The 144,179-nt window shown below is 42.7% G+C and overlaps 1 protein-coding gene across 2 annotated transcripts; it reads right to left on the bottom strand.

The window, feature by feature from the left end:
* Positions 1–27,468: 27,468 nt before the first annotated feature.
* FLI1 (Fli-1 proto-oncogene, ETS transcription factor) lies at positions 27,469–134,458 on the bottom strand. Of its 2 annotated transcripts, XM_075603311.1 has the most exons (10): positions 134,298–134,458; positions 117,156–117,260; positions 102,832–103,043; positions 92,247–92,398; positions 85,986–86,189; positions 83,971–84,039; positions 41,946–42,011; positions 37,926–37,988; positions 34,406–34,453; positions 27,469–33,635 (listed from the first exon to the last, which is right to left on the bottom strand). In XM_075603311.1, the coding sequence occupies exons 1-10, from the start codon at positions 134,313–134,315 to the stop codon at positions 33,106–33,108; spliced, it is 1,467 nt and encodes a 488-aa protein (XP_075459426.1). In that variant the 5' UTR covers positions 134,316–134,458; the 3' UTR covers positions 27,469–33,105. The 2 variants fall into 2 exon arrangements, with proteins under 2 accessions (XP_075459426.1, XP_075459428.1); XM_075603313.1 differs by lacking the exon at positions 117,156–117,260.
* Positions 134,459–144,179: the final 9,721 nt, after the last annotated feature.

Below are 144,179 nucleotides of genomic sequence, written 5' to 3'. Positions count from 1 at the left end.
CCTTATGGCATATAAATGAGCATTTTCTCTCTCATATCAAAGATGGATGCAACAATGATTTATGTTTTCTTTTTGTCAAATCATGGACACACTGTTTGTGTAAATGAATCATGAGAAGATGAGAGAGAAGAAAAATAAATTGAAATAGCATCTGTGATAACCACCTTCATTTACCTCTAAATGTGAGATAAATGTATATATGTATGTACATTATTTAGATGGGTATAATTTAAGTGATTTTTTTTTAACGGTAAATGGACGTGTTCATTTTCTATCTAAAATTAAATTGATGCAGATGCAGCATCTTGTATCTATCAGCTGTCGGAGAGCATGTGCTGGTGCACAGTGTGCAAAGCATTGACCGTCCGTGTCGCAGTGCATAGCAGGCCACAGGTACACTTTTTTGGAGTAATGTGATATCACCAAAAAGGGAGGCAAGCATATGCTACCTGATTGGTTGGTTTCCTTCCCTTTGCAATGACGTCAGATAATTTTAAAAAAAAGGAAGCAATGACATGGTGTTACGCCGGTGCTGCCCGCAGACCAGGCCCGTCCCCTGAGCTGAAGGGGGAAGTGGTAATACACGCACCCGCAGCAAAGGGAGCGTGTCCGGCGTGTGGTATGAAGCATTGCCAGGCCAGGTGTAGTAAGGTAGACAATACTTTCCGGTACCGGTTGTAGAGATAGAGTGAAGGATGCCTTGCCGAAGTCAGGGAGTGGAGAGTGGAGATAGGTCGTTGTCCAAGCCGTGTTCAAGGGGTTACCAGAGTGAGCGTTGTCCAAGGAGTGCCGAGATCGAGAGCCAGAGGGGGTAGTCGTACGAGCTGCGTCAGAACCTGTGAAAACACTGAGAGAATCCAGAAGTACTTCCATGCAGAGACTATGTCGAGCAAAGACTGAGAGCAGAGAGGAGCTAGATAAAGCAGGAAGGTCCAATTAGGAATGGAGGCGGGACAGGAAGAGCTACAGGGAGACACTGCAGATTGGTGCAGGCATAACAGGCCAGGTGAGTCTTGTTGGTAACCTGAGTATGCCCGTGCAGTGTGCGGGGGCGGAGCCTGAGGTCCGGGGGACGGGAAGAAGAGTGTGCAGACTGAGCGTGCTCCGTAACTCGTGTACGCGCTGTGACATAGTCCAAAGATGTTAGGCAGCTTTCTGCCCCATTTTAGAGCAGAAAGTGCAGGAATAGTTACAAATGATCCGTTCCACAGCTTCCCATTAACTCAGGCAGCTGGATGGAAAATCCAGACCACAGATTACAATGGCTCTAGTTCTCCCTCACCTGCTCTTCTAATCACATGCACAGGTATTTAGAGCAGAGAGGTTTTGCATTTCTCTCTCTCTCCTTGGAGCCTGGGGGCTGGGGGTGTCGCTACTCTCCTGCATCCAGTATCGAGGTTGACGGCCTCTCCACGTATGACAGTACCAGAGGATTTGCCTGGACACCACGAACAGATAAGACAAAACAAATGATTACTGCTGTTGCTAAAAGACTGTGCTGTATCTTGTGTCCCTAAATGAGAGAGCATTGTTTTAAGCTGGGGAACCAGTTTAGTTGGCCAGCAGCTGTTAGAGAGACTGATTCTGATGTGTAGTTAGATCCCTGAAAGGGATAGGATTTGCTTATATGATTTTGGTTTTATTTCTTGAAATAACAGTGTGGGAAATATTGTAACACTGAAATGTGTGAACTGCTGAATGAAAGTATCTGAGTACCTCTAACCTACACATGTTAAAGCTGCAGTACCTTACTTGGATGAAAATAAAGCAGGCAGAAGCCTGAGTTAAGCAGCATAATACTTTGCATGATCCTGTTTGTTGTATAATTAACCCTAGAAGACTGTGTCGGGAAGAACCCAGACAGACGTCAGCACTACAAAAGAGGGGCGTTTGTCACATATGGTGGAGAATGCGGGTCGACACTAAAAAGTCTGTGGGTTTGCAAATAAATGCGGGGGTTTAAAATGGCCGCCGAGCTGAACTAAAGTACAGATGCTATGAGTGAAGTCTGTCCCACTGTGTATATCAGTTGTGCTTCTAGCATACACAGAGAATGTGCGAAGTGTGGATGCAATAGCACCCTGAACCCAAACAGAAAACCAAAATGTTTTGCTGAAGAAGAAAGAAAAAAAAAAAAAAAAAAAAAAATTGCATCTAGCAAGTGCTGTTTGTAAAGCTAATGCATTTTGCTGAAGTGAGTGAATTTGCAGCTAGCAAGTGCTGTATGCAAGTTGCTGAAGGGAGTGAAATTGCAGCTAGCAAATTGTTCCTGCCGGGTTTCTAAAATGGCCGACGTGAAATGTTTGTTTTGTAATGTACATAATCATGAAATACAGTGTCCCTTCAGGCCATACGATGATGATGATGACGACTCGTATGTGGCCCCTGGAGGAGAGCCGTACCCACAGATGAATTTAGTATGCTGGGCCTGTCATAAAGTAGGTCACATGGAAGATGTGTGCCCCAAAATTTTCAAAGACAAACAGCTGCAAAAGCAAGCAACGCCCTATGTGTGCAAGCAAGATGTGGAAGCTGATACCAGTGAGCGTGTGCCCATGACCACTGATATCTCTGGAGCTAATAAAGCAAAAAGAAAGAAGAAGAAAAAGAAAACTGTCCCTCAAGTCACAGGGGAAGTGACCGAGCCACTTGAACCTGCGCTGTCAGGACATGCGTCAGAAAGGCGCCGAGATGTGCTGCAGACCGGAGTGATCGGCAGAATTGTCACGGGAACAGTGGCAAAGGAAAAGGAGGAGCAAAGGGAAGCTGAATCCTTGAACCAGGATAAAGAGGCTTTGGTTTCTGCACTCCAAGCTGCCCGCCATAATTATGAAGTCCTGTGGCAGGATTTGGTGAAGGAGCGAGAATGTTGGAAGAAGGAGCAAGAATCTAACAATAAGGTGCGAGAAGCGAACGCCGAGTTACAGAGGTGTATACTTCCAGCTTTACAAGAGCACGAGGCTTTGAAGAAAACAGAGTCTCTCTTACGGAGTGAGCTGGAAGAGGTGACGACTAGTCTGGAAAAGGCCAACACCGTAATTGTCACCATGGATGAAAAACAGATTAAGTCTGACAAATTGATTGCTATCCTAAAACAGAAATACGGGAAGGCTCTACAAGAGGTTCATGCGCTCAGCACAGAGGTGCAACACTTGCGCCTGGAGGGCCACGGTCTGAACACAGAGCTGGGAATGTTGAAGCAAACCCATGAGATTGCCCTAAGTGAGTTAGAGACTGTAAAGCAAGAAAATGAGACTCTGAAATTGGAAAATTCAGATTTGACTGACCAAGCAGAAAAAATAAAGAAACAGTTGACTCAGGAAAAATTAGAAGTGCAGGAAGCACTGATGCACACTCAGAGCCAGCACCAGGAAGAAATGGACGCTCTGAGAACAGAATTGCGAGATGTATGCACAAAACAGAATTCTCTCGTGGAGGAACTTAACATTTTGAAAAAGGAGAAAAGCATTAGAATAATTCAGAAGCACTGCAAAGCTCTTATCCAAGGAAGAAGGGAAAGAGAAAATTATCAGCGTAAACGCGCCGCAACTATCATCCTACAGGCTGCCTACAGAGGGATGAAAATTCGTGTGTTCAATCACCGGAATAAAGCAGCCTGTGTTCTTCAATCATTCTACCGTGCCCGCATGGTACGAAACAGGTTCCTCATTATGAAAGGAGCAACTATAAAAATCCAGTCTCTGACTAGGATGACACAGAACAGGATTCGCTATCAAACCCTGAGAAATGCGTCACTGGTTATCCAGCGGTACTTCCGCCTGAATAAATGTAGACCTCAGGAAAGAGAGGTCCAAGACTACATGCCTGCCGGCTGCAAAGGTAAAATGCCACAGGGTACAGCCAGAGTTAGTGAGAGCCCCATCAAGGTGAAGGTGCTCCAGGTAATCAGTGCTTCATCTTCTAAATACCATATAATTGCCCCAAAGGAAAAATCCCAAATCTCTGTGAGTGATGGTCATGAGAAAATACATGGCAGTAAGAAGTACCATAAAGGTTCAAAGGTCGCAAATCAAAAGCGACGAAGGTCAACGCTGGCCTTGAATTTTTCCGGATCTCGCCACTCTGGGCCACAATATAAAGACAAAGACTATCCGGGCCCAGAGTTCCGTCAGAAGCTAAAGAAACAATCCAGTCATTTGCAGTTTGCAGCGGCCTATGAAATAAAGTCAGGAAATGTAATGGACTGGAAGTCAAAGAAAAAAAAAAAATGTGTTTGGGGAATTGACCGATATTTTTTTTTGTTATTACACGTGTGGACTATGTCACGGACACTTAACTATGCAAATAAGCTATTGTAGTTAAGGTATATTAGGCCTCTAAAATAAGCATTTTGTCAAGGGTACAGTGTTATATTGGTTCTCTGTGTTGAAAATGTAGCTAAACTACAAATTAATATACAGGGTTGATGGCCCTTTCAGTTGGTAAATTATATAATGAAGTTCATATTCGTGTCATGTGAATACTTAATGTTGTACTGAGGAGTTAGCTCAAGTATTTCAGGTAGGACGCTCACCCCAGTGAGGTCCATGGCCGCTCACCCCAATAGGTGTGAGCTGGGGAGGGGGATATGTGACATAGTCCAAAGATGTTAGGCAGCTTTCTGCCCCATTTTAGAGCAGAAAGTGCAGGAATAGTTACAAATGATCCGTTCCACAGCTTCCCATTAACTCAGGCAGCTGGATGGAAAATCCAGACCACAGATTACAATGGCTCTAGTTCTCCCTCACCTGCTCTTCTAATCACATGCACAGGTATTTAGAGCAGAGAGGTTTTGCATTTCTCTCTCTCTCCTTGGAGCCTGGGGGCTGGGGGTGTCGCTACTCTCCTGCATCCAGTATCGAGGTTGACGGCCTCTCCACGTATGACAGTACCAGAGGATTTGCCTGGACACCACGAACAGATAAGACAAAACAAATGATTACTGCTGTTGCTAAAAGACTGTGCTGTATCTTGTGTCCCTAAATGAGAGAGCATTGTTTTAAGCTGGGGAACCAGTTTAGTTGGCCAGCAGCTGTTAGAGAGACTGATTCTGATGTGTAGTTAGATCCCTGAAAGGGATAGGATTTGCTTATATGATTTTGGTTTTATTTCTTGAAATAACAGTGTGGGAAATATTGTAACACTGAAATGTGTGAACTGCTGAATGAAAGTATCTGAGTACCTCTAACCTACACATGTTAAAGCTGCAGTACCTTACTTGGATGAAAATAAAGCAGGCAGAAGCCTGAGTTAAGCAGCATAATACTTTGCATGATCCTGTTTGTTGTATAATTAACCCTAGAAGACTGTGTCGGGAAGAACCCAGACAGACGTCAGCACTACAAAAGAGGGGCGTTTGTCACAGCGCGTGAACCGAGCCAGTGGATAGTGCAGGTGTGCGTGCAGGAGGGCGTGGGAGCGCCCGGTGCTGAGCAGAGGAATCGCCGAGGGGAGTGATCCCGCGACGGCGGCAGGGGCGAGGAGCCGTGGAGGCCGGTAAGGCAGGTTTGTTTTGTATGTCCAGGGGCTCCCTGCGGGAAGGAGGTGCTCTGTGTGGGAAGTGTGGAGAACGCCGATTCCTAACACATGGTACATCCACCAATCGGATTGGGGATGTACTATTTGTTAGTCAAATGTGATGCCACAGGCATTATATAAGGCCTGTCACATCTCATTTGACCTCAAGAAGTCTTCAAATCAAAATCTTCTGGACCTGTTGGAATACAAAGAAGATAAAAAAGAAGAAAGAGGAGAAGAAAAGAAAGAGTAAAAAACTTACCAGAGAGTCCTTTGCATTCAACTGAGGATCACAGACTTCTTCGCATCATGCTGTTGAGGATCATTGCGTCGTGATGCAAAAGTTGATGCCATGGTTGGATGAGGAGGGTGAATGTTCATCCAGGCAAAGTTAAGAAACACATTGATTGTATTTTATTTAATTGTGTATTTTTATAGGATGCCCATTGACTTGCAATGTGGGTATAGATACGCACAGTGACAATCAATGCATTTTTTGTCAAACATTTGTTTTTATTGAATTGTAATGTATTACATTTTTTTAGATTTTTTTGCTCATTCATTGAAATTGTGGTTGTCCATGCCCACGTTTACTACAGTGACAATCAATTGGTTTATTGGCAAATGTTTTTTTTTCATTTTTTGATGCCCATTCATTACTAGTGTGTGCAATCCATGCAATTTTGTATGTATTAAAATGTAATGTATTTTCTTCAGTGCTTGTTTTTTATTTGTAGCTTGCCCATTCATTGTCATTGTAACAATCCATGCCCATATTGTGGGCATGGTTTACCACAGTGACAATCAATGGGTAGATGGGGTGGGGTAGCCATAGTTAACCCAGGGAGGGTGGTCAGGGCTCCCAGTAGGGTAACAGGAAGAGGGGGTAAACCCTTTAATTACCATAATGGCTAATAACCGCTAAGGTGATTAAGGGGTTACAGGTCAGTAATTAGTTTTTTTATTTTGCTGCCAGTGCCCACTGAAGACGAGGAGTAAAGGATGGCCGTTATCATGGAAGAGGTAAGTACAACTTTTATTTACTATATGCTGGCTGGGTAATATATATTTTTTTAATGGGCAAATGCACTATTATCTAGATCTGGATAATAGGGATTTTGTCCATTACTGTACTGTATGTATTATGGGGGGTGGTTTTTGGGGATAGATTGGATAGAGGGGATCGCTAGTAGGGTGCCCATTCATTGCCATTAGGGTTACTTTTGCTGCCATAGAGGACATATGTAACCACACTGGCAATCAATGAGTATTTGGTGTTTGTATTGTATTTTAATGGTTATTGGGGGTCGAGTGGGTGGGTGAAGGTTGTAGTTGCTCTGGTGGGGGGTGGTTTGGCCTCTCGAGTAGGTAGTGGGCCTGTAACTCAGGATGCAGAAAGGAGGCAGACACACGGACTTAAGCATGAGTAATTTTAATGTGCCATATAACCGACGTTTCGGCACTACAATACTTCCTTTTAAAAGGCAGTATTGTACTGCCGAAACGTCGGTTATATGGCACATTAAAATTACTCATGCTTAAGTCCGTGTGCCTCCCTCCTTTCTGCATAATGTCTATTTCTGGGACCCTTGGATCTCCCTGGACACAGCGCACCGGCAGCTAAGTTCCCCCCTCTAAACCCACTAATGAGTGCATGCATTGCTCCTCTCTCCTGTAACTTGGGAAGCAGGGAGTCCTGGACCTGAAGTTAATGCGGTTCAAAGTCAATACTGTGTTATTAAAATAAAATAAAAGCCATGCAATCGCCTGATAGAGGCGCGCAGGGAAGAGCCTCACTCTTACTGTGCGTCTCTTACAGACAGGTGCAGAACAGTAGGATTCACACAGCACAAGTCTCATTCAGATGCAGGGACTCCCGCTGAGTTATCCCGATGGGCCTTCAGTCTCCTTACTAGCACTCCGCACGCTCAGATGAAAGGGCACCGTGACCGACCATAATACCTCATCTGTATCTATTTTTTTTTTTTTATCAGATCCCCTTCAAAGTGCATTTGGCCAAAACATTTTTAAAATATGATTCCTTAGATTATTTATTTTGTATGTTTTTTAAAAATGTATAATGATGAAGGATCAGTACATTTTTTTGCTTGGTTCTGCATTTTACGTGATAGAATCCAGAGTCTTTCTTAATGCTCCGTTTTCCGATGCTTGTTATTTCAGTAATGGAAAATGGCGCAAACATGCAAAAACTTGCATAATGTCCAAGATTTTCATTTTAAGAGGTTGGTCAGTTGGTCAGTATGAAAAAAAGTAGCTCACACATGTATAATGGTATTAGACGTATATTGCAATTAACAGCTTTGGCACAATTTTGACCCCTGGAAACAAAAACATTGACACATCTGGTAATTACGATATGTCTTATAGTGCCATCTTAAGCCATGGGCTAACTCTGCTGTAGCTCAGGACCCCGGACCTTCCAAGGGCCCTGTCTTTTCAGAGGCTCCACAAATACTATTGCCTAAAATGTCATTTTAAATTCGTAGTTCTAACTGAACACTGCAAACGTTAATTATCATTTTTTTAAATATATTTTTGCATGTAATTACAACATAGTTACATAGTTACACAGTAGCTGAGGTTGAAAAAAGACGTATATCCATAAAGTTCAACCTACAGTATGCTAAATTTAGACAACAGATACTTTATCCTATATCTATACTTACTTATTGATCCAGAGGAAGGCAAACAAAAAACCCCAGTGATATATCATCCAATGATATCTCATAAGGGGAAAAATAAATTCCTTCCTGACTCCAAGAATTGTCAATCGGATTAATCCCTGGATCAACATTCTTCCCATGTATACATATTTGGTATATCCCTGTATACCTTTCCTTTCTGAAAAGATGTCCAACCATTTTATTTTTTTTCACAAATCTTTTTTATTGGGTACATTTTCAGTATACAGACGATCAGCTTCAAAACTTGTGCTGTTACATGCATATTATGTCACCCGTTATTCACATACATTGTGTGAAGATTGAGATAATGTGTGTGGCTATCATCACCTCCATTTTGGCCTAACCGCCATTTTGAGTGTTTGCTTGTATGTACGCTTATTTGTTTCATTCGTGTATGAACTGTGAATGTTTGATTCTGCAGAGTATCGCTCCTGTATGTAACCCACCCTTGTGTAATTCCTACAAGGCATGCAAGAATTGAAATTACATTCGTAAGAGGTTTTTTCCTGCCTTAGATATTTCGGCTGACCTTAGGTTCTGTTATCTGACAGCTACAGTACACACACAGGGCTGGACACCGTAACTCCCTTATGTCACAAGGTTAAGGGCGGCCCACATTATGGTGATAAGAGGATAAGAATATAGCAATGTAAAGCATATTTATATATCAATATGTATTTTTGTATAAGTCATCATATATTTTTTTATCTCTAAGCCAGCCCCCTTAAAGGGGCGTATTACTCATTTTGAAATGTATAAAAATGTGATACCAATCAATATGTTGGCAGAGGCATGAGTTCCTTGTTGGAATTCTTTTCTCTCAATTGTGCCTTGGTACAGATAAACTAATGTTGTTACTTTTTGAACCCTTGACTCATTGATTTTATTTCTACGCTTTGACAATTGTTTACAATTTTTTCATATATTAAACATATTTTCTCTTAACTTTGAACTCGAACTTGGGTTCGTTTTTTCCATACGGGCGAGCATTTTTGTTTTCTTCGGTTATGTTCGCCTTGTTACACCCTTGTGTTATACATTATGGTTACGATTTTCTCCAGCTCGATTCCTATCTAATTAACCTTAAACTTTAGACTTATACTTTAACGCAACTTGTCGTGTTGGTCCTGTTCACTCCTTTCCTACTTTCCATCCCCTGTCTCATGTCTTTACCCTAAGCCGTCCCCTCTCCTCAAGTCTCTTTCCTGAAGGAACCAGTCCCATCTTTGGCGGAAATCTTCCGTTGTTCTGTTCCTGTCTATGGATGTCTCCAGTTTGTCTATTGTCATTAGTTTGTATAGTGTGTCATGTAGTAGTTCCATTGAGGGCTGTTGTGTTTGTATCCAGTTTATCATAATGGTCTTTCGTGCCGCTAGTAGTATAACCTCTGTGGGTCTGGTTACTGCTCTGCTGATTTGTTTACCCTCTATCCAGTTCTCTATATTCGCAAATATCATAGGTATTGGGTCCTTTGTCCATGAGATTTTTAATTTTGCTTTCATATAGTCTAGCACTTGGTCCCAATATCTAGATATATGTATGCATGTCCAGAGGAAGTGTTTAAGGTCCGCCTTTGGTGTCTTGCATTTAGGGCAGAACGTGGTGTCTTCTGTCCTAGTCTTTATCTGTCGTTTGAATGCTATGTATGCTCTATGTGTTATTTTGTATTGCATTTCCCGCCATGTCTCTGATGGTATAATCTTGTGTACCCTGTGTATGCCCTGTATTAGCTGTTCCATGTTTTGTATTTCTGGGAAGACTTTTTTCCATGCACTGAGTGTGTTGGCGTGTGTGATCTCTATGTCTTGATCTCTAATAATGTTGTATAGTTCTGACAATTTGCTTTTGTCCTGCTCTTTTGATTTAAAATAGTCGTCTATTCTATTGTTCTTTAGTACTGTTATTTTATGGTTTGCCAATTTTTTGCAAAAACTGATTAGCTGTGTTTATGAGAAGGCGTGTATTAGATTTTGGGGGATGTCCCATTTTTGTGCGAGCTCCTGGAATGTCATATATTCCTGTTTGTCTGTGTTAATCACATGCTCTAGGCATGCAATGCCTTTTTGTTTCCAAATTTGGAATGATGTTTGGGAATGCCCTGGTATAAATTTGGGGTTGTCTTGAATTGGTAGATATCTAGAAATTGTCTGTGATAGTTTAAACTTTTTTCTGACCGTTTTCCACATTACTATGGTATCTTTGATTAGAATATTGTTTCTTTGGGTCACTGGGATGTCTCCCCATTTAGTATGTATTAGCTCTCTTAGGGATGTCTCTGGAGAAAACTCCTTTTCTATTTCTAGGGAGGAGTAGTGATTGGTTTCTTTTATCCAGTCTCCTACATGTCTCATTATACTTTCTATGTTATAGTTCCTGATATTCGGTAGGTTGATACCTCCCATTTCCTTTGGTAATTGTAATTTTTTTAGAGCTATTCTGCTTCTCTTATTTCCCCATAGGAATTTTGTTATTGCTCTATTTATTGCAGTAATGTCTTCATGTTTGAGGAGCATAGGTAGAGTCTGCATGGGATATAGGAGTCTTTCAAACGATATCATTTTGATCGCGCTTGCTCTCCCAAATAGTGATAAGGGTTGTGTCATCCAGTTTTTTAGTTCCTGCACTATTTTTTTTATGATAGGTTTAAAGTTATTCTCGTATAGTCTGGAAATGTCTGCCTCCAGCATGGTCCCCAGTAACTAATGTTTTTTTTTGTTACTTTTACAGGGAAGTTATATGGTGTCCTTGTGTCTGGGGGTTCTTTAATGTACATCATTTCAGTTTTAGATATATTTATTTTAAAGCCCGCAAACGACCCGAATGTCTCTATTTGCTGTAGAACCTTTTTGATTGATTCATCTGGGTTAGTCATGATCATTAGTATGTCGTCTGCAAACATTGATTGTTTCAGTTCTGTTTTGTTTATCTTGATCCCCTTAAAATCCTCAATTTGTCTCAGGTAGATAGCCAGAGGTTCTATTGCTAGATTGAAAAGCAGGGGTGACAGCGGGCACCCTTGGCATGTCCCTCTATATAGTTGGAATGGGTCTGATAGGTGTCCGGCTGCTATTATTCTAGCCTTTGGGGTGTTGTACATTGCCTTTATCATGTTGTTAAAATTTCCCCTAAGTCCAAATTTGTCTAGCACGAAAAACACATGGTCCCACATTATGTTATCAAATGCTTTCTCGGCATCGATAGTCACGAGGGCTGTATTCTCTATCTTGTGTAGTCGGACCCACTCTATTGCCGCTAATACTTTTCTGATGTTTTTCACTGCAGATCTTCCCTTGACAAATCCCGACTGGTCAGGGTGTATCAAGGACGGGAGAATGTTCGCTAGCCTATCTGCCATAATTTGTGAATATTTTAGCGTCCTGGTTAATTAGTGAGATTGGTCTGTACGACTCTGGTCTTAATGGGTCCTTCCCCTGTTTGTGTATTATCATTATATGGGCTATTTCACTTGTTTGCATAAACGGGGCGTCTTTCAGTGCCTTGTGATATAATTGTTGTAGTGGTTCTATCAGGTCTTCTTTTAAGAGTTTGTAGTATTCTCCTGACATACCATCCGGGCCTGGGGCCTTACAGTTTTTAAGGTTTTGAATTGTGTCCTTTATCTCTTTTTGAGTAATAGGGGAGTTTAAACTGTCTATTTCTTCTTGACTCACTTTAGGTATTTTAATGTCTTTAAAAAAAGTATCCTTGCTTCTGTATTTATTTCTCCGTCTCTATATAGTTTACTGTAGTATTCTTTGAATACCTCATTTATTTTTTTTGCTTCTGTGATTATCTCTGTCTTATCATATATTTTAGTGACAGGTTTAGTTGATCTATCGTTGCGCATAAGGTTTCCCAGAAGTCTACTCGTCTTATTACCGTATCTGAAAAATTTGGCTTCTTTTATTGATTTTTTTCCCTAGTTCTTTTTTTTCTAACCGTATCTCACATATGGATTTTTTCTGGTTATAGATTTCTTTGTTTTGGGGTGTTGGATCTGTTTTGAACGCTTTGGATGCCTTGCTAGGTTCTTTACTTGCTTTACAGAACTCCTGTGTTGCCTGTTTCTTTCTTCTGGATATATGCCATAATGTCTCCCCTAATTACTGCTTTTGATGTTTCCCAGAAGAGTATGGGGTTTGTCCTATGCTCCTGATTTGTGTTATCAAATCTTTCCCAGGCTCCCTTTAAGTAATTCACAAAGTCTTCGCTATTGCTCAGGTAGTTTGGGAATCTCCAAGTGTTTGGGCTTGCTCTGCCCAGCCCCATATCTAGATCTAGGCGCACAATTGCGTGGTCAGAGATAATTATTTCTCCCATGTCTATGTGTGTTATTTTATTTAGTAGGTTCGGTGTTAGTAGTATTGCGTCGATTCTTGAAAATGAGTTAAGTGCATTGGAGTAGAAGGAGAAATCCCTCTCCACTGGGTTGAGCGTTCTCCATCGGTCCACTACCCCTAGTGCTGTTTTAATTGATTCCATGTTTTTGGTTTGGGCGCTTTCTTTGGGCGTGCTATCATTATGGTTTGATCTGTCTAACAACTTGTCCTGTATTGCGTTCCAGTCCCCCCCCAGGATTAAATTTCTATGTTTATATTTTAGTATCTTGTTTATAGTTTCTTGAAAGAATTCAGTCTTATGGTCATTTGGTCCGTAGACATTGCCTAGGAGGTAGTCTATTCCTCCACTTCTGACCTCTGCCACTATGATTCTGCCCTCTCTGTGCTGATTATTTCTAGGGGGAGATTTTTATTTATAAGTATGGCCACTCCCGCTTTCTTTCCTATCGCCGGGGAAAAGATGCTATGTCCTACCCAATCTCTTTGTAGTTTATTGCTTTCTTTTGAATTTAGATGCGTTTACTGTAGGAATGCTATGTCTACTTTTTGTTTTTTTAGGAAGTTTAGTACTTTTTTGCGTTTTATGGGGTTGTAAAGCCCCTTTACATTCCATGTTATTATTCTTGAATGCATTTTATGTCTATATGTGTTTCGTGTCCTCTATGTATGTCATATTTAACTCTTTCCTGTTTCCTGCTAAGTATGCTATTCTGGGTTTTTTCTCTCTTTTCTGCTTGTTCCCAACACTCTTTTGTTTTTTATTAGACCGGCTTGTCAACATGATCTCTGCCTTATTTTCTGTATTAGAACTTCTAACTTTTTAACCTTTTAAACTCTTAACTTTCCTTTCTTTTCTGGACTTCACTTTTTTTCCCAGAGGTGTATTTTCTACCCTCTTGTGCGTTTCCTTATGTGTGCACTTTAGTTTCCTTGTCCCCTCTGGGGGATATATTTTCTATTTTATTTTTCCCTTAGCCGATTTCCCTATTTCTTTTTTTTGTTTGTTTGTTTATTTTGCATGTCATTTTTTGTTTTCTTTTTTTTTGTTTTGGTTTTGTTTTTATGTCCCTTGTCCTGCGGCTATTTTGTCCTTGTTTATTAATAACCTTGGTCGTATGTTAGGGTGTCTGTGTGTCCCTCTTGCTCATCTCCTTGTGTTTCTTGCTTGTGGTATGAGTGCTTCTAATGCTATAAAGTGTGGGTTTGCCCTCCTTCCCACTATTCTCTTGGTCCCATTGTTTGTATGTTCATGTGGTTATGTAGCTGTATACCTTACATCAGTGTCATAGTTGCCCGTCTCTGTCCCCCTTGGGGATCGGTCTTTTTATTGCTGTTAAGTTTTCGGTTTCTGTCTGGTGTCTGTCCTTGTCTCTTCTTGTTCTGACTATGCTGCTTCCCCCCGGTTGCGATACCAGGAGCCCAATGTAGGTTTGACTCGATAAGAAAACAATAGGAGAAAAGACATTCAGATTATTGCATGACAATCACATTATTATGGTTTTATGCTTTTTGTTTTTGCCTCTTTTCTTTTCGCCTCCCCTTCCTTCGCCCTCCTCCTTCCCCCCTCCCCTCTCTTCCCCCCTCCCTCTCTTCCCCCCCTCCCTCTCTTCCCCCCCCCTCCCTCTCTTCCCCCCCCCCCTAACTTTCAAGCAAAATGTGTTCCTTGGCTCTGCATTCGTCTGCTTCAGCGGTCGTCGTCTCTTGTATCATTCCGGTCCTCCTCTGCGTTCCTGGGTGTTGTCATCTTTGTCACGCACTTTTCCGCTTGGTCGTGGGAGGTGAAGGTTTTCACCCCTGTGTCGGTGTAGATTTTTAGGGTTGCTGGATAGATCAGCGCAAATTTCCGTTTTTGCTTGTAGCGAGTGGTGCATACCCTGCTGAAATCTCTCCTTTTTTGTGAGACCGTTGCCGAATAGTACTGGAAAATCATAATTCTCTTGTTCCAAAATGTCAGTTGGTCCATCTCCTTAAAAGCTTTGATAATTCTGACTTTGTCGTCGAAGTTGAGAATCTTTGCTATTATTGCTCTAGGTTTAGTTTCTTGGTCTTGCCTTGCAGCACCCATTCTGTGTGCTCTCTCGATCTTTATTGCGTGATCTGCGGATAGTCCAAGGTGCTCTGGGATCCATTTCTCGCAGAACTCTATGAGTTGGTACTGTTTTACTGATTCAGGCACTCCTATCAGTCTTATGTTGTTTCGTCGAGACCGGTTTTCAAGGTCGTCCACTTTTTCCTCCAATATGCAGTTTTTTTCCTCAGTGCTTCTACTGCTTGATGCACTTCAGACATTTCATCCTCCACATTGCTAATTCTAGTTTCAGCCTCCTCCACTCTTGAGGTATGTGCTGTCAGCTCGTTTTTCAGCTCATATATGGATTTTTTTATTTTGTCAATTTTTTTAATCTAATTGTGGGAGAATTTCTCTTGCTACAGCCTTTGTAATGTTTTCATGCTCTGACCTTGTTTGTGCCTGATTGTCTGCTTCCCCGGTCTGGCTGGATTCTCCTGCCTGAGCCTCGGGGCTGTCGGCCATTTTCAGTGTCTCTCTCCTTCTCTCTCCCTTGTCCTGGCGCTGTTGCTGCTGTTTTGGGGCGATCTGTGCAGTTTTGGAGAGATATTTCTCCATGCAGGTACCTCCGCTTGTTGAGGCGTCTGTCCCTTTAATTTTTGAGATGTTTTGCCGGCTACCGGTTTGCGGTTACTGCGGCTTTCCCCGTTGGACCAGCGGAGCTCCTCTCAGTGCGTCCTCACAGCTCTGGCGCCATACCAGAAGTCCGTCCAACCATTTTTTTAACAAATTTATTGTATCTGCCATCACAGTCTCCACGGGTAATGAATTCCACATTTTAACTGCCCTTACTGTAAAGAACCATTTCCTGTGTTGCTGGGGAAATCTCTTTTCCCCCCAACCTTAAGGGATGCCCCCGAGTCCTTTGTACTGCCCTTGGGATGAATAGTTCATTTGAAAGCTCCATATACTGTCCCCGAATATATTTGTATATAGTTATCTTATCCCCTCTTAGACGCCTCTTTTGTAATGTAAATAAAACTAATTTAGCTAGCCTCTCCTCATAAGTTAGATTGTCCATCCCCTTTATTAATTTGGTGGCTCTTCTCTGCACTCTCTCTAGTTCCATAATGTCTTTTCTAAGGAGCGGTACCCAAAATTGTACTCCATATTCAAGGTGTGGTCTTACTAATGCTTTGTAAAGGGGCATAATTATGTTTACTTCCCTTCCATCCATTGCCCGTTTGATGCAAGATAAGATCTTGTTTGCCTTTGCAGCTACTGCATGACTTGGGGCTCTATAGGTAAGCCTGCTGTCTACAAGCGCTCGTAAATCCTTCTCCATCAAGGATTCCCCCAATTTATCCCATTTAATGTATAAGTCACCAGTTTATTCTTGCATCCCAAATGCATAACCTTATATTTATCTGTATTAAAACTCATCTACCATTTACCCACCCACATTTCTAGTCTCTCCAAGTCCTTCTAGAGAGAAATTACATCCTGTTCTGATTTTACTACCTTACACAATTTAGTATCATCAGCAAAGATGCTGCAAAAGACTTTGCTCTCGATGCCAACCTCAAGGTCATTAATAAAGCAGGGGCCCCAGTACCAATCCCTGAGGTACTCAACTCACGACTTTAACCAAACCTGAAAAAGTTATATTTATGACAACCCTCTGTTATCTGTTCTTCAACCAGTTTTCAATCCAGGTGCATACATTATTACTGAGTCCAATTTGCTTTATTTTGTACACCAACCTCTTGTATGGAACCGTATCAAAAGCCTTTGCAAAATCTAAGTATGGTAGACCACATCAACTGCAGTACCCTGGTCTAAATTCCTGCTTACCTCCTCAAAGAAACAAATAAGGTTAGTTTGGCAAGATCTATCCTTCATAAATCCATGCTGACTATTACTAATGATTTTGTTTTCCATTAGGTATTCCTGAATATTATCTCGTATTAAACCTTCAGGTAATTTCCCCACTATTGAAGTCAGGACTCCAAGATGAAGCGCTGATTCTAGCGTGAAACGCGTTGAGGGGGAGATTGTGGTGTAGCTGTGTGTTCGTGAGGTTCAATAAAGTTTTTGTTCTAACCCGGAAGTGCCCTGGAGTTTGTTACATGCTGTAGTGCCGGATTCCTTTCTTCCTATGCCAATTCTTCAGAAGGCTGCATGCCCAGACATCGGAGATCAGAGGAGAGCAGGACCAGGTTTATGAGCCTACATAGGTAAGGTTTTTCCTTCCCGGCTTTGACTTTACTCTGGTCCATGCATACTCTCCAGCTCCACTCTATGTGACACTCACTGACACCTTGTGTGCCTCTACTAAACTGCCTGAGCGCAGGACAGATATCTTACACACACACTCACCCCTGCAGACTCACCATACCCCCATAGACTGTCACCCGAGACTCTGAAACCTAAACTGGAGACTCTCTCCCTGCGGACTCGCCCTACACCCCTGGGATCACCCCTGCGTAGTCACACACCGACCTTGGTAAGTTTAACACACTTTTCACACAAACCGCCTCTGCTGTACACCCCCCCCCTTTTACCCATTCATCCTCTCACAAATGATGACCTCAACTGCCTCTCCGGTATCTTGTACGCTCATCTATGTCCCCGCTTACCCCTATCATCACAGCAGACCGCTTACTGTCTGCACCGCTACAATGGACATCTGGCCCCATCATCATCACCCTGTCACCCGCTCCTCGCTCAAAATATCCGCCTTCCCGCCTGCTCCACGCTCACCAGGCCGCCTTCCCGTCATCATCACCCTGTCGCCCGCTACCCGCTCAAAATTTCCACCTTCCACCCGCTACTGTCACAATGCACCTCTAATTATGTCCGCTTCCCGGCCGCTCCACACTACCTCCGCCTTCCCACACGCTCCCCGCCTTCTATACGATTACATATTAATTGTCCACCTTCCTCACCACACTTCATGCATCCGTGCTCAAAATTTCCACCTTCCCGCATGCTCCGCGCTCAACAGGCCGCTTACTGTGTGCACCGCTACTGTGGGAAAATGCCCGCCTTCCCGCCCATCATCGAAAATGGCCACCTTCCCGCCAATCATCCAAAATGGCCACCTTCCCGCCCAATAAAATATTAATTGTCCCCCTTCCTTAACAACCTTCAGGAATAAAAATGTCCACCTTCCCGCACGCCCCGCACTACGCTACTGTCACAATGCACCTCTAATTATGATGCCTTTCTCTGCCCCTGCACCCCCCTCCCTTACACACACACACCCTTCAAGTAATGTTGGATTATTATGGCTTTCTCTGCCACCACCCTTTACACTGACATTTCAACCTCACACAGTTACAGTCATGGCAATACAGATTTTTTTTTTACATCACAAATTACCACATTCAACCTGTGCACAAATATTTCATTCACACTCACCACCCCTCTTATGCTATAATAAATATACCCTCCTCTGACGTTCACCTCAACTGCGTTTTAGCCTATTTCACACACCCCTCTTTTACCACCCCCCCTCATTCAACCTCCCCCTTTCCTCCCCAACCCTCTTTCCCCCACCCCCACCACCCCTTCCTGTATCTAGGGAAGCAGGGGGTCACTGCAGCTGAAATTAATGGGGTTCAGCTCCGGAGACCCCCTGCTTCCATCCTATATTAAATAATCACCTGCTTGGGTGGCTTCTTTAAGACAGCTCTGTCCTGGAACTACAGAGGAAACACAGAAGAATTCTGCTGCCAGTGCTCAAGGGCCAACAAGCGTAGAATGTCTTATTCTTGGGTCATAATGACACACGTCTGCAGCATAATAAATAACACTCTAAATCAAGTGTATTAAGTGGACCCAGTGGAGCAGGCTGGGGGGAGGGGTAAGGTGAGGTGACACGAAGAGTCGCCGACCATCCAAAGAACAGCCAGGCTGACGCTAAGTCACCCACAATCCACTCTGCCACTAAAGATACCTGCTGTCACGCTGCTTGATCCAGTGTAACCGATGAGATGAGGGTGAACTACCATAGAGTGAATGCCTGCAGCGAAGTGTGTCCTGGGATCCACGTGCAACCAGCAATAGTAACCGGAACAACTTACCTCATACTTACCTCAGTGCACCGCTTCTTCGCTTGCTGTCCAGAAACTAGAATCATAGTTCTGTTTCTTTTTTCCCTTTTTTGCAGCTCTGCCTGCTCGCCCTTTATGTAGTAGTACTTTCCTTGCAGTTATTATTCCCAGTGCAGGTGAAATGGATACATTAGTCACTTTCTCTATCTCCTAGCCTCCTAAAGTGGGTGCTATGACAACCCCTGTTATTCCCCTGGCAAAGTGGATTGTCCCACTACCCCCTGCCTGTATACACAGTTTCCTCAGCCCAGGCTCTGTTCCTGTGAGACACCCTCCATTTTGCTTTCTTTTCATCTCACCAGGCTAAGCAAGCACTACTCATGCCCTATAGCTCTTGGTAAGAGTCTCGTTTTTATTTTTATTTTTTATTTTTGTTGTCCCTACTACCAAGCACTATTATTGTAGAGAATCTTTCTCTCACTACACCATCTACAAGTAACTGTAATCTGCTGCTTTTCAATAAAGTGAAGAAAACATAAAGAACTTGTGGTGCTTGTAAAAGGAACTAGTTAAGCTGTCTGGCCATACATTACCCAGCGTACTCCCTTTGGCTTCAGAACAGTAAAAACGCATCCTATATACTGTACCTTGAGCACAGCATAGAAGCCACTGCTTACAGCTTTAGACAGAAACTTGCTGCAGCTTTAAACAGCAAGCAGCCTTACACTGCCACATAGCACAAACTCTGCTCAAAAGGCAGCAGCACTGCAGTCACAGTGCACTATACACATAACTTTGATTGCCTTTTTCTGTTTGAGATTCACCCTCTGCACAGCTACACAGTGAAGAGCTACCATCTCACCTACCACTGCGCACGTCCCCACAGCTAGCGCCACCAAGGGCCACGCCACCGGACACCCACCAGGACATGGGTCAGAGCCACCGGACACCTGTAAGTACAGCTACCCCTACCACTGCAGGACACCTACCGGCACTATCTGAGTCATCCATCGCTGACGCAGGTAACAGACCGCACGCCACACGCACTGGCTAAAAGCCTACGCACACATGCAGCATGGCAGAACTCAGACCCTAACCAGACACAACTCAGGAGAGTGACACAGAGACCGCTGCACAGCTGCAAACGGCGCAGGAAGGCGCAAAGCCCAAACGTATAGTCACACTGACACAAAAAGTGCGCGAAAGGTATGAAACTGACGTTGAAGCGCACCGCGCTAAATTAGAGAAGGCCTGGGAAACAACCACACTGGGAATACGCAATGTTACTAGTGTTGGCAACTATGCGCAACAGCTCGATCAGGCAATAACACAATTGAGGACTGATGACTCGTGTTACCAAGAGCTGTCAGAGACATACATCACTTACCTGACCAGGGCCAACACCGGTGAACCACTATCATGGAGGCTGAGAGTAGGAGAAAAGACCTGTTGCTGGAAACCGCATCACAGCGCTCCAGCACATCCAGGCATTCATCAAGGTCTGCAAAATCAGTACAATCTAACGTGTCTAGCGCGAGCGCAAAGGCTACCCAGGCGTGAGCCACCGCAGAGGGCGCACGTGCTAGGGCCAAATATGGTCGAAGAGAGGCAGCCGTAAGGGCAGAAAGAGCGCGCATAGAAGAGGAGCAGAACGCAGCAAATGCCATTGCCGCCGCCAATACCGCTGCCGCTGTGCGTAGAAAGGCCGAATTGGACGTGGACCTAGAAGCCCTAAGCAAAGAAGAGGACGCCGCTGCCGCCATAACCCAAGCTGAAGTCTTAGAGGCAGCTGCGAGACAGGATGGCGGGGAGCAACCGTACAGACGGATAGCCTTAGAGGATCCAGTCCAACGCACTGAGGACTATGTGAGGAGCCTCTTCAGCGTAAACACATGCACGCCATCTCAACACGATGGGAGTGACTCCACAGACACTGAAGGCTTGCTAGATCTACATGGAGAAGACGCTGTTCCTTCAAGGGTATAGGCTACCTGGGATAGACACAGCCGCAACAGTGATCCATATGCCAGCACGCACACGGATGCACTACAACAGGCTCGCAATCCAGGTACACCCGCACGGGAAAACACAGCCCCTAACACTGACCAACAGTTATCACACGTCCACGCCAAGGAAGAGGCGACCGCAAAGACCCCCCTGGCAACTACCTCAGAATGCGACAAACACACCGATGCATCAGGCCTGACAGACACGGGCAAGTACATGATCCGGCGTGACATGGTGCAAACAGGACTTACCAACTTTGATGACCATCCTGAGAACTACCGAATATGGAAGTTCACGTTCAAAGACGCAATCAAGAGCCTGGACTTCTCCGCAAGGGAAGAACTCAGCTTGCTAACCAAATGGCTGGGGAAAGAATCCATAGAACATGCAAAGAGACTCAGGGCAGCAAATGTGAACATCCCCAAGTAGGTCTTGACCTAGTATGGGAAAGGCTAGAAGAGTGCTACGGTTGCCCCGAGTCACAGCTAAAGGCTACTCGAAGTTACGAGAGCTCCGGGACCTGCTGCAAGAGCTGGAGTTTGCAAGAAAAGAGCATTCCTTAACAGGTCTCAACGTCCTAGACTCAGCTCGCGGAGTGAGACCCATCTTGGAGAAGCTACCCTACAACCTCCAAGAAAGATGGATTTCAAAAGGCTCTAAATACAAAAGGGAGAAGCAAGTCGCCTACTGTACCCCCCATTTTCAGTCTTCTTAAGCTTAATTCACGAAGCAGCAAGAACGATCCCAGCTTCATCTTAGCTGCGCAGACCACACCCAGTGCTAGCCATCCGAAGAATGAAAGGCCAGCGGCAAGGTACGGGAATGCCAGAACATCCATCTCGGTCCCTTCGACTCACGCGGGTCCTGACCAGTTGGCCGCCGGGAACAAGAAACCAATGGACCTTAACAGAATGTCCTATTCACAAAAGGCCGCATCCACTTAACAAGTGTATCGGATTCAGAATGAAGCCCATAGAGGAGCGTAAGAAGTTACTCAGGGAATGGGGAGCGTGCTTCAAATGTTGTGCGTCCACAGCTCATTTATTCAAGGACTGTAAAGAAGCTATAAATGTAATAGTGACAGGCACATAGCAGCTTTACATCCAGAGACAATGAAGCCCAAACCTTGCAAGGCCCCTAACCCTGCGACAAAGCAGGGCGAGGAGGAAGAAGGAAAGACACCCCCCACATCAGTAGCTTCCAAATGCACAGAGATATGTGGAGAAGGAAGCGACAGAAGATCTTGCTCTAAAATATGTCTTGTAGCAGTGCACCCAGAGGGACAACCTGAAAGAGCTAAAAGGATGTATGCTATCATCGACGACCAGAGCAACCGGTCATTGGTCAGGTCAGAATTCTTTCAACATACAAGACAGCGCCTCTCCTTACATGCTCAGAACGTTTGCAGGGCGAATAGAAACTACAGGGAGGAGAGTGAATGGCTACACCATATGCTCAGTGGACAGCAAAGTGAAAATGCCCCTTCCCACACATCGAGTGCAATCACATGGCGGAAGATAGGAGCGAAATCCCCACACCGGACGTGGCGTGACACCACCCCCATCTCAAAGCTATTGCCGATCGTACGGTATCCCACCACTAGATGAAGGCGCCCAGATCTTGCTGCTGCTTGACAGGGACATCATGAGAGCACACAAGATCCACGAACAGCGAAACGGGGACCATAACGCTCCAAGCGCTCAAAGGCTCGATCTATGGTGGGTTGTCGTGGGAGAAGTATGCATAGACAGGATACGCGGACCCGACAATGTAGACGCCCTACGAACAAACCTATTGGAGAACGGTCGTGCATCCCGCTTCAAACCATGTCCGAACCACTTCCTGGTACACGAGAAGCTCAAGACCAGAAGGATACATGGAGACGTGCTTGTGGCAGACAAATGCACCAATTCCCTATGGTGTACGACGTTCCAGACAACGAAGGACGATGACAAAAAGGCTCCATCAATGGAGGATAAAGAATTCCTGAGGTTAATGGATAAGGAGCTCTTTAAGGACAAACTAGGCAGTTGGGTAGCCCCGTTACCATTCCATTCACCAAGAAGACGTTTCGCAAACAACAGAGACAACGCCATGTCTAGGCTCACTTCGCTCCGCCGTAACTTGCAAAGGAAACCGGAGACCAAGAAACACTTTGTGGCCTTCATGCAGAAGATATTCCTCAGTGGTCACGCAGAACCGGCGCCCCCACTGATGGAAGGTGAAGAATGCTGGTACCTACCGTCATTTGGTTTCTACAACCCCCAGAAACCTGGCCAAATCCGAGTATTATTCGATTCCAACACTCAGCACCAGGGAGTCTCCCTAAACAATGTTCTCCTCACCGGACCGGACCGGACCAACAGTCTTCTGGGAGTGTTGATCCACTTCCGCAAGGAGCCAATCGCCATAACAGCAGACATCCAACAGATGTTCCACTACATCCTTGTGCGAGAAGACAACCGAAACTACCTAAGGTTCCTGTGGTACCAGAATGACGACATAAAGGTCGAAATCATAGAGTACCGCATGAAAGTACATGTCTTCGGTAAAAGCCCATCACCTGCGGTGGCTGCCTACGGCCTCAGAAGAACGTCTCAAGAAGGAAAAGCAGTGTTCGTGAAAGATGCGAGGAATTTAGTTGAAAGAGACTTCTATGTAGATGTCGGGTTGAAATCGGTCCCCACCGAAGAAGAAGCCATATATCTACTTAAAAGGACACAAAAGATGTTAGCAAACGCCAACCTAAGATTGCATAAAATAGGGTCCACTAGCGCCATAGTCATGAAGGCGTTCCATGCAGACGATCATGCAAATGATCTTAAGAACTTGGATCTGGGGACAGACATGCCTCCCATACAGCAGAGTCTGGGGATCAGCTGGAATCTCAAAACAAACGCGTTCACATTCCAGGTGTACATCGAAGAAAAACCCTACACCCGACGTGGAGTCCTGGCCACGGTCAATAGTCTTTGCGACCCTCTGGGATTCGTGGCTCCAGTCACTATTCAAGGAAAGTCTCTTCTCAGAGAAATGCCCTTCGAAAAGCAGGAATGGGATACCCCACTACCTCCAGAAAGACAGAAGGAGTGGGAAATGTGGAAGGATTCTTTGAAGATCCTAGAGCAACTTCTGATCCCACGCCCCTACTCACCTACATCTCTCACCGCTGCACAAAACAAAGAGCTTTGCGTGTTCTCAGATGCCTCTACAAAGGCCATAGCATTGGTGGCCTACTTAAAAACCATGGACGTGGGTGGAAGTTACCATATCAGGTTTATCATTGGCAAAGCTAAACTGGTACCACAACCCGACCACACTATACCCAGACTCGAGCTATGTAGTGCAGTATTAGCAGTAGAACTGGCCGAACTTATCGAAAACGAGATGGACTGCAAACCAGATGTTGTCAGATTCTACACAGATAGAAAGGTGGTACTGGGTTACATATGTAACAAGAAAAGAAGATTCTACGTATACATGGCCAACCGTGTAGAAAGAATCTGGAAGTCAACCTAACCAGAACAATGGCACAATGGCTCACAGACCAAAATCCTACAGACCATGCCACCAGGTCAGTGCCTGCAGTGCAACTACAGAACACGTCGTGGTTCACAGGACCAACGTTTCTTACGCTGCCCGCGGAAACGCCATCAACCCCAGCTGCCGACTTCGAACTTGTGGCTCCTGAGGACACGGAGATAAGGCCTCAAGTATCCGTGTTACTCACGAATGTACTGCACAGAAATGCATTCGGATCACGCCGATTCCATCGCTTCTCAAGGTGGACAGCTCTCCTGCGAGCAGTAGCCCATCTGAGGCACATAGCTATCTCCTTCCGCCAGACACCAGGTGGTAAAACGACCGGCTGTCCGGCTGGCACATCTGCAAAGAGTTGCGCACCGTGGACGAAGTTACAAGGGCAAAGGAAACTGTTCTCCGTCATGTTCAGAGAGAGACGTATGCGGAGGAGATCAGTTGCATTCGTGGAGGGAAGCATCCCTAAAAAAAGCCCACTTTGGAAGTTAAATCCCTTCATCGACAATGACAGCCTTATGAAAATAGGAGGCCGCCTCAACAAGTCCCAACTGAGCAGGGAGGAAAGCAATCCTCTTATCATCCCTGGCCGGCATCACATCGCCACTTTGTTGGTGCGCTTCTGCCATGAACAAGGCATGCATCAAGGACGACACTTCACTGAAGGCGCTATCAGGGCAGCAGGCATTTGGGTCTTTGGCATGAAAAGGTGCGTGGCCAGTAATCTCTACAAATGTGTTAGGTGCTGAATGTTGCGGGGCAAAAGCCAAGATCAAAGGATGGCAGACTTACCAATTGATAGACTTAGTACAGAACCCCCCTTTACCTGTGTAAAACTCAATGTTTTTGGACCCTGGATGGTCATCTCACGTAGAACGAGGGGTGGACTAGCGGACAGTAAACAATGGGTGGTACTCTTTACCTGCATGAGTACAAGAGCAATGCACATCGAGATCATAGAATCTATGGACGCTTCGAGCTTCAGAATTCAGAAGATTCTTTGCAGTCAGAGGACCAGTTAAACAAATACGCTCCGATTGCGGCACCAATTTTGTTGGAGCATGTAAGGAATTACAAATAAACACTAAAGATGATAGAGGCCACAGTATCCAGAGATACCTGCACAACCAGGAGTGTACGTGGACATTCAACTCTCCTCACTCTTCTCACATGGGCGGAGCATGGAAACGTATAATCGGGGTGGTTCGGCGTATTTTGGACTCTATGATGCTGAAAACTGATTTGACTCGACTCACCCATGAAGTGTTAACCACATTTATGGCCGAAATATCAGCGATAATTAATGTTAAGCCTTTGATTCCAGTATTAACAGATCCAGAATCGCCAAGTATCCTGACACCAGCAATGCTCCTAACACAGAAAGTAGGGAACATCCCTACCCCAGTCAAAGATTTCAGTTCTAAGGATATGTACAAACGACAGTGGAGGCAGGTGCAGCGCTTGGCCAACACATTTTGGGATCGCTGGAGACACGAATATTTCGTGACACTTCAGGAACGCCATATATGGCAAACTGTTAAACCAGATATCCAAGAAGGGGATGTTCTGTTGAAAGATAAACAGGTGACAAGAAACGAATGGCCTATGGGACTTATTATCAAAACGATCCCAAACAAAGATGGAAAGGTCCGCAAGGTAGAAGTGAGAGTGACCCAACAAGGAATTGCTAAAACCTTTTTAAGACCCATTACAGAGATTATCCTCCTAATGCCTAAATCGCATTATAACAAAGAAGAACTGACTACTAGTTCTGTGGACTCTGAAAGACATTGTGGTGCAACCAGCTAGCCTGGAGCGGTGCATCCACCTGGCATCCTTTGCCAAAGAACCTTGGCCAAGGGACTTTGAAGCCAGGTATACCAGCCGGTATCATCGCTATGTGGATATGGACTTTCGCATTGTTTATGAATGTGATGTTATATTTGTTATGTATTCACACATGTTCCACATAGTTATATAGTGTTATCTCCAGATACCAGACGGGGAGTGTCCTGGAACTAGAATCATAGTTCTGTTTCTTTTTTCCCTTTTTTGCAGCTCTGCCTGCTGGCCCTTTATGTAGTAGTACTTTCCCTGCAGTTAGTCCCAGTGCAGGTGAAATGGATACATTAGTTACTTTATCTCCTAGCCTCCTGAAGTGGTTTCTATGACAACCCCTGTTATTCCCCTGGCATAGTGTACTGTTCCATTACCCCCTGTCTGTATTCACAGTTTCCTCAGCCCAGGCTCTGTTCCTGTGAGACACCCTCCATTTTGCTTTCTTTTCATCTCAGCAGGCTAAGCAAGCACTACTCATGCCCTACAGCTCTTGGTAAGAGTATCGTTTTTATTTTCTTGTCCCTACTATCAAGCACTATTATTGTAGAGAATCTCTCTCTCACTACACCATCTACAAGTAACTTTGTAATCTGCTGCTTTTCAATAAAGTGAAGAAAAAATAAAGAACTTGTGGTGCTTGTTAAAGGAACTAGTTAAGCTGTCTGGCCATATATTACCCAGCGTACTCCCTTTGGCTTCAGAACAAGCTCAGCATGTCTAATACCTTTAGCACATTGGTATCTGCTGTCAGGCACTGCTGTTTTGAAAGATGTGTGCTAATCATTCAACTACAATCTAAAATCTTCACAAGTCACACAAAATGCCCAGTGCCACTGCCACACGTACTGATCATATTCAGTCCGTTGGATATTCTCTTACTCAAAAGAATAGTATATGAGGAGCAGAAATGTTCCAGTTGTCAAACGACTTGACCTGCTTTTTCCGAAAGCCATTACAATTTTTGAAAAACGTGCAAAACTTCCCACTTTTTTAAAAAGGAAAAAAACATTGTGCTGTCTCAGCTGTGTGAATTTCATCATACATTTGTTGTCTTTTGTAAATTAAACTGCAACACCTTTGTACATTTCTAAACAAAGTATGGTGAAGGAAGAAGTCATTATCAGATGGACAAAAATTAAGTGGAAACACAGATGTAATAGCACATTGTACAACCTGCCACTTTTGTCATTATTCAGTATGCAGTGAAGCCATCTCCCCTGTGCTGGAGAAGACTTTAATACTATTTGTTTGGATTAAACTAATCTCTTCTCTAGTCTAGCACATGAAAGACAGCTTAACCATATTTTGAATAAGGCTCATACAGTATGTGTGGGAAGAAAATGTGACATCATCTGTAGCCCTGATTCTGTTCATAGATGCACATCTAATATTACTCAATATATAAATGAATACAAAAATAATTGCAACACATTATAAAAAACATTTATTTTGTCACTTATTATTTTAAAACAAAGCCATCATATACCAGTTATCAGCATTAAAAAAAATCCTCAGTGACTACTTGCAAAATTATATATATTCCATTTCCCCCCAAAAGTACATTGTATATACAGTATATATATACATATATATACATATACATACATATATATATACATACATATATATATATACATACATATATATATACACACACACACACACACACACACACACACACACACACACACACACACACACACACACACACACACACACACACACACACACACACACACACACACACACACACACACACACACACACACACACACACACACACACAGCTGTGATCCACATTATTTCTAGGCAAAAACATCACAATACTTGGATCATGTATGAAGTGCACTGCAAACATTGACTGAGATCAGACAACTGGAAAAACTAAGGGGTTATTTATTAAACTGCAATACTGCTGATCAGGGGAATATTGCATGGAAGTTCCCCTTGACTTCAATGGGAGTTTCAGTCCAACAAAACCCCTACCGGCACTATCAGAGTTTAATGCATTGGCCCCCAAATATTTATTTTTTTATTGCGGAAATTGCAAAACAAACGAATATACACTGGCGACACACTTTATTCGAGCTCGGCTAGTCCCACGAATTCGGGTATACCCGGGTGTATTGAGGTTTGTGACTGTTTTCTGCCTGAGTGCATTGGGTTATTTTCCAGGCAGGGATTGAAGCATTTTATTCCCACTGGCTGCAATACTGCACAGTATATATATATATATATACTGCATTACAATTCATGAATTTATGCCATCTGGTAGACACGCGAAGCATTGCAGCCTATTAAATCCTAATCATTATCATTTAACAGATCAGCCGCCCGTCAGCCAGGCATGAACCCAGGCTGGGAAGGCAAACACAACGGGGCTTGTCAGAGGTGAGGAGCGGCGCATTCCAGGTATCTGCCAGGTACATACTGGGTATTTGCTCGAATAAAGTGTGTCGGTGCAGTATACAGAGCATCTAATGCATGAGAAAGAAGAAATAACACATCACAGTAACTTTAGTCCTTTCCAATGGGGCCAATGTAAAAGTATGCATTGTAGGTCCCTTCTGCAGTTATCTTACTTACAAAAAGCATACATGCCTACAGAGGGACAGGCTATACCACTCCTGACTGAAATCTTCCACCACAATGAATTACAGTATGTCTAAATGAGCACATTCTGTATCAGAGCAATACATTGCATGTCCATCTAGAAGCCTGGGGTTAAAAAAAAGCTCTATATAGTGTAGTAGAAGCTTCAAATCAGGTATAAATGTGCACAACAACTGTTTTGCAATCTACAGCTTCTGAGCACTGCATCGCTAGAGCCTAGAGCGGCATGGTCAACTCCAGTCCTCAAGGGTCATCAACAGGTCAGGTTTTCAGGATATCCTGACCACTGTATGAGCCACTTGTGCTGAAGCAGGGATTTCCTGAAAACCTGACCTATTGGTGTCTGTTGAGGACTGTAGTTGGCCACCCCTGCCCTGGAGTATTTTTTTAAAGAAGTAGCCATTATATACTGATACCAGAATTACAGAAATAAAGTTACTACTTTGGTTGTTGGTGATAATAGATGCGCTTGATGGTTCTATGTTTTTTTTTTTGTTTTTTTTTAGCAAAGCAGAATAAAAAATTATCCTCATTTTATCTAGTAAGAACACCTTACAAGAAAACTTTAAAAAAAATACAGTATTGAGGTTACATTATTAATCAGAATAGTTTTTTCTTGAATAGCTCTGACAGTGTATGCAGCTCTGTACATAGATTTTTGCAGGCACGATTCCCTGCCCCATAGAGCACATCATCTATGTTTTGGTGCCTGAGGCACAGGGAGTTAAAGTGACTTGCCTATGGTCACTAGAAGCTGCCGTCGTGATTTGAATTAAGTTCCCCTGCTTCAATGCAGTGTCGTTTTCAGTGGCAGTGCCCTTACTCACTGAGCTGCTTTTTCAGGCCTGGACAGCTCCATAAATATTGATAGCTCTTAATGCTTAATGCAGGGGTCTCAAACCTAGCCCTCAGGGGCCACGAAAAGGCCAGGTTTTTATAGATATCCCTGCTTCAGTACAGGTGGCTCAATCAGCGGCTCAGAAAGACTGAGCCACTGATTGAGCCACCTGTGCTGAAGCAGGGATATCCATAAAAGCTGGCCTGTTGCTGGCCCTTGAGGACTGAGTTTGAGACCCCTGTTTTAAGGTTTAAGGCCAGCTACTAGTACAGACTGCTGCATCACGTAAACACCATTGTTAGTGGGAGATATAAAACCAGAGTGTTTGATCCTTTCCCTTATTGATCCTATCCCTTATAGGTATCATAATCCACTATTCCAAATCATTCAAATCTGAAGTTTGTTACTTTTTAAAAAAAGCATATACCAAGGCACACGTTGCGAAAATGTGATAATGGATATAGAGATCCATTGTATTGGTTCATATTTTGGACCTTAATAATTCCCTGTGCTTTCTACATACAGTATTAGTATACAGCGTAAGCCCCTATTCTTGATATATGTTTATAGGATGTCCATAAATAACTGTTTTTCTATGTGTTCTTGCCCTTGAAGTCCTGATAGTCCAGTTATATGCAATATATGCAATTGACCTTATAGCTGTATTGTTAAAAGTAAAGTATTTTAAATATTAATGAATTATGTGATTTATTATTGAGATTTTTCAGGAATGTATCAACTAAGGCAACCTCTTGTTCTCTCTTTCTAAAGGAATCCCTCTAGAGAAACGTATTTATTGCCATTCATTGCGATTCATGCACTATTTTCTCTCTTAAAATCCTATTTGCTTATGCCTTGCTTAATATCTCTCATTGAGTTTTAAACATAGAACCTCCCCTTAAAAATATGAAAATACTTTTTTTTTTATTATCTGACAATTTCCATTGCAAAAAGAGAAGAATGTAAATACAAAGTTAAAAAGTCAAAATGTACAAAACGACCAAGATATAAACAAAATAACTGGAAAAAAATCCTGTACAAAATTAAAATCCAACTACAGTTCTGTAAGAAAAAACCTGCATTTCTGTGACCGAGGTCAACTCGTTAGTTATAAACTTTGTAAGCATCTTCACTGCTGGGGAAGACGGCAAGGCATTGAGGCTTCCACCACCAGCAGTGAAGAAGTTTATACTGTGAAATATAGGAAAATAATTCATAATTTATACAGTAAATTTGCCCTGTGGCTTGTGAATTCTTTGGAGGCTGTTCTGACAAACGCACAGCGTTCGTGAATTGGTTAAGGCAGTAAAACATGGAAGGGAAACATTTTTTATATTTTCATTATTAATATTTCAATATTCAATATTTTCCTTCCCCGTATTTAGCTTTTCTAGGGGTCTCTATTGTATGTTCAAAGTTGAGCAGTAAACAGCTTTTTCGAAGTGAGAATGACCACACAGTCAAGATAGTGAATATGGATGCATATTTGCTTTTAAGAAGGAACATCATTTTAATAACCTTTGTTATATGAGAGGGGATTGTCAATATTGTTGCACGCGGGAGCATTGATCAAATAGGGTATCTCAGTTTGGAAGGAAAGAAATGGAGACAATATTGCCACTAAAGGTAAATAATTTCATGGAAGATTAAATTATACCCAGCTTTTCATCTCACTTGAGTCCATAGTGTGACCCACTTTTATAAGTAATTAAGCCATCAATAGCATTTATGGGATTATCTTCCATAACATCCATGCCCATTTCTGGGACACAAGATTCACAGTAATTTATATCTCAGTATCAGTTGCGTATACCGTAGCTTTATTTTAGGTATTCAATGGCTGTGGATTATATAAACCAATCCAAAAAATCTACTTAGTCTGTAGTATACTGATTTTCAGATATTCAGCCGTTTGAAGAAATCCCTCCCATGCTTTGGTTTTTGTGGTCATTTTGAGACAAAAGCTGCCACACCAATCACTGGTAAATTACTGTAGCTATTGTACAGACGTGAAAAGAAAATGTAAGCTGCCTGCCTTCGGGGGGGAACTTATTTCTTCCCCACTGAAAGATCAGAGGACAAACAGGTATATGTGTACCAGCCAAGCATGTTCAGCTGTATGGGTAAAGTAACAATATTAATTTGTACATTACGCTTGATGAAATAACCGAAGTTAGTAGGAAGAAGGTGGAGATGACAGGTGTTCAACCAGATCAAATCTTTAAAGGAACAAAGGCCTTGTAGTAAAATTAGCTGCAAACAATATTAGTGTTAGGCAACATACATTAATGCAGAGGCACTCAACTCCAGCCCTCAAGCCACCCCAAACAGGGCAGGTTTTAAGGATATCCCAGCTGCAGCACAGGTGGCTCAATCAGCGGCTCAGTCATAAGATTAAGCCACTGATTGAGCAACCTGTGCTGAAGCCGGGACTGATTGAGCAACCTGTGCTGAAGCTGGGACTGATTGAGCAACCTGTGCTGAAGCCGGGACTGATTGAGCAACCTGTGCTGAAGCTGGGATGTCCTTAAAACCTGACTTGTTGAGGGGGGGGGGGGGGCTTGAGAAATGGAATTGAGCACCCGTGCACTAATGATTGGTCTTCACTAGTTAAGATCACCCTAAATCAGTTTCAATATACAATACTGTGTGTGTATGTACATATATATATACATATATACATACATACATACAGTCATTCCATAACTACTGTATAACACTGTGTAGGGTAATAGAATAGAATTCTCCTAATTAATTGATCTGGGTTTTCTTATCTCACCTGACTTTCTGATATATTCTTATTACTGTCTTGGTGTCTTCCTACAGCATTACAAATACATTACTCCGCATATAATTTCACTCGGGTAATTTAAATAATACATTTGTAGTTAAGACATTTTCTATTGGAAAGCCAATTTCAGAATGTTTATTATACTAATTTAATGTTCTCTCTTTTATAAGGAAATGACAAGGAGTTAAAATTCTGTAAAATTAACATTTTGTTTTAAATAACAGTCCCTCTTGCTATGGCTTCCGGGTTAAATAGAGAGGCTTGGTTTGAGATTGACATACTGCACACTCCAAAGGGGTATCTGAAATGCACTTATGGATATATATATATATATATATATATATATATATATATATATATATATATATATATATATATCCTCTATTCCAGTTGGTTTAAAAACTTATGGAACATCCAAACTTCCTATCCGTATTGCCATCCAGTGCGTCTGATAAAATAATGTTCCGAGACAGAAATGAGCAAAGCGAAGTTACATGGTTAAGAACAAAATGTCTCTTATAAAACACATGCTTGGATGGATCATATTTTATAAAGAGCACTTGGTTGGTAGCACACCAAGAACTGGTTAAATATCTTCTATGTCACATCCCTGGGTTCTTCAAGCTACTTTTGCTGGAACCATTCCCCACGGCAAGAGCAAATATTTTAGTAGTACTGGCCCAAACAGATCAATTTCCAGAGAGAGGAAGGTCAATTTGCAAAAATACTGGTCTTGTGTCCAGTTCTGTTTGTTTTGTCTCCATGGCCACACGTTATCCATCAAAGGCAAGATATATTCCAGTAGAAAAACATCCTTGAAGTCACAAGGTCACCCAAAATAGGAAAACAAGTTTAGTAGAAACTTCCCAAATGTGACTGCACATGGGTGTTAGGGTGTCGTGGAACATTTGGGTTTGGGTAGATGTTTGCACTAGGGGAACTCCAGTATGGTGACGCTGCTCCAAAGAAGCCCGATGATGTTACTGGCATAGAAGAAGGATGTGAGGGGACGAAATTAACCTTCTGTTGATGGGTGTGGTAGGACGGCATATATGAAAACTCAGATGGGTACTTATACATCGATGTCTCAGTAGGGTGAGGCTGCAGTGCCTGAGCAATGCCGTGAAAGTCAAATTTGTAGGCATAGCGTTTCCCATGGACTTTAGTCATGATGTTTTTATCATAGTAGTATCTTAATGCCCGGCTCAGCTTGTCATAGTTCATATTCGGCTTGCTCTTTCTTTCACCCCAGCGTCTTGCAACCTCGTCTGGGTCCGTCATTTTGAACTCTCCGTTCGTGCCTTCCCAGGTGATGCAGCTAGCATTTGAACTGTCAGATAGCAGCTCCAGGAGAAACTGCCATAGTTGGATCTGACCACTCCCTGAAAAGGACCAACACATTGAAAAGGTCAGGATAAAGATTTTACCCACCTTGTCCTTAACTGCAGACACGTACCCACATTTGCTAATTTTCATTGCCTGGTAAATACCTCAGAGTAACAAAGTAGTTCAGAGGTCAAGGAAACCTATAATTAATAGACCATAGGATGTTGCCAAATCATGTAGATGCACACTGCTTTTGACAAACAACAGACATAAGAGACTTATAACCAGTGGTTGACAAATCACAAAAAAATCTACTCGCCACCTAGTACCAAACGTGTGCTGCTTGGGCCAATATTTACTCGCCCGGGGGTTAAATCCACTCGCCCGGGGCGAGCAAATGCATAGGTTTGTCGAACACTGTGGCAAATATCTATATATATATATATCTATATATCTATATATATATATATATATATATATATTATAGCCCTCAGTGTCCTGGCAGCAGAGAACCAAATTGGGATGATATGCAAGAAATTACAGTACACAGCACTCCCATTGACCTCTTGTCTCCATCCTGCTCCATCAAGAACGACTGCGACTGAAGATTTAATGATGATTTTTCACAATATGGTTAACTAAGTGACTAGTCTTCCATTTTGGTATAATTTGTAGTATATCATATATTTCACACATTTGAGTGCCAAAATCTAGTTTGCAGAATTTATTAAGACTGCTTTCAGCTTGGCTTGCCCCATGTGGGGCGCAACATTCTATCATAGCTGGAACATAAAACGAATGAATGCCTCTACTGCATTATTCTTACCTGGGTTAGCCAATCTGCTGCTCGTGGGTCCTAGTATCTGGTATGGATCTGCAAAAATAAAGAGGTTCTTACAAACGTATTATCAGTGCAATGAAACAACTTCATATATGCTTTGTGCACAGTCTATTTCAGTGGTAGCCACCTCCAGTCCTCAAGGGCAACCAACAAGTCAGGTTTGCAGGATATCCCTGCTTCAGCACTGGTGGCTCAATCAGTGGGTCAGTCTTTGTCTGAGCCACTGATTGAGACACCTCTGCTGAAGCAGGGATATCCTGCAAACCTGACCTGTTAGCCCTGAGGAGTGGAGTTGGCTACCCCAGGTCTATTGCATGCATCATATTCCATTGGTTCTGTATTCTCTACAGCAGTGTTTCCCAACTCCAGTCCTCAGGGAACCCCAACATGTCAGGTCTTAAGGATATCCCTGCTCCAGCACAGGTGGGTCAATCAGTGGCTCAGTGGAGCAGGGAAATCCTTAAGACCTGGCCTGTTGGGGTTCCCTGAGGACTGGAGTTGGGAAACACTGCTCTACAGGATATTGGCACTAGGTCTATGTTAGAGTTTGGGAATTTACACTGTAAGCTATTTAGTCCCAGACCTACTACACTGGTCTAATTAATGGGCAATAAGGTACCTTGGGCTTAGCCCCACTTAGGAAATATGGCTCATCTATATGTTTGAATTAAGTATCTCGTAAGTTATAGATACATAAAAATTAACAACATATAACAACCGTTTGGGTCCCTTAGTGCAAAATAGTGAAAATCTATAGACATTAGTGTTAGTCAGTTTATCTCTCCCTGCATCCAAAGCACACACTTATTTTTTTTGCCTGTATGTAAAACTCTACAGCATTAGCACTTTATAATGAAAACATGTTTCTATAAAAACAGGGTCTTGAACAGCAATATCTTGGTTCCTAGTTTTATAGCCCAAAGAATGTATTTTTACATTTTTTTCATCTATGTAGCAGTAACTGGCTTGTAACATGGATGACTCAATAAGAGAGTTGTTAAAATGTGGATCCTGGATACGCACAGTTATAGATCAGTGTGACCCTGTGCAAGTTATATAATATAATTTGCCCCTAATGCCAAGTATTAGATTGTAAGATTTTCTGGCATTGACCATTGTATTGTATTGTATGTCTTTATTTATATAGCGCCATTAATGTACATAGCGCTTCACAGTAGTAATACATGGGGTAATCAAATAAATAACAGATAATATAAATAACAGATCATGGGAATAAGTGCTTTAGACATAAATGTAACATTAAGGAAGAGGAGACCCTGCCCCGAGGAGCTTACAGTCTAATTGGTAGGTAGGGAGAACGTACAGAGACAGTAGGAGGGAGTTCTGGTAAGTGCGTCTGCAGGGGGCCAAGCTTATGTATCATGTGTTCAGAATATCCACAGTGCTATTCATATGCTTCTTTAAGCAACTGTGTCTTAAGGTGGGTCTTAAAGGTGGATAGAGAGGGTGCAAGTCGGGTACTGAGGGGAAGGGCATTCCAGAGGTGTGAGGCAGTCAGTGAAAAAGGTTTAAGGCGGGAGAGGGCTTTAGATACAAAGGGGATAAAAAGAAGACATCCTTGAGAAAAACGCAAGAGTCTGGATGGTGCATAACGGGAAATTAGGGCAGAGATGTAAGGAGGGGCAGAAGAGTGTAAAGCTTTAAAAGTGAGGAGAAGAATGGAGTGTGAGATGCGGGATTTGATCGGAAGCCAGGAGAGGGATTTCATGAGGGGAGATGCTGAGACAGATCTAGGAAAGAGTAGAGTGATTCTGGCAGCAGCTTTTAGGATAGATTGTAGGGGAGACAGGTGAGAGGCAGGAAGGCCGGACAGCAGGAGTTTACAGTAATCAAGACGGGAGAGACTGAGGGCCTGAGTCAGAGTTTTAGCAGTCGAGTAACAGAGGAAAGGGCGTATCTTAGTTATATTGCGGAGGAAAAAGCAACAGGTTTTAGAAATATTTTGAATGTGAGGGGCGAATGTGAGAGAGGAGTCGAGTGTGATCCCTAGGCAGCGTGCTTGGGCTACTGGGTGAATGATGGTAGTTCCAACAGTGATGTGGAAGGAGGTAGTAGGGCCAGGTTTGGGAGGAAGAATGAGGAGCTCTGTTTTAGCCATGTTGAGTTTAAGGCAGGCCTGCACAACTCCAGTCCTCGGGGGCCGCAAACAGGTCAGCCGGGGGGGGGGGGGGGGGCGCAAATAAGTGGCTCAGTATGACTGAGCCATTAATTGAGCCAGCTGTGCTGAAGTAGAGATATCCTGAAAACCTGGCCTGTTTGCGGCCCTCGAGGACTGGAATTGTGCAGGCCTGGTTTAAGGCGACGGAGGGCCATCCAGGATGATATAGCAGAGAGACATTCAGAAACGTTGGTTTGTACAGCAGGTGTAAGGTCGGGTGTTGAAAAGTATATTTGTGTGTCGTCCGCATAGAGGTGATAATTAAACCCAAAAGATGTTATTAGGTCACCTAGAGAGAGTGTGTACAGAGAAAAGAGAAGAGGACCCAGGACAGAGCCCTGGGGTACCATGTGTTATTCAAAGCTGTTAACTACTACCTATTAAGGTACACAGAGAAAGCTGTTTGCAAGGGACCTGTGTTTGCACTGAGCTTATGATTTTTTTTATGTTAACGCCATTTCTGTTGTATAACTCTGGCAGTTTATATTTAAATCACAATAACTATACTAAAATTGTGTCCTAAAATGAGATTGTATTTTCACAGTTATACAGTATGTGGGACTTTACCCATATTAACTAAGATATGTTATGCCTTAAGACACGTTCTGGCACCGGAAGATATTGTACGACCCATTCAAGTGAATGGGCTCCCAGTTGTTTTCTGGCACTGAAAGGTATCTCATAGAGTAGCACTGCTCAGAATGCGAGTAATACGAGTCGTTCAATATGCTCAGATGGCTGAAATGGATGGATGAGATGGATCGGCTGAAAACTCCCATTCTAGTCAATGATGCTATTGGTGCACACTGAATAATACCCTTTATCTATTACACTATCTTTTCATATGCCAGGAATTACACACTATTATTGTTAATGCAATCAACGCGGCGTCATGATCAATTATCTTTAAATAACTTATTTTATTTGCCCACTGATTAACATCCATGCCTCCCTGAAATCCCCTTAAATGATGCAAAATTACTTTAATTTGTCATTTGTATATATCAAATATACAAATCAATGAGCAAAACCATAATTGCTAATTATTTAGCTAATGATGGAAGATGGGTAAATATATTTGTTACGTCTAAAGCTACTGCTTATGTAATTTAATAAAATGAATACATTTTTACTCATGTACACAGCGTCAACTATTTTTGTATTCTATGTATTTGGTGTTTTGGGGCATTCACCATTTAGCTGGACGCTCTGGGCTTTGGAGATCTGCACATTTTTTCTAGATTTTTCTCTTTTTTTGAGTCCTCAGTCACACATTTTTAATACATTTGCTGCCATGTGACATTTTTCATAAGGTGTTGGTGGTACCTGGTTGTGGACGCTGCTGTTCGGTGCTTTTGTTCACATTTTGGGTTCCTCCCACTGGGGGACCTGAAAAACAATGACAGTAGTGTCAGAAACTGATGTTCCCTGTTACAATAGTTGAGGTCATATATATAAGCATAAGCCTATAGGGGAACCATGTTGAATGGTTTTGCAGCAAAAGGTGGCACTGTGTGATCATTTGCATGTAATTTCCCAGAATCCCTTGCTGCAGTGGAAGTGCTGTGTGCTGGGTGATAATGGTGAAAGGCCCTTTGCTGTGGAGGGTTTTTGTCACTTTTTTACCCACCATAACTTAACTAAGTGTATATATATACACACATACACACACTATATATTTATATTTATATATACACACATATATATATATATATACACACACACATATATATATATACACACATATATATATATATATATACTGTATATATATATACATATACACAATATATATATATATATATATATATATATATATATATATATATATATATATATATATATATATATATATAAACCATAATACTGAGTTAAGTTATGGTGAGTAAAAAAAGTGACAAAAACCCTCCACAGGAAAGCAAATATGCAAATATAGCTGTATGCTCATCTGCATGTCTTAGGCAGGTCTGCAACCCCGCCTTTCCCCATTATCACCCAGCATACAGCACTTCCACTGCAGCAAGGGATTCTGGAAAATTACATGCAAATGAGCACACAGTGTCACTTTTTGCCTCAATAACCATTTTTAACATGGTTCCCTATAGGCTTAAGCTTGCTGCATGGTCACAGCTTTGAGCACAGCCAGGGTTAAGGTGCATACCCAGAAAACCACCCACAGACAGCTGTTTCGACCTTGATGGGTCTCGTCAGTGTGGGGTTGATTTTACTGGGAATGCAAGAGAGGCTATGGGATAGGCTAAACCATAATACTGAGTTAAGTTATGGTGAGTAGCAAGCTTAAGCCTATAGGGAACCATGTTAAAAATGGTTATTGAGGCAAAAAGTGACACTGTGTGCTCATTTGCATGTCATTTCCCAGAATCCCTTGCTGCAGTGGAAGTGCTGTATGCTGGGTGATAATGGGGAAAGGCGGGGTTGCAGACCTGCCTAAGACATGCAGATGAGCATACAGCTATATTTGCATATTTGCTTTCCTGTGGAGGGTTTTTGTCACTTTTTTTACTCACCATAACTTAACTCAGTATTATGGTTTAGCCTATCCCATAGCCTCTCTTGCATTCCCAGTAAAATCAACCCCACACTGACGAGACCCATCAAGGTCGAAACAGCTGTCTGTGGGTGGTTTTCTGGGTATGCACCTTAACCCTGGCTGTGCTCAAAGCTGTGACCATGCAGCAAGCTTAAGCCTATAGGGAACCATGTTAAAAATGGTTATTGAGGCAAAAAGTGACACTGTGTGCTCATTTGCATGTCATTTCCCAGAATCCCTTGCTGCAGTGGAAGTGCTGTATGCTGGGTGATAATGGGGAAAGGCGGGGTTGCAGACCTGCCTAAGACATGCAGATGAGCATACAGCTATATTTGCATATATATATATTTATATATATCTATATATATATATTATATAAATTTGCAATGTGCTCCAGTGGTTATAAACATAATTATATATCAAGATGCAGTCCGAAAGTGAGAAAGTATAGTGACTCTTGCTGTCTGCTTGCTGCTTCTTGAGGGAGGGAATCCCTGAGTCTCCTGAAATAAGTACCTGTATATAGTGATAGAAGCGCATAGGAGAACGGCAGCATCAGAAAATAGCCAAACTTTAATAACAAATTTGATATTAAAGATTGGCTATTTTCTGATGCTACTGTTCTTTTATGTGCTTCTATCACTATATATATCTATATATATATCTATACATATATATATATATATATATATAACCAATCCGGAGAATCCTGTGACATCACTGATCAGCTGTGGACGGCGAAGCAGAGTTGGTGAGATGCACAGCGTGCGCACTCTATATCCGGAGTGTTTGATACATCCACCGGCTGCTATGGTACATGAGTGAGAAACTGCATTTACATCTGCATTATAGCTGGGACTCCGCTGCTATTGGCGATTGAGATTTTTATTCACATACATGCTTTCGGTTCCTGAATTGTTTGTGAGTTCGCATTTTTATTTTTATCCAGTTCCTATAAATTTTAAACTTTAATACACTATGAGTGCGCCTGTTTTTGTTTTTCTTTTTTTATAGATATCCTTGAAGGAGTGGTGATCCTTACAAATAGGCTGCAGAAACTCTGAAGGACAGTGGTTTTGGAACTGGACTAATATTTGTATCGTATTCGCTGTTTTTTTTAATTATATTTTTTACATATTATACTTTCATATTCAGCTGTTATTTGGTTAATATTGTGTGTGTGTGTATATATATATATATATATATATATATATATATATATATATACATACAGGCAGTCCTCGGTTATCCAACACAATGCGTTACTCAAAATGGCGTTGTAAAGCGAAATGTTGTAAAGCAAAACACGTTTTCCCATAGGAACACTGTTTAAATGAAAGGTTCCGTTCCTGAAGGCATTTTTAACACTAAAACACACCAAATATTTTATGCAGGCAATAAGATATGCAGCACACACATAAATTATATAGTGTATATACTGTATTATATATATAATATAACATAATAAATAATATATTATATAGTATAATATAATATTATATAGTATAATATTATATATATACGCTCTTACGACGCTTTGCAACGTTGTTTATGTGAATGTGTATATATACACACACATACTCAACGTTGCAAAGCGTCGTAAGAGCGTTGGATAAGCCATTTTGGCGTTGTAAAAATGAATATAGGTATGCATTGCATAGCGTTGGATAAGCCATTCGTTGTAAAGCGAAGCGTTGTAAAACGAGGACGGCCTGTATATGATACATATTTGATTTATCTGTGGTATTGTTTGGCTATAGGTCTTTCTAATCATTAGTTGTATAGATTCATAAAGTGTGTGTGTGTGTGTGTGTGTGTGTGTGTGTGTGTGTGTGTGTGTGTGTGTGTGTGTGTGTGTGTGTGTGTGTGTGTGTGTGTGTGTGTGTGTGTGTGTGTGTGTGTGTGTGTGTGTGTGTATATATATATAAAGCAGAAAATAGCCGTGTTAGTCTAAGAGTTCCATCAGTTCCATCTTGTGTGATTCACCTGAGATTCAGTCCCATTGGAGAAGTGGCCTGGAATATTTTGCTGTGTGTTTGCAATTAGGAAAGATTCGTTTTGTTATCCCAGTTTTCCAAAGTAAGTGTGTCTTTTACTGTATTTTTGTGTAATATAGTTGTGTGCGTTCATTAGGTGAATAAACACAATTTATTTTTATCTCTCTGCTTGCTCAATCAATGATCCCAGTAATTAAAAGTTGTAATAAGCTGGTTTTCCCATGACAAGCTTTATCTTTCCTTATTGCAAACACACAGTAAAATATTCCAGGCACTTCTCCAATGGGACTGAATCTCAGGTGAATCACACAAGATGGAACTGATGAAACTCTTAGATGGATCACGTATCTGTTGTTTTTTTTTTTTTTTCCTCTCTCTATACTGTTTTAGCCATTGAATCCGTTATCAGTATTGCTTGACCAGAAGAAGAGAGGATAACTCTCGAAAGCTTGTCCTATGACAAATTGTTAGTCCAATAAAAAAGGTATCACCTAATACTGAAGAACTCATTTATTCTGCAATATATATATATATATATATATATATATATATATATATATATATATATATATATATATATATATATATATATATATATATATATTCCATTATAAACACAAAGCATAGGGAAATGCAGAGAGAATTAGTAGCTCAGAGTCGTTTCTCTAAGTGCTTGCTAACTAATCTGGCTGTAATTAAAACAGCAATTTATTTCTATGTGACATATTAGTTAGTTTGTAGAATTTGGTGCATACAATATTGGCTTGCTTTGAAAATCTAATAATGAAGGGCACTTACTTTTAGTGACAGCAGAGCTCATGCTATTTTCCCATCCAGATCTCCTAGCTGCATCATAAGAGGGGTCTGTGGAAAATAAATGCAGGTTAGAGAGCTTTGTACTGTATATTAAAAAAAGGGAAAGCTATAGGAATAATTATCAGAGTGTTACATCTGCACAGCTCCAGCATGCCCGCTCTATACAGTATGAAACATTATTGGTACTACAATTTCTCATCACTGTGCTAGTGTGCCTACAATAGCTGTGTATCAGATACTTTCCCTATATACTACCCCCATATATTTCTGACCACACCAATACCTAGGTAGAGGATGTCTTGTTTTTTATAAAAATAGAACCTCAAATATATTGTGTGTTCTCCTTAAGGAAGGAATTCTCATTAGTAACATGCTTTTCTAACAACATTCACTGCTCCATTTTGCCTTTTTTTACTGAAGGCATAACTATTTTCAGATTTTTTTTTACATTTAGTCAATTCACAGTTCAATTCTTCCTTTCCCAAAGAATATGTTGATGTAAAGACATTGGGGCCTCTGTAAGATTATATTGTTATATATTTGGGCATCAAAATGTTAGTGTTAAAGGTTAACACAAAGCTTCAGATCATGTGCATCGTATGAATGAGGACTTCAGAAACTTGATGCATAAATTGTTGTTTTAAATTATTTTTATTCAATTATGTCAAATACCTGATTGACACAATTTAAATTAAAACCGGATTACATAGTTACATAGTAGATGATGTTGAAAAAATACGTAGGTCCATCAAGTTCAACCTATGCTAAATTTAGACAACAGATACTTTATCTTATATCTATACTTACTTATTGATCCAGAGGAAGGCAAACAAGAAACCCCAGTGATATATCATCCAATGATATCTCATAAGGGGAAAAATAAATTCCTTCCTGACTCCAAGAATTGGCAATTGGATTAATCCCTGGATCAACATCCTTCCCATGAATACTTATTTGGTATATCCCTGTATACCTTTCCCATCTAAAAAGATGTCCAACCTTTTTTTGAACAAATCTATTGTATCTGCCATCACAGTCTCCATGGGTAATGAATTCCACATTTTAACTGCCCTTACTGTAAAGAACCCATTCCTTTGTTGCTGGTGAAATTTCCTTTCATCCAGCCTTAAAGGATGGCCCGAGTCCTTTGTACTGCCCGTGGGATGAATAGTTCTTTTGAAAGCTATTTGTATTATCCCCAAATATATTTGTATATAGTTATCATATCCCCTCTTAGACGCCTCTTTTCTAATGTAAATAAATCTAATTTAGCTAGCCTCTCCTCATAACTTAGATTGTCCATCCCCTTTATTAATTTGGTGGCTCTTCTCTGCACACTCTAGTTCCATAATGTCTTTTCTTAGGATTGGTGTCCAAAATTGTACTCCATATTCAAGGTGTGAGCTTACTAATGCTTTGTAAAGGGGCATAATTATGTTTACTTCCCTTCCATCCATTGCCCGTTTGATGCAAGATAAGATCTTGTTTGCCTTTGCAGCTACTGCATGAATTTGGGCACTATTGCAAAGCCTGCTGTCTACAAGCACTCCTAAATCCTTATCCATCAAGGATTCCCGCAATATATCTCCATTTAATTTGTAAGTCGCCTTTTTATTCTTGCATCCCAAATGCATAACCTTACATTTATCTGTATTAAACCTCATCTGCCATTTATCTGCCCACATTTCCAGTCTCTCCAAGTCCTTCTGGAGAGAAATTACATCCTGCTCTGATTCTATTACCTTACACAATTTAGTATCATCAGCAAAGATGGAGACTTGGCTCTCGATCCCAACATCAAGGTCATTAATAAACAAGTTAAAAAGCAGGGGTCCCAGTACCGATCCCTGAGGTATTCCACTCACGACTTTAACCCAACCTGAAAAAGTTCTATTTATGACAACCCTCTATTGTCTGTCCTTTAACCAGTTTTCAATCCAGGTGCATACATTATTACTGAGTACAATTTGCTTTATTTTGTACACCAACCTCTTGTGTGAAACCGTATCAATAGCCTTTGCAAAATCTAAGTAGACCACATCAATTGCATTACCCTGGTCTAAATTCCTACTTACCTCCCCAAAGAAACAAATAAGGTTAGTTTGGCATGATCTATCCTTCATAAATCCATGCAGACTATTAGTAATAATTTTGTTTTCCATTAGGTATTAATGAATATTATCCTGTATTAAACCTTCAAGTAGTTCCCCCAGTATTGAAGTCAGGCTTACAGGTCTGTAATTTCCCGGTTGTGGTCTAGCGCCTTCCTCTTCTTGTCCATTTCCTCCCCTACCTGTTTATTTAGCCACATTGGTTTTGACTTATTTCTTGTATACTTATTACCCAAGGGTATACACTGATAAATGTGCTTTTCTAACAATATTTTAAAGACTGCCCATTTATCTTCTACATTTTTCCCTGCAAAAACATCATCCTAGTGTATTACTTGTAGATTAGACCTCAGTTTATTAAAATCTGCCTTTCTAAAGTTAAATGTCTTTGTTGAACGCAAGAAATCTGTTTTTTGATCATTTATTTCAAATGAGACCATGTTATGATCACTGTTACCCAAATGTTCCAGGACTTTAATATATGTTATTACTTCTACATTGTTTGATATGACCAAATCCAGAACTGCCGCTCTCCTGGTTGGTTCCTCAATAATTTGGGTCATATAATTGTCTTTAAGCACCCCCAAAAACCTGTTTACTTTTGTTGTAATGCTAATCTCATTGCCCCAGTCTGTGTCTGGATAATTAAAATCCCCCATTATGCAAACATGACCCAGTTTTGATGCATTCTCCATTTGCAAAAGTATTTTAGCTTCCTCAATCTCCCAGATATTTGGTGGTTTATAGCATATTCCCGCAAACATTTTCTTTATACTTTTACCTCCACTGCTAATTTCTATCCACAAAGTCTCTACATTTTCATCATTCCCTTCATTAACATCATCCCTTATAATAGGTTTTAGATCCGGTTTAACATATAAACATACTCCACCTCCTCTCTCACATGACCTCACATGGTACGGTAGCCAATCAGAGCATGGGAAGTCTATCCCTACTCTGATTGGCTCTAGTACCATGTGACAGGCTTTCAATGACATCACATCCTTTCTCCCCCAAGCCTCTGTCACATGGTATACTAGAGCCAATCAGAGTAGGGATAGACTTCCCACGCTCTGATTGGCTACCGTACCATGTGAGGCCGGCCATGTTTCTTTTAATGACGTCATCTTAAAGGCAATTGAAGCAAAGCCATTCTGATTGGCTGTACTTTCATTGCCTTTAAGTGACGTCATCATTTTTTTTTTATCGCCCAAAACACATGGTTTTCACAGCCCAATCAGGGCCGTGGGAACCATATGACGAAAATGTGACGTCATAGGCCTTTAAAAGCCTATGTCGTCTCATTTTGAAGCCAGCCGCCGAGGAGGAAGGACCTCCTACAGAAGAAGAAGGCCAGGGCGTGGCCGAAGACGGGAAGAAGACCCTGGAAGAAGATAGAAGAAAGAATACAGATGAAGATGGATTAAAATTAGAAGACCCGTGGATTGATTTGGATTTGTAGTTTAATGTTTATTTTTTTATGGTTTGTTATTTTATGGGTTCCTGTGCCTGGTGGTTTTGATCGTGAGTAACCAGTTCAACGGGAGTCGGTGGGGGCAAGTAATTGTAAGTGAACTAAAGAAATGTATTTAATATAACTTGTTAATTTTTTAAAATTCTTTTCTTTACATGTTTATTTAATTATCTGTGGTATATCATTTCTTGCCACTGTATGTATGTATGTATGTCTAGAGAGATATATACATACAGGGTAAGAAATGATAGTGTTTCAAAAGCTTGATTTGATGTGTTTTTAATTATTTTGCCTATGCATCTATGCTTAAATGTGTGTTTAAAGTCTTTTAAAATTAGATAGATGTAATCGTTGCTATTGTATGTTGTATTAGAGGTCAGGGTTAGCCTTGGTTGTGAATTGTTTATGCTTGTTGGTACTTATATATTTTCACAGGCTACATTGCTCAGTTGCAGGTTTGAATTAGTTAATTGTTTAATTGTTAGGGATGGAATGTAAATTGTTTAGGGATGTCATTAATGAATGGTAATTGATTTATGTTTACCGGATTGGTTACAATAGTATATTTGTTTGGAGTTATCTGTATTTTGCTTGCAAAGTTATTGTTAACATTCATTTGCAGAATGTATATGGTGCATAGATTGTATGCATCATATATACAATGTAAATGCAATGTGTTGATTGTGATTTGAGGTTTTTTATTGGCATTTTATCTTTTTGATTGTAATATCAGTTAGGATTATGAAAGGAAATTAATTGTATTGTAGTGTGTATTTATGGAGAACTGTAATTTTGAGTACAGCATGTTTTTGATAACCCTTCTACATTTATTTTTATATTGGTTCATCGTGTGTGTGTATATATATATATATATATATATCCAGTGGTCGACAAATCACCAAAAAATCTACTCGCCCAACAAAAAAATCTACTCGCCACCTAGTACCAAACGTGTGATGCCTGGGCCAATAGGAGCTCGCCACGATGTTAAATCCACTCGCCCGGGGCAAGTGCAAATGTATAGGTTTGTCGAACACTGTATATATCTCTCTCTCTCTCTGTATATACTGTATATATATATATATATATATATATATATATATATATATATTTATATATATATTTGCATGATGAAGCCAATGTACAAATTCATGGATGAAGGGTGGGTATCGGGCCAGTGTGGCTTAACCCCTTAATTACCTTTGCGGTTATTATCCGATATGGTATTTAAGGGGTTAATTGATATCTGAATGTAATTGCAATGTATTGGCTATGTTTTTTGTGGGCAAGACAAGGATGTTGCTAGCGACTGAGACTTCTTATTGATAAGGTCAGTAGTACTTAATTTATTTGAATATGCTAGTTAATGTTTTTAATAATGGGCAAATAATCTATTATCCCTATCTGGATAATAGTTATTTAGCACATTATTGTACTGTAGGTGTTGGGGGGGGGGGGGGTGTTCCCCAACGGTATGTGGGTAGGCCTCCCTTGTCGGTAGTGGGTGAGGGTGGTTAGGCCTCATGGGGTGGGGGGTTACTGTGGGAGGGTATGTAGGCGTCCTGAGTGGTGGGTGAGGGTGGGTTAACCCCTTAATGACTGTAGCGGTTAATAACCGCTATGGTAATTAAGGGGTTAGGGGACATTACTTTGGATGTTTTCATTGTTGTGTCTGTTTTGCAGCAGCGGAGGGGGCATGGGCAGGATGAAGATGAGGATGGCCTTCATAGTGGCAACCGGTAATGGGTAAGTGCTATATGTATTTAATGTATTTATTCTTGTTTATGTATTTTAAATACACAGTAGGTGTATGTTGTTTATTGCAATGTTTATTGGGGGCAATTGTCCCCAATAAACATGCTGTTCTGCCTTAACCCTTCATTGCCTTAGCGGCTATACGCTATGGTAATGAAGCAGCATTTCTGTATTTTTATAATATTGTGCGGGAGCAGGGGGCCCCCTGAGCTGAACCGCATTGATTTGTGGCTTGGGACCCCCTGCTCACTGTACACTATTATTAAAAATACATTAATGTTGCTTCGTTACCGTAACACATAGCCACTAAGGTAAGGAATGATTGTGTATTGATATGTGTGTTTTATTTATACTGTAGATGTGCAGAGGGTCTCCGGAGCGGAACCGCTTTGGTTTTAGGTCTGGGGACCCCCTGCTTCCCGAGATACAGGCCCCTTTAGGGGGTGCCGGTATCCCTCTGCTTTCTTTACATTCCGCGGTCACGTGATTGGGACCTTTAAATGCAGAGGGATACCGGCACCTCATAAAGGGGCCTGTATCTCGGGAAGCAGGGGGTCCCCGGACCTGAAACCAATGCGGTTCAGCTCCAGAGACCCCCTGCACATGTACACTATGAATAAAAATGGTTTTAAAAATAATTTTTAATGTGCTGATGTTTGCGCCGAGAGAGCAGCGGATCTCTCTCTGCTGCAAACACAACTCGCCAGTGGACGGCTTCTCGGCAGCTTCTCGCCAGGCAGCCGTCTCGCCACCGGTTACTAGCCATTTTATCAAATGGTGGTGGCGCATTCATTCGCCAGGGATTCGGCCCTCCCTGCATACAGGGAGGTTAACACGCCAAAAACCTGGCAAATTGAAACCCTGGCGAATGCCATTTATCGGCCCTTTCTGCATAGGCCCCACTGTGTGCTAGCATTTGTATGTGTCCTGCGAGGAACAATTCCTGCTCTGCTAGGAACCATCGCAGGTGGAGGCGCTGCACCGAGTACAGGGTTACTCTAAATATAATTGCCCCAGGTTCCCCGTGGCGGAAGCTCAGCCCTCCTGTGTGCCTAACAGGTAAAGCACCACACCTGGTAACACTGTATGTTCTCCGCACCCACACTATATCTGCGATTGGGTGGGGGTGGAATACCCGTTACACTTATAATAGGTTTTAGATCCGGTTTAACATATAAACATACTCCACCTCCCCTTCTATTTGTTCGATCCTTCCGAAAAAGGGAATAACCCTCTAAATTAACTGCCCAGTCATGAGTTTCATCCCACCATGTTTCAGTAATGCCTATGATATCATACTGCTCCCTTGCAGCTAATAATTCAAGTTCCCCCATTTTATCTGTCGGGCTTCTTGCATTAGCAAGCATGCATTTAAGTGTTTTTTCAGCCTGTACTATTATCTTATCTGCTCCTTCCTTTCTGCGCCCACTTGGTTTAGTCTTTAGAAGTTTTCTAGTATTATCTGTATTTACGATGGGTGTCTCACTGCTTGTCAAACTCGCACTTGCTCCTATTCTACCCCCATACCATCTTGTATCCTCATCTATTCCATTTAGTTAATTATCTGTTTCATTCCCCTCCCCCCTCCATCCTAGTTTAAAATCTCCTCCAACCTTTTTAGCATTCTCCCCCTAGCACAGAAGATTGTGTGTATTATTTATGTAACACCTTTTGCCCCCCCCCCCCCCTATCGCAGATGGGGACCATGTGGGGAAATACAATTACCGGGTGTGGTGCGTTACCTGATAGGCTCACAGAAGGCTTGAACCTCCGCCACTGGGAGCCTGGGGTTACCTGATCATTCATTGAACACAGCGCCTCCACCTGTAAGGGCTCCCACCTTAGTGGGATGGTCCTCTTACAGGAACCACAATAATAAAACACGCACACAGTGTATGCTAATAACTGTTTACTAGTGCTAATACTAATAACTTCGGTACCTGTACCACACAGAATAATGCATATAGTCATACACATAGACGTTCACTGGGTGCACACATCACCATAAATATTCCCTCCTCCAAAGTACTTGGGTGCTGGGCACCGATCCCCTGATGTCCTTTTATGTCCACACCCACTCAATGTGTTGGAGATAGCGCTATCCCTTTAAGTGTTAGTGCACTACTAAAGGTATCTGCCCGGGGCTCCAGCCCACGGGTGCCGCTATTCAACTGGGTTTGGATCCGCCTGATCCGACGTGATGTCCTCCTACGCGTGGGGTGAATTCCGGCGTGGATAATATCACCGCGGCTCTGCACCGTCTGTACCTTGGTGTGGATCCGTCTGCAGCCGGCAGGCCACAGTCGCTGCTTGGCGTGGCCTCCGTGAAGATAGTCTATATATATATATGAGTCTCTGAGAAGGTAGTCTATATATATATATATATATATATATATATAGAGGGGTCTGAGCCCAGACCCAGAAATCAGGCTGCGCGCCACAGAGTGTATCTTTACTTAACCAAATAGCTAAAGGGGCAGATCTCCTTCTCTAAGGCCTGTCCCTGAAGCAACCAACAAACTGGGGCAAGGGTAACCGTTATCTGGGGCCTTCGGGGGGTTATTTGGCCTAGTGCAAGGGGCTACTGCTCCCCTGCACCCTCACTCACTAGCTCCCTGCTCCAACTGCCAACTGCCAACTGTATCTAAAAGCAACAGCCGAGAATCCTTGAGCCCTATTGGCTGTTCTGGGTCACCTGGGGCTTTCCGACCTAGGCCTCATGGGAATTGTAGTCCCGTGGAGGCTGCTGTAACATTGGGGCCACGTGCGCGATTGCACTGCGCATGCGCGACTTTGGAATGGCCGCCGCAACTCCCGCACTTCACTGTGCATGCGCGACTACTGCGCATGCGCGCGCAAACCACCATGGCGCCCCAGCTAGCCGGATGCGCCGCCGAGCCTCCCGAGGCCCAGAACGCTCCCTGCTCCGGCCCCCACCCCCGGAAACAGCCGGCGGGTCCGTTGCTGGCTCTGGCGGCACCCGCGACCGCGTCGAGGCAAAGGAAGGGGTCTCCTGGTGCCAGAGGGGACCAGGGCTACACACTCCCCCTGGTAAAATCCCAACGACCTCGCTTGGGTAGCAACCATAACCATGTACAGAAATTATATAATAAAAAAAATGCAGTACAAATATATAACTTAACACCGTGCAATGCTCTACATGAGATACACAATTGCGTGAACATCACAATAACGGCCTGTATCTTGGCCCAAGACCACTGCTGAGCCTCATAGTGGGATGCCCCAACTGAATCGTAAGCTACCCGATTGGGAGGGTGCCTCATTCTTTGGCTTCTGCGAAGCTCTGGCTCTACTTCTTCTGGAGAGTAATGTGCATAGTCCTGAGGCTCAGCCTCTCCCATTGAGGGTATAAATGTCGCTGAAAAGTCTGTTTGGGGCATGAAACATGGGCTTCGAGGATCCAGGGGTCTACTCATTGGAGTTCCTTTATGAAAAGTTGTTTGTTGCGGCCCTTTACCCGTAGCTCCGCCGGGAGGTGCCGCGGAGTGTTGGGGTTCCCTTTGAGGGGGGCTATCCATTCTGACCGGACTAGCTTCTACTGGTTCGAACTCTCCACCTAATGATGTAGTCTGTATCTCTGTATCTTCTTCCTCCATTTGTGGAATAGGGAGGAGGTGATTTCGATGCCAGCTTTTTACCCGGCCATCACTGTCTTTTATACGATATACTGGGAGCCCTGGCATTTGTGATTCGACTTCATAGACTCCGTCACGCCAGCGATCAGCCAGTTTGTGTTTGCCGGGGACTCCTAGGTTTCGGAGTAGAACGGCATCGCCAGGACGAATCTCCCGATGGCGGACCTTATGATCATAACGTCTTTTGTTATCAGCGTTCAAACGAGCAGAAGCTTTCTAGGCTAACTGATAGGCATTTTGCAGACTGTCTTGTAGCCTTTGTACGTATCGGAAGTGCGTCATGTTGGGTACCCCATCGGTAGATACCCGCAGACGTATATCCACCAAAAGTCTCGCTTCTCGCCCGAACATCAAGAAATAAGGAGTGAACCCTGAGGACTCATGGCGGGTGCAATTGTAGGCATGCACCAAAGATTCCACATGTTTGCTCCATTCTCTCTTCTGAGATCCTTTTAACGTGCCGAGCATGTCCAGGAGAGTTTGGTTTAATCTCTCCGGTAAGGCGTCCCCTTCTGGGTGGTATGGTGTGGTTCGAGACTTAGAAATGGTTAGTAGCTTAAGCAGTTCTTTAATGATGTTGCTTTCGAAGTCCCGACCTTGATCCGAGTGCAGACGGTTTGGCAACCCGTAATGAATAAAGTATCGTTCCCATAAGACTTTAGCTACCTTGATGGCCTTCTGGTCTTTGGTGGGGAAGGCCTGAGCGTAGCGAGTATAATGATCGGTGATGACCAACATGTTACTGATGCCTCGGGTATCAGGTTCAATACACAGGAAGTCCATGCACACCAAGTCCATGGGACCTGAGCTTTTCAGATGAGCCATGGGGGCGGCTCTGGTAGGGAGGGTCTTGCGCTGGATACATCGGGAGCACCGACGACAGTGTCGCTCCACTGATTCACGCATCCGTGGCCAGAAGAACCGATCACGCACCAACCCAAAAGTCTTTTCTACACCCAGATGGCCATGTTCATCGTGTAAGGCTTTCAGGACCAGATATTGCAGATTTCGGGGTAGGACCAATTGTTTCCTTTCGGGATGGTCATGGTACTGTACCACCCGATGATAGAGTAGACCGTTGTCCAGCTGAAATTTGTCAGCTTCCCGCATGAGAATCGCCACCAGGTCGCTGGGAGCACGCTTCAGCATATCCAGTTTGTTTTTCTGCATGGCTTGGCGGATAATGCCCACTACTGTGTCCCTTATTTGGTATTTTATCTTCTCTTTCCACGAGATAATTTTATCTGGGGTGACGTTCAGCCCATCGGGATCACAGTAGGCAGCAGGTAGAGCCTTGGATTGGCATCCCAATGAATCCAGACACGTAATTCCGAGAAGGCCACATTATTCCCCACTATAGCTGCTGTGTTGCACATGGCTCGCATTCCTGGCCCAGGAATTTCTTCCCAAATGTCCTCATACGGGGTGGCCCCTAGTCCAAGCGTTCTAGATAGGTCATCAGCTCCAATGTTTAGCGGCCCAGGCTTGTACTTCATGGTAAATCTGTAGTTTGCGAGGGATGCTAACCATCGATGGCCGGCAGCGTCCAGTTTGGCGGTGGTCGTTATGTATGTCAATGGATTATTGTCTGTACGCACTTCAAAGTTGACCCCATACAAGTAATCGTGGAGTTTATCCACAATCGCCCATTTGAGGGCAAGGAATTCCAGCTTATGGACTGGATAGTTCTGTTCGCTGGGGGTTAAACTGCAGCTGACATAGGCCACTGGTCGGAGACCGTCCGGATATTTCTGATGGAGTACAACTCCAAGCCCGTTGAGGCTTGCATCCACATGAAGGACGTAGGGTAGTTCAGGATTGGCGTATGCGAGAACGGGTGTCTCTGTTAAACATTTCTTCAGATCAAGGAATGCTTGTTCACAGGTATCTGTCCATTTGTCATCGAACGGCGCTCGCGCCCATGTAGCAGGTCGGCCCGTATCTTCTGGGTATATTTTGAGAAGATTGTTAAGAACCTTGGTTCTACTGGAATACTCTTCTACAAAACGGCGGTAGTATCCGCAGAATCCTAGGAAGGAGCGTAGCTCCATGACGTTTCTGGGTCTTGGCCATTCCATCACTGATTCAATTTTGGCGGGATCCGTGGCTATCCCTTCAGCGGATAGTATATGTCCCACGTAGGTCACTGAGGTACGGCAAAATCGACATTTATCCAAGGATAACTTTAGGCCTTCTTGCCCCAGTCGATCCAACACCTTCATGAGCCGTGTTTCATGCTCCTCCAACGACTTGCCGAAAACAATGATGTCATCCAGATAAACGAGGCATTCTTGGGGGTTCATGTCCCCGATCGTCTTTTCCATCAACCGTTGGAACGTTGCTGGGGCTCCGCAAATACCTTGAGGCAGGCGAGTGAATTGATAGAAGCCCAGAGGGCATACAAAAGCCGTCTTCTCTTGGTCGTCTGCACTCATAGGCACCTGATAGTACCCAGACCTCAAGTCCTAGACACTGAACCACTGACTTCCCGACAGGGCATTGAGAATTTCTTCAATTCGTGGCAGTGAGTACTGATCAGGAATTGTACGGTTGTTCAGGGTCCGGTAGTCGACACACAATCGCGCTGACCCATTCTTCTTTCGCACCACCACGATCGGCGAGGCGTAGGGGCTACGGGATTCAGTCACAATGCCTGCTGCTTCCATCTCTCGTAACACGTTTCGCACATCCTCCACGTCTCGAGGGGCAATACGACGAGATCTTTCTCGGAGTGGTGTCACTTAGCCGGATAGTGTGTTGGGCATTTCGGCTACAGCTCACATCCATGTCACTCGTGGAAAATACGTCCTTCCGCTCTTCCAACTTGGCAGTCAGCCGTGCCCTCCAGACCGCGGACAAGGCGGATTCCCCGAAGTCAAAGGCCATTTCCGTGGGCTGCTCCATGGAGGCTGCATCATCTACTTGGGCGGACATCATATCGACAGAGGTAACCGCGTATATCTGTCCCAATCGTTGCCCATAGTCTAAGGGCATGGGATAGGGAGAGGTGTTGTGAACATATACCTTGACGTTCAGAGGCATTTCGCCCTTCCATTCTCGGATCTCAGGCACAAGTCGGTAACCCCGATAGGCATCCTCTTCGGGCGCACTCTAAGGAGAAGAGCTGATCGGCTTCGTCTCGTTCTGGATAGCAGCATTCCGCCCACATAACTTCTACTCCCCCTGGAGGAATCACGGTCACTCCATTGTGATTATTGAATAAGTCGCCGTATTCTACTTCATCCGGACTCAGCGGCTCGTCTTCCTTCATACTGGGTTGTATGGGTAGAGCCGAGAGGAGTAATTCACAAGCCTCTTTCAAGTATGCTCGGAACACTGCCTACCACATCGGTATTTGTTCCCAAGATAATTGGGGCACTGGGATGCTCCTGAGGTTCGGGGCGTATTAGCACCTCCTCTTCCATTGGATGGGACTTGCCAGTGTTCAGTTGTAGTATGGCTAGCCGAAGTTTCACCACGCCGTCAATGGGGTAGGCCTCCTGACTAAGTCCCCAGAGTTTCATTGCGTCCGCAGTTTGCAATGGCAGGTGACTCAGATGTTGATCATAGAACGAGCGATACACAATGGTCACCTGAGATCCGGTGTCCAACAAGGCAGTTGCGTAAATGCCTTCCACGAGGATGCGTATAAGAGCAGCTGGTCCCACCCGAATGTAGTCGTCTGTGGTTACGGCTTCTCCACTGCTCGGCGGGGTGGGGCCCTCGGACGAAGAAGGAGTTTCTTCAGTCTGCGCCGTGCAGGTCATGGCTTTGGGTGGGTCGGTCCTGACCTTTCTTGTCCCTGTGCAAGTCTTAGCGAAGTGCTCTTCTTGGCCGCACCTGAAGCAAGCTTGAACCCCCGGAGAGGTTCCAGTCCTGGATGCCGCCGACTCCCTCTTGGGGAAGTGTAGTGCAGCAATAGGAGTTTTATGAACAGGGGAATCCTCCTCACCTTAGATCTCTTTGGCCTTTGCGATCGCTGCTCTCTTTAGTTCATCTTGAGGATGTCCTTTGGTCGAAGTAGCGGACTTTTCTCGTCTCGTAGAGTCACTCGGTAGCTTTGGCCGGTGCAACCGTAGATTACCTGCGTGAGCGAGTACTTTATCCATCAATTCTTCGAAATCTAGAGGCTGATCTGGAGAGAGAGTACAGCTGACTCGTATCGCCACCGGATGCATGGGCAGGGTGCCCTGCAGAAGCTGCTGGACTCGCATGCCATCAGCTTGGGCTGCCAGAATAACCTTCTTTACCAGAGGCCATAGAGCCAACTGGATCCGACGAAGTAACTGACACTTCTCCTTCGACTTGCGTTAGTGAGTAGAATTTGGCCAGTAATGACACGGCGTCCTTAGGAACCCCATATGTCCGGTTTAGGGCCTGGATCAGGGCTGTCGCGTCAGCGTTAGGGTGTTTACTGTCGTAAAATTGCACCATATGCGTAGCAGGAGGTCGTAAGCACTCGACAATCCGTTGCCGTTTTACTGTATTAGAGCAAGTCCACTCCAGGAGCACGTGTCCCGTGTGGTCTTTCCATTCCTCAAATTCTGCCTCACCCGCCGGCGTGGGTCTATTCCCGGAGAATATCTTGAGCTTGCGGTATTGATGGAAATAAGAGGCCTGGCTCAGAGCTTCTATTAGCTGATGTAGGATTCCTCCTGTTGCTGGGTCCACCTGTAAGGACTTAGGGGCCCGGGAGGGTATACTGGTTGGACATCTGGTACTTGTCTGTCTTCAGGGGACGAATACACGGAGGGCGGGGCCCCAGTCTGGAGGGGGGTCTCCACGAGGAGTCCGGGACTGAAGATTACCCTAGGTATCAATGGCTCTGAATATAGCAAGGACTGTCCTGAGAGTAACGCGTCATATTTCCCTTGGCCTCGGGAGGGTCCCGGTGTGGCTTCGGGATAGGGTATGGGGGCCGGCAGTGCCCTAGGTAATTCTGAGAAAATGACAGGACACCCCGGAGGCAAGGCTCCCGGAAAGTGTAGGGTGGCAGGGGTGATATTGTCCCTTACTTCAGAACGGGTTGCTATAAGGAGTATGTACCAGCGGTATGCGGGGTTCCATTTCCGCCCTATTTGACGGGCTTGCGCGAACCCGGGAAGGTATCTGAATTGATTAAGGACTTCTTGAGAGGGGATTCCTGCTGGCACATCCCCCACCGCGAGCACATGGTGGGGGGACTCGTCTAGTTCCAGCGCCCAGTCGCGCACTTTGTTGCTTAGACGGTGAGAACATGGTAGTGACTGCAGCAGCTCAATTTAGACTTTAATAGAGCACCCCAGGTCTGAGATCTCAGCAACGCCTCCAAATGTAACACCTTTTGCCCCCCCCCCTACCGCAGATGGGGACCATGTGGGGAAATACAATTATGTTACCAGGTGTGGTGCGTTACCTGATAGGCTCACAGAAGGCCTGAACCTCCGCCACTGGGAGCCTGGGGTTACCTGATAATTCGTTGAACACAGCGCCTCCACCTGTAAGGGCTCCCACCTTAGTGGGATGGTCCTCTTACAGGAACCACAATAATAAAACACGCACACAGTGTATGCTAATAACTGTTTACTATTGCTAATACTAATAACTTCTGTACCTGTACCACACAGAATAATGCATATAGTCATACACATAGAAGTGCACTGGGTGCACACATCACCATAAATATTCCCTCCTCCAAAGTACTTGGGTGCTGGGCACCGATCCCCTGATGTCCTTTTATGTCCACACCCACTCAATGTGTTGGAGATAGCGCTATCCCTTTAAGTTTTAGTGCACTACTAAAGGTACCTGCCCGGGGCTCCAGCCCACGGGTGCCGCTATTCAACTGGGTTTGGATCCGCCTGATCCAACGTGATGTCCTCCTACACGTGGGGTGAATTCCGGCGTGGATAATATCACCGCGGCTCAGCAACGTCTGTACCTTGAAGGGGATCCGTCTGCAGCCGGAAGGCCGCATTCGCTGCTTGGCGTGGCCTCCGTGAAGATAGTCTATATATATATATGAGTCTCTGAGAAGGTAGTCTATATATATATAGAGAGGGGTCTGAGCCCAGACCCAGAAATCAGGCTGCACGCCACAGAGTGTATCTTTACTTAACCAAATAGCTAAAGGGGCAGATCTCCTTCTCTAAGGCCTGTCCCTGAAGCAACCAACAAACTGGGGCAAGGGTAACCGTTATCTGGGGCCTTTGGGGGTTATCTGGCCTTGTGGAAGGGGCTACTGCTCCCCTGCACCCTTACTCACTAGCTCCCTGCTCCAACTGCCAACTGCCAACTGTATCTAAAAGCAACTGCCGAGAATCCTTGAGCCCTATTGGCTGTTCTGGGTCACCTGGGGCTTTCCTCCCTAGGCCTCATGGGAGTTGTAGTCCCGTGGATTCTACTGTAACATTGGGGCCGCGTGCGCGATTGCACTGCTCATGCGTGACTTTGGAATGGCCGTCGCAACTCCCGCACTTGACTGCGCATGCGCGACTACTGCGCACGCGCAAACCACCATGGCAGCCCCCGCTAGCCGGGTGGCCGCCGAGCTTCCCGAGGCCCAGAACGCTCCCTGCTCCGGCCCCCACCCCCGGAAACAGCCGGCAGGTCCGTCGCTGGCTCCGGCGGCACCCGCGACCGCGTCGAGGCAAAAGAGGGGGTCTCCGGGGGCCGGGGCTACATTTATGTAAGAGGGTCACCCCCGGTTCCCCTGATCTTCCTTTGCCCCCTGCCTTACACCTGTGGCAGTGGGGGAAGGGGACGGCGACTTCTCCCGGCGGGCACCACCATCTTGGTTGCGGCGCGAGGTTTGCGCAATGCGCAGAGGTTGGCCAGGGTAGCAGTGGCCATCGCCAGTGTGCCGAAGCTATGGGATGTTGTACAGGCGCAGTTAAGCGTAGTGGCGGCCATTACAGCGTCGCACATGCGCAGTAAAGATCGCGCAAGCGGTCCCCATAGGAAAGAGCTGTGCCAAGGACTACAATTCCCAGCAGCCTCTGTGGACTGCACTTTCACCCTGGTCACAGGCAGCATTGAAGCCCATAGAGCTGGCAGATTCTCATGCTGCAGAGTTGCAACAATGTTGTGTGCAGACAGGGTTTTTGTCAGTTGGATCCAGGAAGAGATTGGGGAAGGTAGTGTACACAGAGCAGGGCTCTGCTGTACTAGGCCAGAGAAACCCCAGGCCCAGGTAGGCCCCACTCCCCACTAGGTTAGTGGGTAAGTTCATAGGGAAGGCCCCTAGGTTAGGGACCCTGCCCTTAGGTGCGTGTGATGTACAGCCTTGTCAGTGTCACGGCTGTCAGTGCTGTGAGTGCTGACAAGAAGGCATAGTGTGTGTGCAGCCGTTTGCTGCAGGTACCAAGCAGGTTGCAGTGCTTTGCTGCAGGTACAGTTAGTGCAGTGGGTTGCTGCAGGTGCTGGGAGTATTAGTTAGCAGTCAGGAAGAGCTAGAGGAACGGATTAGGCCAGTAACCCCCTAGGCCCCAGATAGGTCTTCACTCCCCAGCTTGTGGTGCTACAGGGACAGGCCCTAGGTTAGGGAACCTGTCACAGTAGTACTAGTGTTAGATAGGGACACAGCGGACGCTGCGCTTCCTGATAAGAGACTTGGGCTCAAGTCTGTAGCCCCAGAGAAAGAGACAGAGACTATCTCCAGGGTGGGAGCGCCCCTGGCGGGCCCCGTGCGAGGCAACATCGGATCAGACGGGATCACCAAGTGGCAGATCCTTTTCGAAGTTGCTTGCAGGCCCGAGTGCAGGAGCGATCGGCAGGTATCTTCCTATGTGCACCAACGTATCCTAACATATCATAATTACACATAGAGGCAGCGCTGACCACGGGACAAAAGGGGTTAGGCTGTGGACACGGTGTGGGAATACACGGTGGTGGGTAGGTACACTCCTAGTGGAGTGAGAGACACTGTGAGGACTGAGTTACATGGTGGAGTTACCCCCTAGGGGGGAGTGTTAGTAGTGTATGCTATTAAGTGTGTTATTTCCTGCATATATAAACTGGTTATATACATTCCTGTGTATGTGGTTATTGTATATGCGGGTCCTGTGTAGGAAACCTTCTACAACCCTAGAACCCTACACAGGTGGAGGCGCTGAAAGAGAGAACGTTCCAGAGGATTCACCCCTACACTGGCGGAGGCTCAGACCTCCTGTGAGCCTGACAGGTATACTGCACCACACCTGGTAACACATAGGTTTCCACCCACACACACAGTATCTGTGATTGGGATAGAGGGAATACCCGTTACATTTATTTATAACTAGTATTAGTAACTATCAAGTCAGTTTAATATTATTTATAATCGCCATACTGTGAACATAATACATTTTGCTAATCTATTTAATGTAGCATTCATGCTGCGTCAAATATATCTTAATTTAACTTACAGTAATACAACTTAATTCTATGCTAACACTATTTTTGGAGGGTTTATGTGTAGTTGAACCCGGTGGACACTTTTGATGCACTTTTCGCTCTTTTGTTTTTTATCACATACCTTTAACAAATGTGCACCTCGTGCAGCCTATTTCCGTGTGCCATGTTTTTTACGCTGAGGGCACATTTAGACATTCAAAATTAGCGCATACTGTAGGTGCACGCAAGCACAATTGAGTTTTGTTTTGTGCCATGAAACCCACAACTAATTTTCCCAATGAAGAGATTTTCATTTCACTTTTTAAGAGTAACTCCTCACAGCCCTTGAGTGTCCCTCTGAGAAATTCACCAGTACGTTCAAAGTATCACTACACTTTTGTTTACAAACCACATTTTTCACTTCCCATGTAAAGCAATGTAGATGTACATTGAATGGTTCTCTCAACTTTTGTTTTAGAGCATGTATATTATATAAATGTTAGTAAAATGTCTTCCAAATAGCTTTGTCTGTGTTCAAATTAAGCACTGCACTACTGTTTTAAAGGTACTTTAACCACCTGGAAATCATTATGGGAAATAATTTGTTGAATCCCATATAGACCCCTTCTTTACAGCACAATGAGCAGAATATTGAATAACACATGCGCCTAATGACAAAAGCTTGTAGGTATGTGCAAAATCTAAGTTACCAGTGAAGGTTTCCCTTCTGGGGACCCAAAACGCCTCTCTGTGCAACATGTAGGGGCCCCCTTGGGGTGCAAATAATCCGGATAGAGATTGAATTAAACAATAATAATAATAATAATAATAACAAATAAACTCTCTCTTTTACCATTGAATATTCACTAAAATACCTAGTAGGCTAGGTATGTACCAAAGTCTCCAGACCGCAAAACCAGGGCAAAACTGGAGTCCAAAATTACACCAAATATATTTTATAGAATACATCGGACTCCTTTGTATTGATACAGTATATTTGGTGAAGTTTTCTTGTTCCAGTTTTTTCCTGGTTTTGCGGCTGAGAGCCAGGAGACTTTGATATATAACCTCCATAGGGACTCAAAAGGTAAGGAACTCAGGTCCCTTCCACAATCCTGTTAATATGCAGAACATACCCAATGTCAAACTGTAGTGGTACTGTGCTTGATTGCATGGGAACAAAATCATAACAGACAGAGTGGTCAAACCATTTTGAATTGAATCTTTAAAAATGTTTTTGCTATATAAATATTAAAAGGGAAAACATCCATTTAAAACATTGTACTGCATATTGTTTTTTTAAGAATGAACTGCTAAATACAAATGACTATATATACATAAAATACATTTTGCCTTCAGGTGCTTTGGCTTAATACAGGTACATTATATGTACTACAGCAGTAGTGTAAAACATTTAGGGCCTTATTCTATATATTCAGAAGCGGCCGTTCGGGATGGAGATTTCCAGCATAACAAAGAAGTGAGATTTCCAGCATAACAAAGAAATTCAGATAATTATAACCATCATTATTCATTTAAACTCCATTGCACTGCATTGCTTTAGTAGCAAACGGGTTAACTCAGACTGCAGGATGCCAGAATATTCCAGAGTTCCACGCCAGAGGCTCAGACACCACCCACGCAAATAGTGTTTTAAGAAAATAAAGTTTCAGACTGACAGAGCCAGGGAAGGTATCCAAACTCCTGCTACAGCCAAAATAGTAACCCTACTGGAAAGCTGCAAGCTTCCAGTGAACATACTGCCAAAGATACACACACAGAAGCACATACTGTAGGAGAGGGAAGGCCTAACTTTTTTTTGCCTCCCAGGAAACAGTAAGATGCTTCCAGATTTCCATATGGAGGGCTGCACAGCTGATCTGTTCTTTCCTTGTAGTTAAAAATGTGTAATGCAGTAAGACAAAGTGGAATTGCATCATACTTGAGTAATTGTTTTACAAGGCTGGAACTTAATACATACAGATCTAGTAAGCCTCAACGTCTTTTGTGCCGCGGCCACGCATGGTCACGCCACCGAAAGATTAATGTTGCAGTGGGGATCTCATTCAGAAGCATGGACCCCCCCCCCACAGCATGATCGCAACAGATACTGTCCCCAACACTGCAGAGTTTTGCTTGTTCGTCCGTTCGCTGGCGACAGTAAGTCTTGCTGCATCTGTATTGGGCATATGGACCCAAACCTCCTGGCTGCAAAACCAGGGTAAATGTTGAGGAAAAAGCTGCACCAGATTTATCAATGCAAAAACTGATATTGCCTTTAGAAGGATTCCTTTTTTTTATAAATCTGGTGAGGTTTGTTGCTCCGATATTGTCCTGGTTTTGCAGCTTGAAGACTTTTATACATATCCCCTATAATAGCCTATTTACTCAAGAATTTTCCTTTGATAAACCTGGTGCTAGTTTTTGCCCTGTTTTGCATCCGGGAGACTTTTGTTAATAACTCCCAATGAGTTACCATCAAATGAACTTCTACCAACCCCACCATCTGATGGTTAAAAAAACTCATTCAGGCCCATATTAACTAAGTAATGCTACTTTATAAGTCCCCTTCCAGCACTGGAAGACACCAAAAGTGTCTTATAAAGTACCACTGCTTAGTTGAAATGATCGCAGTGGTTTATTTCACATAGGTCATACAGACTGGTTACAGAAACATACAGTTTCAATGACAAGTCACACCCAAAAAGATGACACTGTAATATACAGGGGATCACAGGGATGAAGTAATCTAAAGAGGCCAGTGGCTAAATTGCTGCAAGAAAACCAGCAGTACTGTATTTCATCAGAAAAGCACGCTCCTTTTAAACGCAGTGACAGAGCTTATTAGACATTATATTGAAAATGGTTTTATATAAACAGGAAGGCCGGGTCTATATTAGATTATAGAGATGTTTATGTAAATAAACACACAGATACCCAGCAAGCTCTGAGAAACCTCCCAAATTACCCCAATATATATATATATGTATATAAGTGTCAAAAGGAGTGCTACTGGGCGTGGCTAATTGTATAAAACAAGAAACAAAGACGTCCAGAGCAACATCCAATGTGACAAAAATACACAGTGAATTCACTGTGTATTTCTGTCACATTGGATGTTGCTCTGGACTTCTTTGTATATTGTTTATGTAAATAAAAAAAAACATAGTGGTGCTCTGCAAAATGCATATATTATGTATATGTTTTACATAAAAACAAAACAAAAATTACTAACATGTTTCCTAAATGGGAAGTAGGTAAATTAATCCAATCAAACAATATTACACAAGCAAGGAGTGAGTTACCTCCAAGCTTTCCATTGTCCCTCAGGCTAAGGCCCCGCTCCCAGAGTCAGCGCGCCCGCAGTGCAGACAGGCGGGGCGCTGACATACACAGACCACGATATGCGGTCTGTAGGGAGCGGGAGCGGGAGGTGGGCGGGAGTGGGAGGGGGGGCGTGGCTTGAGCGGAGGGACCCGCTACTCTCCCCCCCCTCCCTCCACGGCTCGGGTAAGTAAAGCAACACACACACACAGACAGAGGCAGGCACTCACGCACTCAGGCGCACACACACACACACACACACACACACACACACAGAGGCAGGCACTCACGCACTCAGGCACACACACACACACACACACACACACACACACACACACACACACACACACACACACACACACACAGGCAGGCACTCACGCACTCAGGCACACACATACACACACAGACAGGCACGCACGCACTCAGACACACACACACACACAGAGGCAGGCACTCACACACTCAGACACACACACACACACAGACAGGCACGCACGCACGCACTCAGACACACAGACAGGCACTCACGCTGCTTTCATTCCACACTCCTCCCCGCTCCCCGAAGCCTCTCCTCCTCTCGAAGCCTCCCCTCCCCATTGGCTCACAGCCACACCACGTGACGCGTCAACGCTAGGGAACACCATTCTCTTGTATCCCATAGCGGCTGACGCGCGTGTAGTAAGCTGTGCAGCCAGGGGGGACCGGGACCGGCTCCGCAGGATTCCCCTGCTGGTGGGGAACTCGCATGTGGCCGCCCGCGCCACCGAGCGCAGCGGGACCGAGGCCTCATATCCAATTGAATCTTGCCGATAATAATACTAAAGTATAATATATAATTTGAGGTTCATTCCTCTATTAAAAAAACATTTAAAGGTAAAGATTCATGTAGAATTAGAGGCCACTATACAATATGCCGTAAACACACTTGGGGTTATCACTAAACAACGATAGTGCCAAACAAGGCACTATGGACAGAAACTTTCACTTGAAGTCAAAGGAAGTTTCCGTGCTATGGTGTCCAATCAGCACTATTTGCAGTTTAATGAATAAACCCCATGGAGAGAGCTACCTTTCCCTTGGGAATATTTAACAGCCATTTAAATGAATGGAGCCAAAATAAACTAATGGTAGTGGTATTTAAATAGGTGATTGATGCTTAAATAGTAATACTATTTTTAAATCAATCCTGAAAATTGTTGTAATATTTTTTTTCCCTGCATTTTTCAAAATTCTTATACTTGCTTGATTTCTTTATAAGAGACAGAAGATTCAACCAATTAAACATGTAACTGTCATAAGTTCACTTTGGGCCTATGTGAGATGGCACCTTTACGGAATTACAGTATCTGTGATGTAGCTTATGTCGGTATCATACTGACTACAGTACACTGTTCAGGTTGTGTTTTGAAAAAAGAGCTTTTTGTAAACAATGACTGTTCTGTGATCATTAAATGAACCCAGAGAATCCCTCATTGCAATTTTCTTTTATACAACAATTTTGTAATGACTATTCCAAAAGCTTTGCAGTCACTCTTGAGATAACAATGTAGTTCTAGGAAGGGCTTTGTGAGCGAATAGAAAAGCAACAAATGTTTAGATTAAATTCTACCCCATTTGGTCAAGTGATATGGGGGGGGGGGGGGGATGATATTTCACAAAGCTAATGCCATATGAATATGCCAAATCGCACCCAATTTCAAACGGCTATTAAAAGATAGTGGTCATTTCCGACCACCATGTCAGACAAAGGAGTCTTCATGCACCTTAGTTTCATACCATCCCCAGGATGCCTTTTTTAAATATTGTACATACTGTTTTCTTTAATAAATAATTGAAAGTGTAGATTGAGTGGGAGTCTCCCCCATAATTTGCTAAAAACACAGCATTCACAATCTTTCCTACAAATCACACTGAAAAGAGCTACCATATGTTGGTCAGTGTGATTGTACAGTATATACAAAAGTATTGCTACTCAGTAGCATCTCACTCTGATCTCTGATCGCTCACAGCCCTAAAGAAAGGACATGAGTGATCTTGAAAAAGTTCATTCTTTTTGAAGTGAAACCTACAAGGTTTTGATAGGAAAAATCCCTTGTGTAACAAAGTTCCATGACGGAAGTGACGTCACTGCTGGCAGAAGAGGCCACCAGCAACGTCGGTGGGAGGGGGACGAAAGAGAAAGACACACACACACCAACCTTACAACATCTGCTGTGCCCTGGCTCCCCTGAGATCTCCTCAGCGCAGCTCCGCCAGGGGAGGAGAGAGGGAGGGGGGGAGGAGAGAGGGAGGGGGGGAGGAGAGAGGGAGGGGGGGGAGGAGAGAGGGAGGGGGGGGAGGAGAGAGGGAGGGGGGGGAGGAGAGAGGGAGGGGGGGGAGGAGAGAGGGAGGGGGGGAGGAGAGAGGGAGGGGGGGAGGAGAGAGGGAGGGGGGGGAGACTGCTCTGGGTCGGGGGACTAGGACTCACTGACTGACGTGTGCGCGCACGCACACTGACTGACGTGTGCGCGCACGCACACTGACTGACGTGTGCGCGCACGCACACTGACTGACTGACGTGTGCGCGCACGCACACTGACTGACTGACGTGTGCGCGCACGCACACTGACTGACTGACGTGTGCGCGCGCACGCACACTGACTGACGTGTGCACGCACGCACACTGACTGACGTGTGCGCGCACGCACACTGACTGACGTGTGCGCGCACACACTGACTGACTGACGTGTGCGCGCACACACTGACTGACTGACGTGTGCACTCACACTGTCTGACTGACTTGTGCGCGCACACACACACTGACTGACTTGTGCGCGCACAGACACTGACTGACGTGCACACACACTGAGTGACGCGCGCACACCCACACGCATGCACACACACTCACGCACGCACACACACTGGCTGATGTGTGCACACACAGTGACGCACACACACACACACAGTGACGTATATGCGGACACACAAGGAATTCACAGTTACTATAAATATAGAAGTGCAAATAGCTAAAACACGAGGGAGGGGGGGAGGAGAGAGGGAGGGGGGGAGGAGAGACTGACGTGTGTGCGCACACACTGACTGACTGACGTGTGCGCGCACACACACTGACTGACTTGTGCGCGCACAGACACTGACTGACGTGCACACCCACTGACTGACGTGTGCGCGCACACACACTGACTGACTGACGTGTGTGCGCACACACTGACTGACTGACGTGTGCGCGCACACACACTGACTGACTTGTGCGCGCACAGACACTGACTGACGTGCACACACACTGACTGACGCGCACACCCACACGCACGCACACACACTGAATGACATGCGCACACACACTGACTGATGTGTGCACACACAGTGACGCACACACACACACACAGTGACGCATATGCGGACACACAAGGAATTCACAGTTACTATAAATATAGAAGTGCAAATAGCTAAAACACGAGGGAGGGGGGGAGGAGAGAGGGATGGGGGGGAGGAGAGAGGGAGGTGGGGGGGAGAGAGGGAGGGGTGGAGGAGAGAGGGAGGGGGGAGGAGAGAGGGAGGGGGGAGGAGAGAGGGAGGGGGGGGGGAGAGAGGGAGGGGTGGAGGAGAGAGGGAGGGGGGAGGAGAGAGGGAGGGGGGAGGAGAGAGGGAGGGGGGGAGACTGCCCTGGGTCGGGGGACTAGGACTAACTGACTGACGTACGTGCGCGCGCACCCACTGACTGACTGACGTGCGCGCGCACCCACTGACTGACTGACGTGCGCGAGCACCCACTGACTGACGTACGTGCGCGCGCACCCACTGACTGACTGACGTGCGCGAGCACCCACTGACTGACGTGCGCGCGCACCCACTGACTGACGTGCGCGCGCACCCACTGACTGACGTGCGCGCTCACACACTGACAGACGTGTGCGCGCACATCCACTGACTGACGTGTGCGCGCGCACACACTGACTGACTGACGTGCGCGCTTACACACTGACAGACGTGTGCGCGCACACCCACTGACTGACGTGTGCGCGCGCACACACTGACTGACGTGTGCGCGCACACCCACTGACTGACGTGTGCGCGCACACCCACTGACTGACGTGTGCGCGCACACCCACTGACTGACGTGTGCACTCACACTGTCTGACTGACGTGTGCGCGCGCACACACTGACTGACGTGTGCGCGCGCACACACTGACTGACGTGTGCGCGCGCACACACTGACTGACGTGTGCGCGCGCAGACACTGACTGACGCGCGCGCGCGCACACCCACACGCACGCACGCACGCACGCACGCACACACACACTGAATGACGCACGCACACACACTGACTGATGTGTGCACACACAGTGACGCACACACACGCACACGCACACGCACACACACAGTGACGCACATGCGGACACACAAGAAATTCAGTTACTATAAATATAGAAGTGCAAATAGTTAAAACACGCGTTCTAAGTCAAACTTCTTTATGTTTTGGCACTAAAATTGTGTTTTGATTTTTAATTAAAAACATCACCATCACAAATACAATTTCTGTGACAAAACACAAAGAAGTTTCACTTAAAATGTGCGTGGTTGGCACACACACTTTTTATTTAACCTGGGGTTAAACAGTCATTAAGACAAATGTATATTTTCTTATCATCCCAATGTAATAAAAGCATAGTGAACAAAGATTGCTGTCAGTATTGTACAAAACAGTTGAAGCCAGAGCAAATATGTGCGGATCTGCTAAGATTTGCTTCACCGCTGTTACAATAAAACTTTCCAAAAAGTTTAAAATAAAATTGTGATTGAACTTTTGTCGACAAAAGTTCTACCCAAACCGCCCAAATTGTTCAAAACTTGCTATTTTGCTTTTTTTGTTTTTTTTAAGTGTTGAAATAGTAGCCCCGTGACTTTAAAAATGTTGTTTTGTTTTTAGGAAATAAAAATATCACTTGTGAGCACAGTCACATGTTTCAGACATTTCTGCAACCCGGCTTTTCACCGTTATCCCATAGCATTCAATGCTTCCCCTGCAGCCAGGAATTCTGGGAAATGACATGCAAATGTTTTGTTTTTAAAGTTTGATTGAATTTCAAAAGGGAAAGCAACTGAAATGAATCGAACATGCAATGCCCATTGACTTTTAGCGCTTTTAGGAACAAAGAAGAAAATCCTACTACCAATGGGTCTTTGCATCTCTGTGTAGACTTATTAAAAAAAAGTGTTTCTTGGACTTGGGGAAAGGAATGGATAATCATTACTTAGAATGTGTACCAGACAGCCTGTCAGGTTTAATTCCACAAGCTGGAGTTGGACTCTGGGACAGGCAGAGTTGGGAGGCTCCCATGTGAGTTGAGTTTCCTGCCTCCCCCCAGCTTTAACACAACCGGTCTTTGTTTCTAGCTTCCCGTGAAAAAACACAGTGGGCAGCCTCTGAGGTGGGTCAGAGAGAGGAATCAGACAAAATATTAGCTGTGGAATTTTAAAGAAAAACAATTAAAAAGGGAATGGGAGAGGGGGAAGGGGGAGAGGGGGAGCGAACAGTATATGGGAAAAGGATACAAGAAGCAAAGGGGCTGCACAAAGATAAAACAGGATGAAGGATGAGAGAGTAAAATACATTACAGAGAGATGGTGAATATGGCTGCGCTTCTAGTGCGGCGACGTGACGTTGTGGCAAAACAAATGCATTGCCGCCGTTTATAGTAAGCGTGACGGGAGCGACGCTGGCGGCGCAAATTTTTGAAGCTGGTCAAATTTGATTTTTCAGAAGCTGTCGCCACATGTAACAGCCTCTGAACAAATCAAATGCCCTGGTCGCCCGTGACGTCGCCGTAAAGCGGATTACAACTTTCGCTAGCGGCGACTGGTGACATCATCCGTCGTGTCGCCGTCGCGCGCACTATAAGCACAGTCTATGGAGCACAAGAGCTAGTGAAAAACGATAGAAGAGAGGACAAGCAGGAAGAAATATTCTTGAGTCAGCCTTAAAGTTTGAAGGAGTTAGGAATATGAATATGTATTCTGAACCAAAACAAGCTGAGCGCATAAAGAATCTTAAACACATCACTGGCATAGGGGCTTGGTCCCATGTATCAATCAGACTGAATAATGTCTTTATTAGAAGCCTGTCAAATACATACTAGGAGGGGCTATTTACTAAAGTCTCCCAGCTGCAAAACCAGGGCAAAACTAGTGTAGAAAACGATGGCAAATCTTTAGTAAATAAACCTTAGGTTTTCCCTTCTGCTTTTTGTGCAAATGACCTGTTTTCATATCTGACACGGCTAAGGCATGATTCGTAGGCAAACAAGATGAACAGTTCCGTTACTTGCTTGAGTAATTGGTGAACACAAAATTGAGACTGCTTTGCACAAAAGCTGTTCCTGCATTTTTCCATGTAAAATGTTTTCTGATAAATACATGTAAAGTAGGAGAGGTGCCATGCATGACTGGGGACCTTTTCGTTGCTGGCTGAAAGGCACTGGGCATACAAATAGAGCGGATAGAAGGACTATAAGAAAAAGTGGTAGAGAGATAAAAGATGAATGAGTCCATTTACTAAAGTCTTCCGTCTGAAAAACACAACAAAATAGTGCAAAAAAACACTATATTTATCAAAGAAAAGAAGATCAAGAAAAAGCTAAATGATTTTATCCTTAGTAAATATGGCACAATTATTTTGCATTGGATTTCCCCCAGTTTGCAACTTGGAGACCTTAGTAAATAACTGTATTCGCATATAGGATTATAAGTACCTGTGCAGCTTCTTTTTGGGGTAAGTTTAATTAAAGTAGTTATGGATGGTGCAGGCAGGGCTATGTAAAGAATAGGATCCTCACTACACAGAGATATACAATAAACACAATGTATGTAAATGTAGCCATGCCATCTGTGGCTACTAGTCTGCTTCCCCCCTGGCAGTAAGCCCTGGTACAATCAGGCCTTGCCAGTAGTTGATATGGGGTTTCCCCCTCCGAGGAGCTGCATTTGAGTGACAGCGGGAGGCGGTGACATCAGGCCTGGGCATGACCAATCATGGAACAGACCTGGTGCCCTCCTCCTGGCATTACTTATGGGCAGTACCGCCCCAAATTTAGCAGTGCCTTTCCCCACTTGAGGAAGGCAGGTCACACAGTGTAGAGGCTGATTATTGGGCCTTCTACAGTCCTCTTTCCTCCGGGGGAGAGTGAGTGTGGACCATACCTCTGCCTCTGATAGAGAGGCAGGGAAGAACTAGGATGGCTGCGGGTGCCCTTGGTCTGTAGTGACGGTCCAGGGACCATCCTTCAATGGTAGCTGAGAGTTACTGTATCGGGCCGAAGCCTGCTGTACAGAAGAGATAATAAACCTTTCCTGTTATACCTCCTGCCTGGTAAGTGACCTTACTGGGGGGAGAGGTAATAGTTTTACCACGGGAGATCACCTTCAGTTCCTGGAGCCTACAGCAGATGGAGGCGCTGCACTGATAAAGAAATATGTAGGGTATGAACCCCAGAAGCCTAGTCCTGTGTCCCCACTACCACCGGCGGATGACTCAGCCCTCCTGTTACCAGCAGGTATCATGCAACACACGATCCGTAACGGGTGGGGAAACACCGTTACATATGTATATCTTTATTTATATAGCGACAACAGCGTAGTCACAAAGACAATACAGCACAGGGAATTAATAATACAATAAGCGCAGCGAAGTCAGACAATGGGAAAGGAAATCCCTGCCCCGGAGAGCTTGCAATCTAAGTGGTATGATGGGAAATTTACAGAGACAGCAGGTGAGGGAATAAGTGCTGTAGATGGCAGTGCTTGGCCACAATTGTGATCTCTCGCACTTGAACAATCATGAAAACTAAATTAAAAACAAAAAATTGCTGCTATAGGGATATATAATATTGATTACAGTACTCTGAGAGAAAAGTGATTTAAAGGAGAAGTTCCCCCTCTGTCCCACCTCTAAAATGTATGGAACATTCACTCCATTCATTTCTTTAACATTTTAAAAATAACATCATAAAAAAAAGGGAAAGTGAAAAATGAAATACGTGTTTTGCTATACAAAAATTAAAGATGCGAAGGATGTCTTTTACTGTATGCTGTCAATGCTCACACATATAAGAGGCTATAGAGTACACTTAAGTCTCCTGACCGCAAGATCTCTGCAAAAATATCCTTATATTTATCAAAGAACAAGAATCCCATTAACAAATCATAGGAGTTTTCCCGTTGATATGACTGGTGCAAGACCTTTGTCCCAGTTTTACAGGTGGGAGACATTAACAAATATTAGGCCTCCTGGCTGCAAAACCAGGGCCCAAAATGGTGCAAAAAACAGTATCACATAAATGATTATCAAAAAAAATAAATGCTGCAACTTTTTGCCTCAATTTTGCACCTGTGAAAGTTTGATACACAACTCTCATAGTTGTGTCATGCAACCACCAAAGATATTTTGACCATTATTATATGCAAGATATCTTGCAGTACATAGCCTTATGTACTGTATATATCAGTGTTTACCAAACTTTTTTTTTTCGTGGCCCGGTTATTTTTATACTTCTCCTTTGTGACCCACTAAAAATGTTATCGCCTATACTGGCCTATAGGTAAAATAAAACAGATATGAATGTCCATACAGTTTTCATATATTATAATAAAAAAGCATTTTCTCTTACAAAAATGCAAGCAGTAACTTACATGTAGAGAATATGAAGTCCAGTAAATGAAAAGATCACAGCTCTGTTTGCGTAACCAGTTGTACAAGGGTCTAGACTCGGTTCTTGGGATAGTGAGCGTCCGTCCCGCGCGTTGGGACACACCGACACCACAACGTGACTGCGTGACTTCCGGGTGTTGCGTGTTCTCGCGATACCCAGATCCTACAGTCTCCCACGTCATCGCACCTCAGAATCTTTCCCAATGAAACTGACTGAATGTACTACTACGGAGCTTCAACTAGCAACCAGATCACAACTCGCTTGTCTCTCCCGCCGCCGCGCAGCTTCGCCATTTGTTGGGCTACTTTGCCGCAAACAACGAGACTCCGAAACGGCGCGGACGCGGGCGGAGCACGTCGTTCGTCTCGATTAATTGAATTATTTATTCAATAGTCCCATTTCAACGTTATTTACTCGTATTTTAGAGTTTTGTGAAAAAACGAAAACCCAAGAATGAAACCCCTAGGTTTTCGAGAGTTTTGGGGCGACCCGGCATTTTGCTTTCGTGGCCCGGTGCCGGGTCACGACTCACCATCTGGGAAACGCTGGTATATATCATATGTAGTTTATGCCAGAGTGCCCAGATCTTGATATATTATGTGCAGTGCATTTTCAGCTGACAGTTACTTAGCACTAAGGGCCTCATGCAGTAAGCCCCGATACAAAATTTTCGGCACGAATTGCGAAAATGTTTTTTTTGGGCGATTTGCCCTCGCAGTATTCAGTAAGGGCCGAATCCTTCCGATCCCTGCTGAAGCACTGCGAAAGCAAAGCTGCCGATGACCTGTGGCGATACAGCCTGGCTCCCGATAAGGCTCCCGATAAGCCTTTGGTGCCGATAGATGTTTGCAGCTGAGAGAGACAAGCCGCTCTCTCAGCGCAAACTTCAGCACCAAAAAAAGTTTTTAAAAACAACTTTTATTCATAGTATACATGTGCAGGGGGTCTTCGGAGCTGAACCGCGTTGGTTTGAGGTCCGGGGACCCCCTGCCCCCCGAGATACAGGCCCCTTTATGAGGTGCCGGTATCCCTCGGCGTTTAAAGGTCCCGATCACGTGACCGCGACCTGTAAACAAACCAGAGGGATACCGGCACCCCATAAAGGGGCCTGTATCTCGGGGGGCAGGGGGTCCCCGGACCTCAAACCAACGCGGTTCTGCTCCGGAGACCCTCTGCACATGTACAGTATAAATAAAACACACACACATCAATAAAGACTCGTTCCTTACCTTGGCGGCTATGTGCAACGGTAATGAAGCAGCATGAATGTCTTTTTAATTATACTGTACAGTGAGCAGGGGGTCCCCTGAGCTGAACCGCATTGCTTTGTGGAGCAGGGACCCCCTGCTTCCCGAGTTACAGGCCCTGGTATGTGTCATCGGGTGGCAGCGTCGCCGCCATGTTTATAGCGTCCCCGCAATAAACATGGCGTCCACACTGTAACCGATGGCCCAAACCGGGGCCTGTAACTCGGGAGGCAGGGGGTCTCTGAGCCACAAATAAATGCGCTTCAGCTCAGGGGGCCTCCTGCTTCCGCACAATATTATTAAAATACATTAATGCTGCTTCATTACCATAGCGGATAGCCGCTAAGGCAATGAAGGGGTTAACGCATAGTAGCATGTTTATTGGGGACAAATGCCCCCAATAAACATAGCAGCAATACACAACATACAGTATAGTAATGGGCAGAATGACTATTGTCCACAAATGGATAATAGTGCAGTTGTCCATTTACAATACATACACAACAATAAAGACTTTAAATACATATAGCACTCACCCATGTCCCACTGCCACGATAAAGGCCATCCTCATCTTCATCCTGCCCATGCCCCATCCGCTTCTGCAAAACAAACACAAGAATTACAACATCCAAATTAATGTCCCCTAACCCCTTAATCACCATAGCGGTTATTAACCGCTACAGTTATTAAGGGGTTAAGCCACCATCACCCACATACCATCCCCCACAAAGCCCCCCAACCACCCTCACCCAATACCCACAGGGGAGTCCTACCAAATACCCTTGGGCCTAATACCCCCTCCCCCAGCACATACAGTACAATAATGTGCCAAATAACTATTATCCACATAGGGATAATACATTATTTGGCCATTATTAAACACATTCAATACCGTTAAAATGTAAAGAAAATTGTACTAACCTCATCAATAAGAAGTCTCCGTCGCCAGCATCATCCTTGGGGTCCGTTGCCAACATTAGAAATAGCCACAACATTTGAATATCATTAACATAACACTGAACCCCTTAATCACCTTATCGGGTACTAACCTGAAAGGTAATTAAGGGGTGAAGCCATCCTGCAATGCCTACAACAGTTATGCATAACATCCTCAGTGAAATAAAAACCAATTGCCTAACCAAATTCCATTTAATCATTCAATCTGTAGGCTCACATGCCTCATAAAACATTGCATTTACAGTGTATACATGTAGCATAACATGTAAACTGCATGTACACGCTGCAAATCAATGTTAACAATACAATAATCTCACTCAAATCGCCATACATCACAAGAAGTATATTATTTAATCCAATAAACTCACCATCAATGAATTACCACACATCACTTACATCCCTAAACAATTAAAATACCATCCATACCAATTACACAATGAACTAAAGCTATCCTAACAGAGAACAACTTCAAAACATAGTCAAAAGTACACCAACAATTACAATATACTAAAGCAAGGCTTTCCATATCCTACTGTACGGCCTGGAAGCCCAAAACTTACATCTGTCTAAAAATAAAATACATTTAGCACACATCAATGCATAGCCACAATGATTAACAATACAGAATTAGAAGCTTTAACAACACTATCATTTCTTACCCTGTATATATATCTGTACACATACATACAGACATACATACAGTGGGAAGAAATGATATGCATTATAAAAAATGAAAACATGAAAAAGCAACAAAAAAAACAGTTACATTAAGAACATTTCTTTATTTAACTTACCATTACTTGCCCCCACCGACTCCCGTTGATCAGCTTACTCACGTACCAATCCACGACACCATCCACGACACCATCCACGACACAATCCAGGAACAAATCCACGAACCAAACCAGGAACCAATCCAAGAACAAGTGCAGGAACCAATCCAGGAAGCAAGCTACGAAGAAATCCACGAAACAATCCACGACACGATCCAGGAACAGGAACCCATAAAAGAAAAAAACATAACAAATTAAACATTAAAATAATAAAACATGACAATCAAGGGTTGTACTAGTTTTATTCTTAGTGAATCTGTATTAAAATACCTTGTTCCGGGGTCTTCTTGACGTCCGGTGCCACGCCCTGGTCTTCAATCTTCAGGAGGAGGTCCGTCCTCCTCGGCATCTGCCTTCAAAATGAGACGACATAGGCTTTTAAAGGCCTATGACGTCACATTTGTCGTCATATGGTTCCCACGGCCCTGATTGGGCCGTGAAAACCATGTGTTTTGGCCGATGTAAAAAAATTGATGACGTCACTTAAAGGCAATGCCAGCACAGCCAATCAGAATGGCTTTGCTGCTATTGCCTTTAAGAAAACGTCATGAAATGACACATGGCCGGACTCACATGGTAAGCCAGCCAATCAGAGTAGGGATGGAGTTCCCACGCTCTGATTGGCTGCCTTACCATGTGAGTCCGGCCATGTGTCATTTCATGACGTTTTCTTAAAGGCAATAGCAGCAAAGCCATTCTGATTGGCTGTGCTGGCATTGCCTTTAAGTGACGTCATCAATTTTTTTACATCGGCCAAAACACATGGTTTTCACGGCCCAATCAGGGCCGTGGGAACCATATGACGACAAATGTGACGTCATAGGCCTTTAAAAGCCTATGTCGTCTCATTTTGAAGGCAGATGCCGAGGAGGACGGACCTCCTCCTGAAGATTGAAGACCAGGGCGTGGCACCGGACGTCAAGAAGACCCCGGAACAAGGTATTTTAATTACAGATTCACTAAGAATAAAACTAGTACAACCCTTGATTGTCATGTTTTATTATTTTAATGTTTAATTTGTTATGTTTTTTTCTTTTATGGGTTCCTGTTCCTGGACCGTGTCGTGGATTGTTTCGTGGATTTCTTCGTGGCTTGCTTCCTGGATTGGTTCCTGCACTTGTTCTTGGATTGGTTCCTGGTTTGGTTCCTGGTTTGGTTCGTGGATTTGTTCCTGGATTGTGTCGTGGATGGTGTCGTGGATGGTGTCGTGGATTGGTACGTGAGTAAGCTGATCAACGGGAGTCGGTGGGGGCAAGTAATGGTAAGTTAAATAAAGAAATGTTCTTAATGTAACTGTTTTTTTTGTTGCTTTTTCATGTTTTCATTTTTTATAATGCATATCATTTCTTCCCACTGTATGTATGTCTGTATGTATGTGTACAGATATATATACAGGGTAAGAAATGATAGTGTTGTTAAAGCTTCTAATTCTGTATTGTTAATCATTGTGGCTATGCATTGATGTGTGCTAAATGTATTTTATTTTTAGACAGATGTAAGTTTTGGGCTTCCAGGCCGTACAGTAGGATATGGAAAGCCTTGCTTTAGTATATTGTAATTGTTGGTGTACTTTTGACTATGTTTTGAAGTTGTTCTCTGTTAGGATAGCTTTAGTTCATTGTGTAATTGGTATGGATGGTATTTTAATTGTTTAGGGATGTAAGTGATGTGTGGTAATTCATTGATGGTGAGTTTATTGGATTAAATAATATACTTCTTGTGATGTATGGCGATTTGAGTGAGATTATTGTATTGTTAACATTGATTTGCAGCGTGTACATGCAGTTTACATGTTATGCTACATGTATACACTGTAAATGCAATGTTTTATGAGGCATGTGAGCCTACAGATTGAATGATTAAATGGAATTTGGTTAGGCAATTGGTTTTTATTTCACTGAGGATGTTATGCATAACTGTTGTAGGCATTGCAGGATGGCTTCACCCCTTAATTACCTTTCAGGTTAGTACCCGATAAGGTGATTAAGGGGTTCAGTGTTATGTTAATGATATTCAAATGTTGTGGCTATTTCTAATGTTGGCAACGGACCCCAAGGATGATGCTGGCGACGGAGACTTCTTATTGATGAGGTTAGTACAATTTTCTTTACATTTTAACGGTATTGAATGTGTTTAATAATGGCCAAATAATGTATTATCCCTATGTGGATAATAGTTATTTGGCACATTATTGTACTGTATGTGCTGGGGGAGGGGGTATTAGGCCCAAGGGTATTTGGTAGGACTCCCCTGTGGGTATTGGGTGAGGGTGGTTGGGGGGCTTTGTGGGGGAGGGTATGTGGGTGATGGTGGCTTAACCCCTTAATAACTGTAGCGGTTAATAACCGCTATGGTGATTAAGGGGTTAGGGGACATTAATTTGGATGTTGTAATTCTTGTGTTTGTTTTGCAGAAGCGGATGGGGCATGGGCAGGATGAAGATGAGGATGGCCTTCATCGTGGCAGTGGGACATGGGTGAGTGCTATATGTATTTAAAGTCTTTATTGTTGTGTATGTATTGTAAATGGACAACTGCACTATTATCCATTTGTGGATAATAGTCATTCTGCCCATTACTATACTGTATGTTAGGGGGGTATAGGTGTTGTTGGGTATATATATATATATATATATATATATATATATACATATATAATTATTTAATTATTTATTTAATTCGTTATTGTGGGGCTGGGGTGTGTTTTTTTTATTATTGTGGGTAGTGGGGGTGTGTGAAGGGGGCATTAGCCCCAACGGTGGTTGTTTAGGGCTTGCGGGTGGGTAGCGGGAGGCCTTAACCCCTTCAGGACCGTAGCGGTATTAACCGCTACGGTCGTGAAGGGGTTAAGTGCCCCCGCATCCCCCCCGCAAGTCCTAAACTCACACCCAGGGCCAAATACCCCCCTCACCCATCCCCGCTACCCACAATAACGCTGGCACGGTGGGTTAACCCCTTCATTGCCTTAGCGGTTAGCCGCTAAGGTAATGAAGTGGCTTTTAAATGCCTTTTTCCTGCCTCGGATGCATGCCGGGGGGCTCCGGTGCGGGTATCAGCTCCGGAGACCCCCAGCATCAATCACAGGCAGGAAAAAGGGCTGATTTTTCCTAAGTGTCGCCCTTGCCGATGCTTCTCCTTCAGCAAGTTGCCAACTTTAGTTGGCGGGCTGGATTGGCCATAAAATCTCCAATCTGGCCTGCCGATCAGCACCGAAAAGCTGATCGGGGCTTACTGAATTCAGGCGGGAAAAAAAAAGTCCCGATAAGTGGCTTATCGGCAGCCGGGTGGCGAAAATTTTTTTTTCGGAAGAAAAGTTGCCGATAATTCCCACTTATCGGGGCTTACTGAATCAGGAGGGCAAAAAACGGCTATAAAATGCCGAAAAAGCCTTATCGGGGCTTACTGCATGAGGCCCTAAGTCTCACATGCCCTCCAATACCTCAGCTACAAATTCCATTACTACTGCACTTAGCAAAAGTGATGGCTTCACCTTCTCATAAACTGAGCTGCCAAACCTCAAGATATTGATAGAACAGGTACTGTGCAAATAGCATCCTACAAAATGCAAAACCTAGTGAACAGAGTGTTATTTCCAGACTAAAAATAACACACAGTATGAGATTACGTTAGGGTTTCCTCATTCTTTCCTGCTGACACACACATTGTGTCTGTGTTGGACAGGGCCTATCCCATTCATTTTCATGTGCTACAGAATATATATATATATCACGTGTGAGCACATTCACATGTTTTATACAGGTTTGCACGCACCCCTGCCTTTCAACCATTATCACCCAGCATACAGTGCGCCCACTGCAGCAAGAGATTCTGGGAAATTACATGCAAATGAGCACACAATGTGTCATCTTTTGCCTGGAATATCCATGTGTCTTGGCAGCTTGCAGTATTTGCAGGCTCATGCTATAGTCTGAGGTAACATTAAACATTTAAACTTAAAATCAGTAGTAGGCAATTTATAGCAGTCTGTAAGCCAGAGAAGAGGCTCTCAATTACCTTCAATGGCTGCAAGAGAACATTTACCTGAATGACAATACAAGATGTTACATCTTAGTTTCAAACAGGATCTACAGTATAAAGTATTAGGTAATGGTGGAAGTGTGATGGTATGGGGAGGTATTTACTAGTTCACAGTACATCTACTTATTGAGTTACACACTTACTGTTCCACTTTTTATTGAAAGAAATTAATTTGTTTTATTAGGAAGCAGCTCCCTTGCAGCTTTCCAAGTATAATTATAATATAAGTATTTCTAAAATATGGTCCAAAAAGCTTTATTTACAATGTTTTGGCTGCCTGACGTAGTGGCTAAGTCAGGGCTTTAAAGTTTTTTTTTCTAGGTGGAGATCACGTTGTGCAGACCTTTGGAGCAATGAACACGATCTGGCAGGCAGGACAATCAAAGAGGAGGTCCAATGATCGCTAAGTGCCAAAAGGACTGTGGTGCTCTGGTGCCATGGCTCCACCAGCAAACAAAGGGATAAAGATCTTTTAGTGCATGAAGGTGTCTTATGGCAGAAGATGGCTAAGTAAATATCGGCCATTGTTTCTGATATACATAAAGCTCAACCCCGTTATAGCGCAATCCACTACAACACAGATCTGATTATAACGCGGTGATAACATGGCTCCCATTTTTAATTTTTTATCATTTTTGGGGGCAAACTTCCAGGATTTGCTATATCCTGACGGACGGACACACACCAAAAGAAATATGCTATTCAACAAGCACTCATGCAAATAGGACAAATTCACATAGTTTTTGTGAAAAATAACCAATGTGATAATAAGCGTTTTCACCAACATTTCATTTATACTGTTGTGTCGAAGTGGGTTAAAAAAAAAGTTCTTGCTCAGTGGTTTTAAATTAATTAGTGCTACTCTGTCCTGCTAGTAACATCATCACACTTCAAACGCTGCTTATTACAAATATTTGCAACGCAGCAGGGAAGAATGTTGGAGACCAGCAGCTCTTTTATATAACCACACATCACTGTAATTTTAGAATTGTGGTAGTCTGTGTTTAAGTTAGACTACTTCTAAAACATCTCACTGGTGCAAAACATTGGCACCAGATTGATTTATTTCTATGCTTTCCTTTTTTTCTTATGTTCTAGCAGGGAGATTGAGAACTCACCCCTCTATTTATGGCATATTCTATGATAATTGTTGTTTTTCTTTTCTGGAATTAGCTGTTAACGGTATTCTAATATATGAAATAATCATTAACTTGATGGAGGACACGTTACATATCTGAGTACCTTCATTGTTTGCCCACCTGTGATATATGTTGCTCCACTGGACATGACATTGTATTGTATGTCTTTATTTATATAGCGCCATTAATGTACATAGCGCATTGTAATTGTAGGAGGTTGTCTTGTAATGTACATTTCATCAGACTTCGTTTTCTGGATGAGTTCACATTTGCAAAGCTCACTTGGATGACTTAATAAAGTGTTTTCATCTTAGAAATTGGACCCAAGAAAATGATTAGTTACTGAGTAGAGTTGGCCTGCCACTAATACCCTTTTAAAAGATGCAGCCCCATGTAGCAGGGGAAAAGGTTTATCAATGCCAATGCCCCAACACTCACACCCACATCTACCTGTGGTTTCACTTGGCCCTCTCCCCCCCTGCGTGGGGGTGCCACCGGGTTCCCTGATCGCGACCGGCGGCCATTATTTCTCCCAATTCAATGCTTTATTGCTACCTACACACGGAGAGAGACACACGGACACACGGAGACAGACACACCACACCCCCTGCACGATGGTGGAACCGTGGTGTCGGATCCCCAGCACCCTGCTCCAGTTTTGTCCTGCGTGAGGGTACCCACCCACCCACTGATTGCAGCGGCCATTTTTTTGTTTCGCGATCCCGGTTATAACGCAGTCGTATCGGGTGGACCCCAAACATCGCGTTATAACAGGGTTCAGCTGTAGTTACATACTCTAGTAGATGAGGTAAAAAAGACATATGCCCATCCAGTTCAACCTATGTAAATTTAGACAACAGATGCTTATCTTATATTTGTATTGACAGTATTTTGATCCAGAGGAAGGCAAACAGAAAAACAAAGTGAAACATAAGGGGCAAAAAACAATTCCTTCCTGACTGCAATAATGGCATACAGATTTCTGCCTGTATCAACATCATTCCCATGTTTACCTATTTGGTATATCCCTGTTTACCTTTCCTTTCTAAACAGATCACTTTTTTGAAGATATTTATTGTATCTGCCATCACACTCTCCATGGGTAATGTATTCCATATTTTAACTGCCCTTACTTTAAAGAACCCTTTCCTTTGTTTCTAGTGAAATCTCTTTTCCTCCAACCTGACATTGTGTCGTTTGTACTGTCCTTTGAATGAATAGTTATTTTGAACAAGATTCTTGTTTTTTACCCTGAATATATAGTTATCATATCATTTCTAAGATGCCTCTTTTCTAATGTAGACATCTAATTTTTGAGATGGCCACTCATAAATCAGATTATCCATCCCCTTTATTAATTTGGTGGCTCTTCTATACACTTTTTTAGTTTCACAATGTCTTTTTATGGAGTGGTGCCCAAAACTGTACTCCATATTCAAGGTGTCCTTTTTCTAATGCTTCATACAGGGGCATAATTATGTTTACTTCCCATCCATACCCTGTTTAAGGCAAGATATGATCTTATTTCCCTTTGCAAAAACTGCCTGACATTGGACACTATCGATAAGCCTGCAGTCTACAAGCACTCCTAAATTTTTCTCCATCAAAGATTTACTTAATTTTGCCCTATTTAATGTGTAAGTTGCCTGTTTATTCTTGTTTCCCAAATGTATAACATATATAATGCATAACATTATATGTAACCTCTTCTCCCATTTACCTGTCCAAATTTCCAGTCTATCCAAAACCTTCTGGAGAGAAATTACATCCTGCTCTGATTTTACTACTTTGCACAATTTAGTGTCATTAGCAAAGATGGAGACTTTGCTCTCTTTGCCAACCTCAAGGTCATTAATAAACAATATTAAAAGCAGGGGTCCCAGTACCGATCCTTGAGGTATTCCACTTATAACTTTAGCCCAACCTGAAAAGAATCCATTTATGACAACTCTCTGTTGTCTCTTCTTCAACCAGTTCTCAATTCAGGAGCAAATATCTGTCAAAATATTTCCTTTATTTTGTACACTAACCTCTTGTGTGGAACTGTATCAAAAGCCTGTGCAAAATCTAAGTAGACCACATCAACTGCATTACCCTGGTCTAAATTCCAAGTTGCCTCCTCAAAGAAACTAATACGGTTAATTTGGCATGACCTATCCTTCATAAATCCATGCTGACTATTACTAATAATTTTGTTATCCGTTAGGTATTTCTGAATATGATGAACCCGTACTAAACCTTCAAGTAGCTTCCCCACTATTGATGTCAAGCTTACAGTTCTGTAATTCCCTTGTAGTGGTCATTCTCCTTTCTTTTGTTTTTTTAAATATAGGCACCATATCTGCTTTACACCAATCTTGTGGTACTGAGCCTGTGAAAATGGAGTCCTTGAATATTAAATGTAATGGTTTCTCTATTACTGATCTTAGCTCCATAAGAACCTTTGGGGCCTGGTGCTTTATTTACATTCATTTTATCAAGCCACCTATGCACTTCATCCTCAGTTAACCAATTGTTCATTAATACAGAATTTGCGGCTTCCTCTTGTTGCAATATTTTTGCAATTGACTCCTCCTTGGTAAATACATAGACAACAGAATGTATTTTAATACCTCTGCTTTTTCCTTACCTCCAATAATTTGCCTGCCCATCTCATACTGAAAGGGGCCTATATTTTGTTTTCTAATATTTTTGTTATAGTGTACTTAAAGAACTTTTTGGGGTTGATCTTTCTTTCTCTTACAATTCTTTTCTAATTTTACATTTTTGATAATCTGATTGCCCTTTTGCAACTTTTGTTACATTCCTTATAATTCTGATACGATGCATCCGTCCCTTTTGACTTTAAGAATGTAAACGCCTGCCTCTTCCTTTATATTTTCTCCCCTACCAAGCACACTGCTATACATTTATCGAACCTCCAAAGACAGCTCTGTCAATGTACCTTTCCACTCTGCAGAATCCTTTTGTGGTCCAGCAAGCTTGACATTTTTTTTTGATACACAGGTCTACCTTTGCATTTCAGGAACAAATTTACCAGGTAAAAATCAAACCAAAACAAAACTCAGATGTAAAAAGTAATACACCAAGACACCCATCACAAGGCACCTGTCATTCCCAAGTGACGCCAAAACCAAGAAGGATTAAGCAAAAAGGGCAAAGCGGAAAGACAACAAAAAAGAAAGCCAGAGTGAAATGGGTGAAGAGAAACAGAGGCGGGGGGGGGGGGGGGGGTGGGGGGGGGGGGTGGGAGGTCGTAACAAAGAGTGAGAGGAAAACAAAAGGAACGGCTGCACAAAATTAATGTGTATGTAAGAGTGTATTTTTGGGCCTAATTTGAACACGCCAAAGGAGCCTTTTGTCAGTGGCCATCAAAGCTCTGGAGAGAGAGCTCACTGATTAGTTTTTGTCTTGCTAATGCACCTTGATTCATGGAGTGAGAGCTCCTGCAGATACAGGTGAAGGTCTGGAAGAAACCAGAGTGAGGAGGCACTTGAGCTCATGAGCCTATTATGTGACAGACAAAGGCCACACCTGCAAAGAGAGTGTGAATACAATATCTGCCTGGATGGCCATATCGTAGGCTCCCAGAAGCTCAAGTGTTAGCTTAGAAAACAAAACTGTGTTTAACCCCTTTACTGTCAGTGAGCCCTGTTCAGTACCGGTATAGTAGCAGATCTTGCATTTTAACGGTTTCTCATTTTTGTATAAATGTGTGCTGTTTTATGTGTATTTATATGCTGTATCTAGCATGTTCAGTACTGTATACGATAATGATATTATTTTCTATACAGTTTCTACCTTGTTTCAGGCAGTAAATTCAGAGATGCTTGTAAAAGAGAATATGAGAATCAACAATGTGTATGTAACATCTTCACTGTTACTTTTAACATCAGCTCAGTTTTCCCCAGTGCTAACTTTTAGTGTGTGGTGGAGAAGCACTTTGGTCTGCTGGGTAAAGTCTCGTTCTAAGCAAATAATGCAGCAGCAGTTCTAAAGTGAAATGAGTTATGAAACAGTTTTTAGAAATTCACAATTTCAGAGGAAAATACTGGAAAAAAAAAAAAAAATATATATATATATATATATATATATATATACAGTGTTCGACAAACCTATACATTTGCTCGCCCCAGGCGAGTGGATTTAACCCCCGGGCGAGTAAATATTGGCCCAAGCAGCACACGTTTGGTACTAGGTGGCGAGTAGATTTTTTTGTGTGGCGAGTAGATTTTTTGGTGATTTGTCAACCACTGTATATATATATATATATAGTGTCAATTTAAAATGGATTTTGAAGAATTTTGTAGGAGGGTCTTGAAACATGCTGGAAGAATTAATAAAACATTAGTAGTACATCACGCTTCTCCAATACTGAAGGGGAGGACTAATATTATTATAAAGATAATTAATATTTACCCTCTTTGGCAGTCACTCGTGAAGACTGGTCTGTATGTGGCGGAGCAGTATATCCCAATGATGAGCTACCTACATAACAGAAAAAAGATGGTATTAACATACTAGTCACTTCTAGGACAGGATTTTCTGTTGCTGCCAGCATAATGGGGTTTAAGATGCAGGTATAGGGGGGGGAGATTGTTACCTCTACAGATGTATTGTTGAAGGACAGAAGAAATGTCATTGAGCCCATCATTATGGGACTGAATAGATCATGGATGGATGTAAGGATTCTTAGGCTTTGGTCCTGCTGCGTCCGGCGGTGTGCGCAGCTGCGTGCGCGTTACTCACCTGCAGGGGTTTCCTCCCGAGCCGGTCCCAGTCCCCCCTCGCTGCACTGCTCACTATGCGCTGTGACGCGTCAGCCGCCAGGGGATGCAAGAGAATTGCGATCCCGAGCGGTGACGAGTCACGTGGTGCGCTGGTGAGCCTATCAGCGGCGGGAGCTGGAGCCGTCTGCCTCCAAAAGGTAAGAGAGGTGTGTGTGTGTCGACGGAGGGATCAGCTGTGAGGGCATGTGTAGGGGGGGAGCTGCTTACCTTTCAGCCGGCAGTAGCACCCTCCTGCAGCCCGGGAGACCGACCCCAGCTGCAGCCACCCCCTGGGGGGGGGGGGGTGTATTGGACGGGAGCGGTGGAGGGGGGGGAGTAGCACTCTGCTCAAACCACGCCCCCTGGCCGCCGCTCCCTACAGACCGCAGAAAGCCTCAAGTGCCTCTCCACGCGCAGCCTGTCTGCAGTGTGGGCGCGTGGTCTGAGGCAGTGGGGCCTTAGCCTTAAGGTTATAAAGCCTATCATTTAAATGAGAGATTACAGGATAGATGTCATGTTACTGATCATGTCACTCAGGGACATAAACTGTGATAGTTACTTCTTGAACTGAAGCAGCAGTGATATGACCAGTAGCTTGCTGCCACATTAAACACTAAGAGAAGGATTTAATGGGGGTTTGAAGTGAAAATTAATTAAACCAACTAAAGGGAGATTGGCTCATAAGGGAGGAGGCTGTCAAATGGTAACCAAACTCGTACAGTGATGTATTATAATAGAGTTGAATATGGAACATGTAATATCTCAAAGTAAAACTTCAGAATTGTCATTTAAAATCTTCAGAAAATTGTACTACAAAACTGTTTATCACTGAACAAAAGGGGTTAATTCATTCATAAGATACCAACCTACCAAGAAGCATTTGCTGTCAAACTACTCAGTGACCCCAGTGGGAAGCAGGTCAGGGGTCATTATTGGTTGAGCGGGATATGACATTGGTTAGATCTGACACATGGGATACAGATGCCTGCTTTATCCTCAGGAAGGGGGAGGCGGGTGAAGTTATTTCCTGCTCTCCTTGTGTGGGGCAGTAAAGTGCAAAATCACTAATAGTAGAAGTGAAGCTGGGAACAGCCCCAGGAAACAAGGAAAGAGCAGAGGTAAAAGGCCAGAAACCAGCAAGCAGAGGAAGGTGGTATGAATTCATGGCAAGAGTAACCCTGTTTCCTGTTGCAGTGCTCCTTGACTCCCAGCCACTGCTCATGGTTTGATAACAAAGACTGAGTTATCTGTTCATCTTTCTTAGTCCACCCCCTACTGGGCTCATTTACTGAAAACATTTTGAGACTTGCGTATTGAGTTACTGCATAACACTGAGTGGCTATGCAGAAGGTTGTGGATAGTTTGATGGGTTTTTTTTTCTGTGTCAATTAAGGTTGTGATATCTTTTAGGGACCAAATTAAGGTTATTTATAGATTATATTATATTGTTCAGAGTTTTCAAAGCAGGGGTTTTCTTTAAATGTACTGTTAGTATACTTGAAGTAGCTATTAGTTTTCCAAAAGTTCTGTACATTATAATTCTATCTATGAAAAAAATGAATATTGATCCTGTTAAAGTTATCACAACCTACAATGAATCAGTATTTATTCAGGACCAATGCAAGTACTGGATATTTAAACTACTGTATACTTGGTGGCACTTACTTTCCCTGAGGTAGCTGAGATGAGAAAGTAAAACTTCTGTGTTATACAGAGATGTGCTCCGTAGGAAATCCTCTTTGCCCATTTTACACAGTTCCTTGCCATCCATATTTTGAAACGGGGCAGCATCAATTTCCATCAGTCCATATTCTTTGATCGCCCACTCCAGCCACTGGCGCACATGGTCCTGACTCCACAAGGTGGGATCTAGCCATTAAGAGAATGGAACAACTGAAGACTTATTCCGGAGAAACAAATTGGTTTCTGTCTATAGAACAATATGATTTTGGCTGTGGTATAAATACTTTACAAAACACTGATCTGTAAATTATGGATATGTCTTCAGACATCTATCTCCAAAGTAAAAAAAACACCACAGAAGACATACATTTTTGAGGTCTTGGTCTACTTGTTTTAGTCTTTTGATATATAAACTAGATGAGTGTTAGATTTATTCTATACACAACACTGAATATTTAGTATTATCTACAACAAGCTGTTTTTGTAATAAAGATATATTGTAAGGATGACAATTAGACAATTTTACAAGTAGCCCTGTCCTGCAACAATCATTTAGTAGTAAATGAATCGATGCTTAGGACTCTCTTAACGCAGTTTCAACACTACAGTTGTGCGAACACAAAAAAAAAAATTAACCGTGAAATGTAGTAAAATTACCAAAACATTTGTAAAAAATATATAGTGAATGGAAAGACGGCGAGCTCGCACATCTCTTTTCAACACTAAGCCACAATAAATTGTGACATACAGTATCATTTAAAGTGAGCTTTTTAAGTGATAAAAACAGTTAGACTACAGTTAATATATATATAGTTAATATACTCACTTTCTTCATGCAAGACCAATAACCAATAACCTCAGCTGATATGACATGGATCTAATTGCATTCTCTTCACAGGTATGTTCCTGATGTTGAAACCCTCTGTATAAGACTGAATCTGGCCTTGTTGAATTGATATATAAGTTAGTATGTTTGAATGTAAAAAGTTTTTTTTTTTTTGTTTCCTCTTAACTCTGTGCTGTTAATTGACCAAATGGAACAAGCTGACTGATTGGGGAGGGGGAGGATCATGTGACTGTTTTTTGTGTATAATACTAACACCTTTGCTGCATTGGGCAGGAACTGCATTAGGCAGTGAGGCATGTAAAGTGAGCTTTTTAAGTGATAAATACAGTTAGACTACAGTTTGACTGGGGACTGCTTCTTTCTGCACACTCTTTTACTCAAGATAACAAACGGTAAGCTATTCAGATCGCACTATGATCCCAAGCTTGTTAGCCTGCATAGTTTAACCCCCCACCCCTTTACAACTTCTTTCACTGCAGCCTCTCCCAAAACTGACTGCACAAAACACTGAAACCCTGAATTGACCCTAGCATTGCAATGCAGCAAAACACTTGACAAGGTACAGGCCCACCCCTGCTGTTTAGTCTGCACACACTCACTCTGCTCACAACAGCTCCTTGCAGCACTGCCTACCTCTGGCATCATGAACCTGCTATGTCTTCTAACTTTTTTCTTTCTCCTGGCCTCATGGAGATGTTACTCCCTCTATCCACTACAAACTCCTCCATCCTGGCCCACACCCAACATCACCATACACCCTGGACTACTCAAAAGCCTTGCACTATCTACTGAATGTTGGTGGAGAACTCTAAAAACCAGCACACCAACCACCGCACACTCAAATGGCAAACACCACAAATCTACAACTTGCAAACAACTACCCAAATTTCTACTCATACTATTACTCTCTCTAGCAGGTGATGTTGAAACTAACCCAGGTCCTCCCATTTCAGCTCTGTCCCATGCCCCTGAGAATTCCACCTTTAAATTCCAAAAAGGGCTATCTGTCGCCCATATAAACATCCGGAGCCTGCTGCCCAAACTGGATGAACTAAGGGCATGGTGCCTTATGCATAAACCCAAAGCCATCGTTCTTACAGAAACATGGCTATCCTCTAAAACCCCTGATGCAAATATCGCCATTCAGGGATACTCCATTTTTAGGAGAGATAGGTCAAAGAGAGGAGGAGGGGTGTTATTTTATATTGCAGACACCTTACAATTTACACTGTTACATTGCCCACCAAGTCCACCCTCTTTTGAAACTCTAGTTGGCAAAATCTGCCTCCCCTTTTCTAAGCCCATCTTGCTTGCTGGCATCTACCGCCCCCCTAAAGCCCCTCTACAATCCTTAACTGATATCACCCAATTTCTTGGCTCCATTTCCTCTCTGAATGAGAAGAGTGAGCTGCTAGTTCTAGGGGATTTCAACTTCAATTGGCTTGACCCTAAAAACCACAAAATCCAGATACAACTCAAGTCACTTAACCTATCGCAACTCATTTCCCAACCCACACGAATAAACCTGAAGTCGCATAACCATTCTTTGCTAGACTGGATTCTCTCCTCAAACCCCAGCAGAATCCAATCCTCTGGCATCCTTCCTGATATTTTCAGTGACCATGCAATAGTGTACTGTGTAAGGAAAATTAAACCGCCCCATTCAAGCCCTAAAGTTCTCCTCACTAGAACATTTAAAAACTTTAACCCACAACAGTTTCTGGATGACCTTACCAACTGCCCATGGCACAGAATCGATTTAATTCCCGACCCTGATTCTGCGCTCGACTATTTCCAATCCGAGTTCTTAAAACTCTGCGATACCCATGCTCCACTATGCAGAATAAGGGTACGGGGTGCCCACCTTCCATGGGTTACACCTGACCTTATAGCACTCTACCAGTTCAGGGATGCCTTGTGGAAAAGCTACAAAGTAACTGGCACTACCAAGGATCTCAATCACTACAGATGCCTGCGGAACGTGTGCACAAGGCAAACAAGGTATGCAAAAGCACAATATTACTCTGACAATCTCCACCAAAATACATCAAACCCAGCTAACTTCTGGAAGGTTATCAACAATATATTCCAGGCTCCTAACCATCAACAACCAAGTAATATCACTAAGGGGGATATTACTCTGACAAACCCCACTGACATTGCAAATGCATTCAATGATTACTTTGTGGGGTGTGCCACTAACTTATTAGCGAAACGCAGCACAAACCCCAAACATGAATCTCATCCTGGGAGTATCCCTACAGTCCCACCCCCTCCCAACACTGCCCACAATTTTCAATTTAGCCCAGTATCTGAAGAGGAGATTACACAAGCGCTCCTCAAACTAAAACTAAGCAGCCAATGTGGACCCGACTTACTACAATCTAGGTTCCTACGACTTGGTGCCCCAGCCATTGCCAAACCAATTGCGTCCATAGTCAACTCTATCCTGTTTGCAGGCCATATCCCTAAGACCTGGAAAACTGCCAGAGTTGTCCCAATCTTCAAAAGTGGGGACAAAAACACTGTCTCAAACTACAGGCCAATCTCACTTCTCCCAATTCTATCCAAAGTTATGGAAAAATGTGTCCACTCCCAATTAAGCGATTTCTACACCAAGACAAATTTCCCTAGCCAATTCCAATCTGGGTTTCGTCCCAAACACTCCACCGTAACTACCCTGCTAAAAGTTTGCAATGAAATCCAGTGTGGAATGGAACGGGGACAACTCACTGGTGCAGTATTGCTAGATTTTGCAAAGGCTTTTGACACAGTTGATCATGTTATCCTGCTTAACAAACTCCAGAGCTCTGGAATAGGGAAACATGCTTTAAACTGGTTTCAGTCCTACCTATCAGGAAGATCCCAACATGTGTCCATCTCAGGCTCTAACTCCAACCCCCTGAATATCACCTGTGGTGTCCCGCAAGGCTCTGTTCTGGGGCCCCTACTCTTCTCAGTGTTCATTAATGATCTTCCCACAGCTTGTAAGGAAGCCTCAATACACATGTATGCAGATGACACAATCCTGTATGCACACAGCCATAGCCTCTCTGACCTTCAACACATACTTCAGTCAGTTTTTGAGACTCGAAAACTGGATTTCCCAAAACAAACTGTTTTTAAACACTGACAAGACGGTAACAATGGTATTTGGGACCAAGACTAAATTTGTAAAGCTTCCAGTGACTGAGCTCCTGATTAGAACCAACGCTAAAACCACCCTAACACCTGTCACTAGTTTTAAATACCTGGGCTTATGGTTTGACTCCCACTTAACATTCAGGATGCACATTGATACCCTGACAACCAAGACCATGACAACCAAACTAGGGGTACTTTACAGGAACAAATCCTCCCTAAGTCTCCTGGTCAGAAAGCGTATTGCACAGCAGATGCTAATGCCAATTATTGACTATGGAGACATAGTATATGGCTCGGCTCCTCAAACCCACCTTAGCAAACTTGACACCCTCTACAATTCAATTTGTCGTTTTGTTCTCCAATGCAACTACAACACACATCACTGCGAAATGCTCAAAGAACTAGATTGGTCATCACTAGAGTCTAGGCGCAAAGTTCACCTTTCCTGTCTCACCCTCAAATACTTTCTGGGCAAGCTACCCAGCTACCTGAACAAGCTCCTCACCCCTACCACATGCAGTACCTATCACCTGAGATCAGACTCCAAAAGACTATTCATGGTCCCAAGACTCAACAAAGTATCCGGACGTTCCTCCTTCTCCTTCCGTGCACCCCAAAACTGGAACAACCTACCAGAGACTCTCATATCCACCACCAGCTTAAGTTCTTTCAAATCTAAGGCTGTCTCACACTTTAATCTGGTCTGTAACTGTTTCATACGCTCGTAATATATATTTTCTTTAACTGTGCATGCAATGTCTTGTATGTAATGTATACCTTGTTCATTTATGTAACTGTATTTGTAACCATGTATTATTTTGTTTTACTCTGTGCCCAGGACATACTTGAAAACGAGAGGTAACTCTCAATGTATTACTTCCTGGTAAAATATTTTATAAATAAATAAATAAATCAATACATAGGGGGGAAACTATTGGTTATTGTCTTTTATCTGTGGCTTGATGTGCGAAGCATTCACATGCATTCTTGTTCATAGTTATTTGCAAAAATAACAAACTTCACCAAAAGCAGCAAACACCAATATCTTACTCCGAAAACAACTTTAATTATGAAAATGTAGCCAACCTTTTTTTCTGAACGCTGGCAAGCAAATGGAAAAAAGTACATATGTTTTGCATTGCATGTCAACGAAAACACGGCAGCATTCAAATACAGTTTTGTGCATGTCTTAACATTTTCAGAAGAACTGTAATAACCTGAACAGGTATGGAGCTACACATCTCTAGTTATAGTATAAGTAATATAAACTGTGCTGAACTGTGAGATATGAGGTTGTGATCAGCATTTGTTCCATCAAGATCAGTGGATTTCAACCTTTTTTTGGTTAAGGAGCCCTACAATTAGATTGTGAAATTCTGGGTAACCCTAAACCACTCCATCCCCCACCCCCATACCTCTCTTCGTACTCTCCCATCCATCCCTCTCCCCACATCCCTTTCCCCCCTGTTTCTCCATCTCTCTCTCTTTTCCCCTCTCACACTCCACTCTTTTTCTGATCCCCCTTACACTCCCTCCCTTTCTCCCTTATGCTCTCCCCTTCCCCCTTATGCTGTCCCTCGCTCTCTACCCCGCTTTCCCCTTACACTCCCTCTTTTCTCACCTCATACTCACCCTCCTCTCTTCTCCCTTTAAGCTCTCTTCCCCATTACACATCCCCCATCTCTCTTCCCCCTTACACTCTCCCCCTCTCTTCCCCACTCACTACCTCCCTCTCTGTTGCCCCCTTACACTCTTTCCCTCTGTTGTTCCCTTACACTCTCCCCTTCTCTCTTCACACCTTAAACTCTCCCCTCTCTCCTTACACTCTCCCCTCCCCCTCTCACACTCTCCCCCCTTACAACACACACACCTACCTGGCGGAGTTGGCCCAGCTCTCACCCCGTGGCGGCCGCGGTACCCCAGAGGGGTGGGCTTCCGTGGAACCCTGGTCAAAAATGACTGCTCTAGAGTTAAATGTATATATAAAGCTGGATTGTAATCTGTGTGTTTTTCCTGAGACCTGCTTAGTTCCTTGCATACTGGAGATATATGAGAATTTGTATACTAAAAGAGCTCTTTCTCTCTATATATAAATGCTAACAACTAATGCAGATTTATTTGAAATACTATACAGTCAAAGAATATTAGTTCTCATATGATGGTAAATTAGACTAAATACAAATAGTCTTGTTAATAGCTTTGATGTATGCCTGTTTGCATGGAAGTTAGTTATAGTCCTCACTATAGAATACCTGCTGGCACAATGACTCTCCTCTCATTGGTGATCATGTTTGGGGGAGGACCATTCTTCTCATCCATGTAGCTGTTATAAGTCATTGCATTATTCTCTGACCCGCCAATAAGTTTGCTACATTTGTTGATGCTGCAGTCCACGGGTGATTCCCTGCGAGAGAAAATTAGAGTTTGTTAATAGGAGACTATCAATGTCCCTATAGTAGGGAAAGAAGGGAAAGATAGATTATAGCTGCACATGGAGCCAAGTTATGATTCCTTCCCACTTCTACTTGCTTGTATGTTTCTTCCTTATTTCTGCTCTTACATTTCCACTCACCTACACTGAGAATGTAAAATGTTTTTATAGGCAATTCCTACTGTATATGCTGGACTGCTGGGCTCTTCAGCTAGTGGCCCACAAAGGATCTTTATGTAGCCAATGGACTCTCTGCTCCTGATAATTTCAAACTTGTTGATTAGGCAGCTAAGCTTAAATTTTCACACTGAAACTCACTTGTAAATTAAGGTAATGTAAATAAAAAGTATATGATATAGATGTGATAAATGCTTGCAAAATGTTTAATATAATAATTTTTAAGTCTTTAAATGGGGAACAAGTTGAAGAGCCCTGCTGTAAATTATCTGTATATCATATAATGCACTACCTGCATATTCTGTTATACAGTACCACCATAAACACAAAGTTAAATATGGTATTGGTAAACCATTTTTTTTAAAGAAAAGAATAAATACACCAAATTGATTGTTTGATATAAGGGGCTTATTTTTTAACCTTCTGCTTGGTTAACATAACTAAAGTCAATGGACCATGATCTATCTTCAATCAAATACACTTACTATGATAATACCAAGCTTATTCTATATCAGTCAAAGTGATTGTTTGGGATGTTTTCGGGCAAAAATCCCGATTGACTGCAATAAGGCATTTAAGCTAAAAACAACCTAATCAGCTGCTTCAGGTTGATATAGAATAAGGTTAACAAACACACTGATATAGAAAAAGGCCCTAAACGACAGAATATGGAAGTGAAATTTAAGTTGTTAATCTACTTTTTAACATTTCACTCTGATCTGTAAAGGTTGACATAATTTCACTCTGTAATGAGTTTAATTGATGTTTTTTTCACCCCAGTTTTTACCTGGTACATGAATAATCCCCACATATGACAATAAGAGAAAAGGGGAACTTGATGCACTATTAACTGTGTTATCCTACTCCTCTCTATATTAAAAGAATAGGAGAGAAAGTAAAGATAATAAGGGCAATTTAAGAGAAATGTTGTACTTAAAAAATGTTCTTATCTGGTGTGTAGCTGACAATGATGTTGATGGTGGTAATGTTTTGTGCTAAAGAAAAAGTCAGAATCAACAAAATGTGGCCATATATAACCAAAGCGAGTGATAGGAGAAAGGAGGAACGTGTTTCTGTAGTAAGTACAATAATACCCTGGCCAGGCATAACATCACATTTCAATCTGGCCTCCTTTTTGAATGGAAAGTTTACTTTGGAATATTTTGCTACCCCTTAAGCTTGGTCCATTGTGAAGGATACGGCAGGAGCTACATAGCTCGCACCGAAACAAACACTAGGACGCCAATGCATATGTGCATAGTGCGCGCGCTAGCATGTGCACATGTGCTACAGGGAGAGCGGTGCTTCGCAATACAAACAAGTTTGTATTTGAAGTGCGATGCCGGGAGGAGGAGGCGCAGAAGTGCGGAAGCTAGCGCGTTCCCCTATGGATGAGGCCTTATGGGAGGGAAGTGATTAAAGAGAATAAAAAGTGAGAAGGATTTATCTCAAAAGTGTAAAGGAGAACAGACATTGTTTGTGATATGATGCCAACATGAGGGTGATGTACAGTATTAAGGGAAATTTAAAGCAAAGTTGAAGTAAATTGTGCCGCTTTCATTTTGTATCTCTTTGCTGCATATTTTGCTTTGTCATCAAAAAACGATGCAGGTAACGTCCCTGATCTAGCAGTCACAACCATTGACTTGAATTGCAGTTAATGCCGGATCGGGGTGCAATACCCTGCGTGTTCTATCCTTTCCATTCATGTTTCAATCAGAGTTAAGAAATGTCTTAATAAAGATTTTTCCATTTCATATGGATTAGGCTGATATATCTTCACTACCTGAGACATAAATGAAGTAAAGAAGTAGGAGTGGCTCAGTGAGTAAAAACACTGACTGGCACCGAGTTTGAAGCGGTGGAACCTGGTTCAATTCCCAGCTCCTTGTGACCTTGGGCAAGTCACTGTCTCCCTGTGCCACAGACACCAAAAAATAGATTGTAAGCTCCGCGGGGCAGGGACCTGTGCCTGCAAAATGTCTCTGTAAAGCGCTACGTAAATCTGGCAGTGCTATACAAGAACATGCTATTATTATTATTAAGTAAAATGACAAAAAGAGACAAACTCCATCCTAACTCTTGCGCTGGTTTCATGTAACCAGAAATTGCAAGCTGATGCAAATAGAGCAAAGTACTGTGGTCCACTAAAACTACAATGGCTATGTTAAAAATGACTATTAGCAACAAATTTAACATCAAAACTGCCTTTTTAGAGCAAGCTTTAAATATCCTTTAGTTTTTACCTGGGACAATCCTACTGTGTCGCAGGCAATGACGGTCAGATTATAAGCTTTTCAGGGTCACAATGGTTCAAGTCACTTTTAAATATTTTGTGAAAGCAAGTTATTATTGTCACATGTAACAAAACTGAGCTATTTTGCAGATAGTGAAATGCTGAATTTTCCTCTGTATTGCATTTCTGATCTCTCCAGTGGGTTAACAGTTCATTCATAATTTTTTCCGAATGTCTGTACTAGGCCGCCGACGCTGCAGAATGGATATAAGATGTTGACTAACATATGTTTGGACTTAAGTTTCCATCTTTGGCTACTGTTTTTCCAGGCAGCAGACCAAAGATCTCTCTGCAATCCCTAGGGGCTATAAGTGATAGCTGTTTTCAGGGTGTATGAGAGGTACAATTTTACAGATACTAGCTCCCATCATACACGTAATTAATTACAATTCATATCTCTTGGCACACATGTTACCATTTACAGTGACTTTACGTTATGACAGGAACTTAACCTTCTATTTCAGCACTTATTCATTGCTTATTTCTATAGTGCTGCCTGTGTACACATAAATGTAAGGGACAGTACAGGCTATACGATAAAGGTTAAGCCCATCTGGTTACCACTGAAACCGTGGGGTCCCTGACAGCTACATAGCACTATAAGCCAGGGGCCAGGTAACATAACATGCAAAAGTTAAAGTGTACCCTGCTTTTCCACTTTTCATGTTCCCCTTGCCCCAGAAAGGTGAAACTTCTTGAGTAAGTTTTAGGTGAGATATTTGGGTAGAAATGAAATTATTTTGTTTGCAGGAGTTTGGGAGCCAAAATTACCAGTAGTCCCCTAATTCTCCCTGGCGAACAGGCATGATTTGCCGGTACGCGGGTTGTATTACCCCAGGGCTGCCCAGTGTCCCCCAGACTCCTGGTTTTCTAGCCCACTCCTATGCATAGATATGGGTCTCCCCAAGTTATACAAAAAGAGAAGATTCTGTGTTGCACACCATTAGTCAAAGAAGGAAGCAAAATACTTGCGTTTTAATACCGGTGCACCACAGTTCAGAGAAAACATGTCAGACGAGATCCTATGTATAGGTATGGATAGAAAATCCAGGGCACTTCGGATTTTGTAATTGAATTTAATCTGTCAAAAGGCACGACGTTTCGAACTGCACAGAGTTCTTTACCAAGAGCCAGTCACTTGAGAAAGAACTCTGTGCAGTTCAAAACGTTGTGCCTTTTGACAGATTCAATTCATTTACAAAATCCGAAGTGCCCTGGATTTTCTATCCATATCTCCCCAAGTTATAACATGTATTAAAATATGTTTTATAATGGTTGGTGCATTTACTATAAATGTCTATTCAGTCAGCCCGGGCATTCATATAGGTGCCGGGAAGTCTGGATAGACATCGGAGTTTAAAGAGGAGACAGGATGTTGAGAGGTATTGGTATGCTAAGTGGCGGGGGCAGGGTAGAGTACTGGGTCCGGAGAACAGAGACCCACTGCGGGGAGGACCCTTTGGTTTGCCAGACTCAGTGGAGCCTGCCCAGTAGGTGGCAATGGGTTGACTGGGGGAAGCAGCACAATGTCAGCGCGTTTCCCATTGGTCAATTCAAATTTTCCGTCCACGGGGCATCCCGAGCCTCATCTGCCATTTACCTGCCTATGTTTCCAGTCTCTCCAAATTCTCCTGCTCTGATTCTACTACCTTACACAATTTAATATCATCAGCAAAGATGGAGACTTTGCTCTCGATGCCAACCTCAAGGTGATTTATAAACAAGTTAAAAAGCAGGGGTCCCAGTACCGATCCCTGAGGTACTCTGCTCACGACTTTAGCCCAACCTGAAAAAGTTCAATTTATGACAACCCTCTGTTGTCTATCCTTCAACCAGTTTTCAATCCAGGTGCATACATTATTACTGAGTCCAACTTTCTTTATTTTGTACACCAACCTCTTGTATGGAGCCGTATCAACAGCTTTTGCAAAATCTAAGTAGACCACATCAACTGCATTACCCTGATCTAAATTCCTACTTACCTCCTCAAAGAAACAAATAAGGTTAGTTTGGCATGATCTATCCTTCATAAATCCATGCTGACTATTACTAATAATTTTTTTTTCCATTAGGTATTCCTGAATATTATAAACAAAAAATGATCGAGTGGACTACCGCTTGCTATGAAAAGAAGTTGGGGAGCTCACCAGATATGAAGGTTAAAAAAGTCTTTAATGAAAACTACAAACCTAAAAATAAAAAACCCCAAGAAGGGAGTGAGGGAATCACCGTAGGAGCAACAAAGGAAAGGGGTGAGCTTCTAGCTCACACTTCCTTTTATTCCACAGCCTTTCTAATCTCCACTCCTTCCCTTGCCAAGAACAGCACCCCAGCCCTCCTGTCACACACAAAACACTTAAACCAGGGGTTTTCAACTCCAGTCCTCAAGACCCCAAATAAGACAGGTTTTCAGGATACCCCTGCTTCAGCACAGGTGGCTCAATCAGTAGCTCAGTCGAAGACTGAGCCCTGATTGAGCCACCTGTGCTCAAGCTGGGATATCCTTAAAACCTGTCCTGTTGGGGAGTCTCTAGGACTGGAGTTGAGAACCTCTGCCTTAACCCATTACTGACCAAGGGTTAGCCCTTCTGGCCACAGTCATATCTAAATCTATTTAGTGCGGATTAAATAAACAAAAATGACCAATCCATTGCATTGGGTATAAACCCCTTCTCGTTCACCAGTATACAGTTGAAAGTAGATATTGTTATGTACAGTAGGTGATGGATAGATAAGTAGATAGATACATGTACTGTAGATAGATATATAGATAGAATAATATAAAGAAAGATTAAGCAGGTTCCCAGGTTCAAAATCAAAAGTTAATTTAGACATATATAAACTGGGTGAACTTCTGAGTTTGTGAATGAAAAACCCTGCAAACTTTCGTCACAAAGTTTGACATTTCACACGCACGAAAAATTATTTTTATTTTAGGTTTTATTTCAGAATTTAAAAGAATAGTAATAATATCAATCAAGTTCCAGAAAAACAGAACAAAATAGTTATTGTCCTCACCCTAGATGATAGATATAAAAGGTAATTTTTCCTGTTTCCTTTAATACATTCATAATGTAATAGCTCACACACATACATGATGAAATGCACAGACCGTGCAATCCATATGCTCTTTATTGATTTTCTCTTTTGTTCCTCTAACATTGTATATAGGTCTTTTGGATATCTGCTGCTTTGAATACATTGGAGCCTAAGCAGCTTTATTGTGTCTCTGGATGCACAAAGTCACCTGCCCTCAAGTTGTCTGGTACTAGTGGCTCACAGTGTTCTGTGTAGCTCCCTGAGTGTGACAAATTAGCAGCTGGGCTGGGTAAAGAGGCTACACATTGAGACTACAGTAGGTTAGCGACAAGACTGTGGAGTCAGATGAGTTCTCTTTGGTACCCATGGCTCTGTGTTTTCAACCCCACCTGCTTGAGTCACTTACATGTAGAAAACAAAGGCTTATGTTTAGAGTACTCTTGAAGGCTGAGTTTTTCATCATTCATGACAACACATGTGCACTTGTTTAAGTTCATAATATATCTTGTTCAGATAAGTCTATTTATTAATGCAGAAACTCATTGTACCACTGGCAGAAAGCCGATTCATTTAACAAAACAAATTAAATAAAAAAGAGAAGGCAATGGCTACGACTTTAAATAGATATATACAAAAAATAGGTGAGTGGTAAGTTGTAATACCAGAATTTATGCTAGGTAGTTAGAGGATACAGCATTATTATTCATGCAGCACAAATAAATAGATAGTTCATAGACAAGAGCCAAAAGATAGGGGTACATAAATGAAAGAGGAATCAATTCCCCAGCTGCTCTAATTAAATTAAGCTTCTGAGCTTTAACAAAAATAAGCAGGAAAAAAATAATGGAAAACTATATTAAAAATATTCTAATTGACAAGCACATGAAGCAATATACTGTGTAACATACATACAGTATACATATACACACATATATACACATGTACAGTATACACATGTATACACATGTATTTGTATAGCGCTGCTAGTTTTATGTAGTGCTTTACAGAGACATTTTGCAGGCACAGGTCCCTGCCCATAGAGCTTACAATCTATTTTTGGTGCTTGAGGCACAGGGAGATAAAGTTACTTGCCCAAGGTTACAAGGAGCTGACACCAGGAATTGAACCTGAGCCACTCACTAAGCCATCTCATATATATATATATATATATATATATATATATATATATATATATATATATATATATATATATATATATATATATATATATATATATATATAAAAGAATGATTCCTGCGCTCCTACCAATTAGGCTAAAATAAAATAATGATCTCATGAAAAAGGGTAATTTTATAAACCCTTAGGCTCATCTGCTTTACATAGCAGTTTTTATTTGCACTACTCACATAAGCATATGCTTTATTTAACCCCTTCAGGACGTTGTCACATTTTATCACTAGTCCATGGGACAATTATTACATATATTCAGTGTAGGTACCTGCATAGGGTATGCCTTGATGTGGCATGCAGGCTTACAAACGCTTTGGCCAAAGGGTTTAACAAAATTATCCTTTTTCACGTGATCATTATTTTATCTTAGCCTAATTGGTAGGAGCGCAGGAATAGTTCTTTTTGTTTTTCTATATGTAAGGCCTATCTTTTTACCAGCAGCAAACTTCTATAGGGAGGAGCGCGGTATTATGTACAGTTTCTCACAAATATTAGGCAATCCTTTTCCTTGCTGCATACTCCCTAAGGGCATTTTAATATAGTATCTCTGAAACATTATAGGGGTAGGTTTATTGGCTCATCTGCTTTACATAGCAGTTACAGAGCCCCTACCAATTTTCCAGTTAGTGCAGGTACAATACACCCCAGTGTCAGTCTGGACAACAACTTCCATTGAAGAGTAGGTGAACATATAAGGCTAACAGAGAGAAATATGTGTAAGTTTTATCATATTCACACCAGGGAATTTGTGCACCCACAGTTTACCTCTACAGTAAGGAACTATGATACTGGCTTTGGCCAGTTTTTATTTGCACTACTCACATAAGCTAAAGATATGCTTTATTTAACCCCTTCAGGACGTTGTCACATTTTATCACTAGTCCATGGGACAATTATTACATATATTCAGTTTAGGTACCTGCATACGGGTATGCCTTGACATGGCATGCAGACTTATAAATGCTTTGGCCAAAGGGTTTAACAAAATTGCCCTTCTTCATGAGATCATTATTTTATTTTAGCCTAATTGGTAGGAGCGCAGGAATCGTTCTTTTTGTTTTTCTATATGTAAGGCCTATCTTTTTACCAGCAGCAAACTTCTATAGGGAGGAGCACGGTATTATGTACAGTTTCATATATGTACAGTTTCACATATACATATATACATACATATACATATATATATATATATATATACACACATATATATATACACACATATGTGTGCATATGTATATATATATATATATATATATATATACAGTGGTCGACAAATCACCAAAAAATCTACTCGCCACACAAAAAAATCTACTCGCCACCTAGTACCAAACGTGTGCTGCTTGGGCCAATAGGAGCTCGCCACGATGTTAAATCCACTCGCCCGGGGCGAGCAAATGTATAGGTTTGTCGAACACTGTAAATAGTTGCAGACCTGTCTAAGACATGCAAATGAACATACAGTAATATTTACAGTTGCTATATGCTTTACTATGGAGGGTTTTTGTCACTTTTGTTTACCCACCATAACCTTAATAAGTGTGGTGAATGCCTACTCTTAATCTCAAACCAGCAGAGCCAGCAACCAACCTCACAATGATGATACCCATAAAGGTTGAAACATGTCTGTGAGTGGGTTTACTGGCTTTGCATCTTACCCCAGCCTTTGCTTAAAAGGTGTGTTTAAAGATGCATGCATTGGCTTAAGGCTGCTCTGTAATAGGAGCTTGAGATAAAAGGTGGCACTGTGTGCTCATTTGCATGTCATTTCCCAGAATCCCTTGCTGCAGTGTAAGTGCTATGTATAATGGAGAAAGACAGGGTTGCAGACCTGTCTAAGACATGCAAATGAACATACAGTAATATTTACAGTTGCTATATGCTTTACTGTGGAGGGTTTTTGTCACTTTTTTTACCCACCATAACCTTAATAAGTGTGATATATATATATATATATATATATATATTACTGAACCGAGTGCAGTCTTTCTTTATCGGACGAGAGAATGGTAATGTTGTTTTTCTATATATATATCTATATATATATATATATATCTATATATATATATAGATATATATATAGAAAAACAACATTACCATTCTCTCGTCCGATAAAGAAAGACTGCACTCGGTTCAGTAATCATGAAAACTCTATTGGGCATCTGAATAGAAAAGATAAGTCACCCAATCCAATGTTTCGGTACCCCCTTGAGTAAGGTCCTATTCCAGGACCGAAACGTCGGATTGGGTGACTTATCTTTTCTATTCAGATGCCCAATACAGTTTTTCATGATTACTGAACCGAGTGCAGTCTTTCTTTACTGGACGAGAGAATGGTAATGTTGTTTTTCTATTATTTGAGATTAGCACCTGTCTATTTGAACCAGTACATTGAGTGCAAGCTGTGATGTTTATATATATATATATATATATATATATATATACAGTGTTCGACAAACCTATACATTTGCTCGCCCTGGGCGAGTGGATTTAACCCCCAGGCGAGTAAATAGTGGCCCAAGCAGCACACGTTTGGTACTAGGTGGCGAGTAGATTTTTTTGTGTGGCGAGTAGATTTTTTGGTGATTTGTCAACCACTGTATATATATATATATATATATATAATGGAAATATTACTGTGTGCTCATTAGTATGTCTTAGGCCTCGGCATGTTACCTGCAGGTGCTTTCCCTGGCCTTAGTCAGCGCGCCGTCAGGGGACGTGCCGGGGGCGGGCCAGTGACGTCACGGAGCTGGTTCGTCCTCATTGGTCCCGCCCCCTGACGGCGCGCTGTGTTAGGCCAGGGAAAACACCGCTTTCCCTGAGCCTCAGCACGCCTCCGCACTGTTAAAGGCACTATGTCCCAGGCCTAAGATATGTGCTGTACTACAAAGCTACATATACTATACAATGATCACTTAACTGTGTAAATTATATTACATGGCACAGTGCTTACTGGTGGGTGTACAAATGACATATATGACAATATGATTTTAAACCATAATGTGAACTGTGCAAAGAGTATTTAGCTGTAAAAAGTCAGTGATTCAGGGGATGTTATCCAAGTAGCCAATGAAAAAGTTTGTATAACCAACTTGTAGGGATAGCAAATAGAGACATAGCAGCTTCCTAGTGGAAACAGAGTTTCAGGAAGATCTAGAATGTAAACACAAGAAAAAGAAGGACGTGCTCTATAGTACAGATCAATTTAATTTATACAGTAAAAAGTGATTGATAAAGGTCAGGATTAAAAACAGTCACAATGTATACTTAAGCCGTGATCGTGGCGCTGGCGTTCAGCCCACCAGTGAACAGATCTGCTGAGCAGCATGGAGGAGACAAGTGTGGATCGTTGGAGGTTTTGTGTTTGCAGCCACATAATACCTTTGGGCTTTGGTACATTGAGAAATGCTCTGAATATAACTCACGACCACTATGGAGAATTAATCTGGTACAGTACGCCTCTGTTTCTTCCAGCTACACTCCAAGTGGTAACGTTATTATCTACATGCTATAAAGAATGTATACATTGTGAGTGTTTTTAATCCTAACTTTTTATAAATGAAATTGATCTGCACTATGGAGCATGCACTTATTTTTCTTTTGTTTGAGAGATAGAAAGACAAACACATCAAAAAAAGAGAGCAGGAGAGAGCAATTGGGGTTTTTCTATAGGTACAGTCAGATCTTGGAGTTTCTCTCTCACCTGGATCCATTCATGTGCTCATATTCCCTTTTGATGTTGACCCGCAAAGGCTGGTTGATCCACTCCTGTTGGGGGGGAAGTGGGTTGATTTTGTGGGGTTGACCATAGTCTGGGTTGCCTGAGGCAGTCATGTCAGGTTTGGGAAGGTGAGATGTTGCCCCATACGCGGAATCGAAAAGAGATTGGTCGTCACTTACCACCGACAAAGCCTCCTGTGACACAACAGAGAGGGTATAAAGTTAGCCTCATACTCATGGGGGCTTCATGAACGCATCATATCCAGAGAATTCAGAGCAACTTACCAAAAACCCACATATGTCATTATTATATTCAGAGAAAGAGTAAAATTAACCTTCCCACCTATATAGTTACGCGAGTGTATACAAAAGGCATATACCTCAAATATATGCTAGTGAAAATGTATATAATGTAACTACATGCACAATGCATTTTTTGAGGAAATGCTGCTTTAGAAGACCCATGCTGCACTCCGCATAAAAAAAATAAACACTGAGTGGTTGAAAGTAATAGTACATTGCTTAAAGGGCAATCCTTTTAACCAGCAGAGAAACAATGCATTGCTGGCCCCTCTGGATGAACAGTGTTAAGCCCTATGATGGGGAAAGCTCTTTGTTTTTAGGAGGTTTGTGGCATGTTTAGGCTATTAAAAACAGAAATTGGGCGCCATTAAAAATTTAGACCCATTTTATTAAAAAAAAAAGTGGAATTTAAGATTTGCAGATTAAAAAGTAGTGGTCATACTTAGCACCATCATACTTCTGCTACAGCATTATCCTCACACCATGGAGCCTATTCTATATGCTGTGAAACGGCTGTCAGGGAAACAGATGGGAATCAAAGCTTTCTTGACATGGAGAAGCGGCTTCCCAGCATATTGAATAGGGGCCTGTTAGTGCTATTTATGAAGCAGTTAAACTATTGCACTTTCTTGTTTATCTTTGTACAAAATCATTTGAGATCAATGGTTCAATTACATTGTGACATGTCATGTCACAAGCGACAATAAAAGCGGTTAGCTTTTTCAGGTGTTGAGTTACCAGCAGACAGTCCCCAAGCTATTAAGAGGTACTACACAATTACTGTGCAATATTTATATAGTGCAAGCTGTGTGCACAGCAGCACTGTGCATTTAAAAAAGAGAGTTACCATTACATTTTTATCTCAGGCACTGGATCAGGACATATCTTCATCTAGAACTGTAGTCCAAGCATCTTGCATTAACATGTACTGTACACTGCCCTGCTAAACTTTCCTCACATGCATGGACACACAGAGAATGCAGAAAAAACCTAACATACACATGCTGCCCACTTGGCTGATGGTGGTTCCAAAAAGAAGCAGTGGTACTGTAGTTAGATATGATATGGTCTTTCCAAAGCTAATCCTGTCATACCTTTGGGCTGCATTAAGGAAAGTATATAGAGTTGTCAAGGTGACAGCCTAGGTCTGGATTTCTCCTACTTGTATCCATTATGTGAAATTGACACAAGGCCTTTTGTGTAAATTTTGTCTGTGGCCTGTTTATATGGCCCTTGGGATATATGGGCTTCAGTCAGCATGCAAACGTCTTTTCACATTCCTTCCCGAGGAACAACCAGAACAAAGTATTCCAGAGGACTGGTCCGATGAGTCAACTGCTTCAGTTCAAAATATGCAATAATTTGGTGCTTTTTGAAAATCATTTAAGATAGTAATCAATTACTTTTATAAACCACAACTGCTGCATAACAGGTATACTATAGTAATGTGCAATGCAATACATATTGACATTAGGTTTACATACCTATAATTTATGCACAAAATACACATACCTCTACGCACTCTTCTGATCAGAGATACTAAGGGGCCTATACACTAAGAGCCGGAAAACAAAATCACCGCCCTGTTTAAATCGCCAGTTTTGACAGCGTTGCTATCACGGTATGCATAAAGCCCAGAATACCTGTGATAGCAACATTCGCAAAACTGGCGAGTAGCCGGCGACATGATGATCGCCTCTCTGAAAAGGGCTCACCCGGCGATTTATTTCTGTTGCAGAGAAGGAGACACCTCACCCTGCACACATCTTGCCAGTGAGAGACAGAGAATCATGGAATGTCTACGGCCCCCAGCAGCCAACATAGTACAATTGTATCATGAGTGCCATGAAGAGGCCGATGCCCAAGATCTGATTTGGGCTTTAACCAGAGCCTATGGCACTAAAGACGATCCCATTACGTTGCTGGCTCGGTTCCATGCCCTCAAGCAAAAGGAGAAATTATCCGAATTTCTGCGACGTTGCAGCTGGTGCAGTGGACCCTGATCAACAAGAAGGTCATCCGTGTGGCTGAGCTGTATGGTTATAGAACTAGGCAGTTCCCGCGGGGATCATCGCTCACCCACTCTTTAGTGGCCAAGATCTGCTGTACTCTTTCTACAGAGGACCCTCCTAACTTTGAGGACCTAAAGGACCAAATACAAGAGTAAGAGGTCATCTTGCAGTTTCTGACTCCCAAGATGGCTCGGGAATCCTCCAAAGGGGAGAGTAAGCTAAGAGGATTAGTGTGAAGGAGAATTCTGAGGATAATACCCCCCAGGGTCCTTCACGACAGACCCCTCAACGCCCAGGAGATCGGCCCCTAACTCTGGTTTCAGTGCGACCCGAAGCAACCGGTGCTTCAACTGTCACCAAGAAGGTCATTTCGCCTAGTGACCCTGCGCCTAGTCCTGAAGAGAAGACCCCATCAGATGCCTGCACTCGAGTAAGACCTGCGGCCATAATAAGAGTCCTGGTGGAGGGAATCTACACCTCCGCATTGCTGGACACTGGGTCTCAAGTGACCATCATCTACTGCCCCTTCTACAACCTGCACCTCAAGCATCTGCCAATGCAGTTGGCGGAAAAGATGAAATTGTGTGGCCTGAGCAGTGAAGACTACCCCATTGATGGTGTGATTCAAGTGCGGTTGGACATACCGCAGCTTAATAATAACAAATCCCACCCCATGGAAGTAGAAGCTTTGATATATCCCGAGCCCCGGGAACATCCAAACTCCCCCATTATATTGGGGACCAATGCAGATGTGGTGAGGGCCCTGATACAGGCCTAGCTGCAAGAAGTAGGGGAATTACCCCTAGCATTCCTATGGATTCACCCCGTATTCAAGGAGGAATGCCAGAGAATCTCTGCCCAAGAAAGGTTCGGACAGTGCTTCAACCTGGAGAAGGGGTTGACAGATTCCACCAGTGTGAGTGAAGCACATGGTCGCCGTGCCTAACTACCCAGGACGCAATGAGGCCGACTGGTATACCACACCCGAAGATCACAACAAGAGAGGGTCAAAGGTGGTACCCGAAATGAAAGAGTGGAAGTCTGCACTTCCTCTGTGATTCAAGCTGGCCATTCAGAACATCTCACCCCACACTATACGATTTGACGTCGGGCAAGCCCTGGGTCGGATATACCCAATTACTCAGATAGAATCCTTTGCTCATGTAAACGCGGTTACCGTACAAGAAGCCCCTACAGGATTGCAGTTCGACTTAGGCCTTACTCGTGGAGTTCAAGAAACGGCAAGTGCCAAATTGGCAGAGGGCTGGGAGGTGTTCTCCACCAGTGAGATGGATGTGTGCTGCAGTAAGAGTGCCCAACACATGATCCGCCTGAATGATGCCATGCCATTCCGGGAGTGTTCCAGACGCATAGCTCCCAGAGATGTGGAGGACATGAGGGACGTCCTGAAGGAGATGGAGATGTACCATACTGTGGATTGAGGAAATCCTCAGCGCCTTATCAGGTAGTCAGTGGTTCAACATGCTGGACCTGAGGTCTGGATTCTACCAGGTACGCATGAGCTCTGAAGACCAGGAGAAGACAGTATTTGTCTGCCCCCTCGGGTTCTTCCAGTTCACCCAGATGCCCCAAGGCATTTGTGGTGCACCTGCAACATTCCAGTAGTTGATGGAAAAGACCATAGGTGATATGAATCCCTTGGAATGTCTGGTTTATCTAGATGATAGGCTGTGTGGTATATTGGTGCATCACCTCAGCAAACTCCAATAGAATAATCTCCCAATAAATGAATCCAGTGTCCAGGAACAATATATGTAGATGTGAATAAATTGACCGCCCAGGGTGATAACAGGGACTTGTTGGTGCCCACACGGCTACTTGTCTAGATGATATCATTGTGTTCGGAAGAACGTTAGCGGAGCATGAAGAACGCATTCTGAAGGTTCTGGATCACCTTGGAAAAGAAAGGCTGAAGTTGTTCCTGGATAAATGCTGCTTCTGCCACACTTCGGTCACCTATATGGGCGACATAATGTTTGCGGAAGGAGTGTCTACCGACCCTGCTAAGGTCGAAGCCGTAGTGAACTGGCATAGACCAGATAACATGATTGAACTACGATCCTTCCTGGGGTTTTGCGGATACTTCCGCAGATTCATAGCGGGTTACTCCAGCAAGCCTAAGGTCTTAAATAACCCGTTGAAGATCTACCCCAAAGAACCACAGCAAAAAGCCGCACCTCCACAAGCACCGTTCGGGGACAAATGGACGTCCGCCTGCGAGAAGGTATTCACAGGGCTCAAGAAAAGCCTCATGGAAGCCCCTGTCTTAGCCTATGCCGATTCGGAGCAGCCGTACATCCTGCATTTGGATGCCAGCTTCAATGAGCTGAGAGCCATGTTACATCAAAAATATCCTGCTGGCCTCCGCCCAGTAGTATATGTGAGTCGTATCTTGACGCCCTCCCTACCGCAGCTCTCCCCCTCCGCACATTGCCGGCACCCATCCTCGCCATCACATGCGGCCACCCAGGAGGTAAGGAGAAAAACGGGGGACCCAGGCTATAGATAAATATTGCCCCTCTGTTCTTGTAAAGATACCAAGACCAAATGCTTCTCATTCATCTTTCAGTGAGGCATTGGACATATAATGCTCATCCACAAAGACATTTCCTCTGAAACACTCCAATATTAGACACATATACTACCACCACTCACAGAGAAAACAGTACCACTGACCTTCTGACTCAAATATTAGAAACACATAGCTTTATTTCTCACACAGAGACATTAGGAAAACATCTCAAGCCTTGCTCCACAGGACATTATATAGACCTCTTACTCCACAACTGGGACATCGTGTTAACTTAACTTCTGGACAAAAATACATGTTTTTCTAAAGGATTAACTTAACAAAATAATATAACCATTGTAGGTATGTAAACGTGCCGGTATCAAAACTGGACTAACATGGCTATTTTAACCCCCTGGGTGTGCCAAGCAACACTTGAACACTGCCCTCTTGCAGGTTCTTCTCCATGGACATGTCACTGTGATAAGCCAGAAGCAAGGCTGGTGAAGGAGGAGGGACTATGAGGGAGAGTGAGCTTTAAGAGGGGGACGGCCATGACAGTGGTCAGATCTGCGCTGAGCTGAGAAATTTGAGACTTGATACAGAGCCTCCTGTAGACAGGACCTGCACGTCTCCTACGGGGAAACTGGAGGGCTGATCAGTGGAGATCCCAGCTGCAGAGAGCCATAGACCGAGAGAGAGACTGCCTACAGAGGGGACCCCTCCCAATGGGTCAAAGGAATAGTGGTACCACAATACACACCTTTGCGAAGTACAGGCCTGCAACCTACAGTGATAATACACGAGAACCAACGATGTACAGGTACTACACATATGGAGCTGACCACCCAGGATTGTGAGGCCTATTACATTGATTATAACACACATACATGTGCAGCGCTTAGGTGAACTGTAATGTTATAAGTCATATTGTGCCTTGTATGTAGTGATCCTATTCTTAAGGATAACGTGCTTACTGATTACCTGTTTGCTATGTCTACATATCTTATACATAAACCTGTTATATACATCCAAGTGTTGTGTTCCCATTACTGGCCCCACATACGTATGGCGCTAATATAAGTATACGGACTTAGGCCCCCTCCTCAGCATCAGGCGTATAGTCCTAGGTATAGTAAAAAGAGAGGGGTTACATATATCAATGTAGGAACCAACCATATGTTGTATTGATTTCTATTAAGGGAATCAATAAACCATTCATGTTCTTCAAATTCCTGTAAAGATATCACTGTGTCATGGTAGTAACCCACACTCCCAACCCTCCAAAGGCTTAAGACAACAATTCCTACCCTGTTGATTTCATGTATTTTTTATTCACCCCCAATGCATAATTACTAGTTGCATAGCAGACGAGGTTAAAAAACATGGTGTATGTCCTTCTATTCAACCGATGCCCTTAATTCACTTTAATATTCCCTAATAGAACTCTTCCCCTGTAGCCTGTGATGGTGTTTGGAGGAAGTTAGAAGGTGTTATATGCTGGCAGTGACATGCAGTTGCTATAATTCCTGAATGGTTCTGTTTTTGAGGAACTGTACTTATATTGTCAATCTCCAAAAATGAAATGTACGACTATTTTTTTTCCTAGTAAATTATGAAATTCGATCAAACTATGAATAAAATTACATTTACTTAACATCAGAAATTGCCCTGCAGATTCCATTCTACTTTAAAAAAAATCCTAAGTAGGGGTTTAGATTTCTCTTTCCCCTGGAAGGAATACAGAGACACAAAATTCCTTTAACACAGTTTAATTTAGCTAGGGAAGATTAGAATCACACAATCAGTGCAGTTAGGAAAAAAGGAATCGTTGAACGAACTAAAAAATGTGCAGGTTATTTGCTACACTAAATAGCATTTATTGTCTGTGTCAAAAATACAGCAGCCCCATTTTTCTTGCAGCCAAGACCTCAACAACTCAATTTTTAAATTTCTCCATAATCGAAAACAATGTGAGATTTCACACTTAGGATTCAGTTAATATTAATTGGCAATGTCCTGAGTGCCCCATATAAATCGAAGATAATATAGAAAGGTACGTATGACCAGTGTTCGACAAACCTATACATTTGCTCGCCCCGGGCGAGTGGATTTAACCCCCGGGCGAGTAAATATTTGCCCAAGCAGCACACGTTTGGTACTAGGTGGCGAGTAGATTTTTTTGTGTGGCGAGGAGATTTTTTGGTGATTTGTCAACCACTGCGTATGACCTATACAGTATATTAATTAATGTTACATGTAGCTATGGGGTAGCCAACCCAGTCATCAAGAGCCACCAACAGGTCAGGTTTTAAAGATATGCCTGCTACAGCACAGGTGGCTCAATCAGTGGCTCAGTCATACCTGGCCTTTTGGTGGCCATTGAGGATTTGTGTTGGCCACCCCTGATGTAGCTCAACCCTTGAGTAATTTGGAATCCAATTCAGTGATTACGGAGTAACATATTGCACATTAATTGTACAAAATAGTTAGTTATTGATGAGAAATTGTGGAGGGTCCATACCAAACAAAACTTCAGCCTCCATTTTGTTCACTCCCCCTTTGACTCTTGTTACAGTTCATGCTTAAACAGACATCTTCCTGTCTCACTCACCCTCATTAAGTAACAGCCTGCCTCAGTGACAGGTTAACAGTCCATTAACAGTGAGCTCTTTTCATGGAAGGCTTCTATTTTCCTTCAAGATTATATATTAATGCTGCGTTATTGCAAATTCAATTTTGGGAAAAAGTATGGAGTGTGCAGATAGGACTGCGAGAAGAGGGGTAGAGGAAATAGGAGCTGTGACAGAGGGTGTAGACAAGGTTGCATGGTGGAGAGGAAACACGACAAGAACAGTATGAATCATTGAGAATTTTGGACAATTTTAATGTAAAGACTACAGGAATTTGGATAGAAGATTGAGCTTGAAATGTTAGAAGAGGGTGGACCACAAAACCAAATCAATAATATTGAGATCTGTGATATTAACTGGAGATAGTAGTCCTTAGAGGTGTTCAAAAATGGTATTGATGTTTACAAACCATGTCAAATTGCTAAATTTTCCCACCAAAAACCCATCGTCAAACATTAAAAGTCAAATTTCAGATCCCATAAACCCAAATTCAGATCACATGACCCTGCATTTTTCATAAACATCTGGCTGAAAACGGCATACATTTTTAGTACTGTCACTAATGTCCCAAAGACACAAAATGTAGGAGAAATTTTCTTAGCACATTTGAAGACATTTGCACATCTCAAGTGGTCCTCATCTCCTGTTAGTCTGACTACTAAATTACAATACAAAAAATGACCACTTAGTTGGATGACTCAGATGAGGGGATATGGGAGAAGGAGTGACTCAGAGTGTAAAGACACTGACTGTAAACAATGATACTGTGTTTGTCAGGGGACCATGGATCAGCTCCTTGTGACCTTGAGCAAGTCATTTTATCTCCCTGTGCCTCAGGCCCCAATAGTAGAAATGAAAAAGATAGGACCAGCAAAAAAAACTTTGAAAAAGTGAGAAATACGTACAGTGAAATATCTATCAAGATAGTTGGTGCACGTAGGATAGAGAGGTGCCAAGAGAGCCTGTAGTATAAAGTAATAACAAAAATGGATAGTCCACAGCTCCAATGTTGCAAAAAGTACAAAAGACTTTTAGTTTATTCAGCAATATGACAGACATCCAGAAACAAAATAGCAAACAGCAACATTATTTCGCATTGCCATGATCCTCAAGCCGTGCGGCACCAAATCATAGATTATAAATTCGCCTGGACAGGGAGCGTGTCTGTAAAATTTTCTACAGTATGTGCTGCGTACCATGCACTATACTGTAATTGGGAAATACTTTGAGTCCCATTGGGAGAAAAGTGCTATACGACATAAAATTATTATTAATATTATTATGTGACTGTGAGCATTGAACCGATAGTCTGAGCAGGGAACTAGTGATGAGAGCAGCTGGACTGGAAGTGGTAGATTAGAGGTGATATAACAAAGTGTTAAAATTGTACTTGTGTATGTAGCTACATTCAATTAAGATTCCCTTCAGATGAAAAATGGTAACCCAACGTGTTTGGCCCACAAGGGCTCAAGCCCTTTTCCTGCCAGTAAAGCAGTTTAAGTATTAAGAATCTCTTGATGTGAGCTTTGTAGTTTGTAAATGGTTGAGTGCTCACCCTGAAATGATTATTTGCATACAGCACGGGTGAGCATGAGATATCTTGTAGAAGCCTAACTCTTTCAGGTGTTCAGCACATGTCAATTATGATATCTTAATCACAGGAGCCTATAAGGAGTGGGTGGGAGGCATGAAATGTCTCTCCCTCATTCAACCCCTTGCAATTCTATGTAGAGTTTTTATACTGTCACCCTCCCTTGTACAGATGCTGGGTGAAGAAAACAGGAAGTTGGGCTGGTATTTTTAGAAGAAAGCTAGTTTCTGCAGCATTGATGGTGCAGATTGTTTTTTTCATATTGCAAACCACAAACGTCAGTCTAGTAAAATTCAAGACCGATTGAGGAAGTGGTTGAGAGGTTGAGGCTATAGACTTTACCAGACATTGTTATTTTGGGGGCTAAGAATCGAGTTCTAAACACTGCATCTATGCCAATAATTTGACACTAAGTAGGACATTAGAAACATACTTAATTCTACTGTGATACTTTGCTTCTATATTGTCCGGTATGCACCATTGAGTCATTGGGCGAGTGGTATATTTGGCAATGGGAGGAGTTATGTGATACACATCCTAGGCTATCATATAATTTCCTTTTTTGCATCATAAAAATCTTCCAGGTCTAACAGTATAAATGCCCTTTGCTGGCAAATATGCATCAAGTGTAAGAAAAGGAAAATAAAAATATATGTAACTTTTTAGTAACCCCGTGTTAGTTTACAAAAATCAGCCTTCCTTTCCATATATTGTGGATACTCCATTTGGTAAGATATTTATTTGTTATTTTGATAAGACATTATGGCAGCTACTTTGAATATAGAGATATTTGGCCTCCCAAATCCATTAACTTTGGTTGCTATTTATAAAGTGATATTCATCTTCAAGTGGCACACCCATGTGCACAAGAGTGCTAATTTGTACAGTGATCATAAAGTTACATGTTTTATTCACTCATATCAACGTATTTATTTACATTTCAGTAGTCACCTGGTTATGTGGTTGTACACCAAATTGTATTATGCTCATGGTAATATTTATTTTATTCTAAGTGACATCTTCAAAAATCAATATTATCTTCTAATAAAAAAGCGTCTGTTTTTAAAATATAATAGTGGCATAGTAACAGTCTATAAAACTTGGTATACCCCTCCCAAAAAATGCAGTTTTGTTAACCACTTGTCATTTATTTTATGTCATGGACTTTTCTGTGACTCTTCCCTGGGATCATAATGGTGAACTCATCATACAGAGAGTAAAAATGTCAACTAAATTAATTCCTACCATCACTTGAGTGTTTCTTTTCCAAAAATAGATGTATGGAATTGCAATTGAGTGTTTAAGTTAATGAGGCAAAATAAGGTACTTTATACGTTAACAAAGGAACAGAAGGATTTACCCTGTTTGGGGGAAAAACTTTCCCCCCTTTCTGCTTCCAGCAGCATTCCTGCCTCCAATCTCTTGGGGAGAGGGGAGAGAAGCCATGAAACCAGCTTTAAATACCTGTTTTCTAATTAGCATGACAGGTGACAGAAATCAAGCAGCAGACAAACTCTGGTCTGGATCCCTCATCCCTCAGTTCCAGCACCTGCAATACTGTGGGGTGGAGTACATCCATTCTGAGGCTGCACTTTCCAGCCTAAACAGGATAGAAGCTGTCCAGTATCCTGGGGGTCCTATATATCTAATTTATTACCATTCCCTGGTTTCTGTCACAAGGCAGTAAGGTGTTTTCTGTCGTATGGAAATGCACAGCTTAGTAAGTATCGCCCTGTGTGAATGGGAAAGGTGAGCAGGCTTCATAAGCCAAACGGTCCTGTGACATCACTTTCTGTTTCTTTGCTTGAAGTGTTCCAGAATGCTTGCAAAAACAGAACTCTTTATCATGAGCTACAGTGCATATAAATCCATTGTTTTAATCTTAATTGGATACATGTTCTTTAATAAATACAGAGCTTTAACACTCATCAAAAGCAATATAGAGATTTCCTTTAGTAAACCTGGGGCTATCCAGTAGCTCACCCTTTTGCAGCTGGGAGACATTGATACATAGCTCTGTTAATGTTTTGTCTCTTATTCTGGTTTTAAACTTCTTGTTACACATCTCAATAGGGTGTATCTTGATACTTGTCTGTAACAATTTTGATAGATTGATTTCTCATTATCTTGCCAATTTGATTAGCTGAATAATATATAACATACTGTATATATATATATATATATATATATATATATATATATATTGTACAATACATGTGGGGGGGGGGGGGTTGGTTTGGTTCTAGCGTACATCTGGCAGCACAAATTATGCAAAAAAGGAGAGTGCGCATGGCAAGACATGTAAAAACTGACAAATATAATTATGTGTGTCTAAATAAATCCTTCTGTTGCTCTACCACTATTAGGACTGCTTGCTAATGCTAATTGCTTGCTAGCTTCAGCAAAATCATTTCAAACGCAATGTTGAGAGATGCATACTGCCAGTGCCATTTTTTTGGAGCTAAATGATTTGGAGCTCAGTCCAATCTGTACCCAGATATAGTACCGAGACGGGAAAAATAAGGGATTTATTCACGCTTTAAAACTAGTGCAATATTCCTTTGCAAAAAATGCACCAGATTCAAATAATTCAAGTTTTTTATATCCATTTTCTGTTTAAGTTGGCCTTTTTAAAATGACATAACATTACCCGGGTGACAGTCCAATGTAGAGTCTGTGCCCATTATTGAGGTGCCAGTCAAATAAAGGAGTTTTGCAATCCTCACTTATACAACCAATCTAGCCGTCTATGGCCTTTGCAGCTGCTGTGCATGTGCATACAAAGTACTTTAAGTTCCAGGATACATTGAATAAAGCAAATCTATTGGGATAAAAGGCTTTGTTGGATCCTAGCACTGGTAATAGGGTGCCAGGTTGATGCCATCAATTCACATCTCTAATATATGCTGTAGAGATTTACAATACTGCTAAAGACTTCTGCAATAGATTCAAATGGAAATGTGTTACTAATTCTTCAACAGAAAAACCAATGATTTGTAGTCCTCTTTGGCACACAATATGTGTATTACATATTTGTATACACTTCTGCACTTGTACTCATTGCAGATTTAGTGGACTTGATGAGCATTGTACTGCAACCAAGGCATTTTGTTGTATAATTTTGGTTTACCACAATGTAATTAATGGGGTATCTGATAGAACATTTGGCATAGCTGCATCACGTTACACATGATTCTCTCCTCATTTCTCGCCATTATTTAAACTGTCATTTAAACGTCCATCAAGTGTATGAAACGCAAAATAAATAAATACAATCAGGCTTATGCAGAGACGTTAGAGAATGGAAATAGCGCCATCTTTTGGCGAAAATACGCATCAGAGAAGCTTGTCCTCCCGAGAACATGGCGAGATTCACAAAATCCGCCACAACAGGTTTCGTTACTTTAAACTTCGCCAAACACGTGGCGAGAACATTAAATTCGCCATGTTTAGATAGGGTGGTATGCCAGTAGCATCGATGCGCTTGAACGCGCCATTCTGCCCCATAATATGGCGAGTTCCATGTCGCCAGCAAAACTTGGCAATTTGCTGCAGTTCGCCACCGTTACAATACATCGGTGAAATTACATAGACATTGAATGGAAACTCGCCAACACTATCAACATCTCTACAAGAAGGTAACGCCGTTTCCTGCATTCGCCCATATTTAACGCCAATTCTGTGGCTATTTTATTGCCGTTTTCCCTTTCACTAACGTTGATCTCTGCATAAGCCCCAATGTGTTTGTTAGAATGGACACACAAGTAGCAAAAGGAAATATGTAATGATTGTCTTGCTACCGTCTGGAAACATAGCCCATATAAATTCCAGCCTAGTGAGCTCACAAGTGCTCAATGAACTCTAGGAAAGGGTTAGAAATGACTTGACTCTTCTGGCTATAATTTAGTCATTTGAATTGTGACATAAACCCTTACGCATCTCTTGCCTCCACAATCTCCTAGGTGGCCAACTCCAGTCCTCCAGACATGACCTGTTGGTGGCCCTTGAGGACTGGAGTTGGCCACCCCTGTCCTAGGCGATATCAACATTTACAGGAGATCAGGTCACCACCCTATCATTCTGAAATGTTCAGCTTTGTGAAATAACACAACAAAAAGTTATGGAATTATGTGACGGCAACACAACTCTTGCAATTTGCAGATGTAATAAAGCTCAGAGTTTGACAAAAGTCATGGCGTTTGGGATCATATTTCCTAAGCGGTGCTATTCCATTCATTAAAAAAGGCCATGAGGTGTCTTCTGGTGCCAGAAAATGACTTATGGAATAGCACCACTTAGTAAATATGGGCCTATATTTTCACAGTGATATACTCTGACAACCCATGGATGGGATTTAGGAAGAGAAGGTCAAATGTTTTCTTTGTTCTGTTACAGGAAGCGCTGGATGTGTTCTACCGGAAGTCTTTCTGGTGCTGATAAAGCTGCCTGAGTAAGGTGGCTTTGGATACAGTTAGAAACCTATCAAGTATGTAACAAGAACAAAAGGATATTCTAAAATAACTACAAGCTTCCAACTGTCATTAACCCCTTTGCTTTCCCTCCCGTGTCTCAAGTCCTCTTTTACTAAGTCCACTCATAGGGAGAACTGTGCGGATCATTAATGTTTGTGAATTGATAGACAGATAGTACTCCCACAAATTAAGTTTTGTTAGTGTTTTTTTGGGTTCTTTGCTTGTATTATATTGTACAGGTATTTTTCTTGTGACATAGTGGTTGTAGCATTGTAAAAATAGTACAGAAACATACGTGAACCATCAAATCTGTCCCAAATACCTACCAAACTAGTATAATGCATGGCTATACATAGATAGGAATAAGCAGAACGGGACTTTTTGCCCCCGGACCAAATGACTACCGGCGTATGGCCGCAGAGGGATCTCCCGTCGCTGCCGATCTACCACTGGAAGCTACTGTAGTCACTTCTACCATAATGTAAGTTTTAGGGGATTTTGTGGTTAGCGTAGGGGGATTAACTATAGGGGTTTAAACAGTTAGGGCAGGAGTTAACTTTAGGGGTTTTAGCCTTTAGAGTAGGGGTTAACTTTAGGGGTTTTAGTGGTTAGGTTAAGGGGTTAACGTAATGGGTTTTAGAATTTAGTTTAGTTAACTTAAGCGGATTTATGGTAAGGAGTTAAGGTTTTTAGGGTAGGGGGTTGCATTAGTATTTGGGGTTAACATGAGGGATTTTTAGGGTAAGGGTTAAGGTTAGGGAATTACCTTAGCAGCGAAGCGGCCGGTATCGGAGTGTCCTGGTGGTGAAGAGAGTTGCGGCCAAGCGCCAGCAGTCATTTGGTCGCGGTGAAACGGCCGCGACCAAAAATCCTAGACCGAGGAATAAGGAGATACTTAGCCTCCATTAAATGTATTTTCCCATAACATAATGATACAGTTGCAGTAGCAACTTAATGCCCAGCAAGTGTATCACGCCAATCACAGGTTAATAAAGGCATGGAAGATTAATGTCCCATTCAAAAATGTACACACTGACTCCACAATAACCCTTTTTGGTTAAGTTTTTAGTGTAAATTGTATTGTAGTCAGCATACTGAGTGACATGACTATATTACTATCTATAATTGCATAATTCTAAAAGTCCTAACTATCCTGGGGAACACTATATTCTTGCACCTTTTATGAAACAGTCATGAAAGTTTCTCAGACGGTTCACAATGCATTGTCTGATCCAAAAAACTTATTGTATAAAGGTTAACATGAAATGTTTGCAGTCATTATAATAATGTCCTTGCATTTGTAGGTGCCGGTCTGAAGATGTTTCATGCAAAATCCTATATTTTTGTTACCTAAGAAAGTTACTCAGAAATGATCAAAATCTATCAAGGATTAATGGTCTAATATTCAAAATCATTCAACTATGAGGAACTCATGAGACTTCTGAATAGAATTTGTAATAAATTAACTTCTGAGACTGCAATGTCTTTTGTTCAGATCTACAGAAAACATATTGCAAATGCAAAACACCCAGTCTAAGTAAAAAAAGAGCAATTTTCAGTATGCTGTATATATCTGGGGGGCGCAAACCTTTTCCCCTGCGCCCCCCTGGCGGCGGTCCCCTCACTCCCGCCCCCCCCTAACCCCCACTTACCTGCGCTCCGGTGTCATGACGTCACGTTGCCATGGCGACACAGGAAGGAAGCCGCCAGAGCCTAGGTAAGTAAAGGTTTACAGAGGCCCTGCAGCTCCACCGGCACGTAATCTAAGTGCCTCCGGGAAGCGCGCGGGGCCTCTGTAAAACCCGCGCCCCCCTGCCGGCAGTCTCGTGCCCCCCCTGGTGGTCACGCCCCCCAGTTTGTGCACCGCTGGTATATATATTGCAGTATAAAGTCTTTATTTTGTCGGCCTTTTCTATGCTTTGGCTTTCGTGTATTATTATTTTCCTCAATTTTTCCTCAACTCTGATTTATGTTTTTCTTTTTTTCAGAATGCTATTGCTGCCAGAGGACAGAATGCTAAATAAATGCATTGAATCCCTGGCTGTGAGATGGTACACAATGTGCATCCCTTTTTGCAGTCTTAGCTTGTCTTTTGTCACCTACACTATCTTTCTCCTCATTTTCTCCGCCTGGCTCCCACAATCCCTTCTAATTAAACACTTTAAAAAAAAAAAAAAAAATAATTATTAATTCTTTTCACTAGTTGACCCAGCCACTGTCCCAGCACTTTTACATTGTGACCCATACTGCATGTTCCCTTATATTTGAATCCTTTCTCACTCCCCTCTGATGCCTTTGGGACTCCCTTAGCCTCACTGTTCACCAGGCTTATTTTCTCTCTTCCTAAACCTCACCTTCCCAACTCTTTGAGTTAGTTCACATTGTGTACCATATTTCCCTACTATACAGTTGGTAAAATGTTGTGTACACATTGTCACGGGAGACCAGGTTATTTACACATTTTTGCCAGGATCATTCATTTAGCAAAACAAGGTAGAGAAATCAATTTGAATATATTTGGCATAAATTCACTTACACACAGTGAAACACAAAATACAGATGAAAAGACACACTTACTGGGGGGTCTGGGGTCAAAAACTAGACTTTCCTAGGTGCAGGGAACTGTATGGGAGAGTTTTACCCTGCCTGGGACTTAGCCCGGGATCTCCTGGAACTCAAATTAGCATAAAATCCTAGCCGCGACCGCTACGTTTGTTTATGAGAATTTATGCGCAAAAGTCGGGACTTGGTCTCTGGCGGGCAGGCTTTTCAGGCTTGAAATCGAAGCCGGTTGCCTTGCTATTTCAAACAAAGCAACTTTGAAAATCCCGCCCGCGCTCTTTCGGCTCTGACTCAAGGGGAACACCCAATCTGATTGGTTCAGGACTTCTTATTGTATTCCCTGCTTCGTTCATAAAATAGAAGCACACCGGACAGCCAATCAGCGTGTGGGAACTTTCTCAAACAGTCAGTCAGAGCCAAGGCGGGTAGAAAATGTGAAATAGTCAAGGGACATGCGCAAGCCTGCCACATCTCCCCCCAGCTATCCCAATGCCACCTAATGGGGGGGCGCACCTAGGTCTGGCAGAACAAGTGGCATCCCAGAGGACTGCCATTGATCTCCGGACATAGTACTCTGCCTTTCCCCGCTAACAAAATGCTGTTCGCACCTGTGGGCATCCTCTGGCTGCTTTGAACTTCAAGTCCAGCAGACAGGTCTGCACAGGCTGTCCTGTTTGGACAAGGGTTTCGAATGTTAAAACATATTAAACTATACTTTAATAAACTATGAGTCTCTGGGTACAGGGAACAGAAAAGGGAAAAATGTGCTCTTTTCATTTCTGTCTACATGATGTCCCCCCCATGCTTGCCCTTTGACTCAGGTTGGACTCTGTCCCCCCAATCTTATGTACGGTTGGGTACCCACAAACCATATACTGTTTGTGGATCACCATGGCACAAGCTGGGGTACCCCCCTTAACCTAGAGATTCCCCCACCTCGAGAGATACGCAGTCATCCCTGTTCCTCACTCTCCTTTCCGTGTTGTGCTGAAGCAGGGAACCCTAGTGGTAAGTTGCGCTTATGTTTTCAAGGGGAGGTATTGCCGGGACAATGTGCCTACAGGGCCGCCAATAGAAATCATGGGGCCCAGGACAAATGAAAGGAGCAGCCCACCCCCCCCCTGAAACTATAGCGCACCTACAACGAAAAAAATAATTTTTAGAACGCAACTTTTACTTAACTGTTTTCTTGTTGTTGTTAATACGGGAAAAAACATTACAATGCAATCTGTTTATTTTAATATTTTCAACAAAAGACAAAGATACCCAATGCTACATCCAATGAGACAAAAGGCCTGGGGGGATTCAGTATGGGCCTGAAGGGGTTAAATATGGTCCTGGAGGGGTTAAATATGGGCCGTGGGGGGGTCAAATATGGGCCTGGGGGCTACATATACACACATATGCAGTACTTGACAAATCACCCCAAAATCTACTCGCTGAACAAAAAAAATCTTCTCGCCACCTAGCCCCGCCCCACTTTAAAAAAAATTGAATACATTCCTAATAAGAATTGTGTGTGTGTGAGTGGGTGACTGACTGGGTGGGTGGGTGATGGACTGCCTGCCTGGGTGGGTGACTGAGTGACTGCCTGGCTGACTGACTGACTGACTGGGTGGGTGACTGGTGGGTGACTAACTTGCTGAAAGGGTGGGTGACTGACTGGGTGGGTGGCCCCAATACATATACAAAATACCCCACCTCACAATTACATATACAAAATACCCCCACCTCCCCAATACATATACAAAATACCCCCACCTCCCCAATACATATACAAAATACCCCCACCACCCCAATACATATACAAAATACCCCCACCACCCCAATACATATACAAAATACTCCCACCACCCCAATACATATAAAATGCCGACTTGCCTTGGGAATAGTATCAGTAGGGGGGGGGAAGTGGATGCGCAGGGAGGATAGTGGATATGGAGGGAGGCAAGTGGATGCGGCAGGAGGCTAGCGGAAGCGGAGGGGGGGCAGTGGATGCGGTGGGAGGGCAGTGGATGCGGAGGGGGGGCAGTGGATGCGGAGGGGGGCAGTGGATGCGGAGGGGGGGCAGTGGATGCGGAGGGGGGGCAGTGAAGGCGGAGGGGAGGGAGTGGCACCCAGGCCATGGGACCACCACACCCATCTCCCCCAAACACCCACCCCCGGTCAAACAGCTACCAGCGGGCATCAGCGGAAATAGGGGGAGCGCCAGGAGAGAACCACACCTGCTGCATGGCCACATTGGATCCACCTCCCTGATCGAGGAGGGAAGCGCACGAGGAGAGCGGGAAGCCCCACGTGCTCCAACCACGGGCCAGAGGGGGATGTACTGGGTCCAGCACCCACCCTTCAATTTTGCCTGCCCCCTCATGCGCCTACATTGCACCCCCCGCCACGCCTACCTCCCACCACGGGCAGCAGCAATGGGAACCGGGTGGAGGCCAGTTTCATCCACCCCCGAGCCTACCTCTCGCCCCGGGCAGCAGCCGTGGTGATCAGGGGCAGGGGGGAGTGCCAACACACCTGACTGAACCCCACTGGGGGCCCAACCACGACCGGCAGAAGGGCCTGGCCAGAGGTCGGGGGAAATTTGCAGCGCCAGCTGGTCGGGCCCCCCCAGCCAGCGGGCCTGGAACACCAACCCCGACAGCCCCCCCTGTTGGTGACCCTGCCTACATGTATCTGAGAATCAGGCATGATTCGCGGGTACATTCATTAGGGAACCGGTAACTCTGGACGCCAACCTCCTAGGCACATTCGGACAATGGTCCCTTCGCAAAACCCCCCTTGAAACTCATACACTAGCAATCCCAGCTTGATTGCATGCCCGGAAAGGGAAAAACACCAAAAATGGCTTTATTACATACAATAAAATGTAATGGTACAATGTTACATAGAGCAGGGGTAACCAAACGGGCTTGACATTTATTATATAGCCTGTCACACACAGTACCTGCTATATTAAAAAAAAAAAAAAAAACATACATATATACATAGGGGTAGATTCTCAGAAGTTTGCTGATTTTTGAAGGTTACGTTATCTCACTTTAACGTATCCATAACTCATATCCCCAAAGCTGCTTAGCGCTACGTTGTTTAGTCATTTTCCTTAAAAATAAGGGAACCTTACATTTTAACAGACCTTAGACTTCTTTGTATACAAATCATATAGTAATGAGCACTGTACCTACCAACGGAGATCATCAGACCTCTGTAACTATTAACGTTATGCTAATAACGCAAGATATTTAGCACCTGCTGAAAGCTGCCCTTACTCACTTCTAAACCCAGAGGAACATTGTGTTATTTCTCCATATAGCCTACAAAGGAAAAGGGAGGGTCTTACGTGGCACCCATATGAGTAGACTGAGTGCAGGAATTCAACCTTTTATGATGTGTTATACTAACAGATATATGGTGGAACATATAAATAGCTGAAACACAGCAACAAATTAATATTAATTGTTTTTTAAAGGAATTAATTATAATATGTTGTTTAATGATTAAAGTGAATGTTAGATTTGTTTACATGACCTACTATTTTATACATAACTTATGGTATAAAATAGGAGTTTACAAGAATGAATATACATGAGAAAATGATTTTCAAGGAAAGGAAGTAAGCAAAACCATATTTAATTACACACAGTTCAGGCGCTGTGCTTTACAAAATAAAATAAAACATTGAATAATATAATATACAACAAACATTACTATTTACATTACAGACAACGAGAATCATATATAAACATATTTACAAACGTGTGGTTGGGAAAGAGTTGTCAATGCTTTCCTGCATTGCCCAGGACAGGACACCAACAGATCTCGTAAACTGGGCAATGCTGGTAGTTACAGCTGTGCTGTGCTGACGTTCCCCAATAACGTCCTTTCCCATTGTGCATGTGTACTTTATTTTTTTAGGCTATGGTAATCCCCCTTCATTTAGGTAACGTTACACTGCTCGTTTTGCTAACGGACCTTACTTTTACATATCATTAGCTTTGAGGATACCCATTAATAAGGAGGAATATAAGTTCTGTTACCTAATTAGGTAAGGTAATGTTATTTGCCCTTATTAATTCTACTTCTGATGATCTACCCTATAGTCACAATGCAGAGTCATAGCAACAAATATCATTCCTTTTAATACTGACACAAACAGACAAACTGTTGTATTCATTGGCAAAGGTACAGATACAAAACTTCCCTACTACACTAAACTACATTAGACACTAACACTATCAGAAAATTACACAAAGTCTCATACACTCACATTGAGCATATACACCCTCAAAACTGCACTTTAATTTGGTATCACGGCCACAGACAACAATATTTCCTTCATGGTTCTGCAGCTCATTTTGCTGCAATATTTTCGTTACTGTCCTTACTGATAAAATGGTATATTGCTTTGTCAACCCTGCTTTGAATATAAACGTGTGTGTGTGTGTGCGTGTGTGTATATATATATATATATACAGTGTTCGACAAACCTATACATTTGCACGCCCCGGGCGAGTGGATTTAACATCGTGGCGAGCGCCTATTGGCCCAAGCAGCACACATGTGGTACTAGGTGGCGAGTAGATTTTTTGTTCGGCGAGTAGATTTTTGGGTGATTTGTCAACCACTGTATATATATATATATATATATATATATATATATATTCATTTTTGCCCCACCTCTCATGTGCCGCATTTATTTCTACAGCTTACAGTATTACAATGATTCTCTTGTAAGGGTACTTGTCCCATTCATCTCTGGAGTACCATTCTCTTTAAGATATGTAACGGTTATTTCCCCCCCCCCCCCCCCCCATCGCAGATAGGGACCATATGGGGAAATCTACATATGTTACAGTGTGGTGCAATACCTGTTAGGCTCACAGGAGGCCTGTAACCTCCACCAGTGGGAGCCTGGGGTGTATCCTGGAACGTATTCTTACAGCGCCTCCACCTGTGCAGGGATTCTAGTGTGTATAGAATGACCCCTGACACAGGACCCACAAATAGGAAACACATACAAGGAAGTATATATATGTAACTGTTTACTATATGGGCCAAACAATAACATCACATCACATATAGCAACACAGCCGTGTCACCCTCTGCCACTAGCTGGCAGCTATAACCTTGCCCCTAACTGGGCTATAACCTTACACCACTATACCCAAGTGTCCCAATAGTCCAGCAACCCACCCACTAGGCGTGATCAGCGCCTGTAAGGAAACCGGTATGTAGGGTTACAGTTGGTGCACTTGTAGAAATACCTGCCCGGGCTCCTGCACCCGGGTTCAGCAACAATAGAAAAGGACCCGTCTGCGTCCAACGCTGAATCCGCAGCAATGGCGTCCTCTCCCAATCCAGATAGTTTCACCCACAGATAGTCTCTATCTTGAGTGAGGCAGGTCTGATCCCAGACACACTTGTCACACTGCTCCCTCCTTGTCAGAGCATGCTGCAGCTTCTGTCTCACTGGCTAAGCTACTGCTAAAAAGGCAAAGTCCCCTTGGAACATCTGGTATAGCACACTGACTCGGTGCGGCCACAGCGTTGCAGCTGTCCATTTTGTTCAACGTAGCGTGAAAATCTTGAGGTTCTAGAGCATAGTCTAGAACCGTGGTTAGAGCGCCCTGGCCCTCCGAAACCTCCGTGGTTGCACAAGGGGGGTTAACAGCATCGATCACCCCGGTGGAGAGGCCAATCGCACCTTTTTCTGCTGGTTCCGGCTCTAGAACCGACTCTGGAACCGCGGTTAGAGTGCACGAGCCCTCTGAAACTTCTGTGAGGTAGGTAGATTCATTACCTACATTGACTGATCCAGTTTTGAAGTTGACCGCTTCTTTTTTGGCGGGTTACGGAGTCCCTAGCAGCACTGGCTCCGGAAACTGTACTCCGCAGCAGATACACCTGGGTACCCAAGTCATTTCACCACCTGAAAAGTCACAAGTGACACAAGAGTAGCGTAGACACCTTATCCCTTCTATGAACACCTCATTGTAGTCTAGTAGCAGCAGGTCTGGGTCATAGTTCATACTACCAGACAGACTCAATAAATTTTGAATGCACGGACACAAAAGATTGGGTACGTTCCCCTTCTTTGATAGCCAGGCTCCATACACTTGAGGGTGTGATTTACTGCATCTTATACTTCTATTATGAAGAACAGAATCTGCTGACTGCAGTTCCTCGTACACTCTCCACTTGGGGTCATGCAGAGGAGGGGCACATTCTATGAGGGAGTGGTCCTGGCTCGGCTCTGCGACACTCAAGTTGTGGGGGCGGGGCTCTGGTTTTCCCGCCAGTCCTGGACAGATTTTTGCAACCCAATTTGGTGCAGGCTGGCAATCAGCAGCACATGTGCTCTCCTGACTTGGCAGGAGACGCCATTTTAGATGTGACTCACTGGATGAGGAAGCCTTCATTTTGATCACAGTTCTGTTAAATTCACTAGGGCTCTGTGGGTATATAAGGGAGTAGCCATCTGGTGGGGCCTCTGGTAGATGTAATACATGAGTTACAGTTTCTGAGCATATGTCATGCTCGGTGGCCAGTAGTAGGATAGTCCCCCGGCCGTCGGCACTAGGTTTCCAGTCTACAAAACGGGCAGTGGCCAGACCCAGACAGTTCCGTACTTGCTTGCGCACTGTGAATACCCACGTGGAATTGGTGGATACTCCCGCCACGGCAACCGCGCGCCTTGGGGATACCTGCTGCGCTAAGGCCCAATCATGGACCTTTTGCTTTGATGGCACGGACATGATGGAAAATTTAGATGAACAATTTGACACAAAAATAAAATAGGGCACCCCAGGTCTGACCTCAGCAGCGCCTCCAAAAATGTAACGGTTATCCCCCCCCCCTCCCAATCGCATATAGGGACCATATGGGGAAATCTACATATGTTACAGTGTGGTGCAATACCTGTTAGGCTCACAGGAGGCCTGAACCTCCGCCAGTGGGAGCCTGGGGTGTATCCTGGAACATATTCTTACAGCGCCTCCACCTGTGCAGGGATTCTAGTGTGTATAGAATGACCCCTGACACAGGACCCACAAATAGGAAATACATACAAGGAAGTATATATATGTAACTGTTTACTATATGGGCCAAACAATAACTCCACATCACATACAGTATAGCAACACAGCCGTGTCACCCTCTGCCACTAGCTGGCAGCTATAACCTGGCCCCTAACTGGGCTATAACCTTACACCACTATACCCAAGTGTCCCAATAGTCCAGCAACCCACCCACTAGGCGTGATCAGCGCCTGTAAGGAAACCGGTATGTAAGGTTACAGTTGGTGCACTTGTAGAAATACCTGCCCGGGGCTCTTGCGACCGGGTTCAGCAACAATAGAAAAGGACCCGTCTGCGTCCAATGCTGAATCCGCAACAATGGTGTCCTCTCCCAATCCAGATAGTCTCACCCACAGATAGTCTCTAACTTGAGTGATGCAGGTCTGATCCCAGACACACTTGTCACACTGCTCCCTCCTTGTCAGAGCACACAGCAGCGTCTGTCTCACTGGCTAAGCTACTGCTAAAAGGGCAAAGTCCCTACCTTAGGGCCTTCCCTACACAGCAGCTACACATCTACTGGTGAGTTGGGCCTAGCTGGGGCCTCGGGGTAACCTGGCCTAGTGTAAGAAGCCACTTGCTCCTTGCACACTTCCTCCCCCTTCCTTCTCCCAGCTCCAACTGACTAGCGTGGTCTCTGTGCAACATTGTATCCTTCTCCAACAGGAGAAGCTGCAAACTCTATTTGCTGTCTGGCTGCATGTGATGTGGGTGAAAGGGCAGTCCCCAGAGGCTGCTGGGAGTTGTAGTCCATTATGGCCCTCTTTAACATTAGGGCCGCGCGCTCTATGTCTGCTGCGCCTGTGCAACCCTGTAATGGCCGCCACTGCTCTCTTCTGCACCTGCGCGACCTTGGGGAGTCCCTGCGCTACGGAGCAACATCTCTGCCCCTTCGCGCTCACTATATTGGCCGCGCATCTGCGCATGCGCGAGCCTCCGCGCCCGCGCAGACATAATAAAGATAGCGACTCTGTGCCTCTGACGCCACCGAGAGACGCGCTCGCCCATGCAACTGCCTGCTCACTGGTGAAGGTAAGGGGAAGAGGAACGGGGAACCAGGGAGCCAAAGGGGACCTGGCTACAGATATATCAGGGGGCAACATATCAAGCATCACAAATGACTGTTTTGCTGATGAATTGACAGTGAATGTTATCTTGCCTCTCACTACAAGTACATATATAACATCAGTTTAGGACTGCTTGCTAATTGTTTATTTACAGTGGGATGTAATAAAGTGTGTGCATACAATCAATACTGTTTTTCTCTTCATTAGCATCATTTAAACTTGCCATTTTACATTAACTTCTGCGCCTGAGTGATCAAAATCAAATATAGGATCGTAATTATCTTTCATTAGACTTGAATGCACATTGACTTTAGAAAAGATTATTGCATTTTTTCCAAGGGGTAAATATTAGCAGTTTACTACATACAGCTAATCCCCAACGTGTCATGTGTTTTGCTCAATGCCCCCAAAATGACAACAAAATTGGCTAATTGTATATCGACATATATTCTTTGCACTAATTATTAATTATATATAAGAAATGTTATTATATACATTTACTTTATACATTTACCTGTTAAAGCCATGCACTTTCTACACTGTCTCAAGTGAATACTGTAAATGTATCTTTTGCACAATACATGTATTTCACTCTGCATATATTGTTCCAGTATAGCCACTGCACATTTATAAATGAGTGTAGCCCTCCCCCTCTCTAGGGACTACTATCTCAGGTAAGTGGTTAATGGCGTTAAGGGGTTAACTGTGTGTGCTCACACAGGGTAACGCCCCTCTCCCATTACATGGTATGAATTGATTTAGCGGGAAATAAGTCACTACCTCTGCATGCATTGTGACCAGTGACATCACCATGGTGTGTATATATAGTTAGCACGAAGGTTCTAGAACTTAAGAGTCCTGGGAGTGATAGTTGGATAAGCATCACTGTTAATAATGTTAATATGTTCACCTTTATAGTTCATGTATAGTGATACAGCCCTTTGTTATTTTATAATTAAGGAGAATGTCCCATCCTGTTAGCGTCTGCAGCATCTGTAGCCATGATACTTCAGAAGTCTACAGGCTATCAGGAAATAGAAAGCCTATATTCTATAAGGGTTATCACAATACCAACAGAGTGCTTAAGACAGGCATAAAGTACCTTGTACCGGGATAGTGATCCCACAGTTCAGGATAGAAAAGGTAACTTAAGGTGGGGTCCGATTGATTCAGAGCGTTACGGACGGCAGTCCAAAGATGGCAGTAGCAGCCAGAGCCACCGACAGGAAGAGAGCTTGGACAATTGTTCCAGGCCCGGTGGCTGCAGGAGTCCAGTCAGCCAGTGCTGGAAGTTAGCATCTGCAGCCATGATACTACAGAAGTCTATAGGCTATCATGAAAAAGGAAGCCTATATCCTATAAGGGTTATCACAATAGCAGCCCTGGGACCTAATCAGAGCGGCCCTGCTGAGAGGCCCACCGTTGTCTCTGAAACAGTGTGCTTTAGGATAAGTCCCCAGTGCTCCCGCTACTTGCGCGATGGGGTGCCTGGTGGTGCTCGTTACCTGCATCAGTGTGACCTGCAGGGCTCCAGGCAACTCGCGACAGGGAGGCGTGGTGGGAACGTAGCCATGACATCATGCGGCTGGTTCGCCCTCATTGGCTGAACCACCACCGTGACATGGCCAATGATCGGCCACCGCACCAAAAAACAAAAATCTTGTCTTTTGGCAAAGACGGTCGCACCTTGTGCTCCCACGCACACACGGCGACTGAGGCCTGCCCCACAGAGGGCTGTACCATGTGTGTGGCGTGCACACCGTCACACGCACAACACGGCCACTGGGGACGAAGCCTAAAAAAGGCATACTAGGATAGTGATCCCACAGTTCAGTATAGAAAGGTTAATCTAAGATGGGGCCCAAGTGATACAGAGAGTTACGGATGTCAGTATGGAGATGGCAGTAACCGCAGTGGCAGTGACTGCGAGGAGCCTGGCTGACCAGTTCTGGAAGTTGGGCCTGGCCTGAGATCGGGTCTAACATCCACGTCCAGCTGCCTGGGCCTCTGTGTGCTGCTGGGCCCCATCTCTCCCCCCCTATAGTGGGCCTCTCGCCCATGCTTCGATTAGGCCTCCCATGTAGGCCCCACCCCTCCACACACACCAGAAGTTGGGCCTGCTCAGCCCAACTTTTGCATCCGCCTGTGGGATCGGCATGGGACCGGAGTCCCACCCAAGGTAAGGTGTGTGTGTTAAATTAGGAGTGGGGGGTTATTCTGTGTATTGGGGAAGAGGGGGAGGGGAGTTATGTGAATTGTAGGAGGGGGGCTTAGTGTGGTCTTGGGATGAGGGATTATCGAGTGTGGTGGTCGAGAGAGGTGTAGGAGAGAGAGTGAGAGTTCTGGGTGTAGGAGAGAGAAAGAGAGAGAGGTGTGGGAGAGAGGTGGGATGTAGGAGAGAAGTGCGGGTGTGGGAGAGGGAGAGAGGTGTAGGTGGGTGGATGGATAAGAGAAGTAAGAGCATGAGAGAGAGATGAAAGTGCGAGGGTGGGAGAGAGACAGAGAGAGGTAGGGGAGAGAGATTTGGGGATGTGGGAGAAAGCATTGGGATCATTGGAGAGAGAGAGGTGAGGGGTGTGAGAAAGGAGGGGGCATGGGAAAAAAAGTGGGGGCTTGAGGGAGAGGGTGGGTGGTGGAGGAGAGGAAGTGTCGGGGGGGAGAGAGAGGTAGGGGAGAGGGATAGGTGGGGCTGGGCGAGAGGGTGGAGGGTGAGATGGAGGGGAGAGACATAGAAGGGGGTCTTAAAAGGCTGCCGATACTGGTTGGGCAGTGGAAACTCTAGTCCTGAGCACTGAGAAAGCTGTCTGCGGCCCTAGTAATAGAAACCAGCTTTAGTAACTCCCTAGAGCATTAAGAGTGGGGGCTACCTAGGGAACATATAAATAGTACAAACAGTGTGAAGATAGAAGAAATATGTCTATTGTGGATAATGTATGAGGATCATGTGGATGGCTGTCAATAAAGCTCTTGTTTGTACTATAAAAGTTCCTGGTGCCCTTCTTTATTCCATCAGTATATGCCTGTGGATCCAGCACCCTGATATGTACTGTATGAGAGACTAAGAAAAGCCATGTACATAGTTGACTGATGTAAACTCCTTAAGAGCCAGGCAAGGAGGGTTACATGTATTTCATCTAAGTACTATATTATGCATCCACTGTCACAGTTTATCCATGTACTAAATATTTATCATGTCAATCATGCCATGCATCAAGTACTGGGCCTTCCTCTACTTTTTAATGCTTTCAGCATTCACCATTGTATTAATTACAATTTAAATGAGGACATGCTTTCTTATGATTGTCCTCATATGTAGTCCCAGGACAAGATATATTTTCATTGATTTTCTTCAATCTCCTTGAAGCTAAATAAATGAAAAGCCAGTGCCCGGATTGAATACACCATAATGGTAGCCAAGAACCACTATCCCTGAATACAGTTTGTTGATAGCCTACTCTGGTATAAGAATGAATATATTAGCTTGTATAAATTAATACAAATTTGAATACAGAACTTTAGTTTCATGCAAATAAATGTTATATAAAAGTAACTACCTCTCTAAGGATTTCATTCACGGCAGACTTTCTAATATACCTATAGATAAAACAACCAAGATAAAACAAATCCTATAATTTATTTTTACTATTAAATGAAGATTGAATCATACTGTACTACTGAAAACATTGTTAGAATTACAAAGAAAAGTGAACAGTCCATGTTGTTGATACTAGAATGCGTAGTTCAACTACTTGAAGGACTGCAAAACACTACTGTGGGCATAGGCTAGGACACAATCAGAGTTTCACAAGGGTCTCATGAAACTTTCCCTCTTCTGGGTGTTAGTACAGTGCTATTACAAGGACAGTTGATACACAACTACTGATGCAGCCACGAGTATCCGAACACTTGCCTGGGAAAATCTGGAGCAATACCCCAGCAATGCTGCAACATTTCTGTGACATTTCTGCAGACAGACTAATGGCCCATCAGATTAACACAACAGGGGTTCCTGGCAGTCCCATTCAAACTGAATGAGACTGCCAGGGACCCCCGCTGTGTTAATCCGATGGGCCATTAGTCTATCTGCAGAAATGTCACAGAAATGTTGCAGCATTACTGGCAGATTGCCCCAGATTTTCAAAGGTAAGTGTTTGCATACTCGTTGCTACATCGTTTATCACTGATATCACCATATAGAGACCATGATGGTGATATTACTTAGAGACCATGATGGTGATATTACTTGATTGTAACACTGTGTGGCATTTTATTAAAGATCATAAATTACAATTGGTAAGGCTGTGAAATATACTATTGGAAGATTCTGAATAGATGCTGTGGTTTGGCCTGTTACTTCTAGGCATAATGTACTCAAAGAGGACTGTTTATCAAAGTCTCCTAGCTGAAAAACTGCGGGAAACTGCTTAATAATAAAAATGTAGAAATAGGAAATGGTAGCACACCCAAAATACCTGTAGGTAACCTGTATACAGGAGATCCTAGGAAAACAGACCTGTTTCTTCTTGCAAAATCTTTTGCCATTTTGTATGTTACACAATGGAAATAACAAGGTTTAAGCCATACTACACTCACTGCCAGCAGTGGTATGGTGCGCCAATGCAATTATGTCTTGTGGGGCATGTGGTGCAACTTTTTTTCACTTAGAATAAAATTATGCTTGGGGGTGGAGTTTGAGATTGGGTTCAGATGTTGTCCGTGGTACACATGTAAATAATATGTTAAAAAAAACTGCAAGCATTCACCATTTTGTGCACCTTTGATGCACCATTGATGCACCATACAATAAATAGGAAAACTGGCACCAAATGTAACAAGGTGCTGGCAGTTTTAGCAGTAAATAACAGTATAAACCAGTACGACAGTTTGGATATGCGTGTATCATTGTACATGTGTGACTTTGTATATGCAAATCGGTATATATCATTGTGGTACTTGTGGTTAAGCTGTATGTAACAGAAAATGTATGTGTGTATCAGTTTCTGTGTGTATAAAGCATCAGGGATCACCATCCATAAATGCCAGAGGACAATTTATTGCAATGCATTGCTGGGCCCTATGGTAGCAAAGTGGTTCAGATTTATACATGTAATTTTTTCCCCTGTCTAATCACCACATATGGATATAGGTCACTTATAGACACATATGAAATGCTGTTTATTTTATTCCACCAACATATCATTCTAAATTCACAATGCTGTTGAATGTGTAATTTGTATACATATTATTATATTTTGTTTTCTTGCAGTACTTTTTACAATTTGTTCATCACTTTTTTTAACATTATTTTCTTTACTCATTTGCTACACTGACATTGTGTTTTACAATGACCATTTTTTTAAATATACTCTTACTCCAGACAAAGTCACTGCAATCTTCTGAGCTCCATGTAGAACAACATACATTACATTATATAAATAATAATCTATAATGTAAAGTATGTTCAGTACATTGTATGCTGATTTTATACAAGGTGCAATTCATTTAGTTGTCTTTTTACTGCCTGGTTTTTGACAGAAAGCCTCTTTTTGTCTTTAGTTGCTATCTTCTGCATGTGATCTAATCACACATTATCACTTGGTGCAGTTTGTTATTTCTGAACTGTATTTTCCACCAGGTCAGCAGGTTTCAGTAGAAAATACACAGATCAAAAGTACACCCCACCCAAGGCATGGAGACAGAACCCCTACTATAAGCATTGCAGACTGGGGGCACTGCCTGTTAGTTTAGGAGGCTTGAACACTTTGAACCCATTTTCTCCCTAAAGGATATGTAATAAATTCCAAGCCCCAATATCAGTTAAGAAGTTTAAAATATCAAATAATAAATAATAAATCAAAAGTCAACTCCATAAGTACTCATAAGTTTACTCCATAAGTAACACAACCTGAAAACTACAGTAATACTTATATTTGCAGAAAAACTATTTCTAAACTTTTGTTTCCAGCAATTAACTTAATAGAAACATATCTTATGTTTTCTACTTTGAAATAATATAGGTTTCTAGATATTTAATAGAACCAAGATTATTTTCGTGTATTACTCAAACTCAGTGTTCAATGTTTTTTAACAAAAAGATAGATTTCAACATATCCCTAACACCCACCTTACACTTCTACTGAGGAAAAAAAGGGCTTGTTGAAATATTTGGAAGAGAAGAGGAGAGAGAGAGAGAGAGAGAGAGAGAGAGAGAGAGAGAGAGAGAGAGAGAGAGAGAGAGAGAGAGAGAGAGAGAGAGAGAGAGAGAGAGAGAGAGAGAGAGAGAGAGAGAGAGAGAGAGAGAGAGAGAGAGAGAGAGAGAGAGAGAGAGAGAGAGAGACTTAATAGTTTCAATGTTATCTTCGTTAATAATAGTGTCTCATTACACTGCCTTGCCCTGCTTTACATGCCCATTAATATATTCATCTTACACTTACTCTGTAGTGAGTGTGGCCTCATGTCACGGGCACTAAGCCATCTGTATTGCGCAGCCTGCACTGCTCCCCGCCTCTGTTGCTTAAAAAGTGCACAGATATGGCAGTTTGGTTTGCATCACTTTAAGGGCAGCTGGAAATTGCGCAGCCCAAGCTAGAAACTGCTGGTTGGTGCAGTACAGATGTGGCTGTGGGTACTTTACACGTTTCTGATACTAACCAGCCTGTACCTCCCTGTCTCTACCAAGAACTGAAGCTCTGTACTCGAATATTGATCGCAATACTCAATGGAGAGTAATAGTATTTCACAAGCAACAAGTCAACTTCCCCTAAAAGGTTTATGTATACCAGTATCTACATGCAGAACTAGATGACTTACATACTGTAGTATCCCTCTCATATAGATACACTATATACTGCTAGTGGAGTTAAGTAGGTATACACAGTACTACAACTCAGAAGATACTGCTTGTGAGTTTATTTGTATCGCCCCCACTGTAACCGCAATTGCACAATAATGTTGGCTTCCTACTGCTGCAGATATAAAGTAACACACGTATTTATGAGAGAGAGAGAGAGAGGGAGGGAGGGAGGGAGAGGGAGAGAGAGAGAGGGAGAGAGACAATGAGAATGATAGGGGGGGGGGGGGGTTGAAAGAGAGATGACAACACTTACACTAGACCCATGGCTCTTCTCTGAGCATTGACTGAGTTAAGCCTCCTGATGTCTCTTTTTTTGTCCCTGTTCAGTAGAATTTGCCTCTTACCTTAATGGTCCCGTCCATGTGGAGCTGTGTGTAGGAGACCCCAGTAATATCCCGCACATTGACACGGTTATAAAGTATCCCTCCAGTCCAGCTGATGCCTCTCTCTCTCTTTCTCTCTCTCTCTCACTAGTCTTGTGGCAGAGAGAGAGAGAAAGACAGTTAACCGGATGAAAGTTTTTTCTGCTAATTTTGGGAAGTGAAGTCACTTGCCTTTGTAAAGGAGGAAGCTGAGTCTGTGCTGCCTTCTGCTTCCAAGATCACATATACACAGGATATTTGCCATATGAAGATAAGGAAAAAGGGGGAAAACAATTCAAACATGCATTGTTTCTGCAGGCTCTTTCCTGGCTATATACAGGATAAATATTCTGCAAACTGCAATGTGTCCTTTTAAGTCCAATTTCACTAGAAGGGTAGAAACAACAATTCTGCTACTTTTTGGCTTTTGTCAACTTCCCTGAGTCATTGATTTTCCATATTTTCTCTCAGATATTTACATTTGATGTTTTTTTTTCTCCATTGAAACTCAAAATTATGGAATGCAACATGCAAAAAATTACTCAACACCTGATCAGAGAAGGAATCTTTTCTTTTAATCAGCACCTTTTCGCAAATATCCCTACCCTATTAATTATTCGATAGAGTGAGCTGTGTAAAATGTGCATTACAATTATTTTCAATATAATAGCACAAATAATATTAATAATAATAACAATAACATGCAGCACGAATTAAATGAAAGATTAAATGCATAATGGCTTTTTTTGCATTGTTTTCTCTTTACCATATCCAAATATTTTACATTAGTTCACAGGTAAGAAGATATCTATTTTACACTAATACAAAACTGTTTGAAATTATATTTCTGTATATAAAAGGATCCATTAAATAGAAAAACGCATAACCTAATGGAAAGGATCTTTACTCAACATTTTAATTAGATTTTTTTAAATATATGTTTTTTTATATTTTATTCTGTTTTGGCACATTTGTTAATTGCCTGTGATTTATACCATAACACTTCTTAAAATGCCTCCCATAAAACAGAAAAGCAGGCATAAGGGCAAATAAATATTTAGAATGTTATTTTCTTCAATGTTCAAGTTACACAATAACTTTTAATTCGTTTTGCACCAACGTTTGAGCACTCAAACGTGTATTTAAATTAAATGTAACTGAAAGCAGGAAAGATAGATATCATAGGCAATGTTTGAGCAAGGTACAGTATATATGAGTCAGGAGGTGAGAAATATTATTTAACATGTTGCTTCATTTATGCTGTTATGCAAGTCCCCCCATTAAACATCGGTATACCTCGATTTTAAAAGCTGGGTTTGTTCTACATCTGTGATAAACACTCAGCTCACCAAAGTGACACAAATATCAAAAACATCTCTCTCGTCTCTTTCTTTCTCTTTCTCAGACCAACCTTTCTATGTTCTACAAGTTTCTTCAAATGCATATCTTCTCCAAATAGCAGAATCCAGGTTAATGCAGAAAAAAAAAAAATTTCTTTGGTAAGTCCAGTAGGGGAAAAATGAAATTAGATCCACCAGGTAAATGGAAGAGGTCTGAAGATGTTGAGCTACTTCAGAAGGGGGTCCTCTGATTGTAATTTATGTTTCCATTTGCTTGTAAATATAATTTCTCTGCATATGTCTATCTCTGTCTGCCTCGTTCTCTCTTTCTTTTCCCCTCCCTCTTTACCTCTCTCCTTATTTCTTTTTACTCTTTCCCTTCCCCTGAAATTAGCCTCATCAATTCAAGTACAATTTTCAGTGCAGATGTAAGGAGTGGGAGGGGGGAGTGGAGGTGGGGAGGAGGGGAGGTGGAAGGGGCTTTGGTTGCTGTAGGTTAAGGATGGAGGTTCTGAATCTGTCTCCATGTAGACTGAAAAGGGGGAGAGAAGGAGGGAGGTGAAGGGTACTCACACCCCCTCACTTTACCTCCCCCTCCTTCTGTCTGCTCTACAATCCAGGGGTCTGCGTCCAAAGTCCCCTGAGTCTGCCACATCTGGATGCTGCTAGCGGGGTCATTTCTCCCCTTGCCTGGGGCCATTAGGGCTGCAGCTCCACTAAATGAAATCAGACTTAACTCTTTATCATCCTCACTCTTTGCTCTTTCATTTCCTTTGCTCTTTCGTGGATCTCACATTGTCCCATTATAACACCCTAACCCCTCGAATATATAGCCACAGCTCACGAAGTTCATTGCAGCACTAGGGCAAGAATGTACATTAACTTACACGTCCTAGAAAGACTTTAGGAAATGATTCCTCATCTTCTGATAACTTCATTTTAAATGTCTACACTTACAGTATATTTGCATGTATATAAATCCACAGAGCCCTAGTAGACACATAATTGTGGATACCCCAGTCTCACAGCCATTTGCTCAGGCTTCTGTATTTTAGCTAACAGTACATACATCTATTATTAGACAGGTGTTTATTATGTGTTTCAAAATGTATTAAAATAGGGTTAACATTAAAGCTTTTTTTTTTACTGGAAAACAATGCATCTTCTATAAATATTGTGTAGACTAGATTTTAAGAATCAGTATCTTCATAAATTGTCTGATCAATCACATACACTAGCATTTTTATGAATGGAATTGAATGCAATAGTATAGGAGTCTGCATGTGATGCTGTTTACATACCTTTATGAGAGGAAATATACAGTTAAATAAATTCCATCTTTACTCCAAATCCCACTTCAAACTTCCCCTGAACACCCTCCCCTTCTACACGAACTCACATTTATTCTGTGAGACTGTCAGCTTGACTAAAGGTACCACACACACACACACACACACACACACACACACACACACACACACACACACACACACACACACACACACACACACACACACACACACACACACACACACACACACACACACGGGAGGGAGAGTGAGTTGGGGGGGGGGGGGGGGGGAGAAACAGGCACTCCAAAGTGCAAAATGTAAAGTTGTATTGTCTTTCTCAATAGTTCTATTGTGTGATGAAATGTTGAGATACTACAACTTCACCTTATACACATTGAAGTGCCAGTCCTGTTTTCTCTATTATTGTGTTGTTGCAGACACTTGGACGGTATGCCCCCAGAATGGATTCCACTGGTTTATTAGCAAATATATCCTTGCTTAGAGCATATATAATGGTTATTTATAGAAGTCTCATGGCTGTAAAACTGGTACACAAGATTTATCAAAGAAAATAATCCAATTCATTTAAACTGGAATGCTTTTCTTTTGGTGCAACTTTTTGCCTCAGTTTTTCAGCTAGAAGTAATTATTATTAATAATAATAATAATAATAATAATAGCATGTTCTTGCATAGCGCTACGTAGCAGAAGAGCTTGACAGAGATATTTTGCAGGCACAGGGCCCTGCCCAGTGGAGCTTACAATCTATGTTTTTTGGTGTCTGAGGCACAGGAAGAAGACAAAGTGACTTGTCCAAGGTCCCAAGGAGCCAACACCGGGAATTGAACCAGTTTCCCCTGCATGACACTCAGTGCCACTCCTCCTAGTAGTGGAAGATTTTTATAAATGACCACCACTGGTATATATGCACCCCATTAGTATGTCCCATAAAAGGAACACTACAGATTGCGCCATATACATATCTTTTAAGGTGTAAAACTTGGTCAGTTCTAGAACAACAAACAACATCATAAGTAGCAAATATAACACCTCATTATTCTCTTTAGCATTTTAAGGTGATATTTTGTGTTATTTATTACACCAGAAAATACACTGATAATCTGAACATTGATAACCTGTTTTAAAGCTAGTCGCGTGAGTCCCTATCTGCTCAAGAGTCATAATCCTTGTGCCTCGTGTATGGCTACTCTTCCAAACAGATGGCCACCTCCTCCTAATTGGTCATCCATAAATACACAATTAACTTAATGCGGACTGTGTTACCCACAAATGTACAAGTTGCACATCCTTCTCCTCCCCTCCCAGAAGGACACATCTCTAATCTCATCATAGAATCATCATAAACCTGACGCAAATGGCACAATGGACCTATATTTCTCACACTTGACATCAAGGACCTTCTCACTACTCCAATAAAAATGTTTGGGACACAAACCCAGTCTTTTAGCCTTTCCACTTAGACATATACATAATTGTGACACCCCCATTACAGACATCAAGAAGGTAACGTGGTCTATGTATCAAGGCCAATGTGCGGCAATTCTGGGAAAGAAACGGCACCAAATGTATCAAAGAAAAACATTCTATTCAAAGCAATATGCTTTTATTTGTTACATCTGGAGCAATGTATTGTCCCCATATTGTACCACTTTGCCTTGATATACAGTACCATATAGTGTAACATCCACATTATTACTCACTGTGAGGGACACATACATTTAAATCTGCTCTTATAGTCATTAGGTGCTCATGTACTGGACCCTTCACAGGAAACCTGAGAAACATATACTCTACAGCAGAGTCCTACATGTCTAGTTTACAGTACTGCACCTACAGCAAAGAACAGTATTTCAAAACTGTGACTCAACATTGGAATATGAACAGAGCAAGAATTACATAACGCAAAACAGCCATGTTACTCCATAATCCAATATCCGTTCCTACTGTTTGATTTTGGATTTGCCTCATCCCAGAATTGTATTTGGGAGAAGTCTAATTTGCTCTTCAAATCCAAAACCGCTAAAAAAAAAAAAAAGGATCTGATAATCCAATGGGAAATGGATCAAGAAACTAAATAGTGAAAAGGGGGTCGCATCATGTGTATCCCTGCAAAAGAATAAGTATCATCATTTTATTCTTGGGTGGGGAAGTTGGGAAAGGGTACAGCCAGAAATCTAGACAGCAGTGCAGCAGCCCGGGCTGTCTGGGCCCTTGCTTCGGGCCATAATTAATTTGAGATTTATTTTTATTGGAAAGACTCAGTCTCTTCTGACCTTAGCAAAACAACATTGCAAATGGGTCACTGATGCGCTTGAATAGAATCAATTTTTTTTTCTCTGAAGCCACTTTTTGCAGTCTGCTTTCAATTTATCCCCAAGAATTCTTGGAGTTCACAATTTAAAGAAAGATTTCAGTCCCTTTTTTTTTTCTAGGGGGAGGGGATTGAAAAGGGGATTTCATTTGGGGAGTTTTCAACCGGTGTTTCCATTAACTCTTTGCATCCTGTTCAAAGACCTGATCAACTCGGTTTTGCGCCAGCAGGCAAATAGTTAACTATTTCCTTAACAGCTACAACAAAATACAGAATACTAGAAAATGGGCGAGTACTAGCCTGAGATCAGCAAAACTTCAGTGCCTTAGAAAATGCCCCAAGCTGAACTAGTATATTTACCATCTAGTTCATGTAGTATCGACATGTAAATGATACAAATAGAAGCAGTATTTTGGTTAAATAAAGTAATATCCGCAAAAACGCTTTTTGTGCTATGAATTTGCAGAAAATACATTGTTTTATTTGATCTTAAAAGCACCACTTTTTTTTTTTTTTTTACAAAAAATAGCCCATAAATGTTTATTTTTTTAATGCATTAAGCGCAAAAGCAACCCTATAATGATTCAAAATAAATAAACCCCTATAGTAACACATGCACATTAATAAAAGCACATATTCTAAACTGTTTGCACAGTCTGACTTTATAAAGAAAGAACGGAACCCATTTCCTTAACTTGGTATATTAATAATTAAAATGGTAACGTGGACATTCTATAAAGAAAGATGTAAAGACATGGGAGGTCTCTTCCTGGTATTTTGTGCCATGCTTCTAAAATATTTGAATTTCTCTTAGCTATATTGAATATTTTCCTGTTATATTACTGGACTCCTTTGTACCTTCTGCTTTTGATTCCAGATACATAGTTGTATGTCTGACATCTGTTAAAAATGCGTTGCAGATACACGGAATATTGTGCAGCAGACAGGACTGGAAGCATGCAGCACTTCATTTGTTTGGTTCATCTCTAAAGGTTGTGTTTTCCACACAAAAAAATAGTATGTGGGTGAAATAAGTTTTAAATATTTAACTTCAGCCATCTAAGTATAAAAGACAATTACTTTTAATAAACCCGATAAATAACTAATGTCTACATATATTTGAAAATTAATTCACAGATCAAATAACACACATTTTTCAACCACTATTCGTTTATTTGGATGTGTTCCTAATACCCATTGCATCCGATCATATAAAACCATGCAACTGGCTATTACAATTTACACGTTTTCTAAGATTTAAAAAAATGAAACATATTAGGCTTATAAAACATGTATATATAACTGAAATGTATTTTGTTTTCACATATACTCCATATACTTTTTGAAGACATGAAAACATCATATGTTGTGTGTTCAAAGATTCCTGGACATTTTAAATGAAAATGCTGCAGCCACCACACACTGGTCCTGTGTGTTTCAGAGGGCAGAACAAGATTTGGGTTGCTACTTTGTGCCGCTTGTTTAACCTACAGTATATGAATAGTGCCCTTTGTGGAAGGGCACAGCGTTTTGATTGTATGAAAATCCATTTTAACAAGGAGCCCCTTCACATATTTAGCACATCGGTTTCCATTTGAAATTTCTGATGTTCATATCAAGTTCCTCAACTTCATTAAAGTTGTCGCTATCAATTCATTTCCATACTAAGAAGTGCATCATATTTATTTATTTTACTTTCAATGATTGAATAGTTAAAACCTTTGTTACCTTTTCCCCCTTTCTTTCAATTATAGGTCTTTATATTTACATACTAATGATAGAGTTAAGTATTACTTCCCATAAGATAGCTCAAGGGAAAACAGCGATGTATCATTGTCTTAACAAAGCCTTTTCTTGTAAAAGTGTAACTGCTTTTAAGTCTGACTGGTTATCCAATTCCTTTGACTTGTAATAATGTAACTTGCATCATTTTCTAAAACGGAGGCAATCGTCATTTAGCTCCAGGAAAGGGAAACCCAGTGTGGCTTTTTTTTTAAAGCCACGAGGACTATGGGTAACTGAGCAGAGTAACAGAACAGCAGAGGCTGGAGCTGGAGTGTGGCCACTGGGCGTTTGCTCTCCCTTTATGGCAGACTAACACACACTATATGTCAAGGCCAATGAGCCAAACATATGGGAGTTCTGGAGCAGAAAACACATTTTGCATTGACTAAATTTGGCTTCAATAAATGAGACTCCATTAAAGTCTAAAAGACCATGAATGCTGGACCTGAATGAGTGAAATTTCCTTCCAGTGAGTGAAACTTGGCAGATAAGTAGCATTCAGTAGGTGGGATTGTAGAAAGAAAGCAAGAGCTGAGGGTAAAACTGACAGAGAATGAAAGAGTGGTTACACGAAGAATAAGTGACAGCTGAGGGTACTGAGTGAGCAGATATACAGGCAAAGCTGACAAGGAAAATATATAGAGATAAGGAACAGAATGACAAAAGAAAAGATAGGAGTGTGTGACCAGGATAGGGGTGAGAAACACACAAAAGGGAGACCAAGTTAGTGGACACAGTGACAAGAAATAGGAACTTATATGTAGATCCTCAGATCCAGTAAGATTTTCCTAAATAATGTGACGTTTACAAATTTGGGAATGGAAGTTATTTTTCTTCTTATTAACGGGTGTGCCGAAAGCGAATGAGAAGCAAATATAATGTCCGCTCTTCAAAGTAATAGTGCTATTAACTGTGATTTTCATATCTTGGCGACACATTCTCCAATACACTGCACATGCGAATTGGTCAAATTTGAAGTTGCATTATTAAGGCAGTGCTAATAACAGAGATATTCATGTACGTTATCAAAATAAAATCATGTTATAATATTGAGAAATGTATCAATTTTACACTTATTAATGTTTTCATTTAATTATATGGTATATAGTGTATACCAACAATACAAATTGATATATGATCTTTATTAATGTACAATTCATAAAAATTAAGGACAGCCTTCGTTTATTTTAATTGTACATAAAAATGAAATATGAATTTATATTGTTGAGATATATAGGGATACACATTATTGTACATACATATATAAAGCCATTATTATATACCATATTAGTTCACACAAACCTATCACTGTAATTACTGAAAACCACAATATAGTTTATAATGTGTGTTAGACATTTATATGATCCTTAATATGCATGACACATGTAACCCTTTGTAATGAAAGGGCTAAGTCCCATACTCATTATATTGATTTTAGACAATAATAATAATAATTTGTTCTTTTATAGCGCTGCTAATTTTTATGTAGCTTTACAGAGACATTTTGCAGCACAGGTCCCTGCCCCATAGAGCTTACAATCTATGTTTTTGGTGCCTGAGGCACAGGGAGATAAAGAGACTTGCGGGTTCCCCTGCTTCAAACGCAGTGCCAGTCAGTGTCTTTACTCACTGAGCCGCTCCTTCTCCCAGGCTCCCCTGCTTCACACTCAGTGCCAGTCAGTGTCTTTACTCGCTGAGCCGCTCCTTCTCCCAGGCTCCCCTGCTTCACACGCAGTGCCAGTCAGTGTCTTTACTCACTGAGCCGCTATCCCAAGTAATAACGCAATGATGATCAGGGTCTGGATGTGCGTAAGCTTTTGGAAAGTGCAAAATATCATAGTGTTTTTATCGTGTACTAACAATAACGGAGGTCTAAAGAACTATGTTGTTAGATAAACTGCCTATTACCATTTGATTTGCATATAAGTACGCCTAAGGCCGCACGTATAGTGCCCGCAACGTGACGGGTGACGTCACCCGTCGCCGTTGCCACTAGCAAAAGTTATATTTCGCTTTGCGGCGACGCGGGCTTTCTGGCATTTGATTGGTTCAGGGGCTGTCACATGAGGCGACAGCCCTTGAAAAATCAAATATTGCCAGCTTACTATAAGCGCACGCGGCGGCGGCAATGTATTTGTTTTTGGGCGACATCGCGTCACCCGTCGCGGCCTAAGGCTGCGCTTACAGTGCCAGCGACGCGACGTCGCCCAAAAACAAATGTATTGCCGCTGCCATCGTGTGCGCTTATAGTAAGCGCGACGCGACGGAGCGATGGGAACGACGGCAACGATGCGAAATTTGGAAGCCGGTCAAATTTGATTTTTCAGAGGCTGTAGCCACATGTGACAGCCTCTGAACCAATCAATGACCTGGTCGTCTGCGATGTCGCCGCAAAGCGAATTACAACTTTCGCTAGCAGCAACGGAGACGGGTAACGTCACCCGCCGCCATTGCGCGTACTATTAGCGCGGCCTATGGTCTGTTAAAATTTATCGATATGCTATTTTTAAGGAAAATGCCAGGATATCTTTGCGCTGAGCACTTTTGGGGATATGCGTTACTAATATGGATTTATTAAATTGACATTACTTGAATGTTAAAAAATTAGCAAACTTCTGAGGATCTACCCCATAGATAGGGAACACACTGGCAAAGGAAGAGAGTAAAGGAGCCACCGGCAGGGGACATGAGATTGCTAGCGATGGGTGATTGTTTTTAGCGGATTTCGATTTGGCTCGAATTGGCCGGTTCCTTTAGTCCGCGGATTTCCATGGATGAGTCTCAAAAAGGGCGGGTTGCCTTTTTCAAGTTTTTTTTTCTATCACTGACAATATCTATATGGAGGACTAATAATCCGTGGTTGGATTTTTAACAATCTGGCAATTGATTGGTTTCTTAAAAATCCGCCCGGATTGTTCCATGTCCCACGGCCATTTTGGATTAATCCGTATGGATTGAAAGTGTAACACTCTGTTAACGGATTTTACACCGCAGAATAGATTTTGATAGTTCCACCCATCCCTAGTGATAGCAAGAGAAGAGAGCAGTGAGGAGACAGGGTGACAAATGGACAATTGAAAAAAAAAAATGGAGAATGGGAACAAGCTGCCAAAAG

This window comes from Ascaphus truei, chromosome 6 (assembly GCF_040206685.1).
Source record: "Ascaphus truei isolate aAscTru1 chromosome 6, aAscTru1.hap1, whole genome shotgun sequence".
Taxonomy (NCBI): Eukaryota; Metazoa; Chordata; class Amphibia; order Anura; family Ascaphidae; genus Ascaphus; species Ascaphus truei.
The sequence above is the reverse complement of the archived record's forward strand: the minus strand, read 5'-3'. Positions and strand labels throughout refer to the sequence as shown.

Excerpts from the sequence above, each read along its gene's own strand:
- FLI1 (XM_075603311.1), bottom strand. Across the intron at positions 42,012-83,970 it reads ACGAGTGACTGCCAAAGAGG|ACCCCTCTTATGATGCAGCT; the intron begins GTAAATATTAAT and ends TATTTTCCACAG. Across the intron at positions 33,636-34,405 it reads CAGCAGATTGGCTAACCCAG|GGAGTGGTCAGATCCAACTA; the intron begins GTAAGAATAATG and ends GGTCCTTTTCAG.